General features: G+C 42.1%; 7 protein-coding genes across 11 annotated transcripts; 5 read left to right on the top strand and 2 right to left on the bottom strand.

Annotated features, from left to right (window-relative positions):
* The first annotated feature begins 4,000 nt into the window (after positions 1-4,000).
* Positions 4,001-7,129, top strand: LOC134093995 (synaptophysin-like protein 1). Its single transcript, XM_062547348.1, has 6 exons — positions 4,001-4,172; positions 4,354-4,425; positions 4,769-4,887; positions 5,148-5,358; positions 5,846-6,037; positions 6,159-7,129. Exons 1-6 carry the CDS (start codon positions 4,170-4,172, stop codon positions 6,288-6,290), a joined length of 729 nt encoding a protein of 242 aa, XP_062403332.1. The 5' UTR covers positions 4,001-4,169; the 3' UTR covers positions 6,291-7,129.
* Positions 7,130-14,787: 7,658 nt separating this feature from the next.
* ccdc34 (coiled-coil domain containing 34) lies at positions 14,788-19,563 on the top strand. Its single transcript, XM_062546673.1, has 7 exons — positions 14,788-14,902; positions 15,538-15,795; positions 17,105-17,252; positions 17,524-17,631; positions 18,181-18,339; positions 18,520-18,643; positions 18,804-19,563. The coding sequence occupies exons 2-7, from the start codon at positions 15,545-15,547 to the stop codon at positions 19,001-19,003; spliced, it is 990 nt and encodes a 329-aa protein (XP_062402657.1). The 5' UTR covers positions 14,788-14,902; positions 15,538-15,544; the 3' UTR covers positions 19,004-19,563.
* A 443-nt stretch (positions 19,564-20,006) lies between these two features.
* Positions 20,007-23,259, top strand: LOC134093564 (ras-related protein Rab-19). 2 transcript variants are annotated; one of them, XM_062546676.1, is made up of 5 exons: positions 20,007-20,087; positions 20,547-20,607; positions 21,138-21,329; positions 21,581-21,764; positions 22,610-23,259. In XM_062546676.1, the coding sequence occupies exons 2-5, from the start codon at positions 20,557-20,559 to the stop codon at positions 22,885-22,887; spliced, it is 705 nt and encodes a 234-aa protein (XP_062402660.1). In that variant the 5' UTR covers positions 20,007-20,087; positions 20,547-20,556; the 3' UTR covers positions 22,888-23,259. The 2 variants fall into 2 exon arrangements, with proteins under 2 accessions (XP_062402660.1, XP_062402658.1); XM_062546674.1 differs by lacking the exon at positions 20,007-20,087 and adding an exon at positions 20,281-20,440.
* A 58-nt stretch (positions 23,260-23,317) lies between these two features.
* Positions 23,318-27,810, bottom strand: hdhd5 (haloacid dehalogenase like hydrolase domain containing 5). Its single transcript, XM_062546672.1, has 8 exons — positions 27,462-27,810; positions 26,567-26,770; positions 25,802-25,914; positions 25,549-25,642; positions 25,403-25,436; positions 25,088-25,262; positions 24,792-24,980; positions 23,318-24,680 (listed from the first exon to the last, which is right to left on the bottom strand). The coding sequence occupies exons 1-8, from the start codon at positions 27,585-27,587 to the stop codon at positions 24,284-24,286; spliced, it is 1,332 nt and encodes a 443-aa protein (XP_062402656.1). The 5' UTR covers positions 27,588-27,810; the 3' UTR covers positions 23,318-24,283.
* Positions 27,811-27,978: 168 nt separating this feature from the next.
* Positions 27,979-32,623, top strand: ccdc77 (coiled-coil domain containing 77). Of its 2 annotated transcripts, none has more exons than XM_062546670.1 (12): positions 27,979-28,075; positions 28,713-28,790; positions 28,933-29,116; positions 29,222-29,364; positions 29,900-29,996; positions 30,125-30,200; positions 30,467-30,555; positions 30,714-30,862; positions 31,103-31,349; positions 31,597-31,722; positions 31,839-31,991; positions 32,136-32,623. In XM_062546670.1, exons 2-12 carry the CDS (start codon positions 28,753-28,755, stop codon positions 32,280-32,282), a joined length of 1,449 nt encoding a protein of 482 aa, XP_062402654.1. In that variant the 5' UTR covers positions 27,979-28,075; positions 28,713-28,752; the 3' UTR covers positions 32,283-32,623. The 2 variants fall into 2 exon arrangements, with proteins under 2 accessions (XP_062402654.1, XP_062402655.1); XM_062546671.1 differs by lacking the exon at positions 27,979-28,075 and adding an exon at positions 28,514-28,532.
* A 534-nt stretch (positions 32,624-33,157) lies between these two features.
* On the bottom strand, positions 33,158-61,633 carry si:ch211-272n13.3 (ankyrin repeat domain-containing protein 26). 3 transcript variants are annotated; one of them, XM_062547479.1, is made up of 40 exons: positions 61,505-61,633; positions 59,046-59,351; positions 58,582-58,696; positions 58,192-58,365; positions 57,301-57,407; positions 56,912-57,049; positions 56,468-56,625; positions 55,897-55,933; positions 55,727-55,799; positions 55,582-55,642; positions 55,317-55,501; positions 52,866-53,058; positions 52,528-52,592; positions 52,348-52,444; positions 51,165-51,326; positions 51,025-51,069; positions 50,369-50,671; positions 50,039-50,137; positions 49,498-49,565; positions 46,123-46,364; positions 45,488-45,694; positions 45,163-45,190; positions 44,921-45,062; positions 44,533-44,746; positions 44,195-44,378; positions 43,832-43,978; positions 42,603-43,571; positions 42,160-42,312; positions 41,875-42,050; positions 41,386-41,479; positions 41,012-41,038; positions 40,450-40,527; positions 40,097-40,231; positions 39,284-39,396; positions 38,537-38,681; positions 37,897-38,187; positions 37,165-37,400; positions 36,216-36,462; positions 34,164-34,209; positions 33,158-34,019 (listed from the first exon to the last, which is right to left on the bottom strand). In XM_062547479.1, exons 2-40 carry the CDS (start codon positions 59,246-59,248, stop codon positions 33,871-33,873), a joined length of 6,306 nt encoding a protein of 2,101 aa, XP_062403463.1. In that variant the 5' UTR covers positions 59,249-59,351; positions 61,505-61,633; the 3' UTR covers positions 33,158-33,870. The 3 variants fall into 3 exon arrangements, with proteins under 3 accessions (XP_062403463.1, XP_062403464.1, XP_062403465.1); XM_062547480.1 differs by lacking the exon at positions 61,505-61,633 and adding an exon at positions 60,582-60,673; XM_062547481.1 differs by lacking the exon at positions 61,505-61,633 and adding an exon at positions 60,271-60,379.
* Positions 61,634-89,083: 27,450 nt separating this feature from the next.
* Positions 89,084-92,857, top strand: LOC134094051 (uncharacterized). The gene is made up of 2 exons (XM_062547433.1): positions 89,084-89,223; positions 90,393-92,857. The coding sequence occupies exon 2, from the start codon at positions 90,394-90,396 to the stop codon at positions 91,612-91,614; it is 1,221 nt and encodes a 406-aa protein (XP_062403417.1). The 5' UTR covers positions 89,084-89,223; position 90,393; the 3' UTR covers positions 91,615-92,857.
* The last annotated feature ends 9,875 nt before the right edge of the window (positions 92,858-102,732 follow it).

The raw sequence follows: 102,732 nt of genomic DNA, 5'->3' as shown, positions 1-102,732 counted from the left end.
GGTTATTCATTTCAGTAGCTATAATAAAGATTCTCTCGTTGTCTTAAAAAGTTTGAATGCTGAAGTGTCACATGACTCTTTTTTATGGCCCGGGCATCACATCTCTGTCTCCCATGGTATGCCCATAGAGTTTTGATGATACAAAGTCAGATCTAATTTTAACAATTGTGGGTAATTTGTATTAATGCGACCACAACAGAAAAAAAAGATCCCCCCTCCGAAGGTGCGGCTGCGATCATGGGCTGTTGCTCGGGCAACATCAGTCAAGCCTTGTGCACATCCTCAGGCTAATATTTCCACCTGAGAGAGTATGCATTGCTCATATAACACAGGCCTGCATTGTAAAACTGCAATAGTTATTCTCCAAGAGGAGATACTCCCGCTGACTGCCACATATGACAGTTTACATTGCAGTTTGGCGAATCAAGTAAATCATTACCATATTAGGTGCCTGGACAAGATTGTTGTCAGCCACTTCCTGCTCTTGACCTCATAACTAGTAGTGAATTAGTGAAACAAGACTACTTTTTTTTATATGTGGAAATCTTACAATGTCCCCATAGTAGACATGAGAGAATATGTGTGCATGTGTGTGTGTGTGTGTGTGTGTGTGTGTGTGTGTGTGTGTGTGTGTGTGTGTGTGTGTGTGTGGATTGGATACAGCCAAGACAGTGAAAGAGTAAAACTTTGTTGGAACCAACTGGAATAGGCTATATACCTTAATGCCGATAGAAGGAAACCTCAGGAGTAGGACTGATTTGCATGTTGGATGGCATGCTGTAAAGTCACAGTAAATTGTGTCCACTGTGCTGTTTTTCTCCATGTCCTCTGATACCACATCTCTCTCGCTCACTCTCTCTCTCTCTCTCTCTCTTGTGCTCTTTCACTCGCTCTCTCTTTCTCTCTTCCTCCCTCCCTCTGCGGCGGTGTCCCATCCCTTTCAGTGTCCCACATCTGTCACCATTCATCTCGTGAAGGCGTGTTCCCACTCAGGCATAGAGCAGAGAGGGACGTCTCATGGACCAACCTCTAATGCTTTGCTCACGGTCCATGCCAAAGGGAAAAGACAGGGGGAGAGGAGAGGTGTTGAAGAGCGTGTGAACATCCCCCTGGCAATGAGATATGCTTTAAATGGAGCACACTTCCTGGTGATGTAGCCTACTGGAGATGTGCATTCAATCATTTTAAGTAAGATATTTGCTTGGCGACACTTTATTTGATTTATTTTAGGAAACACACATGCATTCTTTTGACTCAAATGAAGACGAACAGTTGAAAAAATGAAAAAGCCATTAACATACATGTGTGTCATATAATTGGGGTCAACATAAATAAAACTTACATCCTCATGAGGAAATAATGGCTTTTTTCAGTTTTGTATCTAAATCATACTTGATATAGCCTACTTCTAATGTAAATGTGGTGCAGCTGAATTTAAATGAATAGAAACTATATTACTGTAGTAGGCCTACATATTTTCCTTTCTAATGCGCCATGGCACGTTATCAGAGGTCACTAAGCTCAAGATGTACATGGAATAATGTAATGTAATCAGTCCACATGAGTTCACAATGAGTGATGTGCATAGAATGTATCTCCATCTGCTGGTGAAGGATATGAATGCAAAAAGAAGATGGAAACAAACAATGAAACTGCCACCGATTACTTAAGTTTTCATGTCTTGTTGTCACAGATACGCTGGCGACTACGCCACTCCGTTCGGCACTGTCTCTGTCTTGTGTAAAGCGCTTTGGGTTGCACTCTGTGCACGTTAAATACACTATATAAATAAATAAATTACTTACTCACTACTTCTTGACCACAGCAACTACAACACTGTTTCTAAAACTGCTGCTACCTCACACAACAACAGATAAACGAGCCACTGCCAACCAATATGACCACATGTCATCTGCAAACAAGCGTATGGGACAAGAAGGGACTTGTGTCATTATATCTTCTGGCTGTTGGTGTCAAGGACAACATGGTTTATGAACGTCAACAGCATGAAGGACATTCAAATTCTGATTCCACCAGATGGCAATGTTGCAGACTAGTGTTTACATTATGAAATTAGGTTCACCTGCCTTGATGTGCATTGCTGACAAGGGATATAGTCATGTAATATGTGTCATGTCTTGGCTGACGCCAGAGAACCACTTGAATCTTTGAAATGACAAATTGCATGGGATCTTACTGGGATGTTATGAGAGAGAGAGAGAGAAATAGACCAAACACGCAGTAGCAGTTATAATGGCAATTTCCCCACTGAGGTCAAAGATTTACCAGGGGGCAGTATTGTCTGTGTCCTTCCCTAAATATTTAGGGTTGTTGCAAAAAAAATCTTTCTTTCACAACTCTGGAGGAATTACTTTAAGGATACATTACATTTTGAAAAATAGAATATACATGTACTGTATATCTCAACTCACATTACATTTTATTTTATAATTGTGCATTTTGCATGATAAATTGAATTGAAATTTTTCCTAGGCCTATTACAATATTTAGGCATACATCTAATGATTAGATTTTGCTAGGCATTAAATTGAATGATCTGTCTCACATTCTTGCTCCAAAAATGCCCACCCGTTCATCAAAAACAGTTGACGACTATGTCGTGTGAATGTCCATGAGTCAGGTTAGCTTGTCTTGCCAGGGTTACAGCATCATGTGATGAAAGCTAAACCTAAAAAGTAGGGAGGCAGAGCCCTTGAGTCCACTGTAATCACATCAAATCACATGACTTGAGCTAAGGCACGAAGCATGTGACTCTGTTTTAGGCCTTTCTAAACCAATAACTAGCAAGGATTATAGCATGGCCAATAAGATGAAATCCTTTGAACCAATAGCTGTAGTGGAGTATCAGCCCCTTTAGGGTTATTTGGTTCATAAACAGACAAAACAATACTAAGGCTTCTTATGTGATATCTTTAGAGCTGCTGCATCTCTTGATCCTTTTGATCATAGACTATCCATGTGAATATTTGACGACCCCATAGTGTCATCACCAAATTCTTGAAAGTTGATGAAGACCAGACCAAAGCCTTTGATATATCGAAGGCTTTGGACCAGACAAAGTATTTGCATTTCCTGTGAATCCAGTTCCTATCACATTCATTGTGGCCTGGAACATTCCTCTGGATCAGGGCAAAGGGCATGTCAGTGCCAATTGAAATTATATTTAAAGTCACTGATTAGTTCAGCTACCCCCTGTCTCTGTAACAAAAAAATCTAAATGGAGACAGTCCCACACCTGTCTGATTAGAATACAAAATTACCCTTGAGAGTCCCATGTGTCTCCCACATTAGCTGAGAAATACACTTGTTTAAAAGTTATATTTAGCTTTGTTCTGGTAAACCTATGAATAGCTGCAAGAAATGGTATTAACATGGGATTAAGTATGTTATCTAGTTCTTGTATTTACCTGAACATATTTGTAGTGCAATGTTGTGTCCAAAACATATCTCTTAAAAGACCCCTTTTTTGTAGGCTTTTTGTAAGTGAGCAGCATAGGCTATCATAGACTATATGATATATGCAATTCATATGACATAGGCCTACAGGAAGTAGGCTAGTTAAAGTTGGGTGCAGGTGCTAATTCAGCATGGTCTCTGTGATATTTAATTATGCACATTAGACAATGAGATAAACCCAATGTAAAGTCATGTAAAACTTAAAAACTTTGCCCATATTTTTTGTTATTTTTACAAAAATGTTGAACAATATTTAACTAAACACATTTGCTGTAATAAAGATTGATTTTCTTTAAAATTTAGCTCATCACCTACACGTGATTCCGTGTCTGTAGGCCTATATTTTTCAAAAAGGTGGATAAAAAGTAACCTAATTAATCGAGTTTAGGCAGTCTCCCTCAACATGCTTTCACGGTCCTGTGCCTTGTGATGTGTTCGCAGGCTGGCTAAGTTGTTGAGAAAGCGACCAACAGTCATGTGCTTGTCAGGACTAGTCTTTTTTTTTCTTCTTGGAGCAGAGCTACACATTTCCACGGATGAAAGCTGCCCTGTAGTCGGTGTATATGTAAGATTTTGTAACGCTGTCAATTCATTTTGAGTAAGGTTACTGTTAAGGGGGGAAAACAGCAGCGTACAGTAACCCTGCGCGTCGTATAGAAGTTTTGACGGCAGAATTTGGACGCCGTTAAGTAATGGTTAGTAGCCTATTACCTTTACGTTTCTTCTCGTCTATTTTAGTTATTTGAATTGTAGATTGCATATTTAACATGCCATTAAGGCAAACAGTAATGGTGAGTCGTCAATGTCACAACAGACATAGGCTACCAATTGAATTCAAGGGTTATGCTTTCACATCACTGCATTTCAAAACTCTAGATGATGACAGGATTTCGACTAAACCTGACTCCGCTTAAAGAACCACTCGGATTTATCAAAATTTTGGAATGGGTAAGCTACCATACTCTGAAGTACTGTAAACATTCTGCTGTCAATGCACTTTAATTGGGCCTTATCTGATTCAATGAAGTAACCAGATTAGCATTGGAGGTCTCATGTTGTGTTACACTTCCCCCCTCTAAGATTTGTATTAACTGAGGTAGTCTAGTTTTCAAATCTTTGTTCTCTTTTTATGTTTTTTGTATTGCATCGTATTTAATCACAAAACCAACAGACCTTCAATATTATGGACTAAGTCTGATATTGTCCACAATACAATAGTACATGATAGGCCTAATAGTTTGAAAGTTCTGTTTTGTTCTGTTTCTATTTTGACAAGTGTCATGTTTTACAGTTAACTGCCATTTTTGCCTTTGGAAGCAGTGGAAGCTTTAGTGGTCGGAATGTCATTTCACTTTTCTGTGGAGGTAGTAGAAATGAAACATTGAATGTCACATTTCACTATCCTTTCAGGTAGGTCTGTGTACTCTTCAATAAATGAGATCAGGAACTCATTTTTTTTTAACTCTGTTGTGTTCAGACCTAAATAGGTTGTCACACCACATTTCTGTAACTGACACTGCAAAGAAATTGACATAACATGATTAAATATATAGGCGTTTACCGATTTACCTGTGTGTGTGTGTGTGTGTGTGTGTGTGTGTGTGTGTGTCTGTGTGTCTGTGTGTGTCTGTGTGTGTCTGTGTCTGTGTGTGTGTGACCCTTTGCTCCAGGCTAAATGAGGTGATGCTGGTGGGCTCCAATTCCACACTCTGTGGCCGCAGTGTTCAGGAGACTCATCTTGTTGGTGACTCTGCCTTCTCTGCTGAAGCCTTTGTGGCAGTGGCCATCGTGGCTTTCTGCTACTGCATGGCAGCGCTGCTGATATACTTGGGATATATGGACAGCTACAGAGATCCTCAAGGATCATCATGGCCTCAAGCTGTAAGACGTTACCTATACTGGACATTTATATTGTAGATGCAGCAGGGGTATTATTGATATAAATTGACAAATAAACACCATAACTAAGTGGTTAATCAATGGATGGAGTTGCTGTTAGACCACATCCTTGCAACACAACCAAAAGGAAACAGACTCAGAGCTATCGAGAAAATCTCTACATGATTCTGGTCAGAACTAAAGAGATATTTCATTGTCTTGATAGTAGGCCCAATTGGAACAAAGAGTGTTTTCTTGTGTGAATAGTCAAACAGTGATTTTTGATTTTTGTTCTTTTTTGCAAAATGTATTCATTATCACACAATCTCCCATCACACATCAGCTCAAGTGGAGAAGGGAAAAAAAACCTAAACCTTTCTGCTTTTTTTGCACTCCTGGTTAGACGCAAGCAGCATTTTGTTGTCTTTGTACTTGTACTCTGCACAATTACAATAAAGTTGAATCTAATCTCCCACCCTTTCCCTGGCAGGACTTCATTCTGACGGTCCTCTTTGCGGCCCTGTGGCTTATCTGCTCGTCCGCCTGGGCCAAAGGCCTCCAGAACGTGAGGGATTCCACCAGCACCGCTGGCATCCGGTCCACCCTGTCAGTGTGCCAGGTGCAAGGTGTGTCCTGTGAGGTCACCGAGAGATCCAGCATGCGCACCCTCAGCGTCTCTGTGGTGAGCCTTTCAAATGGATAGCATTTAACCCAATGAGCATTTTACCGTCAATGATTTAAACCACTCCTAAGAGTAATTCACAAATCAGAAAGTATTTGAGGCAGATGTGTATCTTTTACAGGTATTTGGCTTCTTGAACCTGGTCCTGTGGCTGGGTAATGTGTGGTTTACCTATAAAGAGACGCCCTGGCACTCTCAGACTCCTGCGGCAGAAACAATACCGGTCCGTAGACAAGTGCCTGTACCCATCTGAAGTGGCTGCTCTAAGATGCTACACTAACTCCAATGACTGTTAGGGGAAAATGTCCTCCAATTTCCTCAGAACAGAAACTGTATTCACATGTCCCTCTTTCCTAGTGTATGTGTATATACTGTATGGCTGTTTGTGAGGAATATATGTATGTAAATAACAGAAAGATCTAATATTACCTCACATCTAACTCATGTTGTATAAGAATGTTATTTCTCACTTATTCGCTTTTAGTTTACTTACTGATGACTTCTGGGCATTTTTGTCCATTAAGCTGCAATGACTGTCAAGCTGTCACTTTTCTAATGTCACTGATGGTATTCTTTTTTTTTTTTTTAGAGTTGTAGGTGTGTCTGCATAGGGAGCTTGTGTGGTATCAACAATGCCCTGAATTTGATATTGTAAAGTTAAGCGCAAATGGTTGATGGTTGGTGGTTGGTTCAGGTTATTAAACAGAGTTTGATGCTTCACGAGAAAGCTTTTCATTAGTTAAAAAAAAAAACTGACAAAAATTGGCGACACATGCCTTTCCAAATAAATTATATAAAGAGAATTAAAGGCAGAGATTACATTCTTTCCTTTGAAAGTCAAATAAATTAGATCAGAGCTTTCTCTAAAAACGCCTGCTTTTGCTCTGTCTCTAACTGCACAATCTGTAGTAAGCCTATGGACTGGATTGCACTGTTGTTGTTTTAAGTGTTCTTCCTGTTTCATGCTTGTCTTGTGACTGTTGATCTTCAATTTCCCTGGAGGTATAAAGAGAACAAATAGCATACTATCTGAAGTTGTGACACTAATGTCTGCTGCTCCAGGGAGCACAAGACACACATAAAGAAGGTACAATCAGGCTCCTAAACATGAAATGTTGTTTATTTGTGTCAAACACACACATACAACAGAGTGAAAGTACTCAAATGAAAGGTACTTTTTTGTTGTGACATTTCATAATATGCCTATTAAGGGTGTCATGATTTCGATTTTAAATCAAAATCGATAGAAATTACATCTCAATCTCGAACTTCAAACTCAAAAGTAGAATCAACGATGCAGCCACACCCCCAATGTCACGTCCAGCATGTATGCCCAAGACGCAAAAACACACGTGTTAAACTGCAGCGTCAACACTCCTCTAATTTTAGGCTGCAGCCAGTTAAAAAACCTCAACAAACTGTTTTCATTTAACCTGATTATAGTCTCATTTGTAGTTATAAGCCAAACTGAATCAACCGATACTGATGTGATAGCAATCATTGAAATGCAGAGTGACTTTTGTCAATGCCACTTGACACATGTTTTGCCTATACCTCTGACATACCCTCAGCTGTCAATGGGACAGTGCCTGGCATAACTTTTGGTCTAGACCGCGTAGGCAATTGTACAGCCTGGTGCTGACCAGAGGTCAGTGAGGTCTGCATCCTGTCAGCTGCTGAGTCCACTGACTGGGCGGAGCCTGGCCTCTTAGCGTTTGAGGATTTGGACTGGGCACTACCTGGTGGTTGTGAAGTGCCAGTCCTCTGGGAGATGACCAAACTGCTGCTGTCTGGCTGAGTCTGTGGCAGGCTGGATACAATAATAGCGTCTTTCCAGCGACGGGCACCAGATTTGCTGTTGTATTCATACACCCTCTTTGTGACTAAAATCAAAGAACACCAGAGAGTGTCATTAACACTGAATGCCATTTTGAAGCATATATCCAAGTTGATTCAATGAGGAATGAACCATCACCTGGATCGACTTCCTCTCCATCAAATACTGTGTTGATCTTGGTCACCTCCTAATAGAGACAGGTGAATGTTAGAGGGATCTTCACATATGACTAATTCTGAACCACAACTGACAAATACCCAACCTACCGTCAATACTTCACGTTTTGGAGGATCTGTGGACAAATAACATAAAAAGAAATGTGTCATGAACTGAAGTTATGCTCAACAGTATTCAGGTCTTACTTCAAATCTTCCATAAGTCACTTGTAACATAATGGAAACATACCTTTATATTCAATGCTGTGAATAATGACAGAAAAGTCAAGAATAAATTCACACTTTGTTATTTAGATAAGTAAAGCACAAAATCATAAAGAAGAAGAACTTGCAGCTACTCAAAACCGTTTGATGAGGAAACTCACAGGGTGTCTTCATCCTCCATGTATTTGGACTCCCAGCAGTCGCAGGTGCAGTTGCACTCTTTAGTCGAGAGATATCTGAGGCATCTATACAGCAGATAGGCCAAGATGCCCAGGAGCAGAAGTGCACCCAGGACAGTCACAAACCACACGTACCAATCATCCGCATCAAATGTGTTCCGCGTCACAGCGACGTACGTGATGCGAGGCTGTAAAGCAGATCCATATGTTATTACCAGGTCTGTTATTACCATACTCCTATAAAACAGTCAAATTCACACATGCAACTTGACAGTACCCAAAATACATGAAACTCTTGATCATGTGCAGTGAAAGGCAAAGACTTCTCAACAGATTCTCACATAAAAAGTAAGTTAAAAACTCACTGTTGTTGTCGTGATGGTAGTGGTGAGGTCGGGGTCTACCACCAGGACGTTGATGATGATGGTGCCGGTCTGGGGGGCGCGGCTAGCTCGTAGGTTGGCGTCGGAGATCAGCACGGTCAGACTGTAGCGCCACAACTTATCTAGGCCACTGCTGAAGTCAAAAGGCTCCCTAAAAATCAGCCGTGTGATGTTTGTCCCCGCGCTAGGAGAAAAGCCAAAGTGGTTGTTTACATTGGTGGCCCCTGCAAGATACGGAGGAGAAGCTGATTATTGACATGAAGATGCTTTCAGAATAAACCACACTGCCACTGAGACATACATACTCCTATGCTCTTTCTAAGAGAGAAATGGATCGCAAGGTCTGACCTGAGATTGTGTAGATAAAAGAAGACGGCGGGGAGTCTCTATCTGTGCATGAGAGCATGAAGCCTTGGACACTGGATCCTGGACGCATGTCAACAGGGACAACCAAGCTGGTTTTGTTGGGACCACACAATGGTGGCTCATCGTTTGCTTCTGTGATATTGATTGTGACCTATGGAAATAATAAACAAAAAGAATAAACATCTCAGAAAATGTTTTTTTTGTTTTCTGCACAAGCTCTTGTCATTATGTGATGTTTCATCTTGTGGCTTACCACAGCTGTGGCTGAGAGAGGCTTGACTGGGTCCCCGTCCACTGCACGGATGACCAATGTGTGTGACGGAGTGACCTCATAGTCAGGGTTAGTGAGCAGACTGATCCTGCCAAGTTTGGGGTCTACATGAAAGATGTTAGTCAGACCTCCACTGCCCCCGCCTGACACAAGTGAGAACTGTATTTCTGTTGGGGGGAGGTCCTTATCCGTGGCAACAACAGAGCCAATTACAGTGCCCCCTGGAGAAAGATGTGAGTTACTATAGGAGTGACGCTACACTGTAAAATTCAGTAGATTACAGTAAAGAATAATATATGCCTTACGTCCAAGCAGCTCAGAAACAGTGAAGAAGTATGTTGAAGGACTGAATATTGGTGGGAATTCATTGACTGGTGTTACACTCACATACACATAAGCATCACCTACATAAAAAGCATAAGTTGGTGTCAGGAAAAAGGAATTATATCACTCACACCGTGTAAGTGTAAATAATGTGACAGACTCACCCTTTAATGACGTATCATTCTTATCTGTTGCCACAACTAAAAGGTTGTATTCACTAGCAATGTTCACGTTGCTAGGATCCTCAAAGTCGAGACTTGAATTTAACTGCAAGAACAAGAAGACAACAGACTGCAGATTTATATAATGATTTACACATAATACTGTATATGCCTACTGATACAATGTAAATAATAACAATAATGCTCTAATTCCCAACATAGTAGTCAATTCCATGTGCCTGTCTTACCACAATGGACCCATGTGAGGTGAGGGCAAAACGTTGGGTGCACCCTGTGCATGAGAAGCTGGTGAAGCTGTACTCCCTAAACTCAGGCTCCACGTCATTATCAGTGCATGTGACTGTGGCAATTAGAGCCCCTTTAGTCTCTGTCTCTGGTACTTCTCTTCTAATAAATCACAGCACAAACCACAGATAACTAACGGAAGAATAAAGTTACATTCTACAAAATGTGTGAATAATGATTCACTCTCACATCTTCATTTGAGACAAACAAATGACAAAAAAAGTATTTGCTGAATATATAATGTAACATAAATATAACATCCAGCAAGCCATGGTCATTCTCACCGTGGTCTGTCAGATGTGCAGATAGGTTGGTTGTCATTGATGTCCAACACTGTGACATTCAAGTTGATGGAGCTGAAGAGAGGAGGGCCAGGGGGCCTGTACGTTGCAGTGATAGTCACAGCTACTGTAGGGGTATTTCTAAGTGTGTCACTGTCACGATCCATTCGGTTTGCTATGGTGACTAACCCTGTGTCTGCAAGCACAGAGAAAGAGAGGTGTTGTTACCATTTGCTTTTTTTGTGTGTGTGTGTGTTAGTCATACCCACTTGTTTAAAATGTCCTACATCCATTTATTTCAAGATAGTCATTCGGGCTGATGGTGTAGAATATAAATCCAACATAAAGAGAGACATCTGGCACGACCGCAGTGATGTTGGCCACAATATGCCCTGGGCTAAGCTCTTCTGGGAGAGTGAAAGAGGTGATGGTGCTAGAAGACAAAGCAAAAGGAGTCTTTTCAAATGGCATGAAAAACAATTTGAAACGGTCTTGTCACAGTTATCATCACTAATGACAAACTACTTACTTTAACCCTTTCATGCACGCATTATGAAAAAAAGTGTCTAGATTTTTTTAGTATTGATTTTCTTACTCTACATGAGCCCAATATTGAAAATCAGTTGGAATTTTTAAAAAATATGCTTTTATATAGAAGTTACGTTATTGTCCACGTATGTGGACAGTGCGCAACAAAGGGGTAAAAAAGAAAAAATGTAATGACAGAAAATGTGGAAACTATGGCCCTCTATTTCCTCCATACTACCCACCCAGCCCTCTACTACCCCCATACTACCCACCCACCTCTCTACTACCTCCATACTACCCTCCCAACCCCTCTACTACCCCCATTATTGCTCACCGACCCTCACCCACCCCTCTACTACCCCCATATTACCCACCTCTACTACCACCACTACCCAACCACCCCTCTACTACATCCATACTACCCATCCCTCTACTACTAACCCACCCACCCCTCTAGTACTCTCATACCCACCCCTCTACTACCCATCCACCCCTTTACTACCCCCATATTGCCATACCACCTTGGCATTACCACATGTAATTAGGTAATTATTTATTAATATGTTTACCAAATGTTTGTTTCTTTGCAATTTAAAGCAATTAAAATCATATTTGAAAAAAAAAAAAAAAAAAAAAGTCCTAGTTACAAAATCTAATTTTTGGCCATTTAACTCCTCTGTTGCGCAACGTCCACATACGTGGACAGTTGCTTTTTGTGGTCTACAAACTCTATTTTACATCCGATTTAATTTCTGAAAACATAGAGTTGTTCAACACACTCTCCTGTACAGCATAATATTTTTTTTTACATGATTTTGCCTTCTTGAGTACTAGCTTTTTACAGATATGCCTGGAGCATTCAGCATATGGCCATTACTGTCACTCATGTTGAGTTGATGATGTCTTCAAGCAGTCAATATTCCAAATATAAGATGATACATATTGTTAATATATTGCCAAGGACCTACTAAAACTGCCCTGAAGTGGATTGGTGTATATCAACATGATAAATAAGTAGAAAACAGAGTTAAAGTTACTGTCCACGCATGTGGACGTTGCGCATGAAAGGGTTAAGAAAATGGGTTTATCATCATTGATATTCATTATGTTGATAATCAGTGGTCGTAGTGCTGTATGGTTCCCATCACTTACTGAAATGTTGAGTGAGTAACTGAAGAGAATGGAGATACAAACAACACACATGCACATTTCAGAACATTCTGATAGTACGCCACTGAATCAGATCAGATCACATACTGTACCTTCTTGGGTCTGTTTGATAATTGAACTCCTTTGTTGTGAAAACTGTGCCTTTACTTCCACGGACACTGAATGCAGGGTTCACAGGAATGAGACTAAACTGATTGAAACAAGTAAACATACAATGAACCGACATATGATCAAGCACATCATGAACTCACATAACAGAGTATAGTGTAGCCTAATGGACTTACTGTAATAGATTGACTCTGTTACATTACAAGCTAGGATAAGTTATTTGACACTAACCATAAGGGTTTTGTGCTCTGGGTCAGAAACACTTGGTTCATAAATCTGCCCTGAGGGTGTCTTTTCCAGAATATAGAGGACTGATGCTAAAATAGAGACAAACCAAAGCTGTCAACTGTCAGGCTTAACAGAACCTTTTCTCGTGATTTATATTGAAAGCCTGTCCAAAATGTGCAGTACCTTCATCCAGGAAAACTGGAGGCTCGTCAACATCTGTGAGAAGCACAGTCAGTGTTTTACGGTCACCATTCCCAAAGGAGCCAACTGCAAGGATTTGGAAAATGAAGCGATTTGGAACAGTCTCAAAATCCAAGTCAGGGGAACCAGTGACGAAGACCTGAAATGAACAAATTACCATAAATATTTCTAAGCATATAGCAGGTCAACATGTTTTGAATGTTAAAAAAATATGTCATCAATGAATTACTTTCTTACATAAAACTAAATTTAGGCAATAGAAAATGTATGGCTCACTATGAAGAATGAAAAAATGGGCCACCACGGCAAATAAACAAAAACAACTTGCAGCACAGTAAAACTGAATATATCCGACCTTGGCATGAGTGGTATTTTCCATAGACACAGCAAAAGCATCGGTAAGAGGGTCAAAGTTCAGTAGCCTGGGGAATCCTGCTGCCAAGCTCTCTCCATCAGAGAAGGACACCTGGAAGCTGAAGACCCCTGTGCCTGCAGGACTGTTCTCCAGCAACATTGTTGTCGCTGGCAGTCCAATTATTGAGATTTCTGAGAAGGCACCTGTGTGATATGGGATGAATCAAACATGTTGAGTTTAGATGAGACTGAGATGAGATCATTTATTTTGTGTAACAAAAGGTCAATCTGTAAATGGCCATCTTTAAATGAACAGCCTATTAAAATATGATCATCCACAGGTAGGCACCTACTTTCCATTAGCCTTACTGTTAAACGTTTACTCACCTGATATTATCCATATCCCCAGAATCACCACTGAAGCATGGATGTTGTCTGGCATGTTTTCTCACAGGTGAAACTCACCTACTGTAACGTCCTGTCTCAGGGCCTCTTACCTCTGCTGGTGTTGGATCACCTACACCCTTAAGGCCACCTCTCATCACTCAAGCACATGGACTTAGTCCCCTGTGTGTTGTCAATCTGTAGTCGTTGGATACAGGCCTTTATGGCCATCACACAAGCTTGTCAGGACAAGCTGTGCTTCATCAGTGAAGATAGGCTACTGCTAATGCACTTCATAGTTTGCACTACAGCAAAGAGCTTTCTGTGAGTTCATATGTTTATGGAAGGCTATATGCCTATGGATTTACTAAACTGTATGCTAATTTGACTAAATTAAAACAAAAGCCCAATTTAATCAAATGATGTAGAAAAATGAGCACATGTTGTCGGCCTAGGTCTACTGAAAAGAATGCACAATTTAGTCAAATGAGCACATAATTTTGTGACAACAAAATTACTTATTGAGACTCTCTATGCCTGCATTGCCATTCGTCTAGCTGCTACACTAGCACGACCCCAGGCAGTTGGGTTGGCCCCTTGAGCTGTGGATCTGCCCAAAGTTTCTTCCTGGACAAGGGAGTTTTTCCTTGACCCTGTTGCTCCTGGGTGTCCCTTGGTGCTCCCCTGCTTACGCTTTTCTTTGACTCTGCTTACGCTTTTGGATAGTCCTTCAACCAATCAGGTGTGTTTTTTGCATAAGCTAGTTTGTAATTGGATCCAGAAGATGTGGATAGGAGCCTGACAGTGTTGACAGGAAAGCCAAACATCCCGCTAGGCAAAAAATATTTTTTTGCCACTAGGGTGCGTCTAAATTTCTTGGCTATGGACAGGAAGCAGGAGAGATAGAGATAGATGTGCAGGTTTCCAGCCTGAGCTGCAGGGCGAAATCCAAATCCCCAGATCAGACAGGGTTCACCCAGCCTACATTGGCATGGGCATTTTAAGAATTTCAAAAGGTCAGTCTGGCACAGAAAAGGGCAAACAGTTCAGAATAAACCACTAACCTACACAATATAGCCTAATGGCCTGAGCATTCAGAGAAAATAGAACTAGTAGTTGTTTTGTGGTTGTTTTGTGCAGAGTCATAGGCCCAGATACATAGAATGGCTCTGTTTTTTGTGTCCCCATCCAATTATCTCTATGGTTACAGTAGCGTCTTGGGCGCGGTCAAATGCTAGACGATCGGATTTCATTGGCTGAGAGAGCCTTGAGTGCGCGTGGGGTATTGTGGGTGTTGTTGAGAAGTTGGGGAAGCAAGCCAAGCCAAGGGGTATTCTCCTGAGGAAAAGCAAAACAGCAACATTACAGAGCCTGCCGTACCAAAGTGCAGAGTGTTTTGGCCTGGTAAGTGAATGGATATGAAACTGGCCCTTGTTTGAACTATTGTCATGTTGTGGAAATGACAACTATATCCACGTTTTTCAACATTTTCTGCAACAGCTATCACAGCCTCCTACAGCTAACGTTATCGTGGATAACTTAGCGGCGCTGCACCTCCTAGCTTGTAGTCAAGTTAAGCCTTAGTTAGCTTTTTATATCAGCCACGAGTATCCATCATAGGTATTAATCGGCATTTGCATTTATTTTGTGCACGACTTAGGCTCTTAGGTTATCGGCCTGGGGTCACTTGCTAGTTCTGTTACGTTAGCTAACTGTTTGCTAGCTTGGTTGAGCTAGCTGTTAAACTACACAGAAGTTTTGAAACTTTTGGACAATAACGTTAATGGGCTAGCGTACATTCCTGCGAAATGTTGTTTCAGAAATATAGTATGTTGGGTAACAAATGGTTAAATAGTTACACAAATTGTTATTCCCTGCTGTCTTAAACTAGTTTCTCTCTGAACCTGAACACCATTGCTTAAAATGTCCAAAATTGGCTTTTTCTTTGACATCTTAGTCTCTTAGAAGTACTTTGAGCAATACCTTGTGGTACTGCAGTCTTATGGTATGCTTAACAGTGGTTCTCTCCTCTTTGTTAGGCTCATTATGTCTGTGTTTCTGCCAACCACATCCAAAAGCCTGACATCTACTCCACTGAAAATTAAAGACAACGGTATTTACAGGAGCAAAAGTGTGGAGTATGACTCCACCGAGGAGTCTACTTACTCGTTGTTGTCGCCAATTTACCACGATAGTTTTGAGGGTTCAGATGATGACCCTGAGGTGGAACAACTGCAGAAGAGGCTGTGCAGCCTGGCAGCGTCAACTGAAGATATCAGACACCCCTCTCCACAGAGGTACTGTTTGCAATCCACACGTTAGAGGATGTTCTGTTGAGGTCATGCATTTGCTTATGGATTTAAAAAAAACTTTATCGCGTGTTTGTCCACATATACAGTACAAACTTTACTTTATAAACCGCTCACAAAAAGTAAGGAAACTTGACTTTGGCCCGTTATATCTCCACTTTAATAATACCAATCACTAAAGTCTTTTATGTCATGTTCATCGTTTATTAGTCACCTTTACAATGAGGTACAGCTTGTAAGCATTGGGCTCCCATGGAATGAGCATCACAACCAAACGTGTAAGTAGTGCCAACGAAAAATGTGCCAAAATGGCCTGTTATGCTGTTGGAATTCACCTTTGTTACTTCAAGCATTGACGATTGCACTCTCCCACAGAGATGAGGAAAACAAAACATGTTAGGCATACATTCGTTCATTTTATACTCAAGTGTCAGGGTCCTCAGTAGCGTGTAGAGGATCCATATGCAGCCACAACAGCTTGGCACCTTCTTCTCATGCTGGTCACCAACCTGGCTACATTCTGCTGTGGGATGGCATTCCATTCCTCGATAAGGATCTGTTTAGTCAGCCAACCTGGTACAGCACGCCCAAGCTGATCCCACAAGTGTTCAATTGGGTTGAGGTCTGGACTCACGTCACGGCAGGCCATTATATCCTCTCCACTCCCAAATTCTGGAGGTACTCTCTGATGATCCCAGCTCTATGGGGGCGAGCGTTGTCATCCTGGTGGATGGCATTTGGTCCCATATTCTGGAGATATGGAATTGCCACTGGCTCCAGAATCTCATCCCGGTATCTAAACTCACCTGGTAGCACTTGTCTGGTAGCAGATGTCTGGCAGCAGAACCCTATTACTGGCCATTTTGGCACATTTTTGGTTGGCACTACTCAGACATTTGGCTGTATTGCTCATTCCATGATTGCCCTATGCTTACAAGCTATACCTCATTGTAAAGGTGACAAATCAACGATAAAAATTATATGAAACACTTTACTGGTTGGTATTACTAAAGGGGAGATATAATGGGCCAAAGCCAAGTTTCCTTACTTTTTGTGAGCGGTTTATATCCCCTATTTTACATTGCATTTTTTTTTATTATTTAATATGATTGCTATGCATATGCACTTGCTTATGTTGAGCTTTATGTTGTTGAGCCACCTTTAATGCACTAAGCACTTTATGGGTTACTTCATAACCTGGTTTACCTCTCTATTCACTTTGCACAACTAAACTGAACTGCCACCACTTTTTATACTGTTGAAATGGCTGTAATAAAACTTGAACTTGATGTTATAGGAATGGGAAATTGCACATTCAAAGAAAAGTTGCAGAGGTCAAGCTGGAGAAATCTTCTGTTTCACTGCAAAACTTAAGTGCCTGGGAACAGTGGCTGGTCACCAAAGCAAAAGAAGACCGTCTCAAATTAGAACAGAAAGCTCTGGAGGTACACCTTCATCCTATGTTGTAAAGAACTGTTCTGCAGTGACATTGATCAGTGACATTTTTGCAGAAGGTTCTGCTCTAATAGTCACTAATGATGACCGTCCCTGTTTATTGATTTTAATGGATTACACTCTTCTTTTAATAGTAATGATGATAATAATAATAATAATGATAATATACCAAATTAATTTATATCTTCAGGAGCACACTCTGATAATGAAATTGATTTATATCTTAACAAATCTGTAACCTTTGTCTTCTGTTCACTTCAGGAGCACACTCTTCAAGAGAAGAAGGAACAGGAGGAAAAGGAAAAGAAGCAAAAGAGAATTCAGACAAAGAGCAAAATTCAGGATTGGCTGAAAATGAAAAGAGATATGGTAGGAGTGCATGTCATGCCAGTGTGTCATTTTAGCAGTGTTTCATGAATGTGAAAATGGAAGTAGTGAAAGTAGTGCCTTCCATTGATGGCCTACAGTGATTTTAGTGATAATAAAGCATAATTGTTTAGCAACCAGAATGCATGTAATTATGAACTAATGTGACAGTAGTATTCTTAGCATGCAAGATTCCTCTATTTGTTGTTTATATGGGTCACATAAAAAACTAGATTGTTTTTTAGACATCCAACTACAACAAATAAATAAGGGCATTTGTAACTAAGCTCAAATAGATAATTTAATTTAACATTAACATATTTTAAAAGGAACAGTCCCTGATATGCATTTCACATTCTCTGGTTAACAAAACATAAAGGTATCAGGAGATATATTCAGCATCTTAAGAAAAATCTGTCAACTCAACTGAGTGTAATTTTCACTCATTTTAGTCCCAAATCAAAGCTTGTTTGTATTCCTCAGTGTCCGGAGTTTAATTGTGTGGTTGATTTATTTAAAACAAAACAATATTCAACTGTTCGTATTTCACAGGAAAAACATGAAAAGGAGTGCAAGGAACGTCAAAAACAAGAGGAGGTTGAACGAGAAAAGCAGAAACGGAGAGAGATTGAACTCAAAGCACAAGAGAAATACAAAGAGTGGTTGCTCAAGAAGAAAGAAGAGGAAAATGAGAGAAAGCAAAGAGAACAGGTGACACATCAGTTTGACCTGATGGGACAAGAAGCTTGTATTTACCTGCTAAAGCTGTACATGATTAGTGGAACATTTATGGCTGCCATGGCTTCAGTTCACATCTGAAGGTGATGTACTGTAGATGAACTGTGAGTTAACGTCTATCTGACTTATTCCCCATCATTTTTGGGCCAATAGGAAGAGGCGGCATTCAAAGAGGCAGAGGAGAAGGAGCGGAGGAGAAAGGCAGAGGAAACATTTCAGGAATGGCTCCGGGCACAGAACAAAAACCGAGTCAAGTGCAACACGCCCTCCCCTCAAGGTGCATAGTGTGTGAGTGTGTGTGTGTGTGTGTATAACTAATACATGGATGGGTTTTATAACATTTCTTTAAACTAATGCCTGAAATAATCCAGAGGTCCATGTATATTATTTATTTTTAATTCACATTCACTTCAGGTGTAAAATTATTTCTGTTACAGGCTATGACCATCTGAACTACCCAGCTCCCAGTTTCTGCAACCCCATTCCATGGAAGCCCATACCTGTTCCGCCTCCAAAGAAGGCTCCCCGGAAGAGAACCCAACGCCACAAACCGCTGGGACCACCCAGAAACCAGTCAACTCCATGTCTGACTTTCCGATACAAAGACACTCTGAGCTTTGCCAGCAAAAGGCGATGACACAAAAAGGGTGCCTCTCTTCCACAAGGCTGCTCTCTGGTGGCTCATAGGAGAACTCAGGCTTTCCATGAAGAGCTCCACCAGCACAGTTGAAGGCGCAGTACGAGTTAGGGCTGAGGAAGAAGTGTGGAAATTGACTGTGGTTGTATTGTTTTCAGGGTGCTGTCCTGAAAGCTTCACCCAGGTTGGAGATAAAACTTGTGTTTAAATTGTAAATTATAAATCAGGTTAGTAAACATGAAATTGTTAGTTAACAGCCAGTTAATTGTTAGTTGACTGTTGAATGAGACACCGTGTCTAAAGGTCTTGTTTTGGACAAAAAGAAGAGACGTTTAATTTTGTTGACCATGTATATTTTCCTGTAGAATTCATATTAGTTTGCATTCAGTTGTATATTGTTGTACATGTTGTCACATTTTTACAGTTTTGTTTATTTTTAATACCTTGTTTTACACAACTGTTTATAAAAAATACATTTTAAACAACATAGATGAAATAGAGAAGTTTAACAAGCAGTACTAACCTGTGCCATGAATATTCTCAGAATAAATGTGTTATAACCATTATTAAGAAGTGTGAATAGGATTGGTCCTGAATCCATGGCAAGATAGTAAAAGTCTTGGAAGAATGATGGGGAAAAACTAAGTGGCTATCCCACTTGTTTACACAAGTGAAAGAATTTCTTATTAATATTTCATGTCTTACACATTTACAATTCAAGTTATAAGCATGTGCATAAGTGGAGAGATCATTCTCTGTACTGTTTGCATCATGTGGAGTCATTGTATGACAGAGAAGGTTTTGATGCCAGTCGCCTCCCTCTATTCACACATATGCTAACACACACACACACACACCCACACACACCCAAAAACACACTCTCACTCTCATATTGTGTATTGTTTGGTGTCTGTCTGTGCCTTGTGCCTCTCTGCACTAAGCTGACGACAAAGCAGTGAGTGGGAGGGTGGGGGGGTCGCTGACACACACTCAAGGGCACAATGCACTTCACTATCATCTCTGCTGCAATCCCCCCAGGCACGCGATCTTCATGCTGGCCCATGCACCATTAACAATCACGAAGGTATTCTTACAACTTTTTTCATGACTGGAAAATCTGATAATCTTACTGGTTCTTTCCTTTTTATGACTTTGTGTGTGTGCGATGAGATAGTGGCGAGAGCAGTGGAATGTGCTCTTGGTCAGCTCTCAGGGTGGCTCTGAGCGGCGAGCGAGGTAGGAGGCAGCCACAGGCTTCCTTGTGGAATGCATTTGAATTCTGAGCAGCTGAGTCCAAAGGTCGCCACTGAAGACAGTTAGTGTTGTGTACACTAAACATGTGCAACGCTGGAAGGAGGAGCTCAGTTTCTTATGTACTCGATGGACTTAAGAGTCATGTTGTCATTTATTTCAATAAGCTACTGAAAATAATAGCAGGTACATGTTTGATTTCTATTACACTGATTTTTCTGTTTGTCTTTAAATACTGCTTTCTGCTCCTTTCCTTTTTTCACCACACCCTTGGTCTATTGTGAAACTACAGTTCCCCTAAGATGCAGTGGTGCAGGTGGATGGGAAACCGAAAGTCAAACACAAGAAGCCAGGTACAGTTGAGGCGGAGTGACTTTGTTTACATTTTGAGTCAGTCGAAGTGGAAAGGATTTACTAGAGGGAAAGTGACATTGGATACAGAATGGGCGTAGTTTATGCCAGGGCTGGAAGTGGGGTGGGGAGATTTTCTATACCAGAACATTATTGTATGCTTCTTTTTTTAAGTAAAAGGGAAAGAGCTATGTGAAGTGAATGACATTATTTGAGATTCTGGAAGAGGCACAGCAGAACTCTCAAAGCGGCAGAGACGGAAAATGGGTTTTTATGAGATGTTTCAGAAGGATCATTTAGACTTTTGTCTACGGTAGCTGAATGCCATAGGTACCTCGTTTAAACATCACATGATGGATTCATAGAAAGGAGAACTACACGTTTGAGGAAGTATTACCTAAACTGTGTGAGTGTGAATTGATACTTTGAGATTACTGTTGCTTGGTACTCCTGGACACGTTCAGCAGTGCCCTTAGCTGCTGTTGAGTAAGCAGAAGTAGAATCGACATCATTGTTCCCCATGGCTCTGCAGCCCACGGAGATGGAGCTGGAGGAGGACACCTGTGACTTCCTCTTCAAGATCATCCTCATCGGAGACACCAACGTGGGCAAGACTTGTGTGGTCCACAGTTTCAAGTCGGGATTGTTTCTTGAAAGGCAGCAGAACACTATAGGAGTGGACTTCACAGTTCGAACTTTGGACATTGATGGCAAAAAGGTCAAGGTTGGTTGAGAGAAACATGATTTTTTCCTCCCAACTGTAATGTCCCAAAAAAGATAACCTTTTATTACTTGTATTATTAGTCATAATGCCATTACCACAGCACAGAGAGAATGTTCAAATTATTATTCACTATTTTATACGCTCAGTATGTCGTCTCATATTCTAGTGATCATGTGTGAAAAATGTATGTCTTCACACAGAGAAATAACATTTCCATTCATGCTTATATTATAACCCTTTCTTGTAATTAGATGCAGGTTTGGGATACAGCAGGGCAAGAGCGTTTTAGGACCCTCACCCAGGGCTACTACCGGAATGCCCATGGTGCCATGATCGCCTATGACCTGACCCGCCATAGCACCTTCGAATCTCTGCCTCATTGGATCCAGGAAGTGGAGCAATGTGGAGCACCCAGCATAGTAGTCATCTTCATAGGTAAGGATGATCAAATAAAAAGCTTTGACTAGTCAGATTCTTTATACTGTTATAGGCTCCCTATTATTTGCCTGTGGTTTACTATTCAATGCAATGTTATCAAGGTAACAGATATTACAGATTAGGTTGAGTTCATGTTGGCCCTCAATGTCCACACTCACAGACTCACACACTTGGATGCACAGACTCACAGACTTTAACATACCTTCCTGCTATACTAAGCTTGTGAGGGCTTAGGGCTGCCTCACTGTCAAATCGTGAAGTGCATGAGGACTCGCTTGCAGACTTTTTGAAGGCTTTTCCATTTCCTGAAGCTGGTATTTCTGCAGAGTTACACAAAAGAATGACCAACAATAGTGTTGTGACATGTTGTAAATGAGCACAATGTAACAGAAATGTGAATAAGATGTTTGGGTGTTGACAATTTAATATCATAGCCTATGTTACAGGTGCTGTTCAGTTCCTAAATAGCGCTCTGAGACCTCAGAGACCCTTGCTTAGCAGTTGATGTCATTTAAATCTTTGAGGGTACAGGGTGTAGACCTTTGTTTTTAGCAGTTTAATTGTACTTCCATTAAGGTTAAGATACACATTACTTTCGTGGATAACAACACTAGTACTTCACAGTCTAGCCTAGTTTCTGATATGGGGTGAGTGTTTTCAACAAAGGCAGTTGTCCACTACTGTTAATTCTCATTTTGTACTGTATGTTCGTGCAAAAATAAGAAACCAATGTATTCTAGCCCTATGACAAAAAAGTACTCTCGGGCACTTACAATAATAAAGCATTTACAAGAGTGGATTAGATACATATGTTTCTAACATATTTGCAATGTGTCTTATAGGCAACAAATGTGATCTTGAATCTGACCGTCAAGTGTTGTTTGAAGATGCATGTACTCTGGCTGAGCAACGGGGGGCGCTAGCTGCACTAGAAACATCTGCCAAAATGGACCATAATATTGAGGAAGCCTTCATCTTGATGGCAAAAGAACTCATTGTAAGAAGCGGAGGGGTGGTCAATCAGGAGCCCTACTCGGAGTCCCCTTACCCCCTGCTGCACTCCGACTCCCACACCATAAACCTGGAGGATCCATCAGAGAAGAAGCCATGCAGCTGCTGAGAACAGGTCAAACGCTAGAATCATACTGTAGATAAGCCCTCGGCATGACGTGGTTGTTAAACATTTTTCAGATATGTCACAATCCTCAGTTTTGTGCCACTTAATCTGAGGTTCTGCCATCAAGTGGAAGAGTTTGACTACTGTGCTTGATGTTACAGTGGATTATGTACGTACATTCATCATCAGGGAAAGGATTTTTCTTTTTTTAAATGTTAGCAGTGACTACTCATAAACACCATGTATGTACTTTGTATTTCATGTATTGTTTTTCTGATTAATGAATAATATTGGTTCACTTTCAGGATAACTTTATACAAATAAACAAAAGGCGAAAACAAAAAATTATATGCACGTCCAGAACCTGGAAGTAGCCATTGTCTAGTGTATACAAAACTAGGCTATTTAAATAAGACACATGACAAGCATAGGATCTTGTCAAACAACTTACTTGAACAGTGTGTATTTATTCAACAACATATTTTGGAGAAAATCTATGGCTTAAAAATATTTCAGTACATGTATAACGCATAACAAAAGCAATTCAGAAGCTCATATGGTTATGTAAACCAATAAAACTGGTAAAAATGACAAAACAGGAGACTCATGTTTAACATTTATCACCTTAAAAACTGGGCAATAACACGGTAATGTGCAACACCAATAAACAGACTGAGTAGGACTTACTCTCCCATTTGTTCTCAAGCTTACAATTTAAAAAGTGCAAACATTCAACTGAACTGAAAAACAATAACTCTGTACCATAACCATATAGTGTTTGTCTATACACAATTTTCATAAAGCAATAATGTATTATATACATTATGTAAATGTATTTAACTTAAAAGTGTATCTGTGCCAGACGGATGTGTAGGAATTCCTGACAGTGTTGAGGTTAAAAAGTCTTTCGTCAATCTCCTGTCCTGTAAGTGGCTCCATGGACGGAACATTGAATGACCATAGTTGAACATTTATTTAAGATTTATGGAGTTGTTTGAGTAATATGTACACAGGAATATCTGATAACATGTCAATCCTATGTCCACATCAGATCTGGTCAACCCTGACAGAGTATTGAATGGTGAGAGAGATGCATTATCATTTTGTCATAATTATGACCTACTGTTCTTTGATCTCGGTCCTACTGATTTATGACAGATGATCAAGGTTCAAGATACTAAAGTTGAATGTGTAAATAGCCTCAAAGGCCAGTTTGGCATAAGCGAATATACTCTGGCAACCAGTAGACATTTGCCATATCTGTTTCATCATTTTATAGCTGCTATACAGTAAAAAAACACAGGGAGGTGAAAACCAGTGAAGACCTCCATCTGCTCCTCTTTGACAGCAGGCCTAGATAGTGTTTTTGTGCGTCTGTGCTCATCAGAAACTCACGGCTCTAGTCCAGTGGGCAGCTCTCTTGCTGGAACACCAGCTCCACGGCCTCACGCACGTCCTGCACAACGAAGGAGGGCTGAGTGAGGCTGGGGTCGAAGCGAAAGTCGCGGTGGCCGTGGAAGATGCGCTGCTCCGTGACCGTCTGCTCGGGGTCCGGGGGAAGGTCCTGCTGGTCCCGGTTGTAGACCCCCGTGCAGACCAGGATGGAGCTGCAGCCTATGGGCAGACGGTCGTTGCTGCAAGAGTCCCCCACGGCCACGTCCTGTCCTGCTACCTCGTCCATCTCCTGCCTTGGGTTTCCCCCTCCCTGAGCCTGCATCTGTGCTCGGACGTGGCGAGACGCTTTCAGGTAGCGGTTGTAGAGGTTGGCCCCATAGATATCGGCCATTGGGTTGTCACTGGAGGGTATAACGACACACATCATTGATAATAGTACATGACAAATAACAAATAACAAAACAGCTGGTGTTTCAGTTTCATGATCAAACTCAAAGGCACACAGCACTCACCCAATGGCATACAGACGTTCAACCGGCGAAGTCCAGCCTAGAGTCTCGGCCTGCTTGCGGATCAGCAGCTCTGCATAGTTGTAGGTCACCACACTGGGCTTCCCTATCAAAGCCTCGTACTTTATCTCACGACCAGTGACTTTCTTGTAGATGCTCTCTAGACAGACGAGGAACATCCCATGCCCGAATCTAAAGAGAAGCAAACAAGCTGTGAGTGCAACTGACCTCATTGGAAGGCAGATAAGTGGACATGGGCACACAAATCATGCAACAAGTGAGGTGATCCAAAGGCTGACCTTGGGTTTTTGGCCTCTGCCATCCACAGGAGATCCATGTTACAGGCTAGCACGGGGATGTGAGGATACTTCAGAGAGGTCACAGTATTCCCAGGCTTCCCATTAGAGAGGAGAACATCCACAATCAGCTGAAGGTTCGTCTCCCATCTGATTGGCTCACCAAATAGAATAACAGCTGGGGAAGGATAGGGGGAAAGATGATTTGGAGCCTGAATGAATCAAATACCGGTATCTGAACATCATAAAAAGAATTCTGTCTGTAATAAGGTGTATTTATGACAGAATATGCATCTGTATAGCAAACTCGCAGCATACCCTCTATTGGAGGAAGATTCCTGGTTTGAGGTACCTGTAAGCATTAAACATGATGGACAGTTAGACATGCATACTGTAATACTGAAGACAACATAAATGGAAATAATGCCTCAGGATTTTCAAATGAAAGTCCCTGTGACACTTACTGAGTTTTTAGGTCTGCGATGGTGATCCACCACATCAAGAAGGGGATACGATTCCCGAAGCATATCTATGGTCACAACATTTTGAAATCCGAGACTGATAATCTTTCAGTTAAGGCTAAACAAACAAAAAACAATGTTCACTTAGCCAAGAAGGTGAAGCAGCAAATATTGATTACTGGTTCCTAATTATAGTATACTCATGCTTGTGGACAACAATACAAACATGACTGTATGGTGGAAGCTTAGAGGATACTTGTGGGCCACCTCCAAGACTGGTCCCTGACCAGAGACCAGCACACATTTGTCATGAAACTGAGTGAAGACTCTCAGTGGACTGTGGGACAACATGACTTGATCTGGAGACACCTAGTCATTCAAAAGGAGAAAAAGTACACCCAAGTTATATTACAACTGTAATCAATTAACTGATAAGGCAATGATTAATGGTAACACTTTAGTTTAGGGTGTCACTGTTACAGTGTACCTACCTAATTAGGTACAGTGGTACAACCTGTGTAACAACATGTACTATCAGGTACTATCATACAAGAGTACTATCATTACTCTTTGATACAGTGACAAACCCGTAACAAGGTTGTAGCAGCACAGCTGTTACATGTACACTGAAGACAATGACCCCTTGACTGGAGCTAAGAATGGTTTGTATATCAAATCTTTCATGACCAGATTTACCCCATCCAGCAGGTCTCAGGTCAGCCCTTTGCCTCTGATGAAAAATGTAGGCAAATTGGCAATGTTTTGTAAAAGCACTCAATGTAACAACTATATGTAGGTACACTACCCACAAATACATAATGCAAGTACAATGATAGTACCTGATAGTACATGTTGTTACGCAGGTTGTACCACTGTATCTAATTAGGTAGGTACACTGTAACAGCGACACCCTAAACTAAAGTGTTACCTGATTAATTATATCAATATAGCAAAACCTTCTCGTGGATTTAAAGGAAAGCTGAATCAAAGGTTAGCTAAGTACATGAAAAGAAGGACAGACCTCGACTTCAAGCAGGTGAGACAGTTGTTCAGCCTTGGTTTGTCTAACACAGTTCCCAGCATTTGTCACGAAGACAACAGGGACTTTGTATTTCCCATCTCTATCCACCAGATTCCTGAAACACTGTTTGGCTGCAGGTATGGGTGTTCTTCCACGCACCAGAACTCCATCAATGTCAAACAGTAATCCGAAGGAGGGGTGACCCTGTGACAGATAGGATTTAAACAGAAAGTAACCAGGTCACTTTTGGTCTACAAGACACATGCTTCAGGGTCCAACACATAAAACCACGCTGAAGAGAATCAGCACTACTAAGAAATAGATTAATCACCCCAGCCCTTGACATAATATCAACCGCGGCCTCTGGCACATACGCCTTCTCTGGGTTTAATCAGAGAGGGATAGTAATGAAGGATCTTTGGTTTAACCGTTTAGGCCCTAAAATTCCAAATTTGTAGAAGTATATTCCCGTTGTTTGTGTGTGTTTTTTAACCATTATTGTTGATAGTGGCACACTCATTGACTAGAAATATTGAAGTTGGCACTGGAGGTCTCAAAGGTTGCCGACCCCTGGTTTAGGGTGACCTCGGTGCCCAATATAGCAGTAACCTGTGGAAACGGTGTCAAGAATATCACAACTTTTAATGAGAGCCATGTCACGATGTAAGCTAACAGTGTGATCACATTTAACAACAGCACAACAACAGATGAGTGTTGCATGATGAGTTGTCTAGTGAGATGGAGTACATTAGCTGGCTAAATGAAATTACCTAGCTGTTGTCTATCCCACGTTATACTTTAAGTTGTGGCAACACAATAGCCAAAGTAATAAGCTGAGAAAGCTGATAGCTGTGCATTTACCCGAATCAGTCGCCTCGTTAGATAGCATACTTACTATAACGTTACTGTAGGAGCGTTGAGAGGCAGGTGGCACATGGGCAGGGCTCCTCCCCAAACTACAAGGGCTGAGAATTCGCCAACCCAATTTTAAAAAATTCAATCGACTAAAAAACTCGGCCATGTCTCCAACGTGGCTCACCCGTCTCAGTTTACGGGCTACCCTAACGTACGAAGTGCATTGCCAATGCCAAACAGAAAATAACTAGCTTCAACAAGCTTCAGCCGCATGTATTTAAAAACATCGTATGATTCCACTGGGTGGCATTGCGCAGGAATGAAACTGATTGAAGGCTAAGGTCCGACTGCGCAAAGTATACGCCACCACGAACCCCACGATGATTACATGGACGATGGCAACATAAATGTCTACCACACTTTCACTTCAAAATTGTTCACTACGCACAGCAACTGCAAAACTAAAAATGCATCTTTAGTGTAGTGTAGTGTTAGGGATAGTGTTTTTGATTTTCTAAATGCCAGAAAATGTGATGGCCTTTAATTAATAATTTCCGGAAAATGTAGTGTGACAGTTTCCGGCGTTTTTGTTGTCGCACTCCCTGGCCATGATTGCATCTTGTTGTGGAAACGTATGAGGCAGAACTATTAAAGGTAGGATGATACTATTTTTTCTATAAGTAGCTTTTGGGACCATGACAACATTGTATCTTTAGGTTAAGGAATAAGCGTTACCTAAAGAATGTCCGTATTTCAAACATTAGGTTGAAGCTCCTGAGCTAGTGTAGGGCGGCTAGTTCTCGCTAGCACGTTAACAGTAACGTTAGCAGTCGCTAAGTAACGTTATCGCCAGGTTTGCCCAAGTGACCAACTTGAAGTGTCAACTTGGTTTAGTAACTATCATCCGGTTCAGTCTTCATATGTCCACACACATTTAATGTGATATTTTTGTCTAATTTAAACACCCCCTTGCCATGTTTGGTGAAGCTGGGCTGTAACCGTTTAAACCTCCCGCCTCTGTCGCGTAATAATTACGCGAGAGATAGTGATGTGTAAACAAAGAGGGCTTCAGATATAGTAAAAGACGCGTTTCCTTCAAAAAACATATGCAGTAATTAGTGATCACATAATTTTCACTCATTATTTTTAAATTGCATTGATATTTCAGATATACGCATGCTATGTTAAACGGCCAATGATAGTTGATTGTATTAAATAGATACATAATGTTACTGGAGCCTTTTGAGTAAACTCTTGTCAACAATGGCTTGCTTGATGGTGTTACTTACAGAAAATCCTGCATGTGAAGTGCTGCACATCCAGTCTAAGTGATGGAATCACCACCAACGCGAGATGCAGGTGCCAGCAAGTATGATGCATTCTGTATTCATTTTCTATTGTAGAATGTCGTACCTGTATGTGTATTATTTAACATCTCACCATCGTATGACTTCCTGTAGAGAAAAATATGTTTAGAAATCATTTAGATATATATCTATTTTTGTTTGCAGCTATATCCTTAACCAAAGTCAGGTGGTTGACTCACCTCTGCCTCCAATCACTGAGCGTCTGGCCTACCTCCGGCCATCTCGTGAGTTACTGGAGTTCTACAGGCAGAAGGTGGCTCAGTTTGATGGGGAGCATGAGGACCTCCTGCAGATGCTGGAGAAGTACAGAAGCTCCACAGAAGATCAGGTGCTCTATTTCAACTTGAACTTTGTGTGTGGCCATGGCATGCTATGTGTTTGAGTATAACATCTTTGTGATTGGACATGTGGACATGTGTGTCTGTGCGTACAGCATAAACTCCAGTGGGAGGTCCGGCAGCGCGAGGGAGAGATTGCGGAGCTTCAGAAGGCACTAAGCGACATGCAGGTCTATCTCTTCCAAGAGCGAGAACAAGCACTACGCTTGTACGCAGAAAATGACCGTCTGAAAATCAGGTCAGATCTTCAACGTTTGTTTTTCAGTGTGTGATTTTAGTGTTTCATCATACACCACGGTAGCAAGTAGGTGATGTTCATGCAATAGCGTGGAGTTTAGGCTAGGTGTGTGGGAGTGAGCTAGCTACCTGTAAGGCAGGTGCAGACTGTAGTAGAGGTAAAATATTGTACTGAGAAAGCTTTGCTTTCATTTTTGTGGGATGACTGAACTGGAATACTGAACGACATTGTTTATATTGTTGATGACAAATGGTAACGTGTGTTTAGTGGCAATTTCCAAGTTCCATGGTGTTTCTTCAAATATATTGGGCTGGGTGAACCCTGCCTGAACCAGGGAATTTGAATTTCGCCCGGCAGCTCAGGCTGGAAACCAGCAGATCTATTTTCGCTGCCAGAACCTTTGGCTCCAATCAGACTAATGTTCAATCTTTAAAAATTGAGTTTGGTATGGTGAAAACCAGACTACAAATATATATCTTAGTATGATTTATCCGAGGTAAGTTGGTTATATACTGTACAACTTTACCATTCACAGAGAGTTGGAGGATAGGAAGAAAATGCAGCATCTTTTGGCACTGGTGGGTCCAGATGTTGGGGAGATCACTTACTTTCATCGAGAGCCTCCGAACAAGGTTAGCCATGAAAATCTTACTTTCCATTCAGCTGCTATGTTCGTCAGTGGATGAATAATAGAATGTTGACAGAAAGTTATACCACCTCTTACAGTTGCATGTTTTTTCTGTTGCTTGCCTTTGATTAGATCACAATTCCTCAGAAGAAGGTGCAGCCAAGGCCTCAGGATCAGTGGAAGGTTTCAAAATCAAAAGCTGCTAAAGGTTATTTGTGGAATGTCTTGTATATTTTACCCTAAAAGCATCATATATGTACTCACATTTACCATCAGAAATACTGTATTCCTGTGTCACAAAAGGCATCACGGAAGTCTTGTGCTCTACTGTTTAATCAAGCTTTGGAAGTGAAGTAATATTAATAGGCACTAAATCCTATCCTAATCTGTGAGAAGTGGCTGATGCCCCAATCTTCTTATAGCACCATAGCAGCAATCTCTTAATTTTACTAATGCTCCTGCCCCCCCATCTAGAGGCCAGTAAGAAGCTCTCCAGAGAGGGAGTGGAGAGTGGTGAAACTGCAGAACAGTACATGAAAGACAACCAGACCTTGCTGCTACAGGTATAAGACAACACTCTCTAATGAAAGAGTAAATATTCTTAAATACTTAAATACCATGTCCATGGTTGCAAAGATACAAAGAAGCATTCTGTTGCCTGAAGCAGCATATAATTTTAGATGTTGTGTAACGTTAATGCTGCAATCCTGGTCATGTCCAGGTGGAGGCGCTCCAGGCCCAGATGGAGGAGCAGACGCGTCTGGCTAAAGAACAGGTGGAGTCGCTCCTGGAGGACCGGCGCATCCGTGTGGAGGAGGCTCAGGTTCAGCACCAGAGAGACCAAGACCGCATCACGGCTCTCTCTAACAAGTAAGTCATCACCCCTTTGTCAGCTGTCCTCTGGGTGACCCCACCTCATTGTAGTTGATTTGCTGTTGCCACTGATAGTGGAACATATCTTTTATGGGTGTTGAGAGAAACGTGGTTAGTAACTTGTGGAAAATGTGCTCACTAATGTAATAAAATGTAAGTGGCTGTATATAATGCTAATGTTCCATAATGGTCTTGGATTATGGATTTACTGCAATAGTAAATGTCATCGTCTCCCAGGCTCCAGCGCACACAGACCCTGCTGTACGAGAGCACCAGGGACTTCCTGCAGCTGAAGTTCGACAGCCGCACCCATGAGAAGGGCTGGATGGTGGAGAAGGACCGGCTCCTGCGGCAGCTCGACACCTGTCACGAGAAGCTCCGGAGCGGCCGCGGTGGCCTGGACAGACCGGGACATGCCACAGTACCGCAGCGTCTAGCCCAGGCGCCGCCAGAGTCCCAACAGATGCATCAGGAGGAGATTCGGGTGAGTGTGCCTCTGTGTGGGACACCACATTTGGAGAGACATTACAGTACGGGGTCAGTGTTTGCCTTCCATGGCATAGGCACCAAACTATATAGAGAGAACAATGTTCATTAACCAGATCCGCATGACCAGCTGTGTATGAGGACAACTTGAATGTTCCTTGTAATATACAGTATGTACATATGAAACAACATATATACAGTATCTTAGTATTTGGTGTTAAGCTGTGGAATGATTTGTTCCCCAGGCACTGAGCGAGGAGCTGAAGCAGTCCCACAAACTGGCAGACATGTACCGGGAGCAGTGTGTGGGTTTAGAAACAGAACTGGCACAAATTAGAGAGGAGGGAGATGTGGGGAAAGAAATCTTCCAGGTAAGCCAACCAGGTTTTACTCCACCATTGAGCCAAAGTGCAATTAAGTGTGTGTTGTGAGAGCAATAGACCGTGTCATCATCGGTACTACTCACTGACATTTTGTGTTTGTGTAGGAGCGGTCGCATAAGATAGCAAAGCGCTTGCAGATGATGACTCAGCGTTATGAGGCCCTGGAGAAGAGGCGAGTAATGGAGGTCGAGGGCTTCAAGACGGACATCAAACTGTTGAGGCAAAAGCTGAAGGATGTAGAGAAACAGCTCTTCAAGGTGGGCTCGCATATCATTTTTGATTGACTGATGTGACCACAAATGTACAACAAAAAAAAGGTTTGATTTAGCCTACCTGAATTAAACTTAAAAGCTGTGCGCTGGTATGTTTCATCAATGAACCCGATAATCTGCCCTGTTTAGGTGACTCTAAACGTTGGGCCAGATCAGGACCTGGCCATTCTCCATGAAGTACGACAGACCAACGCCCGCACCAAAAAAGTACAAGGAGAACTGAAAACTCTGAAGGCCAAAATCTATGGACTGGAGAACGATCTCAGATACTGCTGAGGCAATTGGGTCAAAGACAAAGTATCCGTTATTTGCAGTTAAAGGGTCAAGGTCGCTATCAATTGGCAACTATGGATAACATATCCAACTTTGTGTCTTTTTTGAAGGACATATACCTGGAAATGCCTGAATTTACTTACAAATGTGCCTAGTCTGAAGGAAGGAAACAGTGGGTAGGTTAATGCTGCTTTATTGGAAAACAGTCTCCATGGTAATGTTTTAATGCTTAATTTAATTATGATTACAAGTCATATTTGGTTGTGTAGATAATGCTATGGTTTTATATATTTGAAAGATTGTATTATGATTTTCCATATTGGTTAATAAAAGTTTATATTTTACATCGCTGTATTCTTATTGTTATATTATACAAGGAGGTTTATTTCACATGCATATGATTACTAAAGTAAAGAATGCAGTGAAATTGTCAGTGATTGTCAATGATTTTATCTTTTGTTTTTGAAAAAAGGACACTTAAGTGCACATACAGTAGGCTACCTTTAAAGGCTGAGTCTACAATTCTAGCAAAACATTGACATGTTTAGCTAGTCAAAGAACATCCCTCTCTCTCATGCTCCTGCGGCAGTGTTTAGCTGTGCTAGGACTTTCTGTATTATCGCCTTTTTCTATACTTCTACCGGTCTTTGCAATTATGGGAAGGCAGGTGTTATTGACTTGTACCATGAGTGTATCATGAGCTAAAGGAGATTTGAACGGAAGCATCGTGCCACTTTTCCTAAGCATATAGAGAATCGTAGGGAGCATTTTGCTAAATTAAAAAAAAAAAAAAAAAAAGTATAAATGATTATATAGCAAACTACTTTGAAGACCATGGTGATCTGATTAAGGATGAAGGGGACATGGTTTCTGTAAAGTGTATCTTTATTGGACAGCTTAATACTCCACACTCTAAAATACTGAAGAGCTCAGGATTTAGTGAAGTTTAATGATGGGCATCAATGTTTAGTCCAAATATAGAATTACAGTAACATCTTATAGTACCCTGGATAACCAGATGATCTAGTCATGTCTCATTCAAGTATATCTTCTGTTTTTACAAAAAACAGGCGTTTTCATATATTTTTTTTCTTGACCATAACACCAACTCACTAGACAAAAAATATATTGCACCATAATAATAAGTCCCAAATATGATTGGTAACTTGGCATTAATATTTATGGTACACTTATAATACTCATATTTACTACAAAAAGCAAACAAGATTTTACACAACCACATCAAAAGACAACCAATATAACCATCACGGGTCAAATAAAAATATAATGAAAGCATCAGGAGTTCAACTCCACACGTACCCATAGCAGTTTTTAAAATATGGCTTCACAGACAATACACTGAACATAACAACTCCATTTCACCCTTTGCTCCTGAGCATTTTAAGTGCAATGTGCATCATCTTTTTTTCATCCTCTTGTGTAAAAGCCAGAATAAATAACCACACATGTACAAAAGGAAATGTAGTGGCAATGGGCAGCTAGGCTTTGGCCTTGTCTGTAGTTGATTGTATATGTGTGTGTGTGTGTGTGTGTGGATGTGAGTGCGTAAACAAGAATCTCAATGGGGGTGTCAGATCATGTAGTTCTTCTTGAGCACCTCCAGGTACTGCTGCGTGGCTCTGCTCACAGGGTCCTGGTCCACCGCCAGGCTCTTCTGGGAGCCACAGGCCGAGCCCACGGGGGACAGGCGTGGCGAGGCTCCATCCAGCTCTGCGGTCGCTGCGTGCAACAGAGCAAAGACTCAAAAACGGGGCCAATCTTTGTTTTTGTACAAAACGCTTGCAGCTACTGTCATGAAGCTATGTAACTTTATCATGGAAAAATCTGTAAAATAATGATTGATGGTGTTTTCCAAGCACTCACCATGGTCCAACTCCTTAGATATGTTTTTCTCCAACTCACTCTGCATCTGTTTGGAAAGAACATGTATTGACCCATGTGCACCACACAAGGACTTGACAATGTCCCACAAAAGATCGTACTTTTGTGGGCTGTAACAGATTCCAAACTTTAAATCTGTTTTATTTCTCAAAATAATCTGTGAGGACTTGAGTCGGGATGCTCAAATACATCAGCATGAAATGAAGTGCTGATAACAGTACAGACGTGAAATGATTTTAGGGTGAAACGAAATTCCGATGAGTGATGGGGAGGGCCACTGCAAATATGAAATCAGGGCAGCTTGCATGCATGTCAGCTTACTAGTGACCTGGTGATGTATAAATAATTTTTTGAGTGCCTTACAGGTATACAGTTATCATGGATCAGATCTCATGTACTGAAATGATGACGGAAAACCATGCAGAAGCATGTGGAAAATCTTCCCAGGTCACTTATAAGTTAAACATCCTGACCTCAGAAAGGAACATGCTCCTCTCAATTGACTTAATCCTGTAGATTTCCCAAAGGCAGAGTTACTGAGGGCGGCATTCTGAATGTGTGCAATAGGTCATGCTGCTTGATACTCAAGTCTTCACTCCAGCAGGAATTCAGACTCTTTTGAGGACAAATGTGCAGGCTCCTTAAACACAATGGGTCAGTTTGCCATTAGCTTGTTTAGCTTTTTATTTACTTGCTAAAGCTTCTGAATTCCATGTGCTGTGTGTGAGGCTTGCCTTGCTGCTCAACACAGATCATGGAAACACGGTGGCATTCTGGCAAATAAAAGTGAACAAAGGGATTAGACACACAGCGGTGTCTTTGGTCAGAGGTCCCTCTTCCTGCCACTTAAGAAGCGACTTATCAGCAAAGCTAATTGCACACACAGTGGCACTGAGGTGTTTTAGTGTGCCACCTCCCATCACTTAGGTTGAACATGTTGCTCAAAGACAGAGCTGTTGGAAAGCCTCAAATATATCACACTGAAAAATACTGTGATACTACACTATCGTTTTTTCCCCTCCCAACTCAGTTTAGTAATGTGCCTAATGCAATTGAGGACAGGTTTTGTTTTTTTACTTGGAACTTAGGATTCACAATATTCTTTCACAAAGCGCTCTATTGTAATTGTGACTTTAATGGGACTTTTGATGATGATAAAATGTGACATATGAACGGAATACAGACGCACTGCCTGTTTTTGACCCTGGGTCAAAGTCGTGCTGCATAATAACATCAGTGGCAGGATAGGTGTGAATTTACTGCCAATTGCTACACTGAGCAATCCAAACTATTAAAATGCAACGACTTCAAAATCAACAGAACCAACAGAAAAGGAACAACGTGACCTAAAATGGCTACTGTGATCATTCTAATGCCAGGTGTATCTAGACCTGTGACTAGGTCCACAGACTAAACTGCAACTACACTGGTAACATGTTCAGATGGAGTGTTTGTGCAGGCCAAGCGCAGGAAAGGGAGAGGAGTGAAGAAGGAGAAGGGAAGCACGCCAGTCTGCTACACGCAACTACACACCTGGTCATGAATCTGGCTGAAGTGAGGAGAGGTGAGAGACAGACTTTTGAGCTAGGAGCTGAAGGAGCAAGAAACAGAAGAGGTTAAGCATGGTGTCCTTTTACAGGACACTTGAGTACAAACAGAGGAGAAGAAAAAGAGAATAGAGTCAAAGAGGCCGTGTAGAGTAGAGTCAAAGAAGCTGTGTGGAGTAGACTAGTCAAAGAAGCTGTGTGGAGAGCTGAAGTGTTATCTCCTGCAGAGAGACGCATAAGGGGGTAGAGCAGCAGAGATCCCTTCACTACTTGTAGACAGAAGTTCTACTGAATATTCCTGATTTTGAATGAATTCATGTTGTGATTCACAGTGATTGTGAAGATGAACATTAAATGGTAATGTATGAAACAAAACCAATGTCTTGTCATTAAGCACAAGACTAATTAACTGTGTGTGTGTGTGTGTGTGTGTGTATACAGTATATCCTAGTGCATGCTTTTTGTATGCGCAGTCACAGCCACTCACCTTAGCCAGATAGGCTTCTACTCGACTGGTCTGGGGATCTACTGTGCCCAGGAGGGTTCCTCCCAGCCCCAGGCTCCTGTTGAGAGGCCCCAGGGTGCCCCCATAGGCCCCTAACGAACCCAGAGAGCCCACTTCCACCGAGGGGGCCCCCAGGCTGCCGTTCACTATGCTGCTGGCGATGAGGGACTTGCTCCGTTGTCGCTCGCTCAGGAGCTTGGTGTTGGCCTCCGACAGACGCTCATTACATCTGCCATCACACACACATACCCGCAAAAAAGCACAAACACATTCACACACATAACCATTAGCATTTAAACTCTTTTTAGAGTGCATGTACACTATACTAAAGTTAACAGTAGTGTCAGGGAAGAGGACATGCAAACATCACTATAAGGCAGTGGTCCTCCAACTTTTTCTGTCATTCCCCACTTTGGAGATGGGGAATTTTCAAGCTCCATTTGACCCTATTATCCCAGCAAAATGGTTAAGTTAAAATATCATTTTTGCATTTTAGCTCCACGTTACATTTCCCGTCTCAACCTGCTGAATCTAGTTTGCTGTTATAATCCGTCTCTCTGTGTATGACTCCTATGTTTGTGTGTGGCCTTTACAAAAAAGGGAAGGCATTATTAAAGACAGGCATAACAAAAAAAAAAAAAATCTCCTGTTCATTGCGCCCCACCCGTCATGTCTCTTCCCCACTAGTGGGTCCCGCCCCACATTTTGAGAACCACTGCTATAAGACATAACATTACAGGCCTTATTATATGGGACACACCACCTTAATGTACTGTATATATGGCAACATATCAGTTCCTACATCACTGCCTAGTAAGCTATATTTTAAAGCCTGATACCAGATAAGGATGATACCTGCGTCAGGTGTCTATATAAAGTGAAAAGCTGCTCGGTGTGACTGAATGTGTGGCTGGCAGCTTAATGAACTCACCGATCCAGCTTGGCCGCCAGGGACTTGCGCAGCCGCAGCTCGTCGGCGTAGAGCTGGCGGTACCGCTCGAGCTCGGCGCGGCTGGACTCGCGGTGCATGGCGCTGTCCTGCTGGGTGCTCCGCGTGCGCGCCAGCTCCAGCTCCAGCTCCTTGATGCGCTGCTCCAGCTGCGTCCGCTGGCTGGCCTCGTTGGCCGCCTTGATTTGTTCCAGAGCTTCCTGAGAGGCGGCCTGGGTCTGGACAGACCAGGAGAGACGGGTTACGGACATGCTCCTACAGACACACTCATCAATTCTCTTCACGCTCCACGCAAAAAATAGGCCGACGTGTGCCTAGAGTAGTCAAATGCAATGTTTGATCACTGCAAGAAGTGATGATTCCAATGATCAACACGCGAGACAGCTGCTTGCCCCAGTATATTACATTAAAAGACAGGAGAGTGAGCAATGTTTGTTTACTTTAATGATTTCAGCAGTATGTATTGTTAAAGGAAAACACTTGAGGTCACAGAGTACTGTTGGTACAAAAAAAAAAATCAAACAGTCAGGCAGCTACAGTGCTACACTCTTGGGCCATGATTTTAAAGATACTTAGCTGTAGCAAATCGAGCTAGGCAGCAGTGATTTTCTTTTTTTTTCCGTACCGACAGTACCCAGTGACCTCGAAAAACAAAGATGTGTGATAAAATCCCTGCAGTTCTCCTTTAAGGTGCGTGCGTTGGGGAGACGATACCTGCAGAAAGAGGTTGACCTCCTCCAGCTTGTGGCGGATCTCCTGGCGGGCGCGCTCCTCGGTGTCGCGGCGGTACTGCTCGGCCTGGCCCTGGTCCATGACGCCGCTCTCCACCTGGCGGCGCAGGCCCGACAGCTCCTCCTCCAGCTGCCGCTTGCTGCGCTCCAGCCGCTCGTGGCTGCGGCTCAGGCCTTTCAGCGCGCTCAGCTGCTCCTTCAGCTCCCCGTTCACCTGCTCCAGGCGGCTGCAGCGCGACGCCTCCTTCTCCAGCTGCAGCTGCAGCTCGTCCACCTGCCGTCAGCACAAGGAGACGTGGACAGGACACGAGAGGAGACAATAAGGCCGAGAACATACTGTATAGCACACATCCAGGTATGTGGCACATTAAAGCCAGAGACAATGTACAGTTTAGGCCTGATTTTAGCACCAATTAAGTCATGTAAGTCATTGATGGTCAAATATTTTGCAAGAGACTGTATGTAATGCAGTATTAATAATTACTTGTGCATGAGTGGCAAGTGAAAAACATTAGCAAATGGGAGATAATCAGATAATTAGATTAATTCAGATAATTAACCCTAGAGGGTAACCAGTACTAAAACATTCAGCACAATGGGGCAATTTCTCGACTGGCCTGTACCTTGGTCTTCATGCGGCTGATGGCGGACTCGGTGTCCGACTGCCTCTGGCCCAGATCGCCCCTGAGAGACGTGAGAGGGGAGGCCAGCTCTCCACCATCCTGCTCTCGCAGCTTCTTCTTAGCCGTCTTGACCAGCGTCTTCAGCCTGCAAAACAATCCCACCGCATTAACACAAAGACATGGTCCTTTACCATTTATACCCTCAGTGCCGTGCACACTGAATCTGTACAGACCAGATGGGATGTTTCAAGCAAGCTTTAATGTCTTAAGTTCAATTCAAATAACTCCAAACATTGTACTACGTCAGGGTGATTTATTGTTTGTCAGTCGTATTTTATCCTGACAGGGCGAACAGGACTCCAACGCAAAGCGCATGTTGGGAAGGTCTTTAGGCATACAGTAAATGGAACTTAAAATAAATACACAGGCTAAACTCATACTCATAGTGCTGGTCAGTCTTATTGGATGCTGTGCAAAATCTCATTGTAAACAGACAGCAGGACTCTGGCCATGACTCCAATTTACAAAACAAACTCTACACATGACAGATCTAATACATACCACCAAAGCACGAGGACACACTACAGATCTCTTCACATAACACGCCACAAGGCCACTGTGACCGGAACAAGGGGCACCCAGTGGCTCCCACAAACACCGGGGCACGGCACTACACAGGAGGACGTCTACAGGTGGGCTGGCAGTGGCAGTGACAGTGACAGGGTTCAAAAGGCAGTAAGGTGTCACCTGTACATTTCTTTCTGGAGTTCGGTGTTTCTCTTCATCTCCTGCTCCAGCCGGGTATCCACAGACTTTTTCTGCTCACCAATCTTCTTGGCCTTCTTCTTCTCCAGCTCCATCTGCAGAACAGACATACCATTCATTCAACTCACCAATAACCACCAATAATCCCCTTCAACAATGTATCTTAATAGCTAATGATTACTGAATACCAAAAGTACAAAATACAACTCTAAAACCAATAGTTCTGATGAAGCCATGAAGCCAGTTAGTCCTGGCTAAATCAGGTGTGATGATGAGAGCAACACAACTCCACATGTTGGCCGAATTACGTTGCTTAGCCACCATACCATTAAGAGAGAGGGAATATATTTCTTGAAATAATGATTATCTATGAATGATAATTGTCTTGCCAGGTCTATGTGGTAACCATTTTAGAAAAGCAATAAGCCAAGTCGAGTCAATAGGTTACAGTGATTCTGGAACAGCTAAGGGGGGTTTTACTGTAGGCACTCAGTTGCTCATTGTACCTAACAACACCCTTTAGCTGTTCTATAAACACTAACATATGGCCTCTAAGGGCTTATTGTTTAATTTGATCATCAAATATGATTTATATTACACCACATGCAATGAAATGTTACCTGTCAAGTTCAAGAGCTTCACCAACAACCACTCTGCCATCGTGTACACGCTCTGCATTCATTCTGTGCTACGTTGTCATACTGAACACAGTGGCTCTCTCCAGTAGAGGGCAGGCTGTATGGGCTCTTCAGAGGGCACTGCCCATGGCCATGTGGCTCTTTGGTCAGTACTCACCTGGGTGCTGAGCTCTCCCTTCTCCTTCTCCAGCTCCGCTAGTCGGATGCCAATACGCGAGCGACTCTTCAGCTCCTCCTCCCACAGCGCCTGCGAGTCCTGGGCTGTATGGCTCAGCAGACTTTGCTTCTGTACCTGGGAGCAGGTGGGCAGCGTTTAATAGGACTGTGTAGAAAGTGCCATTTAATACCACCGCTTTGTGTCCTTTTTACTGATGTGCAGCAGTGTATGTGTCTTTACCCCTTGGCAACAATACTTTTTAAATTCAAAGGCACTGAGCTGGACTGAAATGGGCTGATCTGAATGCCACCAAAAGAACCATTTTCATAGCAGATAGACAGGAAGACACGCACCTCACGGTTAAGTTGGTCCTCCAAGGTCATCTTGCTGCTTTGCAGATTTGTCACGAGATCCTCCAAACGAGTTCGTACCTAATAAACAGGAAGAAATAATGAACGAACTTCAAGTCAAGGGTAGCTGCACACTGACCCTGTAAGAGTTGTCAAATCTAAAGAACATAGACGCATGCTGTGTGCATCTTCAGAGAGACTAATTAAGTCTAACTGAAGGTCCCAAGAAACAAATAAAGAGAGGGATGGGATCAATAGGATCATTCAAGGTCTACCAGGAGTTGGTCCAATTTATGAAGAAGAGCCACCACCAAAAGGGGAAAAAAATGAATAAAAATCACCCAGTAGGGAAAATTCAAAGGCATGGAAATCACATTATCAAGCTACAATGCCTTTGAATTCCTTCCCGCGCAAACAGAGACGAGTGTGCATCCCTGATTGCTTTAAGCCAGTTCAAATACACTTTTCCATTTACAGAAGGGTTGAAAGGAGAAATCAAACACGGCAAACAAGAAAATCAATGACAGGATGAGCTAGGAGAAGCCACTACATCTCAGATACCAACCCCTCCTCCTGCTGAAGAGTCTGGTGGCTGTGAAAAGACAATGGGTCTCCATTTCAATACATTCCAAAATCTCTTCAGCCAATTCTCTGCCCATATCTTCTATTTTAATTGAATGAAAAATCAGCACAGAACCGAACGACGCATTACAAAATCTGACTTCTTATTAAGGACTTACCTTGTTATTCAACCTAACGATGGAGCACGGCATGTTAACACCGAATTAAGCCTTACTTAACTACCTTATGGCTCAACCACGCACAGCAAAACTGACCACAAATATAAGACCGCTCGACCATCTAGGAATGTAGAGCTAAAGGGTATTAAAATGAAGACGACGACACATAGAAAAGAGGAACAAATTGACGGACACTCACCGCTGCACCTTCTTGGGCTCCTTTCTGTAGCACCTCGAGGCGATTGGACTGTTGCTTGGCGGCCGCCTCGAGCCTGGCATTGTCAATCTCCAGCCTGGGAGCGTGAGGTCATAATCACATTAGCTAACGCTAACTAGCCCTGACGCCCCAACTCTTCACCTCACCTCCACCTCGTCTAGCACAGGTGCCATCTTAGAAGGGATTTCACTGGGTGACTGCCAAAAGGGTTTTCACTCATCCTGCTAAATTTAGACCTGTGGTCACTGCACGAAATCATGACAGCTGACCCACAATGTCATTCAAAGGCTAAACTAGCTGAACCAGAGGACTGACTATGCAAAAAGCTATGTACATGTGGGTGAGGGGGAAAAAAACTACTTTACCATTATTTTAGTTCCTATCCATCTTGATTACACTGAACCTCATATATAAGAACTTAGTGGTTAATGTAAACAGGTATAGGAGTGTGCAGCAGCGTGGTAGGTTCACCTCTGCATGGCCTCCTCCAGCTGTTTGATGGTCTTCTCCGAGGCAGCTGAGGCGGAGAGCACCTCCTGGAGTTTCTGAGAGGAGGCGATGACCTCGCGCTCCTTCTCGTCCAGGCTGCACTTCAGGCTGTTGATGCGCCTCTCAGCCTGGACAAACTGGTCTTCACTCTCCTGAAGCTGAAACGAGGGACAGACCCAACACAATTTTGCCACATGAATGATGCAAGAGTTGTCTTAGTAGTAGTGGTAAGGACAGCAGGAGCAAGTAGCTGCAACGGTGGAGTACCTTGGTCTTCAGTCGGTCCATGTCCTTCAAGGTGCGCGTCTTCTCTTCTTCTAGGTCGCTACGATAGCGTGTGTTGACTTCAAGCGATGCCTCACACATTGACAGCTTTTTCAATGAGTCAGCCAACTCCTGTTGCAACTGCCTTAATGCGGCCTGAAAAGGCATCAAGAGTACGATTCAGCTTGGACCATCATGAGCCTCAAAGCTTTCCATAAAGCGTCAGCGTATACAAGTTCACATATGGAGTTTAAAATATAGTGGTCAAACACTAAAAAAGCCACTCTCATGGCTATCTTTACCGCTTTCCAGCAGCGTCAGCATATACAATGCTATTCACCTATGGGGCTTACAATATGTGAATAACGCTGTTCACATATGGGTTTACAATATTACAATATGTTCACATATGGGGTTTACAAAAATACTATCGTGGCTATCTTTACCTCTCTGTCAGCCTTCTCCTGGTCCAGTTTGTGGTTCTGGTCTCGAAGGTCAGCGTTCTTCTCGGCCAGCTCTTTGCTCCTCTCTTCGATCAGCTGCACCCTCTCCTCACCGTCCGAGCGCAGCTTGTCCAGGATGTCGCTGAAGCGCTCCTGCGCGTCCGTCACCGCCCGCTCCTTGACCGCGCCCTTGCTCTGCACCTCCTCCAGCTGCTGTCGGAGCAGCGCGCCCTCGCTCTGCGCCTGGGCCAGCCTCTCCTGCGTGGCCTCCTGGCGGGCGCCGGCCCGCGCGGCCCGCTCCCTCTCGGCCTGCAGCGCCGCCTCGGCCTCGCGCACACGCCCCAGCGCCTGCTCGCGCTCCCGCGCCGCCGTCTCCAGCAGCAGGCCCTTCTCGGCGAGCGCCAGCGTGGCGCGGTGGCACTCGTTCTCCAGGCTGTTGGCGCGCGCCTCCGCCTGGCCCAGCTTCTGGGAGAGCTCGTGCACCGCGTCGCGGTGGGCGCCCGTCTCACCGGCGCGCTTCTCCAGCGTGCGCTGGCGCTCCTCGCGCTCCCGCTGCAGCGCCCGCTCGGCCTCGGCCCGCGCCGCCTGGCACCGCTCCACCTCCTGCAGCGCGCCGGACAGCCGCACGCGCGCCGACTCCGCCTCCGTCTCCAGCTGCTGCCGCGCCGTCCGCTCCTGCTCCAGGCGCCCGGCGCTCAGCTGGCACTCGGCCTTGAGGGCGCTCAGCTGCCCGTTGTACTGGAAGACGGCCTGGGCCAGCGCCTCCTCGCTGAGCTTCAGGTCGCGCCGCGTGTCCTCCAGGCGCTCGCGCAGCGCCTCGCCCTCCTCCGACAGGCGGCCCTCCTCCTGCCGGCTGCTGGCCTGCTCGCGCTCCAGCTCGGCCCGCAGGTTCATCAGCTCCTCCTGCAGCGCGCTCACCTGGCTCAGCATCTCCCGCTCGCGGTCACTGGACTCCGTCAGCTGGGACAACACCTGAGGAGCACACGGGTCAGCAAAGGTCACCTCACGCCAACAAAAACACACAAATGCATTATTATACATCTCTGCTTTGAAAGTCCACATCCCACATTTCTTTGACATTTCACAACATTTGACATTTCACAACAGTTGGTGCCTACTGGCGTTTACACATCCAACCTGACCTTGATCAGCTCTAGAGTAGAGACGGAATTCTACTTTTCAGGCCTCTGACAGGTTTAACGACAGCACTGGAGAGAAATGTGCTGATTTACCTCGTTGCTTTTGACGACGTTCTTGCGGTTCTCCTCCTCGATCTCCTGCTGCTTGCGGCGGTGGCTGTTGAGCATCTCCTCCTGGAGAGCGCGAGCGCTCCGCTCCTGAGCCAGCTGCCTCTGGGCCTCGTTACGGTCATCCTCCATCTGGGGACGAGAAACCCACATCCAGATCACCACCGCTCCACAAGTCCAGCCTAAACCACTCCAAACCCTTGGTCAAACTGCAACGCGTCAAAACCCAGACCCAACAGTACGCAGAAAGCTAGACGGACTCACTTGAAACGAGAAAGAACACAAAATACGAGAGAAACACAAAGAGAGCCGACAGAGAGAAGAGAGAGAGGCACAGGGGTGGCGCACCTGCTTCATGCTGTTGATAATGGTGCGCTTCTCCAGCTCCAGGTTGCGGATGGTGAGCTCCACCTTCTGCTTCTGCTCCTCCTCCAGCCTCTGCTGCTCCTCCTTGCGGCGCAGCTGCTCCCGCGTCTTGTCGTACAACATGGAGGCGTTGTGGTGCTTCTCCTGCTCCTGCTTCAGCAAAAATCTGTCAGAGCACCAGGGGGAGATAGAAAGTAGAAAACATGAAGGGCTACAGTGAGGTGCAGGGGACTGTGACTGATTCAACTCGGGTGTTCCAAAAGAAACGTTTAGAACATAAACTACAGTTGTACAGAGTGTGGTTGGAGGCACTGGCTGACCTGAGGTTGTTGAGCTCGGTCTCCAGCTCCATTTTGAGGTGCACCAGGTTGGACTGGCTGTCCCGGGTCTCCTCCAGCAGGAGGCGGAGTTCGGTGCGCTCCTGCTCCAGCTGGCTCATCTTCTCGGCCAGCCGGCTGTGGCGACTGCGCTCCCGGTGGATGGTGTGCTCGTACTCCTGGAACATGTTCTGCAGCTTCACCATGCTCACCGAGTCTGGAGCCGAGAGAGAGGGAGAAGGAAAGAGAGAGAGAAAATGAAAGAGCGATGATGAGATGGAGTGTGAGTGGTGATGGTGGGCCGGAGGAGTGCGCAATGAATGATTTTTGTGTGTCTAGCTATTCGAAAAGCAGCACAAATGCTAGTCTTTGCAAGTGAGCTATATTTTACCTATAGAAGTGGAATCGAGTTGTTTGATGAGCAGAGACGCATGACGGTATCCAGATGAGGGGGAGTCTAACTCCTCAGTGGCTGTGTCTGATGACTGAGTGAGGTCATCCAAGTCATCTGCCATATCCACTTCACCGGCACTCTACCAGGGTGAACAGAGAAGAAACACAGAGCAAGACTGTAAAACAGCAAAAATGACTCATTATGCACAAGTGAAAATGATAAAACTGTACACAATTTACCTTGATGTTCTGTGCTGGAACTGGTGATCTACAAAGCCAAAAGGCAAGAACAAAATAAAGTGGAATCACTATGGGTACACAATCCTCCACAAGGAGTTGTCCACTAGGGAGGGCTGTATGAACACGACGGTACAGTATAATGCAGTATCTCTTTTAGGGTTCTCAAAGGGTTAGAAACTGGAGCTCAAAATCATGAACTGAAAAAAGGTTAGTCATGCAATAGTTAATAGTAACCAGGTACTCCTGATTAAGCCCATCCATGGAATGATAGATGTGCATGGTCAGTTAAGACAGAGAGTAAAAGAGGATCATACTGCATATATACCTTCCTTCATCTTCCGACACCTCACTTAAAGTACTATCATCAAACACAGACAGGCGGTCTCCATTTAGGTGGGGAGTGTGCTGAAGAGCCCTGGCCTGCTCCATAGCATGCCCCACTAGGCTCCCCTGACTACCTAGAGCCTTGAGCTCCTGCTCCTCCTCTGTAACGCCACCAGGCTGCTCCTCCAGTGCTGGGGACCTGCCAGTGCTGGGAGAGCACACACCTCACCATGAATGGGACAAAAGCTTACGTGTGACAACACACACACACACACACACACACACACACCTCACCATGAATGGGACAAAAAGCTCACGTGTGACAACACACACACACCTCACTATAAATGGGAGAAAAAGCTCATGCATGTCGACAAATGGTCTAGGCTGCTCAAACAGTGGGTCTAAGTTGTCATCAAGTACCGGGCACGGGAGAGGGTGAACAACAAAGCCCAGATAAAGTATTTGATGGGTATACCTAGATATAGGTTTTAATATCAATTAGTTAAATACCACCAAGACAATTGCTTCATTTAACAAAGTAGCTAGTCTATGTAATTTTACAAACTCACATTAATTTAGTCTACTAGAAATAAAAGGGGTCAGATTCTGAAACCTACAAAGGTAATTCCATACCTCCTTGGACTTTTTGTTTTTGAAGTCTGAAGTTTTTGCGCAACACTGTCCCTTATTTTAAACTCGTGCTCCCTAGGATTTCCTGCTGCTCCTTCTTGCTGAGGTTTTGGGTTTCCAGGGTTGGTTTTAGATTTCTTCCCTTTTTCCAGGTCATGTTCCTGTCGTGTATTTGATCCCCTCACAGGATCCTCCAGGATAGTGGTATCCTTCTCCTCCACCATAGCTTTAAACTCTTCCGACGTCTGACAGGAGGGGGAGAGACAAAGTAACAAAATAAATGTTTACATCATGCAAGGTATTTACACATGTTATGTACATCAACATTAGCTTGACCAGCCTTTAAAATGTACCGAGAATTGTGTAAATTTTGTTGCATATGAAATTTCCAAACATTTTAATACTTCATTAGGTTATTAAAGATTGGTCAACCCTTTATGGTTGATGGTTTGCATCATACAGGCATGCAGAACTCTATATAACGTACAAAGATGCAGCAATATAATAATAATAATACAATACTAATTCAAAAAGGAGTTCCACACCAAGAATTACATCAAGCTTCTTTTTAAGGTTAACAGATCACCTTGGGTGTCTTTTTTAAGAACTAAAAAGAAACTGGTAATCCAGATCTCAAACACTTCAACCCACATCAACTAGGGATCCGAGATACAAGGTCTGTACCTTGGTTGAGGCAGCATGCAATTAACCAACCCACAAACGCACACACACACACACACACACCCACACACAGAGAGACCTGCTACTTTACAAAGGAGACAAGTGGAGGTGATGCTGAAATGCAATCCATGAGACATACTAGAGGTAAGGCGTGAAAGACCGCACTGAAAAGTCATTACGGAAATCTGACGCCAGGCTAATACTACAGCGTTAATGTGTAATGACTTGACAGGCTTGAGCAGAGATGAGATGAGGTAGAGCTAGTGCCAGCTAACAGCACGCAGATGTGACGCTGGGAAGGACAACAGACTGGTTGGATGAGAAGAAGATGATGCCTGATCCTGATGATTAAGATGAGAGTTTTAGTTGTTGTAAATGTGGACAGACTGAATGGGAGAGGTTTTTTTTTTTGGTGAACACACAGATGAGCGTCTGTGGCCTGAGCTTGCACCCTTCTCTTTGAAGTCTTAAAAAAGCTATGCAGTGACAGTCGGAGAGGAGAAGAAAATGACCATGAAAACGGGCATCACCACCATCACCTTTTTGCGAAGCTGTGCCCTCTCCTTCTGCATATCCTTGAAGACAACCCTCAGCCTCCCTACCTTGTGTTTGAACCTCTGCAGGTCCAATCGCAGCTCTTCTTCTGAAAGGCAGGAAGGAGTCGAGGGGCAGAGTGAACTGGTAGAGTGTGCCACTTGGGGAACCTCTTGGCGGGGCCCAGTATTTGTCCTCTCAGTCTCTAAGGTTTGTTTGCTTCGGTATTCCACAGGCTTTTGTGTGGAGGGCATACTTCGACTAGGAGTTGCTCTGCTTGAGGCACGATTAGCTCTATTCTCACTTTTTGTCAAGACAAGGTCATCATCACGGTGCGGCAGTGATCTAGGCTTCACTGTCCTATCCCCATCACTTTGGTTTGTGTGATGCGCTTCTGATTCAGCCTCAGGGTTTAGGCATCTTGGAGGACCTAGGGATAGCAGACTGATCTCTCGGTCTTCAAGCGGGGCTTTGGTAAGGGCTTCCTCCCCTTCGTCCTTGCAGACCTCCATCTCAGGGGGTTGTAAAGGGCGAGGGGATTCCTCGGACTGAGAGTCCTCTTGCCCAGAGGATTCCCTCTGTTCAGGAATGGGGTGGAGCATGATGCTTCTCGCTCTGGCTGTGGGTCTTGTGATCACTACTTCATCATCATCATCATCATCATCATCATCCTCATCCACATCACTGGAGTCCTCTGCAGCAGGACTGACTCTGACTTCAACCTCACTTTTCCCCTTCTCCTCCTCAAACTCCTCTTCAGCATTCATAGCTGAAGTTGCTACCTCTTTCATAATCCCATCTTCCTCCTCACTTGGCTCCTCTTCTGCAGTTCTGACCACCACTTCGGACCCATTTTCAGACTCATCCTCAAGTTCACTGGGCTCATCTGCTGATGGGACTTCAGTGGGTCCTCGGACTTCAATCTCAGGTTCAGGTTCTGCCACAGCCTCAGCCACATGTTTCAGATCCTTCCTCACGATCCCCTCTCGTTCCTTGTTCCTCCCTTCTCCTTCTAGAGTCTGACCAGGGTCATCTTCCTTACATTCCTTCCCCTCCTCCACAACGGACACTTCTGATATAGGTCTACTAAGTGCCATGTCTTTCTCTTGTTCTTCTTCTTCTCCAGCACATCCCTCAGGACTGCCGGATTCGTTTGGAGTCAGTTCACCAAACATCTCTTTTAACTCTGCAGCCACATTTTTGTACTGTGATTTTGTTTCTCGCTTCTCAAAGTCCACCCAAATCTTTTCATAGTTTTTCTCCCAGGATGCATCTTTAGTGTCCTGCAGTTCTTCCTCCTCTCCACCAGTTTGGGAGACCATTGGAGGAAACTGGCTCTGGCTTAGACTTAGACCAAAATCTGATGCATATAAAGCATCTGTATCCTTTGTTGGCATGAGTAGACAAAGAAACACAGTTAACACTAAAGGAACAAATCAAATGGTCTTAACTGATACTACAATACGTTATGTATTGAAATGGTCATGAAGACAAGGCATCATGGATTCTTAAGTAGCATGCTACCCACAGACAAATAACTAGACTTACAGTGAGGGGGGTGAGGTGGGGTTGGGGCGTAGTCCTATTTCTACAATGCATGTAATTTAAATGTGTAGGCTATACAATGCAAAGAAATTAAAAGGGAGACCACCGAATTTACAGTCTAACGAAGGACTATTTTGCATGGAGTTGCTTATTGAGTCTCCGCTAGAGACATTGCACCGGAAAGACCAGAGGATATCCACCTACGCTCTTGATAATGCACCCTCAGAATGGTAATATAAAGCAAATAACCGAATAACAGTGTCAGTTGATCATATTATTTCAAATAATTAGTGTGCATTCCTGTAATTGTGAGCCATGAAGTTGCCATGAAGCTGTAACCAAACTATTTTATTCTAAAGGTCTAGGCCACCGAGTAGGTACACCATCACTTGCCCACCTACCTCAGTGCCGAAGTTTTCATCTGTCAAGCACTTGATAGACAATGGATTTTATTGAACGATGCCAACAAAAATAGAAGTGAATAGTAGTCTACACTGTGGCAGTGAAAGGCTTCGGAGTCTAATGTAATCGAATGATAAAAAAAACAGAGTGTGCCTATGTGCAGAGATCTTTTTCTCTAACATAACATAATATGTGGGAACTTAAACATGAACATACCTGCACAGGATCTTCTTCAATCCTAGCATCACTAGTCCCTTCTGCCACTGGTGAAGGCTCACGAAATGCTATAAAAAGCAGTCATTAAACACAAGGCAGAGCTCAAGAGTCGTTCAACTTCAAATGAGGAATACAACTTATTCACTGGACCGGATCTGGTCAAACAAGCTATCAAAATATGATTTTCTGTTTTACAACAGATAACATTAAGCATACTGGATTAATACTGGATTTTTACTTATACAATTCTTATTTAAAACTAAAATTGAAATGCTCTTCGGTATCCTGTCTCAAGGTTAAATAACGGATCAGACTCAGAATGGCTATTGAATAGTTAAAATTCCTCCTCAACCTCAATGGAAAATGTAAAGAGATCAAGGAAAGCTATGAAGAATTTATGAGGATAGCAGTGGTCTTATCCCAAGTGAATCCAACTGCACTCTCAAGTTGGGTACATTTCAATTTTAGGTCATCATTTAATTGGGTAGACATTTCAGCGTCTTAAAAATATGCTCCAAGTAAGCCGCTCTGTATAATTTACCTGGTGTCAATAATGCATCTGTGTTTACGGTTTTTGGCAGTGGCTTTGCTGTCTTTGCTGGACTGGCAGCAGCAGAGCTTTCGGAATCCCAGTCAGACCCTAATAAAAGAAATTACATGGGAATATCATTTCTCCAACTTGCTGAGGACTTTATTTGTCTGCCTGAAGGTCAATGTTTAATTTATTTCATCAGGGAATATAAAAAGTAAACTTTTGTGATTCAGCACCGCAACTTCTTATAAACTGCAAAAAAATATTTTCAGAGAGGAAAACAAGTAATGAACAACAACAACAACAACAGCAACTCAGTACATCAGGTTCCATCCTCACCCTCTTCACTTTCGGGCCTGGGGGAGGCTGGCTTCCGGGTGCGAATCTTTGGTTGAAGCCGGAGGGGAGAGAGGATATCACGAAGACGTGGACTGGACAGTGGTGAGGTTGCAGATGGAGAGGCTCTCCTTTTCTCGGGGGTTAGGCTTCTGTGCACTTCTGCTGGACCAGGAGGGCCAGGATCCTGCTCCTGCAGAACAGATAGTACTGGGATGGAGGAAGTATCCCGCTCCGGTTCTTCATCCAACCGGTAAGATGGGCTGGCCTTACTGGCAGTGCTGGCAGAGTCCCAGTCAGACCCATCTGTAATACACAGGTAATGGTTGGAATGTGATAACACTTGATCACTTGCAACTTGTATGGAGTTTCTCAAGCTGCTATGACAACTCTGCATGATTGTATCTTTGGGTACATCACTATGAAGTCTGCTTCTAATCAGCTACTACGCACAACGACAGTAAAAAGCCACAGAAGCATTAAGACGACTCTGCTGACCTGTAGCACATTTGCGTTTTTCTTTAAGACAGAAGGAGGAAAAGAAATCAGGACACTTGTGAGACGTGACATGATACATTTCAACTCAAACTGCTATGAAGTTCACTGATGTGTTACTTATAATCTGATAATACCTATAAAATATAGAACCTACAACTTACCCTCCAGATCATCTACATCTCCAAGTCCAAGTTCTTCCATAAGGTCTGGAAAGAATAACACACAATTTGCTACCTTTGTAAATACAAGAGTAAGGAACCGACCAAATGAAAGACAGCACTGCAACCTAAAAGAGACATACCCGTCTTTGTGTCTGATTGTCCTTTAGCGTCCATTAGCTTACTGAGCACAGAGGCGGTCTCTCTCCTCGTCACAGCAGGTTGCTGAGGGCAAACGGTCACTGGCTCCTCAGCACCTTCACATTTGTCTTCCTCTTTGACATTTTCCTGCCCACCCCTCGACTCTGAAAAACAGAATCACATTTAACACCATGCGTGGAAATGCTTAAGACTATACTGACTGAACGAATTAACACTTGCATGAGCCTGACAAACAGAAGATGCAGGCTGGCATGCCGGTGGTGAGAAGTCAAACTGTTTTTTGCAAAGAAAAACAGCTTTGCAGTAAATACACAGAGCTTATGATTTATGAGCTGAGTGAGGGATGCACAAGTACAGCACACAAGCACAAATATGCACAAGATCAGAGAGTGTACCCAGTGGCAAGTAATCTTTCTGCCCCATTACCCCTTAACTTAAGTTCTGGCCCAAAGGTAGTGAGAATGAACTTCTTTTTTTTTCTTAGAGCTTTTAGCCACATCAAAAATACTATAGTAGAGAAGTTAACACTCTTCACACAAGACATAAGTGGATTTAAAAATGAGCAGCCCAGGGACAAGAACAGTGCAGAACAAGTAAGTGGTCCTTCACATGAATTCATGCAACAAACAATGTAATGTACAGTATATGCATGGGGTTATGGTGGCTTATGGTTAGTTTTTCTGGACGGTTATAGTTTTTTTGCTCATGGTTAGTTTCATGCAGTCACTTGATGAAAATGGCCAGAGCTGAAATGCTCCTACCCTTTTCCCTCTTCCTTGCAGGCCTGCCTATACCTCCCCATGTGTTTAGATAACTATTCCTTGATTCTCTCATGAAAGAGGGAATGTATAACAGGTCTATAAAAGGATAAGTTGAGTAAGTTAAATAAGAAGCATAGAGGCAGGTTAAAATTTACATTTTTGTACGTAAAGATTGAAGATATTAATGACACAATAAAGAACTGCTTCACTAAAACATATCTTGTCTTTTTGAATATAATGTACACATTTCTATACATGTGGCATGAGAAAATGGCCACTTTATGGTGTTAATCTTACGCTTGCTTGAAGCATGGAATGAGAGCAGAAATGATTCCAGGAAGCTTTGTATTATAGGACTCAAGAAGCTGATTTCAGAATAATATTGTGGGTAGGCCAAAATTACCTTCACTATTCCCTGAAATATTGGACATGGTGTTGTGTGCCTTGGCAGAAGTGCTGGGACCACGGCCTTGTTGTTTTCTTGGACTCTCGGAGGCAGACTAAGAACAGAGAGTAGTGAGAGATTGGGGCATACTACTAGAATTATTTGATAATGAATAATTTGATGGAAGGAGATAAATACCTCAGAGTCCCAGGGAGAATCATCATCTCCATCTCCTTTTTCCAAACCCAACTCTGACAGAAAATCTAAAATCAAACAAAACCGTGACATTGGCTGAATAACAGACAAAACCTTCCTATTTCCAGGAACATTCCACTTCTATCTATGAAATACATTAATCTGTAATTTATAACATCACATAACTAAACATTCTTTGCAGTCTGCGCATGATGAAATACTTCCGAAGAAAGATGTTACTTTATCCTTATCAAAGGATTGTAAAATTTTGACACAGATTTGATACAATATTGGCCACTATTTCTGACTGGCAGTATAAAAACACAGAATGAGATATTCACCCCTTTGTTGGGGCTTTGGAGAGGCTTCATTCCTCATTGCTGAAGTGTCGGTACCGTGTTGAGTTTCAGTCTCTTTCTCAGGGTTTGACTTATCTCCATCTTCTTCTTCTTCTTCCTCCTCCTCCTCATATTCCTCCTCATCTTCTTGTCCCTCTTCTTCCTCATCATTATCCTCATCCATGGAAACATTGTCCTATTTGCACACAGGTTGGTAAAGTATGTATTTTGTTATATGACCAAACAATTGCCGGTTATTTGTAACAAATACAATTGTATATGAGTAAGATGAAAGAGTTGGAAAAGCTGGAAAGAGAATATTAATACAAGCAAACAAAATGAATAATGACCCAACAATGCCCTTTGCTTGTCTTTTGTAGTACCTGTACTGATCCTGCCTCAGAGATATTAATATCAGCAACAGGTTTCATTATTTTCTCATCCAGTTCCACCTTTGCTTCTTTCTCCGCCCCTACCACATCATCCAAAACTTGGGGTACATTGTCGTCAAATGGGGCAGTTACTTCAACATCATCAAGAACTGTCCGGGGAATCTGTTCTGGCTCTGTTAGTTCATCAGCAACAGATGCAGGAGAACTCCGAGCTTTAGCTACTGAGAGTTCAGATTTACTGATCTCTGGATTTTGCCCACACGGACTAGCTCTGCGTGAAGAAGCATGGGTGTATTCCTTGTCCAAAGACTGTAATGTATTCACATTGGCTCCTGCTCCTTCAAACACAGCAACAATTTTCTTCACATTCTTCACAATTTTCTTCAGACTTGAACGGTCTGGCCTAGGTGCTATATCTTCAGAATTTGAGTTTAAGCTTTCATCATCTGACTCATCCTTAGGACCAAACAAATTTGGATTTGTTGGAGTAATGTCCATGACATCACTCACATCTTCTGCAAGTACATCCACTGTATCGTCAAAATCATTTTCTTCTTCAACAACTTTAATTTGTCCGCTTGTAAAGTCATACTCCATCTGTTGCACCTCGCTGTCGGAGTCCTCACTCTGCCCTTCACCGTGGTCGCGCAAGGCCTGATCTTTAATTTCTTGAACATCTTCAGAAATCATTGACACAGGCATGCTGTCAACTTCATCAGGCTCCTCTATTTTCCCATCTGGGTTATCTAGAACCGGAGACACAGCGTCTGTCAGAATGGCCTCTTGGCCCTGTTTAAGTTCATCTTGTTTATCACGTTGAGGAGAGGCTGAGAGTGTTCGGTCACCTTCATCTCCCCAACTGTCCTCCTGAGACCCACTCTGTTCGTCAAGTTTTTTGAGCAATGTAGCAAGAAAGTTTACTTTTGCACCACTCCCAGCCATTTCATCGTCACCTTCTTCATCACTTTTCCAGTCTTCTCTTGGAGAGAGAACTGGAGATCTTGGTTTATCTAGGCTTAACAATTTTTTTGGCTCTGCTAAGGAACCTGCACCCGCTGATATATCCTTTTGTTCCAAATCATCACACTCCAAATCGTTTTTGTTCTCATTTTCTGCATCCCCCTCAGGGTTTTTGGCATCTTCTGAGCTTTGTTCAACGATTATGCACGGTTCTTCACCTGCCTGAGGTTCTACAGCAGGGAGATCAGAGTCAGTATGAGGATTTACCAGATTCATTTCATTCTTCCCAATTCTCAAAAGTTCATCATCATCTTCATCATCATCATCTTCCCAGTCATCATCTTGTTCTTCGTCATCACTTCTCCTTTTCTGAGGTGTGCCACACATGCTCTGTGTTGGTGTAATATCTGCAGGGGAGCCCCGATTTGATCCTTGATCGTCAGAAAAAACGTCATCACATTCGTCCTCAATGGAAAGCCTTGATTCTACCCTGATGGCTGAGACAACAAAATCCTCATCTAAATCAATATTTCCGGCAATCCCACAATTTTGACTGTCAGTCAACAGATCATCATTCTGTGCAATCACAGCAGGTGAAATTATTCCAGAAGCTTCCTCTGTAGTCATTTTTGTTGTTTCTTGGACATCTTCATAATCTTTCTCAATTTGTAGAGAGGGGATAGCTTCAGCAGGTTCTGAGGATGACTGTTTTGGCACAGCTACAATTTCTATACCACTCATTGCAACATTTGCCTCTTCCTTTTCCTCAAGGCCCTCCTCTTCCTCTTCTTCTGCTTCTTCAAAGTCATCTTCCTCCCCCTCCTCGTCACCATCATCGTCTTCCTCTTCCTCCTCCTCTTCATCTTCGTAGTCTTCTTCATCATCATCATCCTCATCTTCCTCCTCATCCTCATCGTCTTCGTCCTCATCTTCGTCATCATCTTCCTCTTCATCTAGGCCTTCTTCCACAGAACCACCAGATTTCTTGCTGCCAGACGGCTGCTCTGAGCCACCAGCCCCACTGACTGTCCCATCAGGATGGGAAAAGAAGAATAGAAAAGCAGAGTGTGAGTGTAAAAGAAGGAGACCAGAAGAACATTACCTTTTGGGTTTGGCTGACAGGGAAAGAGGTCATCCGGGAAGGTTTGGAGGGAGAGGGCGCTACTGGGTGCTTGGGAGTGCTGTTCAGCAGGGGGGCCCTGAGGAGAGGCGGGTTTCTTTCTGCTCCATCTACGCTCCCATGCTCAGACTCATCCCCACTCCACAATCTATCAGGATCTGCCAACACTACAGGGTAGGGATGAAACATTACAACCACAGGCACGGTCTACAGGACACGAATACATCCACAGAACACCAATAATTACCTTCAGTGTTGTCTTTTTTCGAGGCACTCAGGAGTTTCTTAAGGTTAACCTTTTGAGGTTTCTGCAAATACAGTAGACACAAAAGTAAATCCACTACAAAGTATCCTACTGCAAAGTAATTCATCAAACTTATTTGTGGTCTGACCTTTGGACTAAGATCCAATGCGTCATCTTCATCTGAAGAAGGCCATGAGTCAGCAGGGCCGCTTTTTGATGCTCTTTTTGGACAACAAGTTACATAATTAATTGGATGTCACAATTACACAATAATTACATGACAACGCATGTGTCAAAACCCTCTTCGAAAACCCTTACCTACTAATGGAGTCAGTTTGAGAGTTGTCTTCAATATCTGCAACGTAAATATAGTTTGTACTTAATCATATCTTCTCGGTAGACTTTGTGAGGTTAGAAAATGAACATTCTATATAAATGCAATTATGACTCCCCGCACACACACACACACATCTTTCAAAATAACCAAATTAACCAAAACTACTCCCTTGTTAAAAAGAAACAAACAAGAATTCAGAGCAACTAGATCAGATACTGCATTATTACTCAATTCTGTTCAGACACACTAGAAGTCATGTGTTCAGTCTGTGTAAGGTCACACTGCATCTGATCTAGTGCTTATGCATCATTCATATGCCATAACTGCCAGTAATACCTCTCCCTGCTGCCATTGCTCCTGACAACTGGAGCTCTACATCCAGTCATGTGGCAGTGCATGAGGGATAAATGAAACGATTTCAGATACAACACACTGATACACGCATGACAGATGATAGAAGTCACCATGAATGTAACCAACATGCAACCAACAAAAGACTTGCATGTAACAACGATGAGAGGAAAACAGAGACTAGCATCTAGAGCTGCTTACCATCTTTGTCAGTGGCTGGGCCACCTAATGAAAAGCCTGCCTCCATGTCGCCAGATACACTACCCAGCACAGATCTTTTCTTTTTGCTAGTGTTGTGGTGGGACGGAGACTGTTCATACTTGCGTTTTGTCCCATGCTCGATGATCAAATGTGAGCATCTACAAGAAAAGAATACAATGACAATATGGCTTTCTCTTATTCCTACCTGTTCATGTTTATGACCACACAAATTCTTAATTTGTTTACAGGTCTTATTTTGGATATAAAATATTAAATTCTGGTGGCTGTACTTTTATTTTATAATAAAAATATGCCAGGTCAATACACAAAGTTGTTGTTCATATCCTGTCCCCTGTTTAACTAATGATAAAAACTATGTATAAGTTCTGCAGATGCCCAAAAGAGATGCATCACAAAGATGATCATCTATGATATTAGACTTACGCATGATGTCCATTCATTACTGCATAGTCATCAGATGTCCACCCTTTATCATCCTTTATTGTGAAATCAGCATTGTATTGCAAGAGTAGTCGAACCATACTGATTTGTCCATTGCAAGCGGCCATCATCAAAGCTGACCTAAAATGGAAGCAATCTTAGGTGATTTACATTTCCACAAAAACTTGTGAGACAAGAATATCATTTTAACAAACAAACTTTTTGAGAGATCAGTTGTCACATCTACATGGACTATCGTGAGAAGATAAAGCCCATATTTAATAGCATTGTATCACTTACTACAATTCACAATTCTGCTTTTTCGACTTGTTGAAAATATCGGTGAAGTTTTGCACAAAGCTGTAATGGAAAGCCAACTACTGATGCCTTACCTGTGCTCCAGGTTTATGAGGTCAACATCAGCACCCTCCTTCAGAAGAAGCTCTGCCATCTCAGGATGGTTCTCCTCCACAGACAGAATCAATGGAGGGTTTCCATTCTAAAGATCAATAGTAACAATTACTCTACAGCCTGATTACTGGAAAGCATGCATTTTGGCAAAGGATTTGCTTTACTAAAACGCAATTATTTGCAGAGGCCTGGAAGTTCTTGACTCTTACCTACTGCCGCACAGACACTTTAGGCTGTCAAAGCATTAAAGCCACTGTCAGTTTTAACACAATTTAAAGGAGATGTCAATTCAGTTCCTATTAGACATGCCAGTGATGCCTTGATTCAATGTAACTACTCAACACGCTTAGCCTTCTGGGACGGAAGTGGCATGCATTGATCCCCGGCCCTACTACCTCTGTCACACTCATACCTACTAAAAAAAGGTATGAGTGTAACACCTGGGTTACACCGGGTACACAACTGAAGCGCCTTGTTCGTGTAGCATAAAATCAATTTTACAAGACTGATCTGCTTTTTTTCCAAACAAGAACAACCATCTTACAGTTTCATGAGGGGTAAATACACAAGACTACTATACACACTATACAGCTGTGAGCTGATGCAGCAAAGTCTGTTCCATGGGAAGAAACTGATCTCAAAATAATCTAATGAAGTACAACTACAACTAAACCTTTCCTGGATAAGGAAATAGAAAACCTAGTCACCCTGCTCCTCCTTCATTCTGATCCTTTTTCACACTAGGCATTCACCAACCCCAATCCCTTCCTTGATCTTACATCTGATGGCCTCTTTTCAATCCAGGAAAAATCCTGGATCGGCCTAATCCGGAGTCCTGCTGAGGTGTCCTCCGCTTGAGCTCCTGCCCTCACCTTATTCTGTGCGTTGATGTTGGCCTCGTGCTCCAGAAGCAGGACGGCGACGGACAGCGAGGGGATCCGCGCTGCCAAGTGCAGGGCTGTGTTCCCGTTGATGTCCACAAGGTTGGGATCAGCCTCATGCTCAAGGAGGATGGCCACACAGCGATCCTGCTGGCACTGCACCGCCTGCCAAGCACATGGGTTACAAACACGTGCGCAACACCAATAGCAGAGAAATATTAGCACCGGTCAATATCTAAAGTTAATGTGTAGACCCTAAACACTGAAGTTTTCATATTCATTAGACTCTTCAAGTTCCAGACAAGTTTGACAGAGAAAAACATCGCAGAAACTATGCAGGCAGGCTATAATTCAGCAGGCATATCATTTTGTGTATCATACCTTCATCAAGGCGGATCGGTTTTGATTGTCACATAGGTTAAGTTTCACTTTGCTCTCCACCAGGAACTGAACCACTTCTGTATGTCCATTGACACAAGCAATGTGAAGTGCAGTTCTGTGGACAGATTGGGGAGAGAAACATATAAAAATGTCTTGGTATAACTGAGGCACTGCATTATAGAATGCATAAACATCAGTTTTTACACATTAACTACAACAGTTGGAGGGCTGAATGTAATTGGACCGACATAGCCAATTACACAACTAATTACTTAAGACTCAAGTTCCCCACACTCTAATCATGCATTGTGTGTTTGTGGTATGTCCATTTCACATCAAAGCGTTGCCGATACAACGACGTTGCTATGGCTTTAAGCAGCAAGCCCAACTAAAGGCTGACTATGTGCAAATAGGCCTATACTGTATGTCCAGGTTCCGTAGAGTAGAAATGCAAACAAACTTACCTATTTTCTTTGTCAAGCTGGTTTAGATCATTTTTCTTCGCAAGCTGTTTTATCTTCGCTACATCACCAGTCGAGGCAGCCTTGTGCACTTTACCCAAATCCTTCTCCTTCAAATCATAACCGACAGATAACACACTTGTCGTGTCTGATGCATTAGGGGAGAAGTTTTTCTTCTTCTTGGTAAAATGGAATATTTTCTTCATTGTGCAAGGCTGAACAGCTGACTGCAAGGCTGCATCGCCTTGCAGGAAATCTACCTGACACTCAGGTGCACAGGGATGATCACCTTAGGAGTCTGTCGCATCCCTAAAAATAAAGCGAGAAAAGCGGCTTAAGCCCTTTGACAATGTCTCCGTCATGTGCATGACAGATCGAAGTCGGACGACTAATTAATACAGGCTATGCAAGCTTACAAAATCACCATAACATAAAGCTGTAGCACTAATGTATCACTTGCCTAACTCAAACAAATGGCGAAGCAACACTGCATTTCGTGCAATTTGACACGTAAGGTGCTAAATCCCTGCAAACGGTAGTATCAAGCTTAACGTTATCTTCATTACCTTACACATCAAGCAGCGAGCAAATTAAATATAATGTTAATTCATAGTTTAAATGATCTTGACTAGCATAACGGTTTTGCACATTCCGAGCAGAATGCTGTTTCGTTACCATCTTCTACCATCTACAATCACAACATCTTGCCTTTATGTCGATTTTATTTTGCAACAAATGTCAACATTAAGCGAAAAATGTTTCTTTACATCAATGCCTTGTCTATTTTTTACAAAGGCAGTGGTGAATAATAAGGCAGACGTTTTGTAGATTACCCTACATTTTCGCAACGTTACAAGCTAACGTTAACCCCGAGGTACCAAAGCTTCACACTTCATACGTTAACGCTAACGTTAGCTACAAAATCAGTAAGCTAAGGATACCAAGAGGTCTGTATCCAACGTCAGCTCACTGCAAAGGTAACGTTAACGACATATTGTAACATGCTAATGTTAAATAACGTTACTGGCAACATTAACGTTACGTTACAAGAAAGAGAATGGCAAAGCGCTGGTCAGACAATTTGTGTTAGATCCTCCATACCAATAGCTAACATAATGTTAACAGCTTAGTCTCATCTTTGAACATAGCAGACATCAATGCAACATGTGGTTTCCATACTCTTATGTTAGTTGTAGCGCTTAAATGCTATTACAATGTAGTTACTAACCTCAACCCATCCAATTGCTAGGAAAAGTTACGCTAGCTGCATTGAAGATATTGAAAAGTGCATGCAGAGCGACGCAAAATTGGCGACGTGAGCCGATTTACAGTTCGTAGCCATGGCAACCATGCATGAGCGGCCAGTCGGCCACACCGTGAAATAGGTTTAATGAAAGCAGCTAAGGTATTCCAAAAACGCAACTTTCATTAAACCTATTTCACATTTCGGTGCACTTATCTCCGCCGAGGAGTATAACTCTATACAGTTCAGTAAAATAATCATGAGTTTCCGGAACTCCAGAAACCTTGTAAACATACCGTGCGATGATTAGCTATGACCACCCACGTCACTTCACCACTATGCAGTAACCGCGACATTTAAATCTTTGCCAAATATATCTGCACAATGGAGTCCATAAATGTCAACATGTTACATGCCCGATTCGTGACCAATAATGTGTTTAAATAAAAGCTGCGTCGACTCTTCTACCAAGAATAGTAGCAGCATGAGCTAAGCTAGATAGAGCTAACCAGCAACGTTACTTACTTTCTCTTTGACCAAACGTTAGCTTTTCATAGACAGCAAAACTAACAGGGAAAACGTAATCTAACGTTTTAGCCGATGCATCATATTATTTGCGTTTGCTCTTGGCACGATACGACATCACAGCCTAGCAGCAACCGACAGACGCCTTCTACGCCTACACAAGTGAGGTTATCTAGACCCGGCTAGTCATCATTTTGATCAACCAACGTGATAATCCACTCGAGTGTGATTTTCTAACAGGTAAATTAACCAACCAACAATTGTTAACATGCTCACGTAGTACATGTTGGTTACAGAGCGAAAACCAAAGTTAGGAAAGCTTGACACAGCCACGTTAGCCAGCTAACTTTAGCATAACAAACTAACGTTGGCAAATCAGGCGAGCAAAATTTGCATCCAAATAAACTGTTGGCTAAACTGCTAAGTTCCTAAAGTTTGAATAACCTGGAAGTGCAGCATGGTAAGGTACGAAGAAAATGAAAAAGCATGCCGACAACTCAGTTACCCCATTTAACTTGTGAGCTTTTCAAACAACCATGCAGCCGACTGCACTGAAAAGGGCAAAATATGTAACTGTTAACAGATTCTTGCGTGCATCTTTCCATGCTTTGGAGTTCGAGGAAGAGTTAACGTTATGATTTTTTGTTTTAGCAGCTGCTTGTTTGAGCTTGCTTTATATTGTTTTCTCACTTACCCGTGTCGTCTAACAAGTAGGTCGTCCATGTAGGCCTAGTCCAAGTTCTTTTAAAATTGGGAGAATAATAAGGAAAAACTTCTCACGAAAGTGTTTCCAAAGTTATGTAAAGTACTAGGCCTGTTTTTCCCCTGGTGTTTGTTTCAGTTGTTTCTCACCATTAGATGGCGATAGAATCATTCTTATATCAGAGCCTTTGTACTGTCTTAGGCTATATAATTGTTTTTATTCATTATCCAGTTAGTTGTACATGTCGCCAAAATACATTGGATATAAACTCGTAATTGCCCAGTTTTGTTGAATGTGCACATCATTATTTCAGGTGGTGTGGCTATTCTATAAATATTTCAGCATTTAAAGAACAAGTCAGAGGAGCGAACAGATGGACAACAGACCCCAATTGAAACACAATTCCAAAGCATAGAATTTCAGGTATTCCTTCTGCTGTTAAGCGACAGTAGATTAGGCTATTTCATCTGTTCCATCCCTCCAGTCTTGAAAGCTGGTAACTTGTTAATCTAAGCATACATTAACAATATTTGGCAGAGTTGAGGTGCTGAATGAGATGCCAGCTTGTTGACCAGGTTGCTGTTCAACATCATCAACTGCACATTTGCTTCAGATACTGATATAACCAGAGAGAAAATGTACTGTAAGGGCTGTTTGTGACAGTCTTCACCTCTTGACAACTTTATAGGAACACTTCTGGCTGGACATTACCTTTCTGGTATAACAACATTCAAGATGCCTAAAGCACAATGATAAGCTCCAGATGACATACTGTATGAATGATCGATGGTTGCAGGCAAGGGCCAGAGAGTCTTTTATTATGTTATGACCAAACATTACAGAACCCCAGTACAAATGTATCAGTTTATAAACTGATGTATTCTCCAAAGTGTTTTTTTTTGTTATTTTTTGCCAGAAGTATGCAGGTCCCAAATAGTTGCCACAGTTGAAGAAACACCCCTAACACCTAATCTAATATCTAATGTCAGATTTTAAAATGAGAATCATTTATCAAAAGTTGCGAGTTATTGAAGATTGTCAAAAGATTATTTTAAAAAACAAATAATGATTATGGTGTTTGTGATGTTTTGACATCAAGTAGTTCTGAAGTATGTTATGAACACTGAGGGTCTCTATTTAATCAAGTCAAGACAAAACAAGATATTGTTTACATCTCCAACTGAAAACTGAACATCTCCCAAGTTGAAAAGAATGCATGGAGGCCAGCATTACTGGAACTCGTTTGTCTCAACTGAACCAAAAAATGATTTATCAGAACATCTGGGTTGCAAGAGTACCCCTGCCCAGCACTGCCGTCCAATATGCCCAGAGGACCAGAAGCATATGCTGGTTGCAGTCCCACTGCTGGCATGGTCAGTGTGTGGCTAAATCACGCCATTAATCTGTCACTGAGAATAGAGTGGTGTGGCCTGGGCTTTCTTAACACCCAGCCACCAGACTTCATCGCACATTATAACCTTGAAGTTCCGCCTTTGGGCGCCCTGAAATTCCTCAGGCACACTTACTGGCAGAACGTCTTGCTGAGTGTTCAGTTGTGGTAGTAGCATCTTGGTCCCAGACTGCATACACCTTGGACAGTATTGATCTTTCACTTTATTTAGATTGGAGAGGCCGCCCACTGCTTTAGACTGAAGATGGCTGCTTGTTGCTCTGGACGTCTGAAGAGGGCTGTTCAGGCGTCTTCAGTTCTCAGAGTAGCTGCGAGCAGGAGCAGTTGCACTTATCTTACCTGATAACTATGCTAGAAAACTGCTGTTGAGAAAACTGCTCACTACTCTGATGCCTATCACTGGTAGAGTGGACGATGAATGTCAGCAGAGGGTAAGGAAACACCAGCACAAAAACTTAAGTTGATGAAGCCTGGAGCTGGTCAAACTCAGTGGTGCAGTCTTCTAAATCAGATATATTTTATTATGATGGATTGTTAAAGATCAACACTCATAGGCCTGCGGCCCTGTGCCCTGTCTTGCTAGTGTAATTTTCATCATTAAGGATGCGTGGTGTGCAACCTCCCCCCCTGGACATGGTACATGTGGATTTGTTTACAAACCGGCTAAGATAATCTCTGAAAAGTCGTGTCAACTGACAAGGTAATATTGCATGATTTCATAAAAAATAAGCTATATTGCACAATTGCTGAGAAACAATGTTTCACCATCAGGGAGAGCAAAGCCAGGCTCGTTCTCTAGACGGTATATGACTGGGATGGTGTGCCACTCTCCCGACTACAGGTTACTTTGCCATCAAAATTACTTTTTTTTCAAACTTATGACATAAAAAACTTGTGTAGGATGCATTTAATCAGGTTAGAGTATACCTACTGTACAAGTCGCCCTTTTCACCATGATTCCAGTGGTCAGAGAGCCAGTTATGCCTGTCATTACCATGCACCAGTCTTGTGGAAGACAGCTGATAAATCCAACACCAGTGGATAATTGTACTTGCCCAGAGCCGTCTCTTGAGAACAGTCCATTTTCATAAATGCCCAACAGTAGTCTGGAGAAACCCAGTTAAAAAAAAAAAAAAAAAAAAAACATAGAAATATGTGTCAGCCAACAAAATGAAAAAGGCAGGAGTTCTCATTAAATTCCAATTTGCTGTCTTTTCCATCAAAGGAGACTGGGTGGGCTGCATTCAAAGACTAACGTTACACATGACACCAATAAGCACGCAATGCCTTTTTCAGCACCTTGAGACCAGTGTTGATTACTTCTTATAAGAGTAAATGACGTCTTCAGACAGATACCAAATCAAATAGTTTTGAGAGGAAAAGAAAAGGGAAGGGTCTATGGCCTACTGGTGACCACAACTGTCAAATTAATCACTACACAGTACTTGAGCAGTGCAATATGTAAGTCTTTAAAAATCCAATGAACTCTTAAGTCTTTCCACATTATCAACAATGGCAGCCAACAACTCTCATACCAATAAGGCATAAATTGCATTTGGATGTGCAGATGTTAGAAAGAAAAATTGAGGAGGAAAGAAATATTTCACAGTTGGTTTTCCACTCAACCGTGATTCTCTTCAAAAGACCACACTTTCAATATAAAAGAGAATGGGCCTTCACCTCCAAATTGTTCTCAGCCGTTAGTATAATAGCCCGTATGAGTTAAGAAAATAAAGTTTTAGAGCCGAAAGTTATTTTGCTTGTCAGTGGTGAACTAGAAGTTACACTGCTCCCAGAAATGCAAAGTTAAACTTACAGGTAAAATCCAAGGACAAGATCAGTTTCCATTTCAAAGGCAAAAATGATTTAAAAAAAAAATAAAATAAAAAAGAGCTTTCCTTAAATGCTGGTAAAAAAAACAGTTGTAAACTGAATTAGGCTTCAAGCTAACTTTTTGTAGATTGCAGATCAAATTAGCTGAAGACCAAGTTAGACATAGGCTATTGTTTGTCTATAATGAAGTGTAACAAAATGTTAGTTACTGGAATTTGTCCATTGATTTGTGTTGTCTTTCATTATCTCTCTTCTACAGTATTAGGTTATATTTATGTCAATTTAACAATTGTTGATATACAGCCATGATAATAATATTGATATTAATATAATATTAAATCATTCTAATACAAAATACATTGCTTCAGAGTTAGTGAGGATGCATTATTTTGATTTACACTAGCAAAATGTTGCAGGGCAGTTAGTCATGGAAAACATTCGATCCATCAGCCATCAATAACAGTGCTACTGACTTGAGAAGCCAGCTATGCATATCCTCACCAAGCTGCCAGGCTGATGACTCACTCAAACAAATATTTTTATTGGAAAGGAAAGCTTTGTAAACATCAGGCTAACACATTATGAGCTGTGATGGTTTACTCGAAATGGTTTATTTGACATGGAGAATAATGAGAAAACAGGGTCATGGAGAAACATAAATAATGCATCAAAACATTGAACCTTGTCTGAAGTTGTCGAATTGACAATAATTATGTGCCTTTCAGTAGTCTTTTTAGCTTGTCACCATGATCTCATATTTGTATTGCAATAAATGTTGATTTCCAGTTAAAATGTATCCATTTCTCCATAGAACTGATAAAGCAGATAGCAGACATTCCAATGGAGATATATACACACACACACACACACACACACACACACACACACACACACACACACACACACACACACACACACACACACTATATTGCCAAAAGTATTTGGTCACCTGCCTTGATGAGCACATGAACTTAAGTGACATCCCATTCTTAATCCATATAGGGTTTAATACGACATCGGCCCACTTTTACAGCTATAACAGCTTCAACTCTTATGGGAAGGCTTTCCACAAAGTTTAGGAGTGTGTTGGGAACTTTTGACTATTCTTCCAGAAGCGCCTTTATGAGGTCACACGCTGATGTTAGACGAGGGGACGGGTTCTCAGTCTCCGCTCTAATTCATCCCAATTAGGTGTTCTATTGGGTTGAGGTCAGGACTCTGTGCAGGCCAGTCAAGTTCATCCACACCAAACTCTGTCATCCATGTCTTTGGACTTTGCTTTGTGCACTGGTGCACAGTCATGTTGGAACAGGATGTGGCCATCCCCGAGCTGGGCTTGTCCCCTTAGTTCCAGTGAAAGCAACTCTGAATGCGAACATTTACCAAGAGATTTTTTGGGGGGCTTTTTATGCCTTTAATTGGACAGGACAGCAGAGAGCATGACAGGAAACGAGCAGGAGAGAGAGTAGGGGTGGGATCCGGAAAGAACCACGGGACGGGAATCGAACCCGAGTCGCCGGCGTGCAGTGCAGGTGCCCCAGCCAGTCGCGCCACGGCTGGGGCCTTTACCAAGAGATTTTGGACAATTCTATACACCCAACTTTGTGGAAACAGTTTGGGAATGGCCCCTTCCTGTTCCAACATGACTATAACTACAATAGATGCTAAAAAGACGCTCAATGTTTTTTTTTCCCCCAACGGCACCTTCCAGGCAGCACAGCCTAAAAGGCACTACCTTTACCCTATTCCTAACCCTAACCCCCTCAACCCTCATCCTACCCCTAAACTGAAGGGAGTAAGTGCTTTGAGGCAGCGCTACCTGGAAGGCACCATTGAGGGCAAATAAAGACCTAAAAAGACACAGGTACTTCAGTTCATGAGAGAACCCAGGAAGGTGAGTGAAAAATCAGGACACATGGCTGATCTTGGGCTCTAAATTCACTGATGGGCAACACAACTCAACTGGAAACACCTGAAGCCTGCCTGCTTTGTGTCACTTTGTGTCATCAGATTGATCGATTCCCAATTCTGCCGTGGAAAACTTGCTCACTGTGTTTGTTCTGCTGTGTGATATCAGGGTCCCTTGAGTGGACACATCTTGATTGTCATGACAAACCCAGTGTCTTGAGAAATAAAAGTGGGGACCATACACGCAGTTCTAGGCACCCACGAGAACTGTCATATCTCCACAGAGCCAGCGTGATGAAGACCACACGCAGGAAACCAGACAGACAAGGACGGGGCATCAAAACAGCCAGGCAATAATTCTCTAAACATGACTTAAACATACGTGCCAAAGTTAATAAACCGAGCGACAACCTGAAAAGAGTGATGCAAACAAAAAGAGGGTAATGGCCAAAAGACAGTCAACAGTGAAAAAGCACCTGGAATTAAGCCACAGGAAACATAAATTCAATAATCATAGCAACCAAAAACCACTGGAGCATTACATAAAAGCTAACAAGGTAAAGAGACATGAAACCACACGACCCAGGAAAATAGATCACAGCAGAAAGAGATCCACATCACAACATTATGGAAAACAAACAAAAGACAAAAAGGCCATTCCCACAGCAGGCACACAACTGTCACTTATGCAGTTGTGGTGGGCTTTCTCTTTTTGATGCAGAGAACTTCCCTGCTCTTTTTCTCTTCTCTTCTAAAAAAAAATAGCCATGGCAGAGAGAGTCAGGACATGAGAAAATGATGCCTCATGACTTGGGGGAGGAAATGACTTGCATGGATGTGTTGTACAACAAAACATCCCATGAGAGACAAAAAAAAGGAAATGCAAATATAGTATACAGTTCCCAATTGCCTTTAGCTAGACACATTTGGGACCTATTAGTGAAATAAGTGTTACTCCTAGAGACAATGTTCTGAATAAACATACCAAACCTCCCGTATGTTGAAACCAGTCCTGCCATACAATATGATAAATGTGTGTTTTTGTTATTGGAAGCCTAGAGTTCGGCCTACCTGGGAGTTGGTTCACTGTCTTTGTGGCTCTTTGGGTTGGATGGGACCCTGCCATTGCTTCTTTCCCCAAAGAAAATACCATGATCTGACAAATGCTTTTCCAATTCATGCGGGAAAGGATGTTGACTCTGGCATACATTAAATGCCTGTCATACAGACAACAAGAGGAATGGTCAGGTTTCATGTTTACTTACCTACAAGCAAGTGATGCCACCTATGGCAGACTGAACCATAACTCATTGAAGGATAAGAGCTAGAAGGTAGAGATTCACTTCGATAAAAATATGTGCAGCATTTCAGAGCAGAAAATCAACTTAAAACTTGGGGAGAGCTGTACACATTTTGTTTCACAATATTTTCAAGAGAGAGTAGGCCTAAAGGATTTGGGATGTCTGAATAGACCTTTTTAAGGAATCACTGTAAATCAGGAAAAATGTCTCTATGCAATAAAATTGAAAGTGCTAAGCCTCCTTTCAGCTGTTTCAGTGAATGCTTTTACAGCCTACAGCCAATAACAGCCTGAAATACTTAGATGGCTATTGCTTCAATGCCAGCTTTTGAATATTCCGCAAGTGATTCTGATAAAGCGAGTAAAAGTGCCATCAGCTCATTAATCAAACAAAAGGGTCTAGTCTAGTGTCCAGTATTCAGTCATAGCTCACCTTGATTTACCTTCTAAGGGGGGAAAAAACTCTTAAAGACCATTGGTTTCAAACTATACCAATCAATCAATACAATATAGTATGATTTAAGATATGGGATGAGTGAATATTTAATTGTACATCAATTATGACGTAGAACAACTCAGATTTAATCAGGTTGCACATTACATTGTGTGGTTAATTTCAAAACCATATCCATCTTTAGAATGAAGGTCAGAGCAGTGAGGGGACAGGAAGGGTTTAAAGGGAAGTTCACATAGAAATTTCCCCTTCCACAAATTGTTTCAGGCATACTCAAAGGGACGTATGGAAGGATGTACAATCTAGCACAATGTGAAATTCAAGGTCATTACTGATGTTTAGGCATGGGGCTTGAATTAGTTGGTAGTCTTTTAAGTGTTCTTCAGGCATTTTAGAATTATTTAGAATTTCATGAAGCAAGAATCTTTATACTAAGCTGGTTCTTTTTTTTTTTTTTATCAAAGTGGCAGATGCTTTCGATCACATTCGTATTGTTGTCAAGATGATGTAAACAAACATTTTGAGGCCAGCTATTTTATCATGCAGAACATTGGCAGCATCTCAGGTCAGGATAAAAAAAAGTTTAGCTGACTTCATAAAATGGAATATTTAATAACAACTGATACAAACATGTATCAGTTGATACAAACGTGAGTGTGATGGCACTGGATAATTTGGGCATTGTTAAAAATAAGTTGGTTTCACTGTTTACATTAAGCAGCGCCAAGAGGAATATGTCCATTTCCACATAAACATGACCCCTGATAGCCTGGCAGCGTAGACTGCAGCTGACGTTGGGGGCAGTTGAGGTTTAAGACTGTATCCAAAGGAAGTAAACCTATTCTTTTGGTCTCCACAGCTTGAAGTGATTTACACGACTGTTTTGTGAAGGGTTTACTTGAGGGCCAATGTCATGGATCGTTACAGGAGATGTTTTTATGTTTATGTCTTGAAATGTTTTCCTGAGCCGAGTAAGAGTGGTGACAGAAGCTACCGCAGTTCTTGTGTGGAGGGTAAGGAGTTCCCAATGTTTGCCAACTATTCTTGAAATCATAAACAATAAGTTCCATTTTTTAGTTAACGTCATCACAAGTGGTTTTCAAATAAATGTCATATTTATTTCAGGGCATGCCTTCCTTATTCTCTCACTTTCTTTGATAAACATTTTAAATGTATTTGTTTAAATGTTGGTTAGTGACCATTTCATATTTTTAATCTGTTAATCAATTTATAAACATGAACATTTATTTATTTTAGTGAAATTAAAATTTAACCAAGACCTAGAGTTATTACCACCCCTTAATATATTTGAAATACATTTTAGAAATATTTTTAAAACGACCATCACAGAACAGTATCACTGTTTCTAATTAAGTGACTTTGACTTTCTATAACACCCTAACACCTCTTCTGTGTCTTATTCTCTGTTCTCTTTTAATTGATTGTTGTGTGTATGTCTATGTCTCTGTTTTGATGGAACTTTTACTTTGCCGACAGTCTTGGCCAGGACTCCCTGGCAGAAGACATTAATCTCAATGGGGCCTCCCTGAATAAATAAAGGATAAATAAATAGATAAATAAATGCAAATAGCAAAAATTGTTTGGATAGTAACAGCTGCCTTTGTGCAATGTCAATATATACAAGAGCGCACACAGACACAAGGAAACATATCTGACGTCCCATACTGTTTTCTGAATGATGTCAATAATTAATCTAGTAGTCGAGACTGTGCATCCTATACAGTTTGCCTTTGACAATAACTCTTGGCTCAAGAGATGCATGTTACTCACCCATGTAGAAAGTATCAAAAACCTTCCCTGGATTCCCCTCTTGATATATTGCTACTGAAACACAACATTTACAAGATGTATTCTTGGCTAGACCATGGAGGCCAGACCAGAAGCCAGAGTAGGATTTGTCTTCAGACCTTTAAACTGTTTGTCTGATCCTGTCATACTGATGGGTGTTTTCCAGAGTTACTTCCACCACATATGGGCAGACATTGCAGTAGTTATGTCTGTGGCACCTACCTATGGAAAGAGCCAATAACCTTTTTTGCTGCATATTCATCATGGACAGAAACAGTGGCTACACAGTTTATATACACTTAGTATGCGAACGCTAAATCAGCCTGTCTAAAATGCAGAATGTGGATTTTGGATTGGATTTGGGTTGAAATTGCCATTTGGATAATATTACAATTAATATTACAATAACATTCCAAATCTTAATCTATGCCGTTCCATTAGTTTACAGGATTTCAATGACAGTTCCTAAAGAATAGATTATCTGAATGTTTTTCATGCAAACACAATTGTAATTCATTTCAGATTTAGGGTGATCATAGCAGAAATAGAATCACAATTTATTTGTTCATTGGCTTAGAATGAGACCTATGTCTATCATGTTGCACTGCCATGCTTAGACCAAATAGCAGAACACTGATACTAGAGAGGGCCTTGACGACTACTCTCTCTACGTGCTTGGAAATGGAGTTGTATTCAGTTGGTTGTAATCTGCAACCTCACTGCTACAGTAGATACCACTAAATCCTATATATTGCACATTTAAAGCAGAAGCTGTATTGATTTTAGATATGTTTTCCCCCTACATAAAATCCATGCAAATATAAGTGATCACAAAAAGAGAGAACGCTGCGGGTTGAGTGGGGTGAAGAGCCAAGGGAGATTAAGAGAGTGCATGAAGAGAGCATCAGAGAGCATCATTCAATCTCAGTCTGTTTCTCTTTCACAATCAACAAATGGCATTCTACTGTGAATGATCTGGAACAGGAGAAAATGTGCCACACCTGTGTGTACAGCGACCATTATTCCCGACACACCTGCTCAGACAGCAGGATCTCCAACCCATCGCCACGTCTCACACCTCCCATCTTCTGAATGGCAAAGGGGTGTAGCAGCTACACATCCATCCTGCTGGTCTGCCTGCACAGTAAACTCCTGCACAATCCCTTCGAAACACAATGGCTAGAGTCCTTGCCAAACACTGCCAGATTCTTTTTGTCAAAATGCAAAACATGAACTTGTGAAAAAGGATTTAGCAGCATGCACTGTGAATTCGTGACCGATCCATGTTTACGAGAGTGTTTGCATGCTGTTATTGAAGAAGAAATGGTTTCCATATTCTCTCAGCCAGAGAGGACACAGTAATAGGTGTCACGTTTACAAGACACACATGTGTCAGATTTGCTTCAAATCAGTCTGATGTAATGTGTTGATGTGAGAATTTTGGTCTGTCACAAGAGTCACAACCATCAACATCTGGAAGGAATTCATCTCTCATCATCTGTCCAACAGAGACAAAGAAAAGTTCTTGTTGGTGAGACAACTTTTGGCACCATCCATCAAAGACGCCCACACTCCATTCTTCAAGGGAATGAAAATGATATAGAAAAGAATGGTCGACCTGCACAAGGCACCAACTGAATCATGCCAGAGGGGAATGAAAATGATTACAGACGTTAAGGGTACCACTCAGGCCTGAGGTGCGGTGCATGAATCTTGATGCGGTCTCTGACAGCCTTCATAAGTGAGCTGCAGGAGGGGACGCCCTGACCACCTGCATGGGCGTCCTCATTTTCCACTCGGTGGGAGGGTCATCTGGTTCAGCCATGCAGCACAGCAAGCCAGCGTAACTCAGCTGAAGCTGATTTAAACGTATTGTTCAAAAGTCAATGTGGAATCCATCCATTCATCCACATGTTAGATTAATATTTTATGAGTCTGCATTTATTGTCATTACTCATTGCATATTGGGGATTTATAGCAATAAACCCTCATGCATTCTTCATTTATGTGAATGACATGAACACTTGAAACATGATTGCATTTTACTGATGGAATTTTTGCATGACATAATGGATTGCATCGGCCCATACTCCATAAAGACACATATGGCCTCGCATTCTTTAATAGTATTCTGTATGTGTAATAGCACATCACTCAGTGATAACTGCAGATGGAGATATCTGCCAGACATATCAACTAATGAACTTTGCAGCCAGCATGGCAAACAGCCTAAAAACAGCATTGTTTTTTTTAATCAGCATTGTTTTTTTTTGTTTGTTTTTTTTAAAAAACAACAACAAACAATTCAACTGATCTACAGTAAGCAATTCGTTTTGCACTGCATAATTTAATTTAATGTGTCCAGGTCATGTGATTTAATGGACAGCAATACATAAAAAAGACACTAAAAGTAGTCCAGGTATCATACATGGATCTACATAATGTTAAGACTGCACAGTTGTATAATTCAAAAGCTATACTTTAGGATGAGACATGGTAAGAGTCAGTGTGGTAAGAGTCAGTGTGGCACTGCACAGACATTTAACATAATGAAATCACTGAGTAAAATGAAAGGAAGACTGAATAAACGGCACGAGGGAGAAATCTGAACAGAATCCTCTCTTCTGGTCCATGCCAGTAGCCACTCATATGAGTCATCACTCAGGGCTGAAGACATTATTCTTGCAGACATGCTCCACTTAAGTACTCTCATTAAACTGTGAAAATGCTAATGTCCTCTGACACAGTTTCACACACGTTACTTACATTGCAGTCATGTATGGATTTGAATTCATAATGCATGGCGCACAGAATTATTTATTTAATGTTGGAATAACCAGACTAGCCGCAGAAGAATGTTCAGCAGGATGGACCATGACATATTCCTGAGGTCAAGCGAGCCTCAGTGGGTATAGCGATAGACATGGTACCTACCTTTGACATTAGGCTGATAACATACTGGTAATGGTTCAATGGAGGGTTCAGTCATACTGGCTCTGCACTGATTTCCACACATGAAATGCAGTGCTGCACTGTGGGAACTGTAATGGAATGGTCTTTGACCAACCTCATGGGGGCAGAATTGTGCGCAGTACTGAATATGAATCTTCATATGAATATCAGTGAAACGGAACATAGCAAGTGTATAATGGCTTGTGGTCCGCTGCATTTATACTATAAGTTTTCCTGTATGGAAAATCCAGTGGTTCATGCCCGTTGCAAATGGGACTTATTATTTTCAAACAGCATAACAATGGTTGGCTGCATGGTCGTCATCAACCCAGAATGGCATCTCTCGGCAAGTCTCATGGAGAGGGGAATATCGACTGGCATGTTTCTGAGGGGGCACAGGCCAAGAGTTTAGGACCGTCATGGACCTTCGGGAGGGTGCTGGCCCTCTGTCAACGGGTACTTGGCCCTTACGATGCCTTCTTTATTAGGATTTCTGGATAGGCATGCCCTGAATTGAGCTATACTTCAAGAATTACCAGAGCAGCACACACAGAAGCAAAGGTCTGCCTCCTGACCTTCACAACTTGTTTGGGTGGTGCTCTTAGTTAATATTCAACCTAAATGGATGTTAGAATGGTAGCAGGTCATCAGTGTCGCAGGTAGGCCTATACAATTAGGCTAGCAGTAGTTTTTCGCTGAGGAACAGCTGAGAGAACAACAGAGCAGGCCTGGTAATTTTGCATGATGGGGCAAGAAAAGGAGCATATAGGGGAATGTCTTGTTATTGTTATTCTCTGTGTCTTGTTGTCTATAAGGTGCCTCTATGAAGTCCAGGGACTCTGTATTCTTGTGGCTATCACTGCAGGTGGAAGGTAATTGCTATGCTGGTGATCATACAAGAGCTGCTAAAATGGATTCAAAGATGGGACTATTAAGTTAATCACTTCCAGACCAGAAATGCAGGCAGCAGGGAAACAAATGAACTACCTGTGATAAGCCTGTGGGCACTTCAGCTGCGAATAAAACAAGATGTTTCTAACACCCTTGAATTGACTTTAAGTGAGTGTTTGTGATTTGAACATGAAGAGCAATTTATGGGTGAGTATGGAAATCACAGGTCACAGGATGAACACAGTGCTGTGAGAATCACAAATGGAAACATCTTGCGTCCTCCCAGTCATCAACACACACTTTCATGCAAATGATTGCATGTTATGCTGTGACTAGGAGCCTTTAGAACTCAGTTGAGACAGATTTGCAGTCTATAAGGCCAATGAGGTGAATTTGAGATGTACATCACTGAATCACCGAAAAATCCAAAGCGATCACCCAGCCATAGCAACCAAACATGATCTCCTGTGTTGACACATAATTATCTTGGGGTTATATAACATGGCCGGGGCCAAAAAAAAGCCTGTCCGTGTTATGAAGTGTTAATGGCGTGCCTTAACCACTAATGGAGCAAGAACCTAAATGTAGGCTTGGGGTCATTACCTCACCCAATACAAACCTGGTGCTGAGACCATGAGATGGACTCTGAATCTTCACTCGGCAGCTGCAAATCCCAGAGGAGAAAAACTTTGTGTTTGTGAATTAGTGAACTAATGGGAACATCTTGATATTTTGACCTCAGAACAGGTGAAATGCATCCAGGGAGTGACTGAAAAAGAAAGATAACTATTCAACAGCACCAGCCAGTATGGTAATTGTGAGTTTGTAATTATGAGACAAGAGAAAATCCATTTAGCCACATTCGGGGAAAGAGCCAAGCACACAGTGTTGGTGTCCATGACAACCAAGTCAAAGAGGGGGAAAGCTCGTTGGCAGTCTTGGAAAACTCATGCAGGCCCACACATATACAGTGGTTATGGGTGCCAATTCAAATTAACAATAAATAATGATGAAGACAGGCTGGGGTAGAAGTGTCCAGAGTTGATGGAAAAAGCTCTGAGTGGGATTCCAGCTGCTCACCCAATACTCTATGGGAATCGTAGTCATATGCACATCAAAGTCATTAATTTGGCAATAACTCCACCATATCCTCCGAGACATCTTCAAAAAATATCTGGATGAACTTCTCCCATACAGTGTCCTCAGAATGAACAAATGTGACCCAACCATATGCATGTGAAAATATGACACAAGCCGAACACAGTGCTTTTGCTGAATATAACACTACATTTTGCATTCTTTATCAATACTTCAATGGCCCTTACAGGTGAGTTATGTTAAATTAGGTACATTTATCTGCCTCAAATGATAAAGATAAGCGTGGTCACACTTTTATGAGTCCTTGCTAATGTGTCAAATCTTCTTAGCCCTGAAGTGGACAGTGGCTGTCTGTTGGATCCAATGTTCTTCACGCTCTGGCGAACAGTCTAAATCTCTCTGTGTACTTTACCAGTTCATTGAAGCAGCTAACAGCCACAACCATAGTGTTTTAGATGAGGTAAACTTTGGGAGGCCTGGAGTTTAGAGCACAGTGATTTTAGATGCAAACGAGTCTGAACAAAGCAAAACTGGACTTGACTTTGTAGAATTTTTTTCTTTGGTAATCATAGCACTTTCGGGTCCAGTATCCCCTTAGAATGCAGACAGCATTAAAGGGAACAACAACATCAACATCACAGTGAGGCAATAAATCACAATGCATCCGTGGAAAACGACTGAAAATATTTGGATGGCCTGAAATGAGTCTCTAAAAAGACCTGAGACCAATTTTGATAATCCTTTCACTTATGTTGTTATGGGAATCTCTTCATGTCATTAAGTGATACACCCAGTCCCAAATCTTCCTTTAGTCAAGCTTATATTGGAAATGTGTGCAACAGTTTAGGATTGTCGGAGGATCTGGATGAGAAAATGCCCAGTTAGGTTACTATTGAACTTGTAAAACATCCCTCTTTTCATTTCTAAATCTCAGAGGTCATCTCTTTGATCCCCTCTGTGCTCAGGGGACTCCTGAAAGATGGAATGCTTTGATTAAAATCTTTCAAAAAAGAGGAAAAAACAGGCAAGAAAATGTCAAAAGAATGTTGACAAGTGTGGGGAAATTAGTTTTATTCAGAGGTGTAATAATAAGTTCCGGAACTGGAGTGTACGTTTCATTTTGAATGCATTTATTAAGAGTGCATGTGATACATAAAATCAAGGCAATGGCCTCGGGGTAGCCAGTGCACATCAGCAGTGTGCATAAATTCACTGACTCACTCATATCATCAAGCTCTGGTAGTGGGAGATCTTAATAATGATTATTATTAATTATTATCATATTAATTACACACAAAGACCCCAGATGTGATAAGAATCTTTATCATGATTTACTGTCTGTGATTGCAATCGTTCATGCCAACCATTATGAACTGTGCCAGAGACCTTCATATAAGCACAGTGCACTGAATCTCCAGACTTAAAATAACTCTTATCTTTCAGCCTTCTATTTGATTCGAGTCATTTAACCTCATCTCATGAACACACTGCAGGGGCACTCAACAGCAGTGTGATATGTGTGACTCAGGCTTATAAAGATCAGCGGGTAAATCTCCATATAGAGGACAGTGGGGTCTCACATAACCTGCTGATGATAAACATGTGCAGCTGGACACGTCTGCCCTTGCACTGAGAACTTTATTGCTTGTGACTTGTACAGCGCACAGAAATTATGTCAGGAGACCAAGATTGTCCAAAGAGAAACAAACAACAAAACAAGTTTGGCCATTGGACATCACCTCAGTTTGAGGGCGATATGGCTTTAAATATATAATTGCATCTAATAATCAATTTTGATAACTTTGATTATTAAATGTGGAAACACTGAGACATCAAATGGAGAGTAACATACAAAAATCAGTCCTCAGGGCAATAACCATTATGGTTCAGTTACTTTATGTGGTCTAGCTTTCTATTTACAATTCCAGGAAGTGCGTGTTGCTTAAAACAGAAGCAGAGGAAGCAAAATTACTGTTCCTGGACCGATTTGAAATTAAAACGGCTCCCTTGAGAACACTCCATGTCAAAACTGCTGTTCATTTTTAGCCTCAGGCTGATCATTTGGAGTCTTCTCTTTTATAGTGTTTTGTCAAACTTGATTACAGCAAAGAATGTGCAGAGAATGCATTGCCCATATAAAGCCTGAACAACTAAGAGACATTTTGTAATGATTTCATAATTGGAATGTACTCAACTGATGCCGGGAAAAAAAGGTAGTAGAAGTCAGAGCAGGGAAATGAGACATTCCTGGAGTCTGTCTGCACTATATCTTTGAGACATTCACTCTCAGACAAGTCTGTAAAATATAGCATCTCTTTGACAGCTCTCCATTGGCACAGATGTGTCTCCAGTGTGTGAATGGCTCATGTGGCGATGGTAGGGCTTATTATCAATGGTGACCCATAAAACAACACGTGCAGACACAGACAGATCAAAACAACAAGATTTACAAAAGGTTGGATCGCAATAGTCCACTTAGATGTTTTAATGTTCTGTTGCTGTTATCCTCAGATTTTTGCTGCAAAATATTTGATTGGACATCGGATTTGGCAGAATGTGAGCTAAATAGAATCAACAGCAAGTTAGCACGGATCTGAAACTCCCAAGCCACCACTGATTCTGTCAATATTTTCTATACTGAAAACTTGACCAACACTGAGGTTTCTAAGCTTTGCTTCATTTTCATTTTTAAATATTTGACTAACAAGATCATCCGAGAACAATTCAATATCTCTGCCAAATGTGTCCTTACTGACACTTTTCAAAAATAAATCTTTTCTCAGACAAATCAGCATACACCTATCAGAAATATGCACATCCAGTGGATGAGCACACACCTGTATAGACATATATGCTCAATAATAACAGTGCCATGTCTTTTACAGGAGACGCATACATTTACTCCTCTGGTCTAAAGCAAAACAATGTGTCCTCGCACCACAAGACGTCTGAATGCAGTCATGAGTTATGCACTGACCAAGATATCAAAAGGAACTTTCTCTTTGCCTTGCCAAATGCTGTCAGAGCTCTGAGGGTGAGGGCCGTAATAATGTTCAACTGATGCAGCAAACATTGTGAATGGGTCACGGAACTGTCCAACCACATCAGCGTTGTTTAGTGAAGTCGTCCTCATGATTGTGGTATCAGACCATAGATATATCCAGTGAATGATCAGAATTACCACTAGAGCATGAAGTCAAGAGACGTGATACTTTAAAGAGAGCAAAAAAATATTCTTACAGTAGGCTACTACCTTCTATTCGCTTTTCTGAAACTGAGGCTTCACTCTGACAACTGATAATGATCTTTTTGAATCTGGAGATTTTCTAAAATACTCAGGAATGAGCCATCACAGATCACAGCTGGATTTGTTGTATCAGTAGGCTATTCTGTTTTTTGATCGAATAAATTGAAATATATCTTAATGTGTCACTCTGGGTTCATAGCCACGAGTTGTCAGTTCACATTCAGAACATCTCACTGTTGAAAATGCTTTAATTAAATGCCACAAAAGTTAGGCCAAGTGACTCCAGTGATTCTCTGGGCACAGTTATCCTGCAGCTATAACCACAGGCAAAGTTTGTATAAGAAATGTGTGGTGTCCGAAAGTGAAACAGCTGTATTCATTTGAAAAAAAAGAGGAGGGAAGGAAAAAAGCTGAAACAGAGGAACTCCCGGCATTGTTTGCCTCTCAGATTCTTGAAATGCTGAAAACTAGGTCAGGAAAATCAGGTTAAGTCAATTTGACTGTTTCCTGCTTGATGCATGACTATAAATAGGCATATGGTGAAATGCATTGTACGTGTTTTTGCAGGCGTCATACATGTCATTATAGCTGACATCAACAATATGACAAAGTTGATATAAAATCTTATGAAGACATGGCAAACCAAAGGTAAACAATTACAATGATTTGACATCAAAGAGCGAACAACTAGAGTTGAAGTTCAGCCCGAGGGCTAACACCAGAAGTTTGACTCTGTGCTCTAATCGTTTGAAATGGGAAACGCACTCGGAGACATGTAAAAACAATCTCCCAGAATACACACACCAATGTTGGGGCCTACTGTGTTCACAGCGAAAATGGCCTTCTCATACCTCCTGAGAGCCCTTCACACCTTCCCTTCTGTAGCAATTTCCTGAGGAGAGAGAAAGGTCACAGCACTGTTTTCAAAGCCCAAAGGGACTCTGCCAAAACCCAACGGATCAGCGGACGGCTGCAAAAATCACCAAGCAGCTGACTGTTTTCCTTTCCTGGCCTCCTAGGTGTCGTCCCGGCCGGGTCAAGACAGAGTTGGGACACTGCACTCTCAGAACGGAGCCCAAATGGTTAGGCGGACAGTACTGACAATTTCCACTTTGATGAAGGCTACGTTTAATAGAGCTGAGGGCAGAGGAAGAAAAAAGAACAGTTCAGAGCTACAAAAAACAGGGTACATGAAATGGAGAATGACGTTAAGATAAAGGAAAGTGTTTATAGAAGTTATTTGTTTAGGACGACATGTTCCACTGGTGAATGTAAGACAAAGCTTATGTGAACTGTTCAACATGCTGGAAGAATTCAAGGTGTCAGGAGTGAAGCTAGATCAATAAATGTGAAAGAGAGAGATGACATTTTCAGTCTTCGCCACTGGATTAACCGTGACAGAAAGTGCACATTTTGATTACAGTGATATTGGTTTTGGAAAAGCATGGCTATAAAAGGGGAAATCAATATGGCATCAGACAGGCAACAGAGGAGATGTGGCACAAGCACGTGATCTTGAGGATGACAAGTGATCCTTCATGTTGGACCGTGAATCTTTCCACCATTCCTCTGCATCTTAATGTTTGCCTTCGCTCTTGCATATGTTTCAGCAGCTCAGTCACAGCACATCTGCGGGATCGTGGTGAAAACCTTTCGAGCCATCACTTAACAGTCCCGTCACAAAGGGGGCCCAGCGAAATCACGCGCAAGAGGTCTCATATTCAAACCACAACAAATAAGAATGTTGCCTGCTGACCTATAGGTACTGCATATTTTCCTGACAAACATCAAAATATTCCAGGTGAAAACGGAGAACTAATGATCTCCTCTAAGTCAACAGAGCATTAATGTAGTATCATGAAGTGGTTCTTAGAATAATTTCTGATGAAAATGGGCCAGGTGTTGGGTTGCTATTTCGAAGTGATGTGTTATTCATTCAGTGGAGACTTTGTACACTGCCAAATATCCCATCTGGTTTTTTCCTTTGCTGAGTGAAGGATGATGAGCCACTATCATGCCACATAAGAGAGCATGGTCAGTCCAAGGCTTTAGAGAAGGTCAGTTGATAAAGTTACATATTTATAAACTGTCTTTGAGCGAGGTTTCATTCAATACAATCATAATTATTTTCAAAATATTTTGATCAGACGGCCTCTTTGTGAATACTGTATGTCATAAGCTGAAGACTAAAAAGGAAAAAAATGGAAATCCGCTCTTGATGGAGTTGACTCTTCTTTGCTGTCTGCTAACACTGAGGTGCCAGTTCACAGTGAGCAGCCCTCTCAAAATATCATAAATCTTTTCTCAATCAAACTTTATGTGCCGCCAAATGCTCCTCACGCCAGTGGCCTGGACTGGCAATGCGTGCGCGGCTCAGACAGAGGCTTCTCTGCTGCCGTCAAATGCGTCAGTTACGAAATGATGTTTTGCGATGTTCCTTCTGCTCTTTCATCCTAGTTTTATGAATTCTCAAAACGATTGTGCAAAATGATCTGGAAAAAAACACTAGAATTGTAACTGTCTGTATAAATTATTTGAGAAGAATCATAAAGTACACCATATGTGGTGTGGAGCAGAATAGATATGAACTTATTATGATTTGAGGACAGACCACAGATTAGGTAATGGTGAATATCACACACAACATTGAGGGAATTACTGTAGGGTAATGATCGCTGCTGTGTGTGTGTGTGTGTGTGTGTGCACGCGCACTTAGGTATGTTTTACCCATTCAAGTGTAGTTTTGTGTTAAAAAACCAGTGCAAGGCATTCATTCACAAATTAATGATATTATAATGAGCAGACATTAAAGAATGCTGTTTTCGGGGAGAAATACTTGTTCTGGACAAATGGTAAATTTTACCTTGTTATCCAGCTACCCACAGGCTACTAGAAAAATGAAAAATATTCCATAGGGTTGCTAATGCTCATAGTGTCTCAAGTGGGTTGTAAGTCTTCTACATTCTACCCAGTCGAAGGCAGTGTTTTCTTTTTTTTCTTAAAAAAAAAAAAATGGTTAACACTTCACTGGAAAATCCCAACAGACCAACAACATAGGGCAACTGCCACAAGATATAAGTGGATAATGAGGTGACAAGCTACCCTCTGCTATAATATAACAAGGTAAATAGGAAATACTAATGGATATGTTCTGATACTAAGCCAGCATGCCTAGACCTCTCTGATGCGAAAACCAGCATTCCTCTCATGAATATTTCAACACTCAGGAACAGAGAAAAGCAGAGCTTATGTGTCAGTGCAAGTAAAGACGAGCTGTGAGAATAATATAAACAATCTGTAATTCTGGAATGCATTCATATATGAATAGGCTATACAGCCAGGTCATGAAGCATGATGTTGGAAGTGGGATGTATTTACCTTGTGCTTACTTCTTTAATGGACTTTTATGTACAGAAGTACAGATGTGGGGGAGGTGGTCCTAGCGTTGGGTAGGACTCTGAAGCAGGCAGGCAGAAGAGACTAAAATATGTTTTTATTTTCAATGGTCCCACAATTTCTGTTTTGCCCTTTCACACAAGACTATGTTGTGATGAATCATGAGGTAGCCATGTTTTGTTGAACTTGACAATTTGGGTCAACTTCATATTTCTGGAATCCTCCATGACCCCATTTGGTGGAGGGTGACCGTATAGAATAGAGCTAATACAGCCTGGGTGGGAAAAAAGGTTGGGTTGGGTTGGAAAAAACGTCCCACCCAAACAAAGTAATTTCGGAAGCCTGGCTCTCTTAAGACTTTGTTGGGAGGCAGAATCACTTCCTTCTCTGTGTTAATGGGTTGTAACTTGACTGAAACAAGAATGTGTTGTGCATGCATGTGTTTTTTTATTATTATGATGATGATTGTGAGGTATGATGGCTAATGAAAAAAAAAGTTTCACTCTGAGCCATCTAAACCAAATTTTTTTAGGTTAGTGTTAGTCATCCTTTAGCAATGGATGAGACAATGAGATAAAAATGCCTCTTCCAAGGGCAGAGCGAACGCACAACACCCATCTTCGAACGGCCTCCAATTACCATTAACCGATTATACCACTGATCTGCATGCACAGTTATAATTACATCCATGACACAAGGGCTTACGTGCACTCTAAGGATGTAAAATACATTTTAGGCCTATTTCCTAGAATGAAATGTGTAAGAAAAAAATTCTACTTAATGCATTGACAAAGTGAGTATTGTGGCACTGAATGGTCTAAGAACATTGAAGGCTCTTGAATTTTTCGTTTGGCCATGAAGTGTGTCTGTGGGTCACGAATGTCCATTGTCCATGAAATGAGTTTCCAGATGAAAGGTATTCTACCCTTTCATTACAAAATGAAAGCCATTGTGATCACTTGTCAGTCAGTGCTTAGTTAAATTAACACTTACTAGCTCCAGCAGAGAATGTGCTGACACTCTGGTTTGGGGTCCTCCTTCTTCTTCTCAAACCTTCTTCCTGTTTTACCTCCTGTATTAGGAAAAGAAGCAAAAGGTAGCTAGACCATAAATAAAATGTATGGGTCCCAGTCCCTGATCAAGTTTGTGTTTTGCTACATATCTCACAAATCACCTAAAGAAGATAACGATCTGGCGCTGGGTGAACTGCTTTCTCGTGTTCAGGCTCTGGGCTCTGTAAAGCCCCTTAAGGCAATGTCAGATGTTTTGGAGTTGTGTATGTATAATGACTTGAACCAAATTGAAAGTTGGCAATCAATGTTGTATTTTGTTGTGTTGTTTTGTTCAGTTCATGAACCCTTCCTATGTCACATACCAAAAGTCCATGAAAAGTGGTGGAGCATTGTCAAAATAATAATAATAATAATAATAATAATTTAAAAAATGAAGTCAAAAGTTGTCCCTTTGCCAGTTTTACTAAACTTTCATAGTACAGGCGATATGTGGAAATTAGGTCCAATTCTTTCCTAAAGGCATGACATAATAATAAAACAAATGTTCACCAGGGCAACCATTAAATGTCCCACTATAATTAATGAATAAAGCCTACAGTATATTTCACATCATAGATACTCTCCTGAATCAAAGTCTCAGACAAGTGATGTCTACTCTCAGGGATAGCCAGTAGGATACAGTTTTAAATGCATATTCAAAATACAAAATATTTTGCCATTTGCATTTGATATGGTTGAAGAAAATGGCTTCGTATTTCTTATCAAATGTCAGTACCCTGTCGGGTCTGTGCACTGCACCAGCCCCTTCCCTTTTCTACTCGGTCTGTCTGTTCGTTGCAGCTGGGTGGCCGGGGGTGTGCAGGTGTGAAGTTGGGCCTGACATTAGAAGGCTGCGCTCCATAGGGCAGATGGGCTCCCTCTCCGCTCCTCTGTCGGCGTTTTGGTTCCTTTGATTCATACCCTACTACATACATTGTACGACATTTTGCTTTCACTATACTGATATTTATTCAATAAACATCCTTAATTTATGGTTATGTATGTGTGGACCTCCCTTATGTTCCTCATGCTTTGAGCCAAGCATTTGGGACACAACATACTTTAGGTGTGTATTTTTGTAGTTTGAAAATATTGTCAAATATTTTTGGTAAAATCGTGATGACATCATAAAAGTGCAAAAATCAAGCATTCTGTGTTAGTTCTGGCAGGCCGCGCAGTCAAGCCCACTGTCAGCTATCAGTTTCTTATTGACTATTCCAAACCCAGTCAGTGCAGTGATGAAGGAATAGATTCAATAGACCGATATGGAAGGTTTACAAAGTGATTTTATGCCCCCTTTAAAGAGTAGCCTATTTTTTTCAGCATTTTCAAAATACAAAATTACAGTATATTTCATATTTTATTTGAAAATACATTTTAATGTATTTTTGGCATCCCTGTCTACTCCTATGTTTTGATGATCAAGGATTTCAATGACACCACATCATACACACCTCAAGAATCACCATGATCAGGCATGGTTTACCAGCGTACCCACAATAAGCAATGGTAATATTATATCATAGACCTACAAACAGAGTATCAAGTTTAAAATGTAAATATTTTGTGCGCGGTGCTCTGGTGCAACTGGCTGCAGTACCCATACTACCCATCTCTCTCTCCCACTCGCTTCCTGTCAGTCTCTTCACTATCCTGTTGCACAAAAAGGCAAAAGTCCAACAAAAAAAAAATAAAAAGATAAACAGGTTTAGCATAACGAAGGGCATTGTATCTTGATGTATGGTTCATTGCGAAGACTCCTATTTTTTTCTCTTTCTCTTTGGCCAGGACCAGATGTGTTAAGTACAAAATCATAGCTTCCAGTAGACTATATGATTTTACCAGCAGCGGAATAAGAGAATACTGTCTCCACTGTTCAGTGTCCTACTCTGAACAGCTACAGAGTATCCTTCTTAGTCACAACACTCATCACAAACACTCCATTACCATGCTGGAGGCTGCAGCCTGCATCTGGTTTTCATGTGTGTTTTTGCTAAGCACTATATTTCATAAATAACTTGGCTGTTAATTTTTTTTTTGTAAGATCACAGCCTTCTCCCTCCAGAGGCCCGGGAAGGTTTGCCTTTTGTTGCCAAACACAGTGAGCAGCATCCCGGAGGAAGCAGTCTATTGAAGAGGGCAAGTTGCACGTGCACTGTAATGACCTTGTTGTTGTTATCTTGCTCTGTGCGTTTTATGGGGACTTCCTCAAAAACGTGTCTGCCACTGGTCCTTCAGGCAAGAACAGTCTGGAGAAGGGGGTGGCTTACACAGTGAAAAAAGTCCAGGCGCAAGACACTATCACTTCTGGGCTACTGGAATAAACCAACAGTTGCTTGCTGAGTCTCTGTTTAGTTCTGACAAGCTGTTTGGTCTTGACTGGCCCCAGTGAGTCAGACGGCCATTTTGACTGAATGGCTCAATATCCCATGTTACGGCTGACTGCATACTGCTGCTGTGATATCTCTCTCCCTCATAATCCAGGATGATGAAGAACATAAGGGTAATGAGAAACAGTAAAATGACATTAATGAAGGTTATGCTCTACTTGCGCTCTGTGTGATGTGGTATGAATGCTATAGAAACAATTAAGGTTTGAGTGGCTGAAATGGAGGACAAGAGGGTCTCTATCTCATACAAGGATGGTATTAAATTGGTAACTGATTGACGGGAACATGATTTAATGTCATGGATCATATGGATAAACTGGTAGGTCTTCGCACTAACAGAGAAAACTTGGGAAATAATGTATGCCCTTTCATGAACAAGACATTCCCCCCTTGAGGTGGAGAAATCTGGGTGGTAGGCCTACACACTCAATTCACTTAACAGCTAATTAAGAAGAAACAACCGTAAACACACTAACTCTAATCAATCAGTGGGAATCTTCCATCTAAGACCAACGTTATATTTTAGCCTAGGTCTTCATCAGGGTCTTTATTATTGTATTAACATAGTAATGAGCAATAGTCAAACAATCGCTGTATACAAAAACCTTACAAACACAACAGCATTGACCTACAGCATTTTCTTTAAAAACATGCTTTTAAGGGAGAAGTCTGTGATTGTGAAGGATATCACGTTTGTCCGTGCTATGTTTATATTTGATCAAATAAAACACCCCAAAAGCAGACTTTGGGTCTTTGGGTCTGTTCAACATGCACTTACACAGTTTATTAAGTGTTTCTTCTGCGTTGTTTGTGTATAGTATTTAGTTATTTTCACTTTTACCTCTCACTCTCACTCTCACTCTCACTCTCATCTACTGTATGTTTATGTAACCTGCGTTGTGTGGAACCACCGCGGTCCAGCCCTGCACACGCCCGGACTCGAACCCACGAGACAGCAGCACCTCGGGTCGGGAGTCGAGCGCGCTAACAATCCAGCTAAAAGCCCAGGCTACTAGCTTTCATGCCAGCAGCGCTCTTGAAGTGTCTGGGAGTGAGGTTTACTAACGTTCCACAGCATAGCTAACCAGCCAGCACCCGTTACATTTACATACATTTCTGATCGTTTTCTCCAAATCTTTCTGCAGAAATGTATTTGACCTACAGTATGTCCACTGTCCATCTAGGCTCCATGAAAGCATTTATATACATTTAAATGAAGCTAGTAGTGAGTCCTAGACCATGACTGTGTATCAAAATCCTCCTACTAACTTCTAACTGTTTGCCCTGTCTGGCATCTGAGAGGTAAACTCAGTTATGCTGAGCTGAGCCTAAGTCCACCATCCATGCCGGTAATCAACATCTTGAGACAATGGGGCTGGCATGAGCCAGAATCCCTTTGGAACACCTCCAACACCTGGGGAGGTTCTCAGCACTCTCAACAAAACCAGATTACTGCACATGTTGCACAAATGTGATGAGAATATCCCTGGAAACCTCCAAATCCTGTATATGGAATAAGGCCCCATTCAGTTTTCAGAGTACTACAGATGGCTTTAACACCCAAAAGACTTAGAAAAAATGCAACAGTCAAGGTACTGTACGAATAGAACATTTTAGTGTAGCAATAGTAGCCTACTGCTCTCATAGAATGACAGTTCAAGCAAAATAAGAAAATGTTGGGTAACGCTTTAGGCTACTTGAAAGTAAATGATACAACCCTAACCCTAACTTATCATGACAAAAAACAAATGACACTTTATATCAGAAGCGTTATGTCATAAACATGTATGATTTGTTTATAATGTTTATGCTACGTTCATGACACTGCCATGTCACTCTTATAGACACCGCTACGCTACGCTCTAGAATCTTTGATAGACACCGTCAAGTAAAGTGCAATCAAATGTTGGAGTTCTATTGTCACTTATGGGAGCTGTGGGTTAGTTGGTTCTGACCACCTCAATGAACCACTATGCTAAGCTATGCTAACCATAGGTGTGGCAGACTGAATGACTGCATGCACAGACAAGAAGGGTATCATGTTATCTAACTCTGGGGAAAATGGCGAAGAAGCTAATTTCTCAAAATGGCGTGTTGTTTTATGGGAAGAAGAAGATAGTCAGGATTGAGGGGAAGGTTGTGGTAAGCGCTAACTTAATCATATAATGAATCCTGGATGCCTGTATGGCCAGGTGGTTTAATGTTTAGTGTGTTATTAAACAGTGCCTCTTTAATGTCCCAAATATCGGATGTAAACAAGTATTTTCTGAACAAAACAAGCCTTTTGTGTTCCTGTGAGGCCTGCTGAACATGGTGACATCATTTCCTCATTCTTAAAACATCTGCCAAGTCATTTTTAGTGTTTTTGAAGCTACAACGTCTACATCCGACCAGCAAGGCCAGCATCATCACTCCCCCATACGAACACATTCATACTCATACTGTGATGAGTATCTGGGGGATTGATTTCACTTTGAAAACAAATGAGTGTTAACCAATCTTGGATGCTACACCAAATGTTAATGACAGCAAGACCTGAAGACCGCAAGTGGAGTTCAAAGAGATGAGACATCTGCGCTCTTGTGTACTATTGTTGCCAGGTGTTGGTTTTAAGCACACACACACACACACACACACACACACACAAGATATGACCCAACTGGGAGAGGGGGCGAAAAGATCAGACCATTTCTTGGTTGAGACTACAGGCCTGGCACTTTTAACCATCAAGTCTGTGTCAGGTTCACAAGAACAGAGAACCTTACATCAGACTCATTCATGAGATTAATATTCTCAAAGTACTTAAGTTAAAACAGAAGCTCTGTCTGCCAATAGCAATAATATATCCATCCTTCGTATTGGAGGGAGGACTGCATCATATTAGCGAATAAATGGGAACCAGTCTGCCTGTGAGTAATGTTTTTTTTAAAACCGTCCTATCTGTGTTCTGTCATGAGCAGGTGAGTAAGTGTGTGATATTGAAAGAAGACCATAAGAGAGGTGCATACTTACAACTCTTTGAAGTTGGAGATTACATCTTCTAATTTTGCGAATCTTTCCTGTAAAATGTGGATGAGGGTCATACCTCAGAAGGAAAAAAACATATTTCCACATTCCAAACCAGAGGTATAAAAAACAGAACTGTATGGCGTTGATCACGTCTTACAATTTTCGAAAAGGACAGATGACAAGCTTTCTGTAGGAAATCAGACCTGTCTGAAATCAAGCAGCTCATTTCTCAAACTTATTTAACATTAATATTAGCCTACAGAAGATCGTCAGAATAGGAAGATCTGGTGAGCTCTTGCCTTTGTTTCATCAGCTGGCTGGATTTGGTTCTCTGTTATGACTGCTTACTGATGGCAAAAACAAATGTTTCATTTGATTATAATTCATATATGCCTGCTCTCTCTCACATCTTTCCGTCTCTCTTTCCATCCTCTGTCTCTCCGCTCACCATATTCATCACTCTGCTTTCAAACCTCCAGACTTGAAGACTGCATAAATATATGCTCGGCTACTCTTTAAATCTGAAATCATGATTTGCATCATTGAAGTATCATCACTGAGAGGACATGGAAAACATTACAGACCTATGCACCTTTTACAGCAATGTTGGAAAGAATGGTGCTTGGACACTGCATGTTTGTTGCTAGCCAATGTAGACTGTAGACTAAATTGTGGACTGTTAAAACGACTTAACTTTCCACAGAACAAATAATGTTGGCATACTGAGTACGTCAGAGCTTGCCATGCGTGTCACAAATTTCTGACTTCCTTGAAGAGGAATCCTTCCTCTTTTAGAGAAGTGCCACATTATACCTTGTGTCAATACCAGCGGTTGTCAACTTAAATACACAGAAGATCTATTGAGCCAAGAAATACAATGGATGTATTCTGAGATTTGTTTGACTATTCACCTCACAGTTTAAGAGCATTCAGCTCCAAGAACATCATTCAATCTCTAAAGTAAGTAATATAACTAAGGTTTAGAGCAACACAGTGCAATTCTGTCATAAGTCTTGAAATAAAGGCTTCAAACTCATTTAACATTGTTCATCAGGTAGGGACATAAGTACAGTGTCAGTTCTTACTTGGTGTTGCTTTTAGTTTGTCTCTCCTTATTTTTTCTTCTGTGTCTCTCTCAGCTAAAGTCTGTTGTTTCCCACACTTGACCGGTATCACTTCCCCTACAGTATCGAGTGTGATGTGTGAACATGTATTGAGTGTGTTGATGAGTAGTTTTGACTGTAATTCTGTTATTATCATCAAGAGAAATAGAGCAGAATACAGTGTTTAATGTTAACGTTAAACCATAGTGATTATTTATTTATTTTGATATGGATTCATATTCAGAGATTTGTCTTTGAAATGCTACACACACACACACACACACACACACACACACACAAAATACAGATTAGGACAGATACTGTATCTAAACAGGTTTCACCAGTTAGCCCAGGGGTCCAGGGGTGGAAAAATGTAGCCTATTCAAATGATATCATAACATCACCGACATTATTTCTTGTACAGTAGTTGAATAAATATAGATTTTCTTTCTCTTCTGCTTTTCTTTGTATCATGTATTGTCTCTCTCTCAGCTTCAAACAAAGACATAGAAACATATTTTTTGTTATTGTTTTTACAGCCTCTGTCTGCATCCATTTAGTTGAGAGTAAAACAAAAACACTCAGACAGACTAATCTTCACAGAGAAAAAGGGCTATCTTGATATGTCTGTTGTAAATCAAGTCCAATATATTTTTGGCATTTATTTATTTACCAATTTATTTGTTTATTATTGTGCAGCTGTGGAGGAAAGTACGAAGAATATTTGGTTAGTTTTTGATGGTTTAAAGTCAAGTCTCCTGCTTGTCCCACTGAGTCATATTTAATGTTATATGTTCTGAGTATTCCATTCAACATATCAGCTGCAGTGACCATACAGCTGGCCTATGGCCTTCAGCCTCGTGGCTACGGCCGAACAACACCCGTGGGAATATCCATTATTACCAACCCCACTCTCACTTGTGCTATATTGCTTAAGTACTGTATCTTAAACGTACTCTAAAGCCAGTATCATATCAAGGAAAGTGAAAAACAATAATTAACTGGAACCGGGTTGTTTTATTTCAGGATGGATATGTCCTCAACTAGGGAGGTTGACTTCATCACCCCACTCTGTGCTTCAGACAAACCTTCATGCCCCGAGCTGAGGGATGGAGATAGCTATCACGTCTTCATCAGCTACAGCAGTTGTGATTCACAATGGACAGAAAGCCTCATTAGCTGGCTAGAATCCCCTCAGTGTGGTCTTCTGACCTGCTACCACAGCAGAGATTTTGTCCCTGGCTGCGACATCCTGGAGAACATGACCAACTGCATTCAGAAAAGTCAGAAAGTGCTCCTCGTCCTCAGCCAGGACTTTGTGAGGAGTCGCTGGTGTCTGCTGGAGGCCAACATGTCCCTGTTCAGAGACTGTCTGGAGCGCAAGCCTTTAGTTCCGGTGCTGCTGGAACCTGACATCACCGTCCCGCTGCACCTCTGCCACATAACATACTTGGACGCTAAAGACCCGGAGTTCCACAGTAAACTGTTGAAAGTTCTTTGCACCCCCAATCACCAGATGCAGGGTTCTAGGGTGGTGCCTTACCAGCCGCCCTCTGTCTACAGTGGGAAAGCTCTGCAGCCTCTCTCAGCAGTGAATGAGGAGGGCCTCCACAGGTGGGAGGCTGGTGTGTTCAGTGACCAAGGAGTTCCTGAGCAGCTGCGGTTAGTGCTACAGAATGAGGAGAGGTACATCGCAGCTATCAGGATGGTGAACAGTGTCTCTCAAACTAAAGTGTGGCTCCGGTCTCTATCCTCCAGGATTCTGTTTTATTTTCTCGGAATCGCGTTTCTTGTAAGTTTAGGCCCCATGATAACTTATTGTATTGCCGGATATGATGCATCAGCCATAATTTACTTTTTCCCTTTCGTGGCATTTATCTTTAGGCTAAGTTTGTGGCACGTAGACGATGATAAATATATAACACATGAAATGCAGAAGTGTACCGGAGAAGCTAACGTTGCTCTTTCTGAGGAGAAGATTCTAATGGGCTGTCAGTCACGAACCAAACTGTACCTTGTGTATGTATCTTTGGATGGATGCAAGCGCATGTTTATTGAGATGTTCCAGTCAGCCCTTGCTGAGGAAATGTTCCAAAGGGCCTTGCTCAGCTTCTCGTCAGGCTATGCTTGCTGTTTAGCCAAAACGCACTTCCCTTTTGACACTACCACCTCAAATGGCCACTTGAAAGATGGTGTGTGCTTCTGTCAGTATGTCACTCAACAGCTGAAGAAGGATAAGCGGTCATAGGATTCCAGCTAAAGAAATTAATTCTGCGATGTACTCTTGCAAGATCAGTGGACTTCAGTGAACGATGTCGCCATTTTAGTAAATCGTGTGCTCATTAGTAAATCATACACTCATCTTACTAAATTGTGTGCACATTTTAGCAAAGTTTTAATTTAGTAAAACAAGTGCACATTATTATAAAATGTTCTGCCTTCTTTATAGGCATTTGGTATTCTAAGTCTACAATGACAGTTCCAATGGTATCAAATATGCCTTTGCTATATTTACTCCCGCCAACCCTAATTCATTAATGGCTAATTTAGCCCTCGGGCTGTGATGCTTTTATGAGACCAGGGCTGTGATGCATTTATGAGACTTGTCCTTTGTATATGCAGCTCACTGCATGGGACGCCCATCAAGAAGTCATGCGAAATTGACCTCACTTGTCACCACTGAAGTCAACAGGAAGACATGTCCATATTTTTTATTGTCCAGATCCTCCCAAGTGCGAGCCTGGAGAGAAAGTCTGGAAGTGCTTGAATTCACAGGGCCCCAGAGCTGCTGTTTGAAGAGACTGTCCATTTCCTGTTGATCTGAATGGGATGAAAAACATGTTTCCACCTAGGTGGGAATAAGTTGCACACCACCATGTCTCTGGTGTCTCTCTTCCCAGAAAATACAAAGCTCATTAAAGTTAATTTGAAAAAAAAAAAAAAAAACTTGTAACCCTTCAGGGAGTCAGTGTCCCCCATGGCTTCTACAAATTTGTAAAAAAAAAAAAAATGGTTCACCTCACCAATAAAAACATAAATACAATATTTGTATTTATACAATCTTTGCTGGGCAACCACAGTGTCATGCAGTGGGTGGCTCCTGTTTCTGAGGATAGATTTCATCCTCCTCCTCATTTTCTCCTCCACCAGATCTCCTATAGAAACCACCCTCCTCCCCAACACTGACACACACTTCCTGACCAGTTTGTCCAATCTGTTATGGCCCCTGGCTGTCATACAGCTGCCCCAACACACCAGCATGTCATTGCAGACCTGGAGAGATTTTAGTTTCCTGAGGAAGAAGAGCCTGCTCTGACCTTTCTTGTAGGCTGCATCTGCATGGACTGACCAATTTCCACAGGTAGATGGTGTGCCTTACGCATCCCAAAGTCCACTATCATCTCCTTGGTTTTGGCTACGTTGAGGACAAGACCATTGCACCTGCTCCAGGTCGTGAACTCTGAGATGACCCTCCTGTACTCCGCCTCATCTCCTCCCCTCACACAAGCGTCACAACAGTGTCATCAGAGTATTTTTGTATGTGACATGATGGTGTTTTGTATGTGTCTGATGTGAATAGGGTGAAGAGGAAAGAGGATAGTAGTTTCCACGGTTTTTGAGACTGTGTTCCCTATAGTCTGACGTACTTTGGCCGTTCTGTTAGGTAGCTGATGATTCACTCAATGAAAGCAGGCTCCATGCTCAGATTCTCGAGTTTGCCTCTCAGGATCTGAGGTTGGATAGTGTTAAACGCACTCGAGAAATCAAAGAACATCAGCCAAAGAGCATCAGTTGTGGTATATCTCGAAATTTTTAGTGACATATTGCAAGGCTGTCCCAGTTTCAGTCGTCCAACCAGTTTTGAGTAAGTAGTATCTATGCAGATCTTGATCACAAAAGCTCAACTTCCTGACTTCTGCCTGAAACAGGCTCGCTACAAGACAAGTGTCTGCTTCTTTGCACATGTCTTCACTGTTAAATAATCGATTATATTAAAGTTACATAATACAAATCCATCTGAAGTAACACGTTCACTGAGAAAGTCCTGAAACAGATTCAAGACAAGTGTTTGTAATGTACGGATGTCCTTGTCTTCACTGCTAAATAATCCATTATATTAAAGTTACATAATAGATACAAATCCATATGAAGTAAGAAGTTTGCTGAGCTAAAGAAATCCGAACTGAACTCGTGTAGAGTGCACTGCAGTGCACTGATCCATGCCGATCCCCAGTGCTCTTGTACAGCATTGGCTCTGTTCCTGTTGTGTGCACTGACATATCACACAGTGTCAGACATGCATTTGCTTTAGCTGCACTGCTTCTAACCCAACCAATGTAGATATTGACTTTTCCGACCTCCTATACTTTAATTTAAATATGTGCTCTTTTCTTTTTGCTCTGTGTACCATGCACTTTCAATCAATATTTCTATGCGTCTTTACAACAGCCGATAAAAAGTTTCAGGAAATGAAGCGTTGAGATTGGACACATTATCAGGAGACGGCCCCATGACAACCAATCATCCCAAGCTCCAGTGGCTGTGCTCTCCCGATCTTTATTTGCAGAAATCTGAGGTGAAGTCTGGGTGAGCAATTTAATGACAAGTGACATGTCTGATGAAGGATAACAAAGAACAAAATATTGCACTGTATATGACGCACATCTCCACCTGATTAAGCCTCTTAAGCATTTGGAACACAAGTGGTGATGCTATTTAAAACCTGACAAACATTTACAGTTTAAATCTCCACTCAAAGAGGATATTGAACATGTTTTAAGAATGTCAAGTTGTCTTTAATCCTGCAGAGGCTGCATGAGAAGGAACAACTTTTCAAGTTTTTTGTATCAAAACAAATTGAGTTTGGATAGGTGTGGAATGTGTCTGGGGGCTAAAGGGTCAGTGATGCCAGAGGAGTGGGATTAAATCAGCTATGTGAAACCTCTCATGTTGGAGGACACGTCTTGAAATAGGGATTACAAAACAAAAGCTTTGAGAATGAAACAACACACATTTTGCACCCAGTTCAAAGCTGCACTCCTTGGTGGCATTACTCTCACACACGTGCGCACACACACACACACACACACACACACTCTCTCTCTCTCACACACACACACACACACACTCACACACACGCATACACGCTTGCACGCACGCACGCACACACACACACACACACACACACACACACTCACACACACACACACACACACGCATACACGCTTGCACGCACGCACGCACGCACACACACACACACACACACACACACACACACACACACACACACACACACACACACACTCACACACACACACACACACACACACACACACTCACACACACACACACACACACACACACGCATACACGCTTGCACGCACGCACGCACGCACACACACACACACACACACACACACACACACACACACACACACACACACACACGTGAGGGTGTCACCTTATGGGACTGCCAGTTATATCACACATCCCTCACATCCAACTCTTTGGTGGCTTGCCAGGGCCAAGGCTGTGACGCCATCGCTATCCCCGCTTGGGCCCCGGCCTACTTCAAAACCAGAGCCAACATGCCCCTCAATTCTGACCACAAGACAGTCTATGATCAAGAGACATCAGTGAGAGGAGCTCTCTCGGGGGTCCACGCACATCTCTCCACCAGCCATTCCTTTGCTGCAATGTCCAGATGGGAGAGGAGATTGTGTAACCCTAATCTGATCATCTGTCCTCATTCGCAAATTTATCAGGAACGCAGTATTTAATCTGGCAGCAGGGCAGGTATTTTACACGTACCCCCATCTGAGTGTCTTATTAGACTCTTCCTTAACAAGGGGTGAAAAGTACAGCAACTGTATTGTCACAGTGCTGGGGATTTATGGACGTTTTCCATCCCTGCTCACTCTCCATGATAAGAGCTCGGATGACACGTGATTAATTATTTGGAGAGTGGTCGGCATCGGTACTGTTTTGCAATCCCTCTGTTAGCAAATCTTGTAGTAGTCTTGTGAAATCACACGTGAGAAGAGGGTGAAGAGTTGAATTTATGCTCTGAAGTTTCAAAATCAACTCAAGCGTGTGTGGACGTCTCTTGAACCATAAACATGCTAGGCCAACTCAGAATCAGGCATTTGGCAGAGACGTCTATTCTAGCTTACAGTACATCTAGGGAGGGAGTTATCTGTGGGTGCAATGACGGTTTCCCAACAGGGAGCACTTTCATGTTATTTCACATCTCCTTCCTTGCTTAAAAAAGTCTTAATAATGTAAATGAATGTGCTTCACAAATGGCAGACCTATGCATTTAGCAACGAACAATTTATATACAAATTAATAATTTTCTTGTAGTCTCTGAGTTCACTTGGAACGGAAGGTTCACCTGTGTAAACAATAAGAAGCCATAGTTATCTTTCAGTAAAACTTTGAACACTCTGTTCAGGGTAGAAGCCAGACACATTATTACAGTTTTTCTCGATTGTTAACACACATTTTCTGAAAACATGCCTCATATTCTCAGAACTCTACACACAAATCCAAAACAACACACACAATGGGCAAAACTCACCAATTCTCCTGCAAAATGACACTTTACCTTCAAAACAATGTAATTTCTCCTCAAAATGCTCTTTTGTTCTCAAGAGACACACACAAACCATCATATATCAAGACACCTATAAGGACCAGTTGAACACTGATGTGCTCAGTGTAAAACACTGCGATGAATTTGTAAAACACTTCTTCTCCATTCATTATAATGACTTGGGCCTTTTTTTGCTCAGTGTTACACTACAAACAGTACTACAAACAGTAGATAAGTTTATACAGTAAGTTGATATGCTTACCCTATCAATATTTTGAAATATCTCATTGTTTTCTATTATTTTTCTTTGTATTTGCCGTAATGTTATGCTGTTTTTTCTAGGACAATGATCATGATTTCAGTTTCCTGTTCAGGAGACAGAAGCCCTTGTGTACTGTAAACTGTGTAGGAATACAAAGTAGGATTACTTTCCCCAAATACTTGAAACATACTTTATTTTTACAGTCCTACAGAACAGCCCACAGCCAATACTGTACTGTGCTCATTGAGCTGTATTGTACTGTCCGGTACTGTACTGTATTGATACGCAGCACTGCAATGTTCTAGTGGCTCGGATCTCATCAGAGATTTTGGTCCTTGGCCTCCCCATCCTCCTCCTCTTACTCTCACTCCTCTGGCTCTGCCTCTGCCTGTACTACTACTGTAATACTAAAGCTCTGATTGCTAATTGTAAGACTGTGTGACAGGAGTTTGCCCATCTGATGAGTCAGTGTGCATGGTAGGGCAGTTAGCTTTAGAATTTGAATGGCAGTGTGTTCTTTGTGAAAACAAGAGATTTTCTTCATGAAAATTGTGTCTAATGCACAGAATTGTGTGTAGTGTTTTGAAAACAGTGTGTTATAGAACTGCAATTTGAGTGTAAAGCCGAAATTGTGCTTATAGTTCAGCAGAATCGGTTCAGGAGGTTGGTGCATGAGCTACATATTACTGGAATTGTGTCTCAAGTACCAGAAATTGTGTGTAAACAATTGAGAAAAACTGTATTTGTGTTCATAATTCTCTATGGTTTCAGTTTTCAGTTGGATGATTATTTGAGTTGTTCAGCTTGTGTTCATGTCAGTTACACAGATTTTCATCTGAACGTTGTTATCAGCGTAAGCCTGGGCTAAGCTCTACAAAAGAGGTGGTCTTGAATAAAGACAACACAAAGGCTCTTGATTAACGGAACAGACATAGAAAGCCAGGGCTCTTGGCCACAGGATTGCAGTGAAGTAGTATCTTTCCTCAGTGTCACAAGGTGAATGCCATTTTGATTAAGTGCTCCTCGAGACATAGTTGGATGTTTCCTGTAATTGTGCAGGTCAAACTGCTCTAGTCTCCACATTTGAGACTGTATGGGTAAATTGGTGCCCTATCAAAGGATAAGAAAAGGACACAGAACATTAATCAGTGATAGAGCTCTCACTAACTGCATAAGCCTGTATTTAAGTTGCACAAAAAAAATAGGAATTGATAAGAGTAATTCATTTTATTTAGCCAAATTGAATAATGCAAAGTGGATAATATTCATGCTAATAACCCCAATTGTTACACCTATACACATGGACTATATGCAACAAAAAGCCATGGCCATCATACAACTCAGACAAACATCCTTTCAGGTCATCTGTGGTCATTCAAGATTCAGCACAGCTTCATCTGTTAGTATTTACATCGTTTAAACTCCTCAAAACATGGACGTCACTGAACCCCTGATGTGCTTTGCCACTTCGGTGGAACGGCCCTCATTCACATCAGAGTTCTGAACCATTATCAAAAAGCACCTTTCAGCACCAACAGAGCCGTGCCACATTCCTCCCAAACACAATGATGAGAACATGATGAAGTGTCAGAGGGCACATGCCGTGTGAAATATCTCCATTCCGCCCGCCGCTTTGAAGGATAGAGGTGTCTGATGAGGTCTTGACAGGTGGTGGATGAGAACACATAGGGCTAAGCGACTGCACACTATAAGGCATAGGACATCATGGTGTCTTTGAGAGCGGTATGGGGCTGCTCACATGATATGGATAATGGTCTTTGAGGCTCAGGGAGTTGAAACGTTTTTAGTGTGGACAAGGAGATTAGTATATTACTTCTGAGAGTACAGTGCAGGCCTACTGCTGAGCAATATGTCACAGGAACAGAAATGGATCGCTGATGCAGATGACAGTTGCTGTGATTTAATTACACCCCAGAAATTCAGAAGTGATAGAGCTAATGAGAGGGCACCAGGCACATTACTGCCCGACTCATGTTTCCCCATCACAGACAAGCTAGACTACAGGAGTTCTTTCATTTTGCCTTCAGAGAAACACCATGCATCTCTCTGCTTTCTCTGAATAATCAGGTTAAAATGTCAGAAAATTGATTTGGGCTCAGGCCTGTCCTTGGTGCAGATCGTCCAGCCACAATTTAATAGATTATATGATTCTTCCCCTTTGCTGGTCCTTAAAAAAAAAAAACAAAAAAAAAAAACATAAGCTACAATCATATTTGTAACATTGACCCAAGGTAGTTTACTTTGCCCATTTGTGGATTCTACAGCTGTAAAAATGTTAAGCATCTTTGAAAATATGACTTTACAGGCTGCTGAATTTCAAGAGATTGTCAGACAGTCAAGGACACAGACAGAAAAGTGTCCACTTTCAGGGGCATCCGACAGTTCCAAAATAAAATGTACTCCAAGGCCTAATGCCGTTTCCTGTATAACAGATTACACACTACACTGAACCAAGTCTGTCTGACCACACCATCGACCATGCTGACGGTGCTGATTGCAACACAACCCATACAATCATATTCAAGGCCAGCAGAGTGTCCATCGACTGATAATCTACATCTGCGCTTGACGGATGCAGAATTGATTTAAGAAATGTCACATCAACGTTAAAACAGCGAAATAAATAGTATCTGTTTTTCAGCGCACTAACCCTTGGGAGGCCTGAGGATGGTAAACATTTTCTTGTCAGGCATGAGAGGAGAAAAGACAAAGACAGTGGCAAGCTGAAGAAAAGGCACAGTGGAACACTGATTATCCAATCAGCGCTCAGCATCACCAATCAGCGCTCAGCATCACCTGTGCAGCAGTCATTTGGCCAAGGTCACCTGATCCTGCACCACTCTTAAACTTGGACTATCTATCTATCTATCTATCTATCTATCTATCTATCTATCCATCTACTGTATCTATGCAACATGTAAACTTGACTTGTCACATGGGACAGCCATTTAGCATGTCTAGACTGCCTCCTTTGTAACCTACCTTTTGTTCTTGCTTTCTTTTTCTTGGCCTTTTCTTTGGTCCTGTAATTTTGCCTTGCCCTTAAAACTCGTCCACAAAACACATTACACACCCAACTCTGGTGGATAGTTTGTCTATGCCCATTGGTCATACCCTCTATGTCCCAACAATCACTTACACTGACCAGAAATTATGTTTGTCTTATCCGGTTGGTGCGAGAACAAAATCAATTAATACATACATCCCAAACATCCCAGCATGCATCTCCTCTGGACTGGTGCTCTGAATATAATGATGCAGGGGGAGGACAAGCATCTCTGGCCATCCTGACAGCTTTAATGGCACACACAAATCTAAACCAAGCGCCACGGAAACAAATGCATGCCTCCACTTGGGCATTATTTAAACATAAATTGTCAACTTAAATTTAATCAGTTAATTAAAATTGTCACACCACTGAGTAAATAAATGGATTTATACTTTGGAATGTACTGGAAGTCATGCCAATGTCAACACCACGTGCATGAGTTAACTGTTGTTTAGCACCAAGAGGAAGGCTTCATGCCCCTTTCTTCTCTCTCTTTGACGTTAGGTGCCTGGAACAGATACCACTGTTGTGAGTCACTTTACAGGAATTTTAATCCTGTGCCATTTTTTGATAAACACAAAATTTGGAGGTAATTTGTTCATTGCAGGACATCCTGCCAAGCTTTTGTTTCACCAGTGGACAACATTTGGGCCTGGGATTTACTTGCGTATTGACCAATGGTTTGTGTACATTTACATACACAACGTACTGCATTATGAATGAAACCTTGCTTCAGTACTAAACAGTCACTACATGTACATGTATATCTGACCACAGAATTCAGACCCAGAGTCTTAAATAAAGCTGGTCCTGCATGCTCACGATCACATCCTGCACCTATAATATCACCTCTAATGACCATATGAATGCTGCATCTGGTGTATGTGTCGTGTTTTTGAGGATGTACACGACCAGTGTGCCAAATGGACATAGGACGTGGCAGCCACAATGCATACCTGCATGCATTGTTAAAAGCAAGTGTATCCCAGGCTTTAGAATGGCAATTCCACCTAGTGTTTCCTGAAACTAAAAAACCTGACTAATCTTTTCCCGAAACCTGATTACATCCTAGATGGCCCTTTACAATGGGTTCCTGTAAGCAAATAGCAGATAGCTGTAAAAAGTGGATGACTGCATATTTAACAACAAAACCAGCTTTCAAAGTGGATAACTGCATATTGAGCAATTTTCTGGGACAGCACCAATGTTGTGATTATACACACTGTATCCTCTGAGGCATTATTTTTTCCCCACTCCTTGTGAAACTGAAAAAAGAAGCACGTCCAATAAAATAAGTCAGATATGATTGATATGAGACAAAACAAGCAAAACTAGAGATCTCTCAAGAGTAGACCCTTGAACCTTCCCTCACAATACGCCCCTGGGTGAGTTCTTCATGCGTTGAGGTTACACTAACACAATCCATCATTCTGACGAGGATGCTCACCAAGGCCAACTCTGCTCTCATAAAAGTTGTCATTAAGCCGGATCATTATCGGTGAAATGTTGCCGAGAGAATTCCACGAGTATTAGAGGGAGGACAGGACAGAGAAGGGAAGGAGAGCTAAAATGGCAGCCGCTACCCACTCCCCTCTGCCCTAATCTGGGCTCACAGGTTGGTATGCTCCGAGCGCAGTCATGGCACACTCCCAGTTGGGTGACTGGCCAAAGCGAGGTCTCCTGAAAAGAAGCCTCGGCCTGGAAAAAAAATGCCACTCCTGGGAGACGTGATGTAATACAGGCTGCTCAGGGTGAAAGTATGTCAACAAAGGAAGACAGTGTAGTGACACACTGTCTCTCTGTCATCATTACTCATGAAATCAGCACATAGTGTTTGTCATGGCTCAGCCTTTTGGATTTTGCTCACAATGTAGGAAGACAATTCCTGGACTTTAGAGGAATCTTGGCCCTTTCAGCACACTGCTTATCACATTTTCCAGAGGAGCAACCGTTTGACATGATTCCATTTAGGTGTGGATAAGTTATGCCTCTCAGAGGCCATGCTCATTAATCAGTAATTCAACACTGCTGGCGAATTTATGGAAATCTTTTGAAATATGCTTTAATGGTCGGTGCAGTGGCACCTGGTCATGCACTATTATGTGCATGATATACTGTAAACATTCAGAACATGCCACATGCCACATGCATAGAAAATAATATGTTATTATTAATATATGAATAATTTTATGGGAGGAAAAAGGGGGACTTGAAAAAGTGCTGACGTCACCGGTCAGTATGTACTGTATGGCAGTTCATTCCCATAGTATTTATGAATTTCACAGCTCCCTGTGAGACCTCTGGCAGTTGCATGTGTGTGTGTGTGTGTGTGTGTGTGTGTAATACATTCTGCTCGTGTCATATATTGCACCTATGCTTCTGTGCACTCCTTCAGGAACAGGTACTTCCTTTGTTGATTTGAAGCACTTAACAACCCATTTGACACGTGACATATAACTCACATCTCTCGTAATAAGGGAGGAAACATATGGAATGTGGAATACAACGCCGGCCAATATTTACGGAGGGGGACTGAAGTTAATGTATTTTTACTATGATGTTGCTGCTGTAGTTTTACTATGGTGTTGCAACTAATGTTTTCTTTCAACACAAGACGATTATAGACAGGTAAAGCTGACTCATTTGATCATTGTGTATGGTATGGGTCAAGTGGACTGTACTCTGTGAAACTGCAGAAATTACATAAGACTCCCTATTCAAATATAGCATACATACGTGTAATGCAGAAAAAATTATGCTGTGAAATTCCATGGACCATTTGTAGGCACTGGCATTGGCCCTTGTAGCCTATCCATATGCACCGAGACACAAACCAGTACACGCAAGCAGAACTCTGCACATGCAAGGAGACTGTTGTTCCCACATAAGCAAGCAATGAAATATTACAAAGTATACATGTATTAAGAGTTACTGTCACATGTTCAACATCAGCTGGTAGGAGAAAAACAGAGATGATGGACTGAGGAGAACAACTTCAAACATAAAAGTGCAACGTGAGCTTTTCTGTGTGTGGGGGAGGGGGGGCGACGACGACAGCATGAGCCAAGCATGAACCCAGCCTTGGGTTGAGGTCTGTGTCCAGCACAAGGAGTACTCCCACTCATGCTCACAGTTATCTATAGGTCATGTGTGTTCTGAGGACAGATAAACAACCGCATCTGCTGTGCCTCCTCACAGGACACTGCATAATCCATCTGGACTAGCCATTCGTGAGAAGACACTGGTCCCTGTTGTGGGGAATACAGGATGTAGGCTACCATCAACATCCCAGGAAGCTCAGTGCATTGTCCCCTGAGCTTCACTGGCAAATATGCATTTTGGTTTTTTTTATCCAGCTTTGCTGTTTCACACTTGAGCTTTACTTCCTGTAAAACATGTACGACGACCAAAAGGGGTCAAAGCTATAAGGCTGCCATTA

Source organism: Sardina pilchardus, chromosome 10, assembly GCF_963854185.1.
Source record: "Sardina pilchardus chromosome 10, fSarPil1.1, whole genome shotgun sequence".
Classification (NCBI taxonomy): domain Eukaryota; kingdom Metazoa; phylum Chordata; class Actinopteri; order Clupeiformes; family Clupeidae; genus Sardina; species Sardina pilchardus.
This window is presented reverse-complemented; position numbering and strand designations above follow the sequence as displayed.

Coding starts and splice junctions, on each gene's coding strand:
- hdhd5 (XM_062546672.1), bottom strand. CDS start 27,587: ATGGCCGAGTTTTTTAGTCGATTGAATTTTTTAAAATTGGGTTGGCGA. Junction 26,771..27,461: donor GCTCCTACAGTAACGTTATA/GTAAGTATGCTA, acceptor TATCTGTCACAG/GGTCACCCCTCCTTCGGATT. Junction 25,643..25,801: donor GTCTTGGAGGTGGCCCACAA/GTATCCTCTAAG, acceptor AAAGATTATCAG/TCTCGGATTTCAAAATGTTG.
- si:ch211-272n13.3 (XM_062547479.1), bottom strand. CDS start 59,248: ATGAAGAAAATATTCCATTTTACCAAGAAGAAGAAAAACTTCTCCCCT. Junction 58,697..59,045: donor CAGCTTGACAAAGAAAATAG/GTAAGTTTGTTT, acceptor ATCTGTCCACAG/AACTGCACTTCACATTGCTT. Junction 56,626..56,911: donor GTAATGAATGGACATCATGC/GTAAGTCTAATA, acceptor CTTTTCTTGTAG/ATGCTCACATTTGATCATCG.
- LOC134093564 (XM_062546676.1), top strand. CDS start 20,557: ATGCAGTGGTGCAGGTGGATGGGAAACCGAAAGTCAAACACAAGAAGC. Junction 20,608..21,137: donor AGTCAAACACAAGAAGCCAG/GTACAGTTGAGG, acceptor ATGGCTCTGCAG/CCCACGGAGATGGAGCTGGA. Junction 21,330..21,580: donor TTGATGGCAAAAAGGTCAAG/GTTGGTTGAGAG, acceptor TCTTGTAATTAG/ATGCAGGTTTGGGATACAGC.
- ccdc77 (XM_062546670.1), top strand. CDS start 28,753: ATGGAATCACCACCAACGCGAGATGCAGGTGCCAGCAA. Junction 29,365..29,899: donor AATGACCGTCTGAAAATCAG/GTCAGATCTTCA, acceptor TACCATTCACAG/AGAGTTGGAGGATAGGAAGA. Junction 31,992..32,135: donor TAGAGAAACAGCTCTTCAAG/GTGGGCTCGCAT, acceptor TGCCCTGTTTAG/GTGACTCTAAACGTTGGGCC.
- LOC134093995 (XM_062547348.1), top strand. Junction 5,359..5,845: donor GATCATCATGGCCTCAAGCT/GTAAGACGTTAC, acceptor TTTCCCTGGCAG/GACTTCATTCTGACGGTCCT. Junction 6,038..6,158: donor GCACCCTCAGCGTCTCTGTG/GTGAGCCTTTCA, acceptor TATCTTTTACAG/GTATTTGGCTTCTTGAACCT.
- ccdc34 (XM_062546673.1), top strand. CDS start 15,545: ATGTCTGTGTTTCTGCCAACCACATCCAAAAGCCTGACATCTACTCCA. Junction 17,253..17,523: donor TAGAACAGAAAGCTCTGGAG/GTACACCTTCAT, acceptor TGTTCACTTCAG/GAGCACACTCTTCAAGAGAA. Junction 18,340..18,519: donor AGAGAAAGCAAAGAGAACAG/GTGACACATCAG, acceptor TTGGGCCAATAG/GAAGAGGCGGCATTCAAAGA.
- LOC134094051 (XM_062547433.1), top strand. CDS start 90,394: ATGGATATGTCCTCAACTAGGGAGGTTGACTTCATCACCCCACTCTGT.